This window comes from Schistocerca gregaria, chromosome 6 (genome assembly GCF_023897955.1).
Source record: "Schistocerca gregaria isolate iqSchGreg1 chromosome 6, iqSchGreg1.2, whole genome shotgun sequence".
NCBI lineage: Eukaryota > Metazoa > Arthropoda > Insecta > Orthoptera > Acrididae > Schistocerca > Schistocerca gregaria.
In genome coordinates this window covers 269,512,405-269,656,583 of record NC_064925.1, presented here as the reverse complement: position 1 = coordinate 269,656,583, position 144,179 = coordinate 269,512,405, and the positions used below count along the sequence as shown (strand labels likewise).

The 144,179-nt window shown below is 41.8% G+C and overlaps 1 protein-coding gene and 1 pseudogene across 1 annotated transcript; one reads left to right on the top strand and one right to left on the bottom strand.

The window, feature by feature from the left end:
• LOC126278826 (phosphoserine phosphatase-like) overlaps positions 1-56,943 on the top strand; it is a 61,104-nt pseudogene extending 4,161 nt beyond the window's left edge.
• A 22,306-nt stretch (positions 56,944-79,249) lies between these two features.
• Positions 79,250-139,800, bottom strand: LOC126278952 (odorant receptor Or2-like). Its single transcript, XM_049979231.1, has 6 exons — positions 139,474-139,800; positions 105,522-106,117; positions 94,638-94,737; positions 87,051-87,155; positions 85,487-85,648; positions 79,250-79,306 (listed from the first exon to the last, which is right to left on the bottom strand). The coding sequence occupies exons 1-6, from the start codon at positions 139,798-139,800 to the stop codon at positions 79,250-79,252; spliced, it is 1,347 nt and encodes a 448-aa protein (XP_049835188.1).
• Between the last annotated feature and the right edge of the window lie 4,379 nt (positions 139,801-144,179).

The window sequence follows — 144,179 nt, the reverse complement described above, 5'->3', positions numbered from 1 at the left end:
TTGTAGCACTGGAGAGCGTCCGCCCTGGACGACAGCCCCTATTTAACAGGGCGCCTCTCCGTCGCTCGGAGCTATTTGAAACCACTCTTACGTGAGAATCTTTTAATTTAACTTCATCATAGGATGGTGTTTAATCCTTACCGAATTCCTGCCTGAGCAGTAATTACTCTTCAATTGGACTTTTCATTCTTTGTCGGTTTCTTCTTAGTCATACGCACGCCACAACTTATCTTTGCTCATGGCTGATACTTAAGCTGCAATTAAAGTTCCCACAAATGTTTAACGTCTCAGCTGCTTTCTTGACGATGAATATGCTAATGAAAGTATTGACCCGTTATTACCTGCAGCTGTGAACAGTCGACTGACTTTCGTAACTGCTCTGCTATCCAATATGTATTTCGACGACCTCATTTTAAAACAACGTATCGACTGAAAGGTAAATATTCAAGAAAGCAAAAAATATTTCTAACTGTTAATTATAGTCCACTGCTCATTTTTCTTACAATTCCGTAAAACTCTTATAGCAGAAGATGTTTTGTTTAGAAAATAATGTTTTTTTTTCAAATAACACAGCAATAAAATTATAATATCAACGTCTACATTGATTATAAACTCTGTATAACATTCGATTACTGTGCGAACATCCACATCTTAGTTCATACAAGTTAACAAATTTCTTTAAAAAAAATTGTGTAGCTGATTTTCACCGGAAGATGCGATTGCAGTATTGCGAAACCGCTCGTGTAAGATTCTGGAATAAATAAATATCAACAGCTACTGTGGTTCACGGATGGTTTTAATTGTAGTGTATTTTAATAAACAAATTAAATGAATCTGTTAATATGTCGTCTGTAGGTTACCTTACGCTGATCTGCAGAGAGTAATTCTGGTACCACTATCGTTTGGCAAAACCCACCCTCACCCACCCTCTCCTCTCCCTCCTTCCCTCCCTCCCTCCCTCCCTCCCTCCCTCTCTCTCTCTCTCCCTCTCTGTCTCTCTCTATCTCTCTCTCTCTCTCTCTCTCCCTCTCTCTCTCTCTCTCTCTCTCTCTCTCTCTCTCTCTCTCTCTCTCTCTCTCTCCCTTCCATTCGCGATTTCTCTGATTTCCTCATCGTGGTCATTTCACGAACGTAAAAGATATTTTTTTTCATTTTTTTTTATTATTTTCAGCGCCTAGTACACGACATTCAGGTCCAGACACATTCCCCACTTCTCAGATGATACACGTTATCTGTCACTACATTTTCTGTATTTCTACAATAAATGTACCACTTGGGGCACCATGTTTTGATTTATTTCTTATTTACTGCAAAGTGTATTCACAACACATTTTGCAGACACTCTCCACATATACTATTAAATCTACTTACAAAATGATATAATTCTATCACACATGCTTTAGGAGATATGACCTCATAAACACTGAAATGCGTCGTGAATAACTAGATCTTACAGTTGGAAACTGTGTGTGTGTGTCTTGAAGCAAATCTTGTTGTTATGGTTTTCAGTCCAGGGACTGGTTTGATGCAGCTCGCTATGCAACTCTATCCACTGCAAGCTTCTGCATCTCCAAGTAACTATTGCACTCTACATCCTTCTGAATCTGCTTAGTGTATTCAATTCTTGGTCTCGCTCTACTGTTTTCACCCTCCACGCTCCCCTCCAATACTAAACTGGTGATCCCTTGATGCCTCAGAACACTTCCTACCAACCGATCCCTTCTTTTAGTCAAGTTGTGCCACAAATTCCTCTTGTCCCCAATTCTATTCAGTACCTCCGCATTAGTTATGTGACCTCCATATGTAAGCTTCAGAATTCTTCTTTAGCACCACATTTCGGAATCTTCTATTCTCTTCCTGTCTAAGCTGTTTATCGTCCACGTTTCACATCCATACGTGGCTACACTTGATACAAATACTTTCAGAAATGACTTTCTGGCACTTAAATGTTTACCCGATGTTAACAAATTCCTCTTCTTCAGAAACGCTTTTCTTGTCATTGCCAGTCTACATTTTATATCCGCTCTACTTCGACCATCATCAGTTATTTTGCTCTCAAAATAACAAAACTCATCTACTACTTTAAGTGTCACATTTCCTAATCTAATTCCCTCAGCATCACCTCAGCATTAGACGAGATTCCAATATCCTCGTTTTGCTTTTGTCCATTTTTGAGGCAAACCTAGACTACATTCATGCAGTATTTGAGAATGAGAACACTTCCAGCAAACAGCACACAGTTTCAAACTTTCATGGAACTTTTTGCTGCAGACACCACTCTCAAAATGACGAAAGGAAGAAATTTCATCAATCACTACATTTTCGATGTTCATACAGTAAAATTAGCGCATCAGGCATGATATTTTTAAGTTATTTCTTCATTACTGCTATAAATTCTGCAGACAGTAACCACATATAGCACTGAGTGGGCCTTCAGCGAAATATCATTACATCTTCTCCACTACATACTGAATGTCAAACATTAATCCATTAACTCATTTGTAGAGTAATCAGAAGATTTTAAACTGTTCTATAATTGGAATTTCGATTCTTTAGACAATTGAGGGCTTCCTAGTAACAAAATTCTTCAAACAACGTAGAGGAATGCAGGCGGGTGATGCCTTCAAGAGCCGCCAACATTTCGGCAGGTGAACTGCTCGTCATTATCAAGCATAAAAGCTACAAGAGGGAGCTCTGTGCGACACAAGTTTAATATTTCATAGGCGGCAGTGGTGTACCTGCGTGAGAAGTGATCAGTGCTAATCGTTCTTCCCCCACAGGTTGGGAAGCAAGCAGCCAGAAGTTTACGCACTCGGTTTCACGAGATGTGCATTTCCGAGTGACCCTGCCACCTGGCTAAGGAAACATGGACTCTATACAGCTTCATCACTACACAGGAGCACTAATGGGCCTGAGTAGCCTTAAAATCTACTTGCAATTAGAATTTTTCTGTGGCTGTAGATTTTTCGTGCATTCTACGTAGAAAGTGTATGCCTTATATCTGAGGTTCATTGTTGTAAGACATCGTGGTCTCCTGACATACATTGCTTACATATTCAGCCCTCACAATCATATTCCGCACATCAAGACGCTTCATTCGAACCAAAACTCTATAATATAAAGTCAATGTTGTATGAATTCATGTAAACGATACGCAAATAACAAGTGCGCACTGGGGTTGAGATACCAGAGGCTGGCGTACTCACACACATTCAAGACACGACGGTCACAAGAGCTTTTAGTTCGGGAGAGGCGGACCTCACGCCGAGAGGCCAGTCCCTTCGCCCGCAGCTCGTGGCCGTGCGGTAGCGTTCTCGCTTACCACGCCCGGGTTCCCGGGTTCGATTCCCGGCGGGGTCAGGGATCTTCTCTGCCTCGTAATGGCTGGGTGTTGTGTGCTGTCCTTAGGTTAGATAGGTTTAAGTAGTTCTAAGTTCTAGGGGACTGATGACCTAAGATGTTAAGTTCCATAGTGCTCAGAGCCATTTGAACCCTTTTTTTAGCCAGTCCCTTCAGAGGACGATTCAGCCTATCTACGTCGGAGCGGACAGCATTTGCCCCAGTGAAAGGGGAGAACGACCCCGTGTTCGGCTTAAAAGCAAATTCCGCTAGCTACATTGTGTGGGAGCGTCCAGCCTACTCATTCTTTACAAACATAGCATGCAGTTTCAGAGGTTTCCACAAGGAGACAACAAACGCCAAACGCCGATGTTACAGATTTCCAGATTTGTCACCTTAAACAAAACGTCATATTTCCTCCACAACAGTGCACTTCTCTGCATTTCACGCGTGACATTCTCAACCATACCTAGCAACATTCTAACGGATAATGACTCAAGTTGAGTAGCCATTCTGCCAAGTCAATAACAATCTTAAACTTTGTATAGAAATTTCATTAGCGAATCCTATCCTTAAGAGGTAACTTCACATTCCAAAAAGAACCTGGAAATTACTTGTTCAGTTCATAACAAAAAGTGCCATTGTTATTTCTCAGAGTTTTTGCAAAATAAATAATAATTTTCGTTAGTTTTATGTTTTTCTTACACTAACTAGCACTACTCCAGTACCCAAGTATCCCACTAGTTAGGTAAGAAATTTTTTGATTTTTTGTGTCATATCCTTACAGCGGATGACTCCAGAAGATATTTATTGCTGAAAGTTTTTCAGGCATTTCTCTTCAGAACGTTAGGGGTGTCTGTCTGACTTCTGTCGTAGTGTGGGGGTGGAAATGGCATCTTGCATGAGCCACAGGATAAAGGGTACATCTCAGATTAATCTGTTGCGCAGAATGACAGAATAGCACCCACACACTCACATTGTGACTAAGGATAACTAAAATTTAAAAAATCATTGAATGTAAAATGTTAATGAGAGTCAAAGGTTTATCAGTGCAACTGTAAATTTACAAGAATGATCAGCCAATGAAATAATGCTCACATTGAGTCTGTAGCTAAAATCACATTGACACCAACTTGATCTCATATTTTTAGGAGATAAAAGCACATGTGCAAGATATCAGCCCCAGAAATTGATAACGCACGAAAATTTTGACAGTAATTCTGACAGTACACAGTTCTCACCTTCTCAATGTACACCATTATAAACTCCGCGAGCTCCGGTTCTTTGTCAGTCGACCCACCCCACTGCAGCCGCCTAATGCCAGAGCCCAAAGTGATGTACACCTGAGTAAGAGATTCGTGTTTGCACCCTATAGCGCCACACACCATAAGGCCTTGAGTTGATGCTGTGTGTGTGAATGCAGTCACTGGGATGCCGCTCCACTGTCTGTGGCGAATCAAAATGCGGCCCTCATTGTAAAACAAACAAAACATGGATTCATCTGAACACACTGTTGCCGGGTCGGGGGATCGAACCCGAGACTCCAGTTGGCAGAGCTAAAGCTGCGACCTACCACTCCATATTTCGTCAGGAGGCCGAGCAAGTTGAAGAGCGTCGAGGTGCAGTGCAGAGTGATACAGCGGTATTCAGTAACATTCGTTTATTCCGCTAATTTATTTTACTCGATGGGTGAAGCGTAGTGTGGGCGTGCCACCTCGTGCTGTCTCATGAGTCCAGCCTGCTCCGCAAAGTCCTGGTATTCCGACGCCGCTGCTGCCATCATCATCATGCGAACAAGAGGTGACCGTGACGTGTAACCAATGGCACCCCATACCATCAGGCGGGGTGATACGCCAGTGTGGCGATGACGAATACACGCTTCCAATGTGCGTTCACCGCGATATCGCCAAACACGGATGCGACCATCATGATACTGTAAACAGAATCTGGATTTATCCGAAAAAATGACGTTTTGCCATTCGTGCCCCCAGGTTCGGCGTTGAGTACACCATCGCAGGCGCTCCTGTCTGTGATACACCGTCAAGGGTAACCGCAGCCATGGTCTCCGAGTTGATAGTCCATGCTGCTGCAAACGTCGTCGAACAGTTCGTGCAGATGGGTGTTGCCTTACAAAAGTCCCTGTCTGCTGACTCAGGGATCGAGACGTGGCTGCAAGATCCGTTACAGACATGCGGATAAGATGCCTGTCATCTGAACTGCTAGTGATACGAGACTGTTGGGATCCAGCAGGGCGTTCCGTATTACCATTCTGAACCAACCGATTCCATATTCTGCTAACAGTCATTGGATCTCGACCAACGCGAGCAACAATGTCGCGATACGATAAACCGCAATCGCGATAGGCTACAATCCGACCTTTACCAAAGTATGAAACGTGATGGTACGCATTTCTCCTCCTTACACGAGGCAGCACAACAACGTTTCAGCAGGCATCACCGGTCAAGTGCTGTTTGTGTATGAGAAATCGGTTGGAAACTTTCCTCATGTCAGCACGCTGTAGGTGTCGCCCCCAGCTCCAACCTTGTGCGAATGCTCTGAAAAGCTAATCATTTGCATATCGCAGCATCTTCTTCCTGTCGGTTAAATTTCGCGTCTGTAGCACGACATCTTTGTGGTGTAGCAATTTAATGGCCAGTAGTGTACTTATACAGATTTTTCCCTCGCTTCTGACGTAATCTCAGAGAGAGACAGAAACTATGGAGGGGATAAAGTCCCACACGTCAGCCACTTACAAATCGCCACTCTCGGCTCTGGCCTAGTGCCCCGCCTCATAGTTCCCAATAACTTAAAGCAACGCTGCAGTTTCCTGCCTTGTTGTTGCTCCACTCAAAACAGATCATGCATGCAAAACCGCTGTCGCAGCTCCGCGCCCGTGAATGCCATGTTTACCTTGCCTGGCCTGCTGGCTCTGAACTGTTACCACACTCAGCCAGAGTCCCCATATTTCATTGACGAACTGCGCCTTCATTGAATTTTGATACAATTTCTCTTTCCCTCGACTAGGATTGACCCTAGCGCAGCAACACTATCAAATCCCGTTCCTGTCCCAAGTGATATCGTTCGACACACCATTGCTCTCTAGCCTCTTTCTGCACATTCATCAGAGGTAGGTGGAGAAGTGGACAATGCACACGTACCCAGTGCTTTAATAAACGGCGACGGACTCTCACAGCAAATAGTGTACGATGTGTTACACTGTTCTAATGTTGCTCCAGAGCCGAGGAGGACGCACATCTGTTCTGCAATGCCATTCGGATGAGGTGTCAGTCTCCTCGGGTTGTGGCCTGGATGGTGCGACCACGTGTTCTATGGTTTCAGTGAACCACTATGCACTCATCCGTTGCACTGCCGAACACTTCGTTCCACTCGAACAGCAATTTCCCGGATGGAATCCTCACAGTCTCTCATGCCATTAACTCGACCATATTTGACGGTACGTTTGGCGCATACGTCTTTGAGGAATCTTGCACGTCTGCTCCAGTCACACTGATCCATTACCTGCGAATTATAGCGACAACGAGAGCCGCAAGTACATTTTACCGGTGGTTGTTGTTGCTCTGTGACATCGATCTTCACCTTGAACCCGCTGGCCCACACGGTTCAAATGCTAATTATTTCTACAGAATATACTAATTTACATTTCCTTTGAATATGAATGTCCTATCTCTAGTCATTCAAGGTGTTCCGTTTTCTTTTAAGATGAGTGTACTTTGTTAACTGAATGAAAGTGTTTGGCTTCCAACTGTAACTGGTGCTACACATCCCTTTACTTTGAAAAGTTTTATGTCGCCATTCACAAATGGCGTGTAACTAATAAAATGTATAAATATTTCACTAAAGGGGTAGCGTAGTGCTATGTAATTATTACCATTGCTGTTCTGCGTTCTTTTCTTCAGACTGAAAATCAAAGCTGACAGCGTTAACGAGATGGAGTTATGATATTCTTAAATGTGACTCGCATGATTAAATTGTAAATCCTACATCTTTAGTTTCATTTCATAATAATTATTAGGTTTCTAAGATTCACTCAGTTTTGGTGGCATAATTTCTGAACATATGTGTATGTGAGTTTCACTTATTAGATGAACGTTTTGGATAAGAGAACGTGTTCTCTCACAATAAAATGATTCAAATGGCTCTGAGCACTATGGGACTTAACATCTGAAGTCATCACTCCCCTAGAACTTAGAACTACTTAGACCTAACTAACCTAAGGACATCATACACATCCGTGCTCGAGGCAGGATTCGAACCTGCGACCGTAGCGGTCACGCGGTTCCAGGCTGAAGCGCCTAGAACCGCTCTGCCACACTGGCCGGCGGTGTCTCACAAGATTTCGAAACATGTTTGGCAAACTTGAATCTCGCCCCCCCCCTCACCCCCCTCCCTCTCCTTATTAATATTCTTCCAACAGGATAGCTGTGGCCATCACGCCACTGCGAATTACTTGGCCGCAGCTGTGACCGAGCGGCTGTAGGTCCTTCAGTCCAGAACCGCGCTGCTGCTACGGTCGCAGGTACGAATCCTGCCTCGGACATGGCTGTGTGTGATGTCGTTAGGTTCGTTAGGTTTACGTAGCTCTACGTCTAAGGGACTGATGACCTCAGATGTTAAACCCTATAGTACGTAGGGCCATTTGAACCATTTTTGAGCAAAATACTTTCCATTCCTGCTTTAGGCGGCTGCATTGGACTGGAGCGAAAGGCAAACAACTGGTTAACTCGGAAGTTTAAAATTGTCTATATAGAAGGCTAAGGCTGTACACTATCATAATTATGCCACAACTTTCCAGTGATATCGATTACTACGGCTAATATCTCTCTAATGCACATTTTTCTTCTTCAAATACGGCGTGTAGGTGATATACACGCCTGGAAATTGAAATAAGAACAACGTGAATTCATTGTCCCAGGAAGGGGAAACTTTATTGACACATTCCTGGGGTCAGATACATCACATGATCACACTGACAGAACCACAGGCAAATAGATACAGGCAACAGAGTATGCACAATGTCGGCACTAGTACAATGTATATCCACCTTTCGCAGCAATGCAGGCTGCTATTTTCCCATGGAGACGATCGTAGAGATGCTGGATGTAGTCCTGTGGAACGGCTTGCCATGCCATTTCCACCTGGCGCCTCAGTTGGACCAGCGTTCGTGCTGGACGTGCAGACCGCGTGAGACGACGCTTCATCCAGACCCAAACATGCTCAATGGGGGACAGATCCGGAGATCTTGCTGGCCAGGGTAGTTGACTTACACCTTCAAGAGCACGTTGGGTGGCACGGGATACATGCGGACGTGCATTGTCCTGTTGGAACAGCAAGTTCCCTTGCCGGTCTAGGAATGGTAGAACGATGGGTTCGATGACGGTTTGGATGTACCGTGCACTATTCAGTGTCCCCTCGACGATCACCAGAGGTGTACGGCCAGTGTAGGAGATCGCTCCCCACACCATGATGCCGGGTGTTGGCCCTGTGTACCTCGGTCGTATGGAGTCCTGATTGTGGCGCTCACCTGCACGGCGCCAAACACGCATACGACTATCATTGGCACCAAGGCAGAAGCGACTCTCATCGCTGAAGACGACACGTCTCCATTCGTCCCTCCATTCACGCCTGTCGCGACACTACTGGAGGCGGGCTGCACGATGTTGGGGCTTGAGCGGAAGACGGCCTAACGGTGTGCGGGACCGTAGCCCAGCTTCATGGAGACGGTTGCGAATGGTCCTCGCCGATACCCCAGAAGCAACAGTGTCCCTAATTTGCTGGGAAGTGGCGGTGCGGTCCCCTACGGCACTGCGTAGGATCCTACGGTCTTGGCGTGCATCCATGCGTCGCTGCGGTCCGGTCCCAGGTCGACGGGCACGTGCACCTTCCGCCGACCACTGGCGACAACATCGATGTACTGTGGAAACCTCACGCCCAACGTGTTGAGCAATTCGGTGGTACGTCCACCCGGCCTCCCGCATGCCCACTATTCGCCCTCACTCAAAGTCCGTCAACTGCACATACGGTTCACGTCCACGCTGTCGCGGCATGCTACCAGTGTTAAAGACTGCGATGGAGCTCCGTATGCCACGGCAAACTGGCTGACACTGACGGCGGCGGTGCACAAATGCTGCGCAGCTAGCGCCATTCGACGGCCAACACCGCGGTTCCTGGTGTGTCCGCTGTGCCGTGCGTGTGATCATTGCTTGTACAGCCCTCTCGCAGTGTCCGGAGCAAGTATGGTGGGTCTGACACACCGGTGTCAATGTGTTCTTTTTTCCATTTCCAGGAGTGTATGTACTTATGATACATACTCTGGACAGAACAAATGAGAAAGGTATTTGTTGAGGAGCGCAACAATTGATTATATTTGTCAAACTCTGTTGCGTTGTTGAATTAATACGTAGTGTTTCCCACAAACTGACTGCGCACAAGAGATACACATAAAAGAGGCTTTAGTCATCAATAATATGCCTTCTTTCCCTGTAGAAATCACGTGGTTTTGAGTCGAAGGACTCGTAGAGCGATATTCGGAGGGCATTTTCATCCGTAAAGGATCTTCCTTGGAGGTTGTTCTATAGAGAGAGGGAGAAGCGAAAACCTCACGGCGCAAAGTTAGGTAAATAAGATGTGTGGAAAATGTCTTCCCAGCTCCTGTACAGCGCTTTTTGTCAAGGTAGTAGAATGCAGGCAGGCGTTATGTTGGAGTAGAATCACATCACGCAGTCTCCCTGGTCGTTGTTCTTGGACTGTGTCAGCAAGACGTCTCAGTTGTTGCCATAACATATCAGCAGTGATGCTTGCACCTCAAAGAAGCAATCCGTAGGACATCACACCGTCGCTGTTCCATCAGATGCATAATAATATCTTTTGTGGACGCACGCAGACATTTTATCGGAAATTACTACTTTGTTTGGACTCAACGATTCCTTTCTTTTCCTTACTTTAGTATTTCTCGTCATCCCAGTAGCGATACAGTGTAGGAATGGTCGGCGTTGTTCCGGGCCAGTTGATTACGAGCAAGGAGAAACGGAATTTGGCCGCCCGCTAATTTTTGTGATTTTGGCTTAGAGCATGAAGTATCTATACACCCCATTTTTGAACCTTCCCTATAGTACGGAAATGTCACATGTTTACCAAATTTGCCAATACTCGACTACACTGAGATGGATAATTGTGGATTAATGCGATTAAACGATCATCAGCTAACCCCCAAATGTTTTCCTGAACGTGGAGAGTCACTAGTGTAAAACGATCTTCCTTAAAATGAGAAAACCATTTTGTGGCCATGCTGTGTCCAATGTCGTTATCCCCAAACACGAAGCAAATGTTCTGGCTGTCTTCGCTGCTGTCACCTCTCTACTGAATTCAAACAGAAGAATATGTCAGAAATGTTATGATTTCCCCGTTTCGTACTCTATTTTCTATTGTCCTCACCTCCACTCATTATTTGAAATCACAAAATGGCAATATGTAAACTCAAATAGCAACAGTGAATTGCAAATAAAACATGGTCATCGATAAATAAAAACGTAATAACCGGAATGCCAACCTGCAAAACAAAAACGGTACTAACTTATGCAGCAACCTATTAATTAATAAAAAGAATTTCAGTGAGCCTGCCGTGTAAGTTGGCCCTTGTGAGTAAATCCCGCAAATTAACCCTAATAGGGATCCAAATTAACTAATAGGATTTGCTATAGTTCAAAATATTAACTGCACTGATCAGAAGGAGCATGGAAGCGAAAGATTTAGTGGTAGGCAGAGATGGGCGTTACTCGAAGAATTTTTATCTAGATAATTATTCGAAAGACTGGGATCATTCAAACAAATTTCCTCACGAATAAATGATACGTAGCTTAAACGCAGAATGACATAGAATGTCACCATATCTTCTTTCTTTACTTTTTGTCCAGATTTTTATAACTAGGGTTGCTTCCTATGCTCAGCGCAGTTTCCGTTTGATACATAACTTATATGTGGTTTTCCCAAATCGGGTCTCAGTGGCACATTAGTTAAGTTCCTGATTACAAATTTTAAGGTCACTTATCGCTACTATCATGTTAAGCACTGTTTCAGAGTACATGTCGAACAGTAGGTCCTTCTCTAACCTTCACCAAGTGGAGGGGCCAAGAGCAAAAGTAATATTGTTAGACTAGAAAGGTAAAGATGCGGTCGCCCATATGAGCAGTTTACCTCACATCAGAGAAATGAAGATGTTGTGGCCTATTTGACCAGATCCGACACAGTAGCAAAACAAGTACGCACTCTGATGATGTAAGTAACCTTCATTTTTAGACAAAGAGATCACAGCCTGGTAGGCACCAACAACAAGCAGAAGTCTACCCGAGTCTATGAGGAGTCATGGTCTACAAGTTGCCACCACAATATGTGGCCTCCACCTGCACCAGCGGCTGCCAAAAGACTTTCACCGTACAGCAGTCTGAGCTCCACGGGCCATGCAGATATCCTCCACTAGAAGGGCTGAGATCTCCAAAGGAAGGCTCTCTTCCTCTACAAGGACCCATGAATCACTGTGGGGATCTGAAGCTTCTGGTACGTCCTGCTCAGAGCTGCAAATCTGAGCTCAGATGGCACATGTGCTGCCACACATGCTGTCGAGCCATCGGCGTCAGACAGGCCGCCTTCTGCATCAGTGCCTCAGTCGCCAGTGCAGGACATCGCTAGAAATGTTGTGGCATTGTCTACAATAAAATTTTTTACTAATGATATTACTTGGGGTAACTATAAATCATCGTCCTGTAGAGAATGTACCACTTCAATCCAGTCACAGTAGACACCACTCATAACAGGCCTCTACAGGGTGAAAAGTATTTAAACCGACAAACTCTGGGAGGTTGTAGGGGACATCAAAACAAATATTTTTCCCTAATCTCATTTTTTCCTATGAGGAGTATTTAAAATGGTAGAGGAAGATTTCTCTGGTGGCAAATTAATTAAACCAACAAACATTTTTCAATTTTTTATGACCAAGAGACAACACATTAACACAGCCCACTTTCAATTATAATAGGTTTTAAAAAATGCCTCCATTGACAATGGTTACACCGTCGGATCATGTTCTGTCTGACACGGGCAAAAACCCCAGGAGTATCCTGAATTGTTCCTGCTGCTGCTACTATCCGGGCAACCAGATCCTCTTCTGATGCAACAGGAGATGCGTTAACAAAGTTGCGCATCTCTCCCCACACAATAAAGTCCAGAGGGATATATCTGGGGATCGATGAGCCCATAGTACAGGACCACTACTGCCAATCCACGTTTATGGGAACAGTCGGCAGAGGAATCGACGCACACGACGACTGAATTGTGTCGGCGCACCGTCGTGTGGAACCACATGCGTTGTCTTGTAGGGAGCGGACCGTCTTCCAGCAATTCTGGCAATGCTTTGGGGAGAAAATTGTAATAGTGCCAGCCATTTAATGGCCTAGGTAGCAGATACGGCCCAATTAAACAGTGTCCAACAACACGGACCCACACATTAACGAAGAACCGCACTTGATGAGCGCTAGTAACTGGGGCATGTGGGGTTATCCTCACTCCAAAGATGCGAATTGTTCATGTTGAAGAGTCCATCACCCCCGAACGTTGCTTCATCGGTAAAGAACACAAAGAATGGAAATGTAGGATGCATTTCACACTGTCCCAAGTACCACTGCAAAAACTGTGCTCTGGGTGGACAATCAACTGGTTCCAGGTCAGTGTGCTCACTCCAGGTGTATCGCTCCATTAGTAAACAGAGACAATGCACTACTACGCTGGTGGACAGCAGTTACCTACAACTGAAGAGCGTAATACAGCCTCTAACAACTGACGAGCGTAATACGGCCTCCACCGGTTTAAATAATCCTCACAGGAAAAAATGACACTAGCGAAAAATATTTGATGTCCTCTACAACCTCCCAGAGTTTCTCGGTTTAAATACTTTTCACCCTGTATATTTTGGTGACAAAAAATGGTTCAAATCGCTCTGAGCTCTATGGGACTTAACAGCTGAGGTCATCAGTCCCCTAGAACTTAGAACTACTTAAACCTCACTAACCTAAGGACATCACACACATCCATGTCCGAGGTAGGATTCGAACCTGCAACCATAGCGGTCGCGCGGTTCCTGACTGAAGCGCCCAGAACCGGTCAACCACATCGGCCGGCTATTTTAGTGACAGAAGTGGGTGCAATGGTATCAACCATCACCAAGATGGGCGTCTGGAATCGCACTCAACATCATGCCACAGCCACAGCTGCTAGCAGCGAGGGTTACAATGTGCTGATAAGACAAACTCTTTTGCTTCTCTTCCTATGTTCGTGCGCATGGTAGATGAGCACAAACTGGGGCTCCATAAGAGATTGAGGGGAAAATTTCTGGATCCAGAGGACTAGGCTAATTTTCGAAAAAACTCGTGACACTATTTGGAGCTTGTGTAGTGCACGCACTACAGCCTATTACGTTGCTTGTGGATTTAAACGTTCTAGACGAGGATAATATGGACATATCATGTGTGGACCATTATCATGAACAAGCTTCCACTACCGATGTATAATGTGGAAAAGTAGAAGATGTCAGTCGAATATAAAGGGCAATAAAGGAACAATTAGTACTGAAATTCCAGGATTTGATACGTGTTCAAGGGTAGTTACCCATGACACTCATAATACAGCATAGTATTCCGACAGGAGATGAAGCATGTGAATACTGAAACGTGTATTGAATACCCTGTCATTTACAGCCAGTTATGTAGGACCTCATTAACCAACAATCGAACAATGGCACAAAAGAGCACTGGAACTTTGTGAGCAGTTTTCGTCGTCATACCAAAATTAATATCAGCGGATAGGACTAGAAATTATCGATTGTGCTCCTACTATCGATATTTAAATAGTAAAACAGCATCAGTTAGGGCAGAATCAGTACGTATGTACCTTAAATATAGGGATTGGGTATCATCAGTTGGATGTGGTGCCAGATGACCGACCAAAGATTTTCTATTTGGCCCATGGGGTCATTAACTGCTTCTTTTTGAAACTTTTACCAACATTGTTTCAGCACCTGATGGATGGAGTATTAAGGGGTTTGGAGAAGGAACATATACTACAGTTAACGGAAGTTTTGAAGAGGTTATGTTCCATAAGGCTTATATTAGGCATTGAGAAATGTAATTTTTTCATGGAAGGATACGTAATTCATGGAGTGGATGTGTAGATGGATCTCAGACTGATACAGGCAGTTGAAGATTTTCCATTTCTTTAGATAAGTAAGGAGATATAGTCATTCTTAGGGATAGGCTATTACTGTATGAAATTCAATAGGTTTTGGGATATTGCGTGGTGTAAGACACCTCTTCACTCAAAGTAGAATATGAGCATTACAGAACTTGCAGTTGGAATGTAGAGTGCTGTTCACCAGGATAGAGGATGTTGTTGTCATTAATAACCAGTGAATGCTAAGTTTTACATACTCAGAAAATAAAAATGCGGAAAATGAAAACTGTGGTACAGAGGTGGGAAAATTATTTCAAAAATGAAGTGAGAGGTGGAGAGAAAAGGAGTGTTCTAAGAAACATTGTGGGAGCACTTGGGGTTGGGTATGTCCTATGAACAATTACGGGAACTATTGCAACAAGCAATGAATGTAGTAATTCGAAACTTGGAATGGCGGGGACTGTTGAACAGTGGTGGGAACATACTGAATACAGTACTCTGAACAGCCAGAGTGACAAACGTATCTTAGAGCTAAATGGTACTGTGGGGAGAATATATAATAACAAAGTAGCGATAGAGTGGCATACTACGTAGTTGTCAAGTTCTGAGCAGGGTGCACTTCGTAAGATTGTGAAAACTGACATCTTAGCTAACACTGTGGAACAATGTTTTACACTATGAGACAAGACCTGGGTGTTATATAGGTCTTTTTCGGTTCGTTGGACATGAGGGTGACTGTCAAAAGGCCTTTAAAGGCACTAGCCAACAACGTATGGGATGCCCTAGTAGAGTTGATGGAATTACAAGAAGCCATACACCATGTAGTGTAGGACAGCTACTCTCACCAAAAAAATACGTGACTGGCTCACAAAACTTTCAGAAGGAGCTGCAGCCAAATTTTGCATTCACTGCAATGCCAAATGAACAAAATCTACTTTTGTACTATGACGTGGCGACAGTGGACGTCAGGGTAGACAAACCACCATAATATCCGCTGGTTCATTTCCTGGTTGAAAATTACCAACGTCGTATAATTATTTCATCATCCACCCGTACCCAATAAATTGGGAAGAACATGTACATAAGCACAAGGGAGATAATGCTGATTTCTGAGAATGTGGGAAGACATGTCCCTGTGATATTGAAATGTGTGTGAATTTCTAACTTACCAAACAGCTGAGGCCATCGGTCCCTAGATTTACACACTACATAAACTAACTTATGCTAAGAACAACACACACATCCATGCTCAAAGGAGGACGCGAACCTCTGGTGGGAGTGTCCGAGCGATCCGTACTGGCGTAGACACATGTGAGAATGAATTATTTTGAAGCGAGACATGTAGGCAGAGACATCCATGGGACATTCTGGAGCAAAAATTCAACGTGGCGAATGTACTTGATCCATTCTGTATACGTTGAGATAGTAATGGTAGCAAATTGGTATGATCAGGGAACATTTTGAGGCGCAAAGCTACTGAAACTACGCCTCAGTGCATTACTAACCAACAAGACAACTTCTGACATAATGGGACAGAACTTCCTCCTCCTCTTAACCGTTACTATGATCACCAATATGAAAAAATTCAGCCATTGTTGCACTGGTCAAATAAGGCTCCCAACATGAAACCTGACCTATGCCTGGAATATTGTAAAACCTGATCTCTCTGAATCAGCACACAGCAACCCAGAAGGTACGTGCAACACATACTTTAGCATTTGCAGAAACACCGAGATAGTCATACAATCGTGACCTCGAGGGCATAGTATCTGACTGCACTGTGCGGATTTCGTTCACCTTAGGTAGAAAACTGTCCTCCTGTCTGACCCTTCAGCACACCAGCTGTCGCTAGATTGGGCTACCCGTCGAGCAGAAGATATAACTAAGTGGAATCATTTACTGTGAAATGATTTGTTGAAGGATTTTGTCTGAGAGGCACAAACGTTTGTAATTTTATGTTGCTAGTTCATTATGCGATGGTAAAATTGGATGACGCCTCTGTGTGGTAAAGAAGGAAGCTGAATATGTAGATTTTAGCAAGTACATTGTCGTTAAGTAAGAAACTAAGTTTGTTATGAACTACAGCTAAGTAAGAAACTATTCGGTAAACGAGGGAACTGGAAATACAAAGAATTAAGCCAGATTGACTCGTGTGAAATTGTAATGGCATATTGTACAAATCTCTTGGCAAAGATTGAGTGGACTAAACCTACAACGTGTAGAATTAAGACTACAATCAACGGACATTGCGTTCCAATAAGTGTACTGTACACAACTGCCAAATTGGATGTGAATGTCAAGTTCCTCTAGATGGAAGACTATTTTAAACCCAAAAGCTGGTGTCCTGAAGGTGCAAGGTGTGTTTCACTGGAAATAAATTACTTGGTGCAGTTTGATGAAATTATTACACCGTGCCTGGCTGACACTGGAAGCCAGAAAAGCAGATTAAGACCGGTGGCTTGGCAAAATATTATGCCAGGGCTACCTGCTGATGTATCAGACTCAGCTATCAAAGCATAACGATGTTTATCTAATACTGTCGCCAAGCGGATGGGCCAGGAACGTATACAATACTGTGGCAGCAGAAATGAGGAGACAGTGGTCTAGTTGGCCCAGATACTTAACACCAAAGCCAGAGCATTGTTGTGGCCTATGTCACCAGAGTCAATACCATACCAAAACAAACACGCACTGAGTCAGTTTAAGCAATCCTAACTTTTAGTCAAAGGTGATGCAGTTTGGCAGCCTCTGTCTACCAGGAGAGATCCATGCTAGTCTATGATGAGACACATCACTCCAAGCAGTCACCAGAAGACATGGTCTCCATTTACTGTGGGTCTGGTGCTGGCTCCAAACCTGGTACTGATGGATATACTGCGTTCCAGGCTATGAGCCACCTACAGCTTACTATCGATCACTGATAGCCTTCTGCCCTCAATAGAAGTTGTTTGAGACTAAGACAGTGCAGCCATCCAACCTTTTGCATGTGTGTTGGCACACCTGTCCTGCCAACTGTGTGGACTCCTGCAGAAGGCTGTCATCCTCAGCAAGGACCACAGCACTGTTTCACAGCAGATGTTGCATGCTGCCCAGAGCGCCCAGACAGCACACATGCTAACATACATTATGTACAGCAGTATTGCTGTGGAGGCGCTGCCTTCATGGCAGGCTACAGTCTGTCTGCTTCTTTAGAGCCTTCCCACTCTCTCTCTTCAGCACGTGTCCCAGATGGTGTAGCCACCGCAGAGTGTCGCTGTGATTGATGCAGTTAGTTCTTCAATAATATGTGACTACTAGTGGTATATCTCCGAACAGCATTTGGTCATCATCACTTCCCAAATGGACCCTACCAGTATTGATGCCATCCACCCCGCGCCTCTACACGTTGCTGTCTGATGCCACAGTCTCCACTGTTAGAGATGTATTCAGTGCAATGAAGCAAATATGCAAATAATATTAGTGTTACATGGAATGCATATCACAGTATTCAAACTGAACAACATTACTGATCGACAATTATTTAAGCAATGCATCTGTATGATCTATTTTGACACATATAGAACTCTGTAGGATTTTTGATGTTGGGTCTCGATGCCTATCAACTACCAGGGTTACTTTAAATGTTAGTATATGTTGATGATGCTGTAGAGAGGCAGCCTACTCACGCCATTTAGAATTCATATGCTTTCCATTGTGTGCCAGCATAGTCCGCTGTAACTATCTATGACGTCACGAGTGTTGCACAATAACTTAAAAGTAAAGTAAATAATCTGAAAAGTTAATAGCATGCCAGGAGTAACGCTAAAATAATAATGTGTTAAGTTTCCGTTTAGCAACTTCAACAACTTTTAAAATGTGGGCGTTTTGTGTAAAAATCTTCGGCGCAACAGGAAGGAGCTAGAAACTTCAGAATTTATATTCGCATTCCTTTTTCATTGTAATTTAATGGAAACAGAATGCTGGGTCTCACAAAGTAATATTTTAGTTTAAATTCATGATTTTCTGTTTTTGTGTCCAAAAAGTTCGGAAGCGAGGTAGATTAAGCAAGTGATTATATAAAGCTAGGATGTTTAGATTTAAGTAGAATGGAGACACGCTAAAATAACAAAGATTTGAAAAGTTTCAAAAAGGTATCTTTAATACTATAGCTGTAGCGTCTCTCTAAAGGGTAAGTTCAGAGCTCATCTATTGCGTGCAGTACAACTAAAATAATTCTCTCGCTAATAGTATTTAACCTAGCCACATTAGAATTTTATTATAGATACTTACCAGTGTGCTGATAGCACATTGAGCTTCATTGGCCTCAGCGAATGAAGCGATTAATTATTTAGTAACTTGAAGTGGTGTTCTGCTAACACTAGCAGCTAGTCAGTAAGACAAATGTTGTCGGCTGCTCCTTAGGCGGTCCGCACCGCGGCTATATAAATAAGAGTGTGCGAGCTAGAGCAAGGCCCCAGTTCTCTTCTAGATTTGTATCAGTGCGCACTCCTTGCCAGAAGCTGCGTCGCGTTTGGACAGTTGCTAGGAACAGCCCTGGATGCTGTATTATGTAACTTTGTATGCACGTAACAATGAGTTCGCATTGGGGTAAAATAGACTCTGAACAGCTCTGATAGTACAATAGCTGATATGAGTAATCATTTGTCTGGAATTTTACGCTTTATCGTTTTCAGAATATAGTGAAAATTGTTATAGTAAACTGCATTTTCTATGAATCCCAGACATCATCCTAAATCCTCAGAGCAAGAAACTTCAGCAATCAATAGTTTTAATTCTCCATCAGAGCGGGCACTGTGAACTGTAACTACAGACATACGTTTTTGCTATTCACTTTCTGGTTGCCAACACTGTAGATAGACAGGCTGTGTTGAGAACAGCATTCAGCATATATAATAATTCAGTTTTCCGCCTGCCACCCCACAATGCCAGAGGCTGCTATGCTAAAGGTACTAGGAACAGTTCTCAAAGTAAGGCCTACTTCAGTATCAAGAACAACTTCAGTGCATGTGTAGATCCATGGATAGACGTTTTGTGGTAGTCACTGGTCCGTTAGCTTCCAGAGTGCTTTCAGAGCAGAAACAATGGCTTAAAATTTTCTGGTAGAGTATTTTTCGTGTTTTATTTTGTACATCTGTCAATGCATCTCTCTTTCGAATAATCCTGTCTATTGATTTTGGAAATGTTGTGATATTACTCTACAATGTGCACTTTATTCAAACATATTTCAAAGAGGTCTTCATTCAAGCTGGGTACTTCAAGTAATCACTAATGCGAACGTTACTATAGGGAAACAAGTGGAGCCACCTTAGTCCCGTAGCAAAATACAGGGAATCTCTCGAGCTTGTGCGTATCTATGGATGACACTATAGTCAATTCCTCAGTTAAATTATGAGTTGTAGACTCTTCAATATCACATTCCCCAACTCAGAACCAAATGGCCCAGGATGCGCCCAGGCGAAAAGCATTTCCCGAGAAAATCATAAACTGAATCATCAAACTTTATGAATGGCACTGCTACAGGCGCTTAAATCTCAGTTTATTCGTACAACATTATAGTATGGTCTCAGAACGAAAAATGAACTTTGGAAGATGAGCAAATTCATTTTATGGCAAAATATTACAATTTGTTAAGTAAAGAATGGTAACCGTTTTCTCCTTTGTAATGGATGCATGAAAAACATAATTAGTCATTATAAGTTATTATAAGTAACAACTTAGAGAAAGCTTTTGACAATGTTGACTGGAATACTCTCTTTCAAATTCTAAAGGTGGCAGGGGTAAAATACAGGGAGCGAAAGGCTATTTACAATTTGTACAGAAACCAGATGGCAGTTATAAGAGTCGAGGGACATGAAAGAGAAGCAGTGGTTGACAAGAGAGTAAGACAGGGTTGTAGCCTCTCCCCGATGTTATTCAATCTGTATATTGAGCAAGCAGTAAAGGAAACAAAAGAAAATTTCAGAGTAGGTATTAAAATCCATGGAAAAGAAATAAAAACGTTGAGGTTCGCCGATGACATTGTAATTCTGTCAGAGACAGCAAAGGACTTGGAAGAGCAGTTGAATGGAATGGTCAGTGTCTTGAAAGGAGGATATAAGATGAACATCAACAAAAGCAAAACAAGGATAATGGAATATAGTCGAATTAAGTCGGGTGATGCTGAGGGAATTAGATTAGGAAATGGGACACTTAAAGTAGTAAATGAGTTTTGCTATTTGATGAGCAAAATAACTGATGATGATCCAGGTAGAGAGGATATAAAATGTAGACATCGAATATAGACTTATGTATCAGGAAGTCATTTCTGAAAGTATTTGTATGGAGTGTAGACATGTATGGAAGTGAAACATGGACGATAAATAGTTTGGACAAGAAGAGAATAGAAGCTTTCGAAATGTGGTGCTACAAGAGAATGCTGAAGATTAGATGGGTAAATCACATAACTAATGAGGAAGTATTGAATAGGATTCGGGAGAATAGAAGTTTGTGGCACAACTTGACCAGAAGAAGGGATCCGTTGGTAGGACATGTTCTGAGGCATCAAGTGATCACCAATTTAGTATTGGAGGGCAGTGTGGAGGGTAAAAATCGTAGAGGGAGACCAAGAGATGAATACACTAAGCAGATTCAGAAGGATGTAGGTTGCAATAGGTACTGGGAGATGAAGAAGCTTGCACAGGATAGAGTAGCATGGAGAGCTGCATCAAACCAGTCTCAGGACTGAAGACCACAACAACAACAACAAGTAAGGATTATAGGTTCACTACCAGAGTTGTCTTAAAATGATATTCCAAGATGAAACCTTTTACCTTGTCAACCAAAACAACAATGCATCATCAAACATGGTAGCTGCGTCCAGAGCTATGAAGGACTTGACAATTCCACAGCGTTTTTGCTGTGGCGTTAAACAGAAACATGATTAGGCTGACTCAAAGATGGAAATGATGCCGACAAAATACTTTGTTATTCTGTTACTTGTGCCTCTATAATGTAAGCCAAGCATCAAAATGATAGATTACTTTTTTTCTATAAGTTTCAGAAGCAGTCAGTTTGTATGCGTTCAGTGTAACTAAATGAATTTGAGTACTGTGGTCTCATCGAACTGTTGATTGTTGATTATTGTTTATCATCAATTGACATTCATCCAATATCGGGAAAGCTTTATAGACAATGTACTCCTTCATTTATAACTATATAGAAACTGGTGACTGACTCAGATGTGGCTGAAAATATGCTTAAAATTAACCAAATGCAGGAGATATCAAAACTGCAATCATGAAAGGAAACCTATAGATATTGTATAATGTCGGATTGTGTTGCAGGCAAATAAAGATTTACCAAATACCTGATTCTCTAGCCGCAACGTACAAAAAAATCTGGTACATTTCAAACGACGTATTAGACTGTATACAAATTTTATTCTGTAGTCTCATAGCATGGTGATGCTTTAAGATGCGGTGCATACCTTTAATCTATTTGAAGACAGAGAGTTGATTTTCTAAGTTATATTAGAAGAAAATAATATTTTTGGTTAAAAATACAAATATTTGGAAGCGTGAACCTTATTGAATGTTTGGAAAAGTGACAATTTGTCAACTTAAAATATGATCAATCTGTTATAGTGTTTATTCCACTGTAGACATGATTACAAGAACTTCCTACAGAGTAGAGAGTTGCAGTAGCATAGTGGTAATCTTCTGCAGTTAAACTTCAAACAAAATCGTTTCATAATCCTCAAATACACGACGCATCTAACGTATCTGCTCTGATTTTACGTGTTGTAAATTACTCTGTTCGATTCACCATTAGCCTCTGGAGAAGGGATGAACCAAACTATTAATTTACATTATCATTAAACGCCTATTCCTCTCCCTGTAAATCCTACATTTGACCATGAATGAGTGTAGGGGAAACTGGGGCGGAACGGGATACCAAATGTTTAATAACGTGTGTAAAATAATGGAACACAAGGAAACACTTCTTAAAGTTATAAAAAAAACACCTTGTAGTGTAACCGTATGTACCTTATTTTAAAATCACTGAAAACAATACATTTTGAATTTTTTACAATTTTTCAAAAAAGTCTTGCATGTTTCCCGTTCCACCCCACTCAAGAGGCAGAATGGGATAAGGCTATTTTTTGTTAAAGTATGACATAAACGTTGAATTTGAAACTGTGACAAAATGTTGTATAAATGGCAATTCAGACTAACAAATGTGAAATTTAAACAATTAAAAAGTCATTCTTCAAAATAAGAAAATATTTTAATGTCATTCTGAAAAATTTACAAAGATTAGTAACGACCAAACCAGTAACTACTAGTCCTTTCGACGACAGTCACAAATCAGCATTTCCTCTTCATCTTCGCTGTCTGTGCCAGCACATGAATTGTGTGCCCGTTTGAAACACCTATGGCATGCGACCCAGTCTTCATTATAAACGGAGTAGAAGTCCCTGCAGTAGAGACACTAAGCACCCTCTATCTCTCTGATTCCCTGTTCTCCGTGATTTCTTATTTTCCTTAAGGTCTTTGATGTCTTCTGTTTTTGTGTGTGTGTGTGTGTGTGTGTGTGTGTGTGTGTGTGTGTGTGTGTGTGTGTGTGTGTACAGTTTGACAGTTTGATGTCTTTGTCTTAAGCTGCATTCCACCTGACGTCTCTGTTCTGACATTGTTCACGTTTGTGCACCTTCCTCCTTTCTGTAGGCCTACTTTCCGTGCGACAGCATTCTGCAGTTCCTTCTTATAAAAAGAATCAGTTAATACGACCGTTTTTCCTTTTCGTCTTGTAGTCCGCCGAGTATTTTGACAGATTATTGGGATTGGAATGACAGCCTCGAGAGATATCTGGAAAACTGAGTTGTTTGGCGAACATAGCTGGTCGGGAGAGTTAAACTGTGAAACTGCTACTTTGTTGAATCCCATTGCTCGAGCACCAGAAGTATTTTCTGGCTTGCTAATAGACAGTGTAGGATGCCACGTAATAAATCCTTTAACACAGTCTTGTCCAGCTAGACAAGTTTGTTTGTCAAATCTGTATGACAAGCCACTTCTTTTGGCTAGTTGATAGGCTAGTGATCTGAGATCTTTCATTGCTACACCAAAAAGTCTGCTTTCCATTGACTTGATATATGTCACTATCTCATGTTCTTGTTTTGTAGTGAACACCTTTTTAAATTAACCATCTGATTTGTCAATTATGTCAGGATTTGGGCATATATCTTTCCAATGTTGATTTCGGTGCGTTGAGCTGCTTAGATGCTTTTAAGAATCCCATTTTGGAAGATGAAACAGCTGAAACTGCCATTTCCATCGCTTTTACGTCCCATTACTGTATATCAGTGTTCTTCATGTACGTTAGCACCATCTGGAACAGCAAGGGGGAAAGAAAAAAGAATACAGTTTGCTTTCTACTTGCATCAAAATATGACGGGGCAGAACGGGACACTATCCCATTCTGCCCCGTCCCGTTCCTCCCCAAGAGCACTTTTGAGGTTAACAACTTTTATGGAGTGTAATAACTGACTTATTTAAACGCATTAAATAACTAAAGTATAATAAATACCATGCACTTTAAGCGAATGTGTCATTTTAGGGTATACAATTAACAATTAACAACTTACCTGGCGTTGAATTTCACGAAATGTTAGAACAATGCAAGCGGTAACGTGACGGACAACAATTCACATAGATCTCGCACTTCAAACTAAGTAAAAATGGCTGCCCTAACTTCCTTTCCATTCGGAGAAATAGTTACATGCTCTTACAACAGGTTGTAGCACTGTGTAATCTAGAGAAGAACAATTTCCCATTGTGCCTCGCTAACCGGTTCTGCCCCGAGTTTCTATGTGTGTGTGTGTGTGTGTGTGTGTGTGTGTGTGCAAGTCAAATGTATTCGTTGGAGCGTTAGTTGGCGTGGATGGTGTCGAGTCATTGCCAATTTCACCGCGTGGTGTAGTTTAGCAAAGAACGAAAATTGAGATCAGAGCTAAATATAAACGTTACGTTCAGGACTTTTTTGTGTTTTAGCTGGTCAGAACACATCTCTCCCCTCACTTCCACAGTTGGAAAGTGAAAAAGTTTCAGGAAGTTGCCATGCTAGATCTGTTTTGCTGAATAGGTTTTGGAAGTAAACATGTTCTTGAGAGATAGCTTGTTCCGAAGTGGATAAAGGTATTTGAAAATGTTGACTTTATTTCTGGAGGTGTGTTATTTTCTCCGTTTTAATGCTAGATATATTAGGGATACTTTTGAAATTGTATTTTATGGGGCTTATTAATAAAAGATTTGATGAACAGAACAAGCCACTAGACAATCAGAACGAAAGGTTCGATGAGGTAGGGAATAGACGCAGTAATTGCAGGAAACCAGGTGACTAGTGGATTGATTTGGCAGGAAATGATCCATATATGGACGAGGTGATTGAATTTCGTCAGGAAAGATGAACAAGCAGAAAAAATTTGTTAACTGCAGTAAGGTTCAGTGGGTTTAAACGAGCAATTCAAGAGCTTTACGGAGGTGACTGGACACGATTTAATCGCAGGTGCCGATGGGACGTCACGTACAGTGGGAAAATTAATGATATAGTAGTTGAGACTTGCTCTGAGCACCGAAGCGTTCTTTATCGCATATGTCAGCATGTAACACAACAGGAAGTCGCGTTGCAAGAACACGAAGAGGAGGCCGGCAAGATGGCGGTAAAACTTGACTTGCTGGCTCTCACGTTTGATCAGATCTCATTCAAAAACAAAGACAGGTCCAACGCAACCTGTACCTGATAGAGACAGAGCAGATGTGTGCTTGTTGATGCATTTCAGTGATGAACAACTGGAAATTAACAGAGGAATTGAGAAGTATTACCAACACACACAAACACTCTCATGTTGAGAAGTCCTGGAGGCGCTAACCGAAGTAATAAAACGAAACGGTCAGATTACTAGGAGCTACGAGAACTGAACAGTATACTCTGTAATATTCACCGTTTTCCGGAACTCAAAGTACCATCCACATGGATTGAAAATGAAGACATTAACGGTGACGAGTGCTGTCCACATCTTGCATCCGTACAGAATTAAAAATGAAGTTTGTCTGCAGCCTATAAAAGAAATGGAGGGCTACTGGATTCCAAATTTTGGTGCGTGAATGTAAGACGTATGATGACTTTTGCCTAGCTTTCCTTAATGAGTTTTGGTCTGAAACTATAAAATATAGGAGAAACATTAAGTATCGTCAGGCTAGGAAACTACAGTGATATGGATCACCACAACTACACTGCATTTTTCAAAGAGATGATGAAACGGCTTTAATATCTTGATACTTCCAATGATCCGCCAAAAATACTTCACCATCTGTCTGATAAAGTTGTCGCACAACTTAACACGGGATATCTAACAGCTATGAGACCTATGCAGGACATAAACTCATTCCAAAACTTATTACAAGTACTCAACTACAATAGAAAGCCAATTAGTGTGATTTTTAAAGATAATCAGAGGGAATCAAAACGTCGAGAGCAGTCAACGGAGGGATTGCTGGCTCAACCAGAATCATAGAGTCCCCACCCATACAGTGAGGACAGGCGTCATTTCAATCAACAGGAACCACACATGAATAACTGGCCTCCTCAATGTGATGCAGAAATCCGGTCAGCTGATTCTCATAACAACGCCATGAGGGAGAAATCGAGATCTGAAAGGATTGAGAACTGGATGTTATGATGATGCGAACACAGAACAGAGAAGAGACAGACGTGCTGTACATATACTGTGATGACATTTGTGTGTCTGCGTTTCTGAGGTAATTGTGAAGAAGCAATAACCATCAAATGCCCCATGATTCATTTGAATACAGTGAAAATTCTTGTGAGTTGCGTTGTCGAATTTCGTAGTCAAGATTGTACTGCATATAGGGCATGGATAAGTTTATTACTGCAGAAATCATTAACTAGGGGTTGCGAAGGCGTGGCAGTAAAGCAACAGAAGCATTCAGAGATTACAGTATACGGTGCACCTTAGCGCTTAAGTAATTGAACATGTCATGAACACTGCCTCGAGCTGTTTAAGGAATTCTTTATTCAATAACTAGTCGCTGTCTAAAGATGACCATTAGGACCTAGAAGCATTAACGGTATCACATTAGCCAAATATAACATCATTGACGTCAGATAATAAAACCAATAATTGTCCACTGTAGCCCCATTGTAATATGAATTACGTCATTAATATACAGCGGGCCAAATATCTCACTAAATAAGCGTGAAACGAAAAAACTACTAAGAACGAAACTTATCAAACTTCGAGGGTGAAACCAGATGGCGCTATAGTTGGCCCGCTAGATGGCGCTGCCGTAGGTCAAACGGGTATCAACTGCATTTTTTAAAAGTAGGAACCCACATTTTTATTACATATTTGTGTAGTACGAGAAGAAATATGAATGTTTCAGTTGGCCCACTTTTTTCACTTTGTAATAGATGGAACTGTGATAGTCACAAACATATAGCTCACAATTTCAGACGAACAGTTGGTAACAGGTTGGTTCTTTAAATTAAAATACAGAACGTGGGTACGTTTGAACATTTTATTTCGGTTGTTCCAATGTGATACATACACCTATGTGAACTTATCATTTCTGAGAACGCATGCTGTTACAGCGTGATTACCTGTAAATACCACATTACTGCAATAAGTGCTCAAAATGACATCCGTCAACCCCAATGCATTTGGCAATACGTGTAAAGACATTCCTCACAACAACGAGTAGTTCGCCTTCCGTAATGTTCACACATGCATTGACAATGCGCTGACGCATGTTGTCAGGCGTTGTCGGTGGATCACGATAGCAAATATCCTTCAACTTTCCCCACAGAAAGAAATCCGGTGACGTCAGATCCGGTGAACGTGCGGACCATTGTATGGCATGCTATGTCGTGAAATATGTTATTCAATGCCGCTTCAACCGCACGCGAGCTATTTGCCGGACATCCAACATGATGGAAGTACATCGCCATTCTGCATTGCAGTGAAACATCTTATAGCATCATCGGTAGAACATTATGTTGGAAATCAGCATACATTGCACTATTTAGATTGCCATCGATAAAATGGGGGCCAATTATCCTTCCTCCCATAATGGCGCACCGTACATTAACCCGCCAAGGTCACTGGTGTTCCACTTGTCGCAGCCAACGTGGATTTCCCGTTGAGCATCAGTGTATAATGCCGGTTTACGTTACCGCTGTTGGTGAATGACGCTTCGTCGCTAAATAGAACGGGTGCCAAAAATCTGTCATCGTCCCATACTTTCTCTTGTGTCCAGGGGCAGAATTGTACACAACGTTGAAAATCCTCTCCATGCAATTCCTGGTGCATAGAAATACAGTACAGGTGCAATCGATATTGGTATAGCATGCTCAACACCGACGATTTTGAGATTCCCGATTCTCGTCCAGTTTGTCTGCTACTGATGTGCTGATTATCCGTGACACCAGCCAGCCAAAACAGCTACTTGGGCATCATCATTTGTTGCAGGTCGTGTTTGACGTTTCACATGAGGCTGCACACTTCCTGTTTCTTTAAATAACGTAACTATCCGGTCGTCCAGGATACCGTGCAGCATACATAGCAAACGCCCTATGGGCATTTTGATCACAATAGCCATACATCAACACGATATCGACCTTTTCCGCAGTTGGTAAACGGTCCGTTTTAACACGGTAAGCAAATACCATCCGCACTGACGGAATGTTAGGTAATACCACGTTGTTGTTGTTGTGGTCTTCAGTCCAGAGACTGGTTTGATGCAGCTCTCCATCCTACTCTATCCTGTGCATCTCTCAGTACCTACTGCAACCTACATCCTTCTGAATTTGCTTAGTGTATTCATCTCTTGGTCTCACTCTACGATTTTTACCCTCCACACTGCTCTCCAATACTAAATTGGTGATCCCTTGATGCCTCAGAACATGTCCTAGCAACCGATCCCTTCTTCTGGTCAAGTTGTGCCACAAACTTTTCTCCCCAACCCTATTCAACACTATAATGTTACTTAAAAACCGTCTTGATTGGAAGGACGTAGCATGTGAAAACTGCTGGATTTGGACGGGTTACTCCTGTAACTGAAATATCATATTTTGCAATCAAGACGGTTTTTAAGTAACATTATAATTTCACAGATTGCTGTTGTCCCATAAGACATTATGTCTGTTTTTGAAAAGCTATTCAACACTTCCTCATTAGTTATGTGATCTACCCATCTAATCTTCAGCATTCTTCTGTAGCACCACATTTCGAAATCTTCTATTTTCTTCTTGTCCAAACTATTTATCGTCCACGTTTCACTTCCATACATGGCTACACTCCATACAAATACTTTCAGAAATGACTTCCTGACACTTAAATCTATACTCGATGTTAACAAATTTCTCTTCTTCAGAAACGCTTTCCTTGCCATTGCCAGTCTACATTTTATATCCTCTCTACTTCGACCATCATCAGTTTTTTGCTCCCCAAATAGCAAAACTCCTTTACTACTTTGAGTGTCTCATTTCCTAATCTAATTCCCTCAGCATCACCCGACTTAATTCGACTACATTCCATTATCCTCGTTTTGCTTTTGTTGATGTTCGTCTTATATCCTCCTTTCAAGACACTGTCATTCCATTCAACTGCTCTTCCAAGTCCTTTGCTGTCTCTGACAGAATTACAATGTCATCGGCGAACCTCAAAGTTTTTATATCTTCTCCATGGATTTTAATACCTACTCCGAACTTTTCTTTTGTTTCCTTTACCGCTTGCTCAATATACAGATTGAATAACATCGGGGAGAGGCTACAACCCTGTCTCACTCCCTTCCCAACTACTGCTTCCCTTTCATGTCCCTCGACTCTTATAACTGCCATCTGGTTTCTGTGCAAATTGTAAATAGCTTTTCGCTCCCTGTATTTTACCCCTGCTACCTTTAGAATTTTAAAGAGAGTATTCCAGTCAACATTGTCAAAAGCTTTCTCTAAGTCTACAAATGCTAGAAATGTAGGCTTGCCTTTCCTTAATCTTTCCTCTAAGATAAGTCGTAAGGTCAGTATTGCCTCACGTGTTCCAGTATTTCTACGGAATTCAAACTGATCTTCCCCGAGGTCGGCTTCTACTAGTTTTTCCATTCGTCTGTAAAGAATTCGTGTTAGTATTTTGCAGCTGTGACTTATTACACTGATAGTTCGGTAATTTTCACATCTGTCAACACCTGCTTTCTTTGGGACTGGATTTATTATATTCTTCTTGAAGTCTGAGGGTATTTCGCCTGTCTCATACATCTTGCTCACCAGATGGTAGAGTTTTGTCAGGACTGGCTCTCCCAAGGCTGTCAGTAGTTCTAATGTAATGTTGTCTACTCTCGGGGCCTTGTTTCGAATCAGGTCTTTCAGTGGTCTGTCAAATTCTTCACGCAGTATCGTATCTCCCACTTCATCTTCATCTACATCCTCTTCCATTTCCATAATATTGTCCTCAAGTATATCAGCCTTGTATAGACCCTCTATATACTCCTTCCACCTTTCTGCTTTCCCTTCTTTGCTTAGAACTGGGTTTCCATCTGAGCACTTGATGTTCATACAAGTGGTTCTCTTGTCTCCAAAGGTCTCTTTAATTTTCCTGTAGGCAGTATCTACATTACCCCTAGTGAGATAAGCCTCTAGTTCCTTACATTTGTCCTCTAGCCATCCCTGCTTGGCCATTTTGCATTTCCTGTCGATCTCATACCACGTACCTATACCTTTTACGTTTGTGACTATTACAGCGCTATCTATCACAAAGTGAAAAAAGTGGTCCACCTCAAACATTCATATTTCTTTACGTACTACACGAATATGTAATAAAAAATGAGGGTTCATATTTAAAAAAACAGTTGACATCCATTTGACCTATGGCAGTTCCATCTAGCGAACCATAGCGCCATCTGGTCTCCCCCTTACAGCTAGATGAGTTTAGTTCTTTGTAGTTTTTTCGTTTGACGCTTATTTCGTGAGATATTTGGCCTGGTCACTATCAATGGACCACCCTGTATAAACTGTGGTAGGCAGGCACTCTGCAGCAATAAGGCGCGTTCTAAAGTTACTGAAAATATTTGTAGCACAACTGACGCCTGTGATGATTTTACTCCGTTAGAAAGCGGGAGCAGTGGCTTGCTTGAGGGATAAGTGTTGTAAGAGATCGTGACAACATGTATAAGTGCAAGAACTCACTCCTGGTTGGATACCATAGAAGAAGATAAGTTGTTGCACAATTACAAGACAACATATTCATAGAAAGAAGGGAGACGAAATCCACGTGAGAGCGACTGTGGTCGTTGTAGATAGTCACGTCGTTTTCATCAAATTAAAAAGGGAGCAGATAGCAGAAAACGCAGGCAGCAACTACGTGCAGGGGATGAAGACTTATTCACTGTCAAAGAAGCACGGGTTCCTGTGCAGTAGGTTTTTCGACATCAACGCTGGTCCTTTCCGTATCTGGAGAATTGAAAATCATAATAATGATGAGAAATTTTAAGAGCAAGGAATTCAGATTAAAAATTTTATTAGTAAATAGCTATATCTGATGACAGTGGCTTCTGGTCATCGTAATTGTCCTTCAGGGTATTAACGAATGTATATTGTTTCCTGTTTATGTTTATGGCCTGGTGGATGTGTAATTAAGATAATGTATCCCATGTATCCCGTATTTTAAAAGACTGCAGTTACGTGGCTAACCTAGAGAATCGTTTATGTTGTTAAACGGCCGCTCGGGAGTAGCACAGGACAGTTCAGAGAGAATTTCTAGAGAGAGCTAGGAGTAATACTCATGATTACCATTTGTAGAATCGGATAATTGGTGTTTAGTTTATAGGGTTTATGTGCGATTTTGGCGTCGAGGAACCACTGATTTTGACGGTAGCTAGAGGCACAGTTCAAGATGTATTTTCTTTTTTTCTTTTCTGTGTTGTTGTTGGAAGGATGACTTGTCGCGAGAGGGAAGCGCTGGAGAATTAGTAGACTGCTGGAAAAAAAATTGCAACACCCTCAAGGACAAGATTATTTTATTGACAAACGAGATGACAGGTATTTCATAATTGTAGGAGTGTATGATAACAAATTCAGACCAAATGAAACATGTACGTCACAGAAAAGAATTACTAAACAGTCTCCTCAATACACAGTGGATCCCAATCTTGTCGCAACACAGGCGTGTATTCTCGCATGCAAACGATCATAAATGTGCCGAATAGCAGTCAGCGATAAGCTGTCAATCTTTAGCACCTTCTGTTACAATTCGGGAATGGTTACTGCAGGCCCTGGAGAACGACTAAGTTGGCACTTCATCATGATCAGTATTTGTTCAGTTGGCAACAGATCTACTGATCTTGCTGGCCAGTATAGTTGTTGCACACCACGAAGAGCACGTGGCTTCACAGCTGCCGTAGGTGAATGTGCATTGTCCTGCTGAAAGAGCACATCACTACATATAGAAGAAACAGTAGTACCACGGCGATAACACATATGGAATGTAACTAACACTGGTTACTTCACCATGCAGAAACCCCAAATGCAACCAAATGTCTCCCCACATCATGATGCCTATGTACCTAACCGAGCGAGGTGGCGCAGTGGTTAGCACACTGGACTCGCATTCGGGAGGACGATGGTTCAATCCCGTCTCCGGCCATCCTGATTTAGGTTTTCTGTGATTTCCCCAAATCGTTTCAGGCAAATGCTGGGAGGGTTCCTTTGAAAGGGCACGGCCGATTTCCTTCCCAATCCTTCCCTAACCCGAGCTTGTGCTCCGTCTCTAATGACCTCGTTGTCGACGGGACGTTAAACACTAACCACCACCACCACCACCTATGTACCTGTTTGTCGTGGTCGAATGCACTGTGAAATATGCAGCTGACCAACTCTACTCCACACACGTGTACGACCATCACTCTTATACAGACAATGGTAGTATCACGTCAAACAACAGAGCACCATTCAACTCTCTAGTGAACTCTGTCACTACAACAGAGCAGCAATGCTTGGCCGTGTCTTGGAGTCAGTGGTAGTCTGGCCAGAGGCACAAGTGATCTTAATCCTTCGCAAATAGACCATTCCCAATGGTTCCTGATGATATAACAGATGCAATATCCGCCCGAATTTCGTCCCTGGGTGATGTTCGGTCGGCCACTGATGTTCACACACTGCGTCGATCTTGACGTGCGTTTGTACTACATGGTCTTCAAGAATCTGGTCTACATGTCAGTACGTGAATTAAGCTTCCCACTAGCCCACAATGCGACCCTATTTTAATGGCTCAAGCTGTTAGTAGTAATCGACGGGCGTGTTTGTATTCTAAAGTGAGTGCTGCAAACACATTTCACATCTTATTTCAGAACAGTTACTGCCTGCAGAAGAAAAAAGAGGGTACTCAGACAGGCATCCTGAGTGACACCGATCACCGATGACCATCTCAAATGGATCAGTGCAACCCCGTGATATGAACGTATCGTACTCTGGTGCCGCTGAACACCAGGTTTTCTTGAGGTGTTCCATTGTTTTTCTGGCAGCGATAATGAAGAAATTGAACCATGAAAGTATCTCAAAGGAACTGAACAGATAGCACCACTAATAGAACTGATTGTGAATTATGAGACCACAGAAGAGGGACAAAGTCAACGGTACGAAGGTGCTCGTGAAGCAATGGATGACAGGGAGTGTACTATTAGCGATTTATTACTTGTCTAGGGAATATCATCACTGAAGATCTAATGAGTAATTTGGGACAGATATTATCGTTTAGGTTTGCTTGTTCTCGTCCACAGATGCCCAAGATTCCACCGAAATCTATGTGGAGGAGAAGAAGTGAAAATGACTGTTCTGGCATCCAGTTCTCTGAACAGAGCTCAGTTACTAAGTGAGAACACGATGGAGAAGATAAAATGCCAAATTATCTGCGAATCTACGAGAAAACTACCGTTAAGAATAAGGAGAAGGGTTCATTGAGAACTTCCATGAGGTGGAAGTTCATTTCACACATATCTATATCCATACAGTTCTAGTAAGCGATTTCACCATCCTCGTTGGTCCACATACACCTTATGTCAATGAGCGGTACACCAAATAACGACATAAAACGAGATTCTTCATTATTATAATTCCTAATCGAATAACTTGTAGGCCCCTGGTCTCCTTTCAAAAGATCTGTTTAGGTCCACCAACCAGAAATTCTAGCTTGAAGAGCTGTGGTCCATATTTCATTCCCTTTACGAGCAAACAACAAGTGACACTCAAGAATTTGCTCCATACTGTTGTTCTCCATCTTCGTAAAGGGATTCTTCGTTATCATCATCTCCCTCCAGTTCTGGATTTCCAGTGCATCAATTTCATTATCATTACTGCAAGAGTGACATTCAGTGAGTTTACAGAATCAAAAGACTGCTCCAATGTCTCCCTGATCTCCTCATCAGAAAATCCTCTTCTCCTTAACATTTTTCTGTTTTTTTGATAACTGCAAAATAAACATGTGCTTCTCACAAGGATAACTGCTGAGCATTGATAGAATCACAGCACAGGTCAGCAATGGAAACCGATGTAAAAGACACTGCGAAACAATCTGGTTGCTGAAAAATTTGCTTCTAACCGCACGGGCGTGAGAGTCTTATATGGGGGGCGCTAGGTGCACCAACATTTTAACACAAAACCACATGTAAAATTTTATATTTTTTTCCAAAACTATGACGAAGTTAACAAATTAGGAAAACTCACAAAATGTTGTTAAAACAAAATGTATAGTTGCATGTAGGGAAGATATTACATATATCAGACGGGTCTCTGAGACCCAATGGTAGGTAAAGACGTAAATGCATACTGAGTTGCGTATCCTCAGTACAACCAACTGAAACTTGCTCAAAATTACTATGGCGAGCAGAATATTCAGAAGCCCTTATTACATTGGAAGCTCTACACTAGCGTTCCCCTTATACTGGCGACCCTGGAAAACGCTGAAGAACCGACTCCGTACGGAACAACTTGCGAATAGACGGGGCTACATAGATACTGACATGTATGAGTGTGCTGAATCATAAACAATGAAACACCATCTAAAATTCCGAATTACAGACAGCTGTAGCTTACACCGAATTCTGGACGAGTTAAGTATGATATCCCTTATATTTTGTATCACATACTCGTGTTTTTTACTAGTATGTTTTTATATAAACCTACCTACCGGGTAACAATTACTGAATGATATGAAACTAAATTGCCATAATTTCTGAACGGTTGGCGTATGAAAGTTCAAACTCCACGTTTGGCCTAGGGTGATGACGGGAACTAGTACATGGTTTGGTTTAGCGACGAAGCCGACTTTCATTTGGACGGGTTCGTCGAGAAGCAAAATTGGCGCATTTAGGGGACTGAGAATCCGCATTTCGCCATCTGGAAGTCCGTTCACCGTCAATGGGTGATTGTGTAGTTTGTAATGTCTAGTCACATAATAATTGGTGCGATATTCCTTGATGACACAGAGACTACCGAAAGATGTGTAAAGGTTTCGGAATATGATTTCACCTCCATTATCCAAAGTTACTCTGATTTCGACAAGATGTGGTTAATGCAAGACGGAGCTCGCAATCATCGAATTAGGAGAGTCTTTGATATCCTGGAGGAGCGCTCTGGGGACGACATCTTGGCTCTGGGAAATCTAGACGCCACTGGCATGGGCCTCGATAGGCCTCTATACTCTCCGAATCTGCCATCTGGACAAAGACTACTGCATTTTGTAGGGCTATATTAAAGACAGGATGTACAGCAAGAACCCCAAAACCATTGCTGAGCTGAAAACAGCCATTCAGAAGGTTATCGACAGTGTCCATGTTCCGGCACTTCAGCTGGTCGTACAGAATTTCAATATTTGTCTGCGCTACATTGTAGCAGGTATATCGAATACCTCGTAATCTGAATACCTGTAGTGGCGTTTACATGCTGAATAAAGTGTGTGCACGCCATAGTTTTACGTTTTTTTCATATAGTTCAATAATTCTTGCTCTGTATTTTGTATTTTAAATTATGTACTTCACTTCTTTCAGTTGCTATATGTTTTACGATGTAGTTCGTAAGCGAATAAAGAAATAAATGAGGGTATTATCTATTTAAAAGTTTTTTATCTATTATTTTATGCGTCATGTCATAGAAATGTATCCATGTGGTATTTTGTGTTGGTTTACGCAAATGAAGCAACAACTTCTGGAGCAGGACCAGTCGTGTATTTGTTGGCCTTAATATGTCAGTTGTTGACAGGACTGGGGACAACGAAGTCCTATGTCCAATGAGAAAGAACTAGTACAAACGTATACACATAGATTTCTAATTAACCATGGTGTACTCGTATAGAGATGATATTAGACAATTCCATCAACATAACACATGTGTATGTGAAGTCACAGTTCTATTTGAGACAAGCAAAAGATTGGCTTGGGTAAGATGGTGTGAAACACAGTATTGGAAGGGTAGTTAGCAAAGTGATCTTATACCTGTAGTGAGGGAATATTTTGCAAGTCATCAGTTTCCAGACTTCTTAGATGTGGCCCGCCAAGAGTTCCTCTCCTGCACTAACTTCTTCATCCGAGAGTAGCACATTATATACTGAATTATTTGTTGCGTATTGAAATCTCTGTTTTCCCCGACAGTTTTTACTCTCTGCTGTTAACTAACAGAAACGGTAGTCCTATTATCCAGTCCCTTCCTTCTTGTCGGTGATTTCCGTACCTTCCTTTCTGCACCGACTCTGCAGAGAAACTCCTCATTTCTTATCGTATTACTCCACTTTACTTTCAACATTCTTATGTAGCACTACATCTTTGTTCCATTTTGCCCCTCTCCATGGTTTACATTGCTGTGTTAAACAGGTACTTTCTCAGAAATTTCTTCCTCAAATTAAGGCCTATGTTTGATACCAGAATTCTTCTCCATAACTGCCTTCTTTGCCACTACTAGTTTGCTTCTTATGTCCTCTTCATTCATCCGCCATAGGTTACTTTGCTTCCAAGATAGTACAGTTCCTAAACTTCGTCTAAATTGTGATCCGTTATTTTGATATTAAGTTTCTTGCTGTCCTCATTACTGTTACGTGTCATTACCTTTGTCCTGTTTCTATTTAATTTCAGTCCATGTTCTGTACTCATTTTGTCCAACATGCCCTGTAATTCTTTATTACATTCACTGAGGATGGCTACGTCGTCAGCTAATTTTATCATAGATTTCTTTCACCCTAAATTTTAATGCCACTTTTGAATGTTTGTATTATTTCCGTTATTGCTTCTTCGATATGTAGATTCAATTGTCGGGGCAAAAGACTGCATCAGTGTCTCACACTCTTTTTAATTTGAGCACTGCTTTCTTTGTCTTCCAGTTATATTATTTTTTCTTCATGCGGGAATGTAGGACTAATGTATACCTGACCCAGACCTCGTACCCTAATTCATTGCACCTCTGTATTCTTTTATAATAACACCATAAGCACATGGGTATCTATTTCTTGTCCGTTTTTACTACAACGAACTGCACTCCATTAGAAACGTGGAATGCGCTCAACGACTGTCGTATGGCTTTCAAAATGATTACGATCAGAAATCAGTCATCGTTTCCTTTCTAGATTTATTAAAGCAGATCCAGATTTCGCGTAGTAACTAGCCTTTACTAAACTATTATACTATGATCTGACAATGTACTTCTTGTATTTTTCGGCTACTAACTAACCATTACCGGGGCTAAAAATTCAAGTATACTACACTCCTGGAAATGGAAAAAAGAACACATTGACACCGGTGTGTCAGACCCACCATACTTGCTCCGGACACTGCGAGAGGGCTGTGCAAGCAATGATCAAACGCACGGCACAGCGGACACACCAGGAACCGCGGTGTTGGCCGTCGAATGGCGCTAGCTGCGCAGCATTTGTGCACCGCCGCCGTCAGTGTCAGCCAGTTTGCCGTGGCATACGGAGCTCCATCGCAGTCTTTAACACTGGTAGCATGCCGCGACAGCGTGGACGTGAACCGTATGTGCAGTTGACGGACTTTGAGCGAGGGCGTATAGTGGGCATGCGGGAGGCCGGGTGGACGTACCGCCGAATTGCTCAACACGTGGGGCGTGAGGTCTCCACAGTACATCGATGTTGTCGCCAGTGGTCGGCGGAAGGTGCACGTGCCCGTCGACCTGGGACCGGACCGCAGCGACGCACGGATTCACGCCAAGACCGTAGGATCCTACGCAGTGCCGTAGGGGACCCCACCGCCACTTCCCAGCAAATTAGGGACACTGTTGCTCCTGGGGTATCGGCGAGGACCATTCGCAACCGTCTCCATGAAGCTGGGCTACGGTCCCGCACACTGTTAGGCCGTCTTCCGCTCACGCCCCAACATCGTGCAGCCCGCCTCCAGTGGTGTCGCGACAGGCGTGAATGGAGGGACGAATGGAGACGTGTCGTCTTCAGCGATGAGAGTCGCTTCTGCCTTGGTGCCAATGATGGTCGTATGCGTGTTTGGCGCCGTGCAGGTGAGCGCCACAATCAGGACTGCATACGACCGAGGCACACAGGGCCAACACCCGGCATCATGGTGTGGGGAGCGATCTCCTACACTGGCCGTACACCTCTGGTGATCGTCGAGGGGACACTGAATAGTGCACGGTACATCCAAACCGTCATCGAACGCATCGTTCTACCATTCCAAGACCGGCATGGGAACTTGCTGTTCCAACAGGACAATGCACGTCCGCATGTATCCCGTTCCACCCAACGTGCTCTAGAAGGTGTAAGTCAACTACCCTGGCCAGCAAGATCTCCGGATCTGTCCCCCATTGAGCATGTTTGGGACTGGATGAAGCGTCGTCTCACGCGGTCTGCACGTCCAGCACGAACGCTGGTCCAACTGAGGCGCCAGGCGGAAATGACATGGCAAGCCGTTCCACAGGACTACATCCAGCATCTCTACGATCGTCTCCATGGGAGAATAGCAGCCTGCATTGCTGCGAAAGGTGGATATACACTGTACTAGTGCCGACATTGTGCATGCTCTGTTGCCTGTGTCTATGTGCCTGTGGTTCTGTCAGTGTGATCATGTGATGTATCTGACCCCAGGAATGTGTCAATAAAGTTTCCCCTTCCTGGGACAATGAATTCACGGTGTTCTTATTTCAATTTCCAGGAGTGTATTTCCTGACTATGTACGTCTTATGTTTTTATCACCGGTAACGAGTAGTTACTTGCCAAAACCTGAATCTGCTCTAATAAAGCTAGAAAGGAAACGCCGACTGATTGCTTCTCCCTATAATTTTGAACGTTTTACCAATATCTTGTATAGCTTACTACAAGAGATGTGTTTTCTGTAACTTAACAGTTCATATGGTCGATCTTTTCAGGAACGGATGAAGGTAGATGTTAGCAGGAATAGAAACGACTAGAAGATATCTTTTGCTGGAGGCATCACCGAGAACGTGAAACTAAGAACGAAGGTGGATGACTTGACCACCAAACAACATTGTTTAACCAGTGAAAACCACTAGTACAATTGTCCCTCTTGGTTGCCCCTCCAAGTGTCTTAAAGAGGAAATTCCTACAAGTAACGTTGAAACATACATCGTGTTCTGTAACCAACGACATCTAATACAAAATTATGAGAGGTCATTGCACAAAGTGATAGTGGTTTTCCAGCGATAACTCTTCTTTGTTGTGTCAGTGAGGCACAGTTCCACTCTAGTTAGTAAGCACAAAAATCTATGATATAAACTGGAGATATTAAAATTTTTTGTGTGTAGATACACTGAATAGCCAAAGAAATTGGTACACCGGCTTAGTACCGTGTAGGACCCCCGCGAGCACCCGAAAGTTCCGCAATACGACGCAGCATAGTTCAAATGGCTCTGAGCACTATGGGACTCAATTGCTGTGATCATCAGTGCCCTCTAACGTAGAACTACTTAAACCTAACTAACCTAAGGACATCACACACATCCATGCCCGAGGCAGGATTCGAACCTGCGACCGTAGCAGTCGCACGGTTCCGGACTACGCGCCTAAAACCGCGAGACCACCGCGGCCGGCGACGCAGCATGGACACTACTAATGCATGAAGTAGCGGTGAAGGGAATTGACACCATGAATCCTGGAGAGTCGTCCATAAATTCCTAAGAGTACGAGGGGGTGGGATGTCTGAACAGCAAGTTACAAGGCATCGCAGATATGCTCAATAATGTTCATGTCTGGGGAGTTTGGTGACCAGCGGAACTGTTTAAAATCAGATGAGTGTTCCCGGAGGCAATCTGTAGCAATTCTTGGCATGTGGTGTGCCGCTGGAATGGACCAAGGCCATCGGAGTGCTCAATGGATATGAATGGATGCAAGTGATAAGTCCGGACGCTTACTTACGCGTCACATGTCAGAGTCGTATCACTCCAACGGCACATGTCCCTCACCACCACAGAGCCTCCACCAGCTTGAACCGTCCCCTGCTGACGTGTAGGGTCCACAGATTCATGAGGTTCTCTCCATATCTGTAAGCTTCCAGTTGCTCGATAGAGTTTGAAATGAGACTCGTCCGACTGGGCAACATGTCTCGAGTCATCAACACTCCAGTACCGATGTTGACGGCCATAGGCGAGGCGTAATACAGTGTGTCGTGCAGTCATCAAGGGCACACGAGTAAGCCTTTGGCTTCGAAAGCCGATATCGATGATGTTTCGTTGAATGGTTCACACGCTGACACTTGCTGATGGCCCAGCATTCCAGTCTGCAGCAGTTTGCAGAAGGTTTGCACTTCTGTCACGTTGAACGATTCTCTTCAGTCATAGTTGGTCCCGTTCATGCAGGATCTTTTTTCGGCCGTAGCGATCTCGGAAATTTGACATTTTACCGGATTCTTGATATTCACGGTACACTCGTGAAATGGTTGTACGGGAAAATCCCTACTATATCGCTATCTCGTGTGCCGACTACAACACAACGTTGAAACTCATTCAGATCTTGATAACCTGCCACTGTAGTGGCATTAACCGATCTAACAACTGCGCCAGTAACTTGTGGTCTTATTTAGGCGTTGCCGACCGCAGCGCCGTATTCTACTCTGTATTTGAATACGCATGCCTATACCAGTTCCTTTGGCGCTTCAGAGTATATGTTCCACTATTGTGACTATATCTTCGTCTGTTAATTTAAGTGAATTTGTTACCTTTTGTGGCGGGCTGGACTATCGGGCACTTCATTAAAACTGCCCACTTTCTTGTCTGAATTAGTTAAGTATGGTGACAACACAACTCATGCCTTCTGTTAGGTGCAGTATATTTGATATGACATAGCTCGCCATAATTTATGATGCAAATGAATATGTGTCCACGTTTTCTCCACAATATTCGTTGTATCATAATGTTAATTGGCACCCATTTAAGATCCTTTTCAGTCTTTCTTTGACTACTTAACATTTTTGTCATAAGGTAATTTGTATATTATTTGTTTCAGTATTTTTGCTTCATTTTATCGTGTTACAATAAAATAAAAAACATTTTCAAGGTGTAGAATGTAGAACAGTTGAAATATATTTGAAGTGTAAAACTGTGTTTTCTCAAGAGAAGGATGATGTCAAAATTGGTTTTAGATTTATTTTTCTTGCAAAAAATCTGTGAGTACATTTTTATCTGGAATGGTATTTCCATTTACTTCATAATGTTTTATGTCATTCGCTAAGTGAATTTTTCTTATGTCATTGCTTATGTAGGTGAGAACTCTAGGTACTACTACGACAGACGATTGCTTACAATGAATATTTTTTGCATGTCTTACGATTATGAATACTGTGTAAGCCGCGCGGAGTGGCCGTGCGGTCTATGGCGCATTGCCACGGTGCACGCAGTTCCCCCCGTCGGAGGTTCAAGTCCTCCAATTGGGCATGAATGCATCTGTTGTCTTTAGCGTAAGATAGTTTAAGTTATATCAAGTATTGTGTAAGCCTACAGACCGATGTCCTCAGCAGTTTGGTCCCACAGAACTTACCACGAATTTCCAAATGTTATCTAAAATACCATTACGATCTACGTATCATCCTTATAATAATATTCATTAATGACATGTAAATCGGTAGGCTGTGGTCACATACTTACCAGATATTTAAAAAAGATATTAAGACTGTACTGCCATTGAGACCGCAGCCTTAGTCAATTTTTTCTGAGGGACCTGCTGATAAAACATTTCCGTCAGAATTATTTCATTAGCTTTACATTTATGATGCTTCCAGCCCACTCATCGTTCCGTTTACATTATGCATTTCATTCTATTCGAGATACCAGTAACCTCTGGGTAGAGGATACATTAATCCTTTCAAATGTTTTGTCAGTAAACATCATTTCCTGTGCCTATCCATCCTACATTTGACCATGAGTGAGTGTATTTGTTTGTATCTGGAATGTTCAGATGTTTCTGTAGGCAGTCGCAGTAAGCATGGATAGTGTAAAGTCACTGCCAACTTAACCTGGTGGTGTAGGTTAGCAAAGAACGAATGTTGAAAATAGCAGAAAAGATAATTTTGTTGTGCTGTAGTTGGTCATACGCAACAGGTCTCTCTCCCCACACACACAGTTTATAACTTCGACTGTTTCAGTTACGTATTGTAGTAGGCACTGTTGTCGTTGAATAGGTAAGACAGTAGTCATGTGCATGTGGGATGGGTAATTCTGGAGTGGAGAAAGGTATTGGGATACGTAAGCTTAATTTGTACTAGCGTGCCGTGTGCTCTGTTTGAACATTAGTTAGGTCAGGGAGACGTTTCGACATTCCACATTACAGGGATTTCAGTTAATTTTCTGCTAGGGAGGGGCTTGGTAGTACTAGCTTTGTTCAAACTTGAACCACCGCACCACATGTAGAGATTCATATTTCTTCAGTATTGTGAGGTACATTTCATGGCAGATCAGTTTTCTTTCAGTGTCATATGAAGAATTTTGCTTTAAGTTAGTCGCATCGTTATATGATCCTAATTCACGTTTAAAATCATGGCCTTTGTCTGACTTTATTCCACATGTCTGTGCTCTTGTAGGTTTCACATAGGGCTGTCATGCATAACGTAGAGCGTGAGGAACTGTACAGTAGGAATCCCTATATGAATATTGAATTATTGCCATTAAGCACGTTTCCATATTTTAAAACAAATGATGAAAAAATGGCGACTGCCATATATCGGCGCTACTAATCGTTCCCATGGTTCTCTTCTTATTTAATAGTAATTGGGCCACAATATTTTATGAAGAACGTGAATCTTTGTGATGATTTACTTCATAATCGAACCATTTTTTTACGCTCACCTGAATGCAGTCCATATTCCATAATCCCTTGCATCGCTTTCAAAATTTTGCTTTAGGGAAAATCCAAGTAATAATTAATTACAATTGCATTCTATTACATATTATTTGCCCTTTTCCTGATGAAAGTGGTTTCAAGTGATGTTAGTGATCATACCGCGTTTTTTCTCTATTTCTATAAATAAATCTTCGTTTAGAACTGTAAAAACAATCATATTGTTTGGTAAATGATTTATTATTACCTAATCCCACATTACCCTCCTACATGTATTTGGTTGGAAGTGAGAGGTATCAACGCCATATAGGAATTCAAAAAGCTAGAGAAATTGGCATACCACGGGATGGGGGGTGTAATTTAGAGGAATACAGCATCCATTACATTTCCTTCCCTAAGCTGTTATCTTGGTTTTACTTCATCCATCGTGCCAATTAATTACTTATCTCTCATTCTTTGTCACATCCGGATTTTTATCAATAACTGAGCCAAGAAAAATATGAAGCGAATGCAATGCATTGGAATGAATATTAAACCTCTGTTAAACGTCTGCATTGAAATACCCTGTTACATTACAATGAAATAACAAAATAATTAAAAATTTCTCCTTTTCAGCAGCGACCCTGCTGAGGAAGATTTTACGAATAATTGGCACAAGACACAAGAATTTTAACACCCCCACTTTCGTTATTACCCATCTGCCTGACAAAAAAATAGTGAAGCACGCAGAAGGGAAGGTGGAAAAGGAACGAAATTTCGCTGCTTGAGAGCGCACACGATTTCATTCCATGACTGAGAATCCGAGTGAAATTTACAATGAACTTGGCAGAAGGAGCCCACTGATAAGCAAGACGTTGCACCCTTCTGGTTTGTATGCATGCACTGAATAGGTTGGGATGCCGGTACATCCTATCTCGTTGCAAGTTGGGCCTCAACAATTGTGACTGGTCTTTCGTATCATGGATGTTGGCAACATGACCGACTTGAATCTCAGCTGGGACAAATATGGGGACTTTTCTGGCTGCAGTGGTACCTCAACATCACGCAGGCAGTCCACAGAGACACATAGCATGTGTGAATGGACATTCTCCCATTGAGAAACCGCGCCTCAGTACTGACGCATCAAGAAGCACGATGCTCATGGCGGTCATTTGTGCTGATGGAGTAACCATTACCACTAACAGCAGTGAAATGCAGTCAATCTTGATTGCTCCCCACACTATCATTCCAGAATACTGGAGAAACTGAACCTCTCCCGCGCTCGCTGCCATAATCCCAGATGGTTATGGCCCAGGGTATTATAAATCGTGATTTATCGTTGAACACCATTCAGTGCAATTTATCAGCAGTGAGGGCTTCCAGGTCATGATACCATTCCAAACACAACGGTTTGTGCTGTGGTGTTAGAGGAAGCCTAAACCTGGGACAACTGCTGCCAGTTCCTGAGGATTTGGTGCTAAGAGACAGAGAACGTTGCAGCGATCACATTATTTGTTGTCAGATGGCAGGTGCCGATTTGAATGGATTACGATGTGCTTGTTGCAATATTAGGGGGAACCTCTCCTGTGATGCTCAGATATGGTCGGTCAGGAACTTGACGATAAATATGCCTGCCTTCACGTACCTGCTCTCTACAACGCCGGGACACTGTCACTTCTGAATACCCCACACATTTAGATATTGCGCAGTTTGATCAGCAGGTCAAGTGGAGACCAACAATCAGGCCCGTTTCAAACTCAGTCCGGTGCTGACAACACTGCCTCACACGCATATGTGGAGTCTCCGTGTCCTTCATGCTGGCCACTCTACACCACACGTTTTTCACTCACCTCATATACCCTATCAGGCCTCGTAACAACACTAAAGGCGAAGAACAAAACGTATTTTGGGGGCAATCTACTAGCCATAGTGAATACCAGCTCCAATTATTTGCATACCCACCAATTGTGTATATATGTATGAAGTTTCACTGACAACTAATACTGCCTATTGGCTGCTTCAGTTTCCTTGTCGCACTGTAAATATGAAGATTAATAGTGTGTGGTCAAAATATTTAATAATGTAAAACATTGGGTTGGTCGCAGAATAAATTAATTCAATTTTTCAATGCATTTGTAATTACATAACTGACATTTGTACGAAATTCACTGTTGTTACAGTAATATAAGCGTTGAAGAGTCGGCTCGAGCAGAACAATGCATGTCAGACTTCAGTAATCAGTCATGAACCGTATTGCTACCATGGTAAGAAAATACGTCATCCTCATGAGAGTCACATATAGAAGGGCAATACATAGAGAATTTTATTGCTCGAGACAAACTGTTCATTACGCAGCAGTCGTTGCAAACAATTTATTAGGTGGAAAGCCTGAGTAATGACAACATTTATTTGCACATCATGCAACAGATTCTTACGTTAATAATTAAATGAATATTCAGATCTGAACTTATTTTTAAATGTACCAATTTTGCCTTGGGGAAACAACATGTTAGAAGGAAAAAGCATTTTGATGATAGTTATTTATTTTTTGACTAAAACAATGTGTTTTCTTAATAAGTTGTAAAGAATCACCCACACACAAAGTGGAAAGTTTCATATCTAGAAAATATTGGTATCCCTTGGTGTTTCAGAATGTGTCCTTTCAACTGATCCCTTCTTTTGATCAAGTTGTACCTAAATTTCTTATCTCCATATTCTGTTCACTACATCCTCATTAGTTACTTGTTAGACCCATCCAATCTTTAGCATTCTTCTGTGGTACCACATTTTGGAAACTTCTAATTTGTTTTCATCTAAACTGTTTATTTTCCGTGCTTCACTTCCACACATGGCTACACTCCACACAAATAACTCAAAGTTAAAAAGATTCTCTCTACAGAAATGTTTTTCTTGCTATTGGCCGTCTGCATTTTATATCCTCTCTGCTTCAGCCATTATCAGTTATTTTGTTTCCAAAATAGCAGGAGTGGTCTACTGCTTGAAGTGTCTCGTTTCCTAATCCCATTCCATTAGCGTAAACCTAATTTAATTCGACTTCATTTCATTATCCTTGTTTGGTTTTGCTGATCTTCATCTCATATCCTCCTTTCAAGACCCTGTCCATTCGCCGTGCGGTTCTAGGAGCTACAGTCTGGAGCCGAGCGACCGCTACGGTCGCAGGTTCGAATCCTGCCTGTGACATGGATGTGTGTGAGGTCCTTAGGTTTAATTAGTTCTACGTTTTAGGCGACTGATGACCTCAGAAATTAAGCCGCAAAGTGCTCAAAGCCATTTGAACCAAACCTGTCCATTCCGTTCAACTCTCCTCCAAGTCCTTTACTGTCTCTGACAGAATTACAATGTCATCGGCAAATCTCAAAATTTTTGTTTCTTCTCCTTGAACTTTGATTCCAATTCCCTACTTTTCTTTCTTTCCTTTACTGCTTGTTCAGTGTGCATATTGAATAACATAACAGCTACTACCGTGCCTCAGGCCCCTTTCAACCTATGGTTTCTTTGTATGCCCCTCGACTCTTATAACTGCCATCTGGTTTCTGTACAAGTTGTGAATAGCCTTTCGCTCCGTACATTTCACCCCTGCTACCTTCAGAATTTGAAAGGGAGTATTTAAGTCAATGTTGTCAAAAGCTTTCTCTAAATCTAAAAAGGCTGTAAATGTAGGTTTGTCCTTCTGTGCTAGACATACCACATATGATTTTTGACCAACCCCCTCTCATAATCAAATTTACGTATGTCAGTGTACTATTCATTTTAGAGATAAAATTATCCTTTGGTTACACTTTTGAGTCTTTCTGAAGATACTGCCGACATGACGACACTCAAAACACCACGCATGTACGAATAAAACGATGGTTTCCTACTGTTGGTCAGAAATGACCCACGTGGTACTATTAGGAGTACGGTGAACTCCCGTAGTCCGCATCTCGTGGCCGTGCGGTAGCGTTCTCGCTTCCCGCGCCCAGGTTCCCGGGTTCGATTCCCGGCGGGGTCAGGGATTATCACTGCCTCGTGATGACTGGGTGTTGTGTGATGTCCTCAGGTTAGTTAGGTTTAAGTAGTTCTAAGTTCTAGGGGACTGATGACGATAGATGTTAAGTCCCATAGTACTCAGAGCCATTTGAACTCCCGTACTTCTAATGTTAATCTATGTTCTAAGATAAGTTGTAGGGTCAGTATTTCGTTGTGTCTTCCTACATTTCTCCGGAATCCAAACTGATCTTCCCTGAGGTCTGTTTCTACCTGATTTCCATTCTTCAATAAATAATTCGTGTTAGTATCCTGCTACCATGACTTATTGAACTCAAAATTCGGTAGTTTTAACACCTGTCAGCAACTTCTTCCTTTGGAGTTGAAATTACTGCATTCTTCTTGAAATAAGATGCTATTTCGATTGTTTCAAACATCTTGCACACCTGATGGAAGAGTTTTATCACAGCTGGCTATGCCATATAATGTAGCCGTTATTTTGGATCTCCAGTCATGAATGAAAATTCGATTTTTGCAACAAAATGCAGGAGGAGGGTACAGTTAGTCTTCAAACAGAAATATTCCCAACCATTAGTAATATATGACAGATATGAAATATGAAGAAATACCCAAATTATGCTTCTTCTTCGGAAATGACCAGCATAATTAGTAGTTTGATATTACTGCAAGTCCTCTAAAATATTAAAGTCCCGTCTGTGTGTCTCTGACTGATGACTAGGTACAGTCCAGAGATGATCTACGACGCCTACGGAGCCCGAGTCTCGAGGACGACGGACGAACACTGCAGCTTGTAGACTCGGCGGTAGCTGGAGACCGGACACAACTCGGCGCTCTGAACAGAACTGTCCGCCGTAGCTCAGTGCACCGGTATTTAACGAGGCGTCGACCAATCGCTATCCACGCACGTGATGCCAGTGGATTGACAGCTGCGAAACATAACGGGGCTTTGAATAGTTCGTATGTAGAGCTTCTCTTATAAAATGTTTTGAAACTGTGAGTTGTCTTCAATGCTAGTGACAGTAATTTTGGAGATAAGCAAACTGATTATTTGACTCCTATTTTAGTCCTTAATCCCCCACTTCTTGATGTAGGGTGATAAACCTCCAAAATTCATGTATGTATTCTTCAGTGCACTATCATTGGACGTGTCTAATAACTTTTTTCTTAAGAGCTATTGGTAAAAGTTTATTTTATACTGAATTAGAATTTTTTGTGTGGTGTTTCTTACTGTAACATCTACCACCTTAACAGAAAAAATTTTACCATAGCGTTTTCGTCTATCACGGGAGTAGTGAGATCTGTGCTTTGTTTCCAAGTGCTAGTATTCAGTACAACAGTAACACTCCTTTTGCATAGTGGCATTTCACAGTGAAAAAGATTCCGGTTATCGTATAATGTTTGACATGTGTTGCAGATTCGTGTGTCATCAAAATAAAATTTAGTCTGTGTAACGTCTGAATTTCTACCTTCGAGATAAGACTACGAAACTGCACATGAAATTTACGTCCATACAAGTTTTCCAGATTATCACTTTCACGTTTTAAATATTTCAGTGAGGAGGACGGGTAAATAATTCATACCAATATTTGAAAACAATTATTCACTTGTAAAACTTGCATCAGATTACAATGCTTTCTGCGTAGTTTGTCTTGAAATAATTCTCAAGGTACGGGTTATATAATCACTTCAGAAGCTCGGATACTCAGTTAAGGCTTAGCCAACATTTACCAATAAAGTTAGGGTCATACAATTGTGATTATGCCTTTTATATTGTCTAATTGATACTGAGTATAACAAAAATAACTACAGGGATGGTTGAATTACGCACGGTAATGTCTGTGCAGTCCGAATCGATCAATAGTCACAGATACAGCAAAAGCTTAAAAATGACTCGAAATAAAATGGCTTACCACATAGCCCCTACTGATAAACTTTATTTAGTGATTAAATAAATACGTAGTTATTTTCATTATATTCACACTTCATTTCATTTTGGGGCATTTTCGCTAATTTCGTTTCTTAAATATTCGTGATAATGCTCTCTTACTTCCTAGTTTTCATTATCAGGTGGAGTGACACTCCTGCTTTGAAAGTGAGTGCAAAGTATGGTTTACATTTGTTTATATGATTCTTTGTATGTGAAGATGGAGAGTCTGTAATGAAACCATTTCACTGTTGCGTTAAATTGTGTTCAAACAGTATGTTCATAATAATTTCTCTTTTCACATTTCTCAAGATGAATAAATCCGCTCCAGTTGTACTTGAAAAATCCATTATTTTGGATGGAATCATTTAAGGTTTTTATTTACATCCTGAAAACTAGGTCGTGTGTACGACTTTATCCTAATAAAAGATTTGTCAAGTACGACATTAATAAATTTGGCAGCAGTTACGGATGGACCCCAAGAAATATAACAAGCAATCCCCTCCCGTCTCCCCCTGCATGAAGCGAGTCTAAAAGACAGAGGTGCACTGTTCTAATTGCTGCGACAGGTCGCTCACGGTAGCTCACCCCTCTGGCTACCTTCGCAAACCGGCACGTCTCTGTAGAGCGCAATAAAGAACTTCTGTATGTACCACGATTAAAACTGTCCCCAGTTCATTTCCTTTCCCCTGGCACAATGTGTTCCAGCAAACTGGTCATTCCGTATCAACCTAGAAAGTCAGCGGCAAATAAAAAGTTTTGAAATATATTATTTAATGCACCGCTTTCACTATATTGCACTGAAAATATCTACATACAACGCAATATGTCGGTAGTATGTTTTGTGCTCCTTGTCCGGAAAATAAAACTTCGCTAGACTCAAGATGTTTCCTACTACAGTAATGTTCACCCTCAAGCTTGCATTAGAAACGCTGATTGTGGGTTTCCTGTTCTGATTTAACATTTTTTCCTCACCAAGTGTCGAAAACATTTATTTTATAAGCAAATGCATTAACCTACAATTCCTAATACCCTAGAATATCTCTAATTAAATTCCTACTGTATTTATATTTTATAACATAATGTTTACACATTAGTTAATCACTTGATCCCATGTTATTTTTCGTGGATATGATTACTCTTTAGCATAACATCCACTTTCTCTATAATTTTATGTATCTTGTCATTACATTTTAGAGTGTAGCTTACTGCCAGACACTTTCAAGATCATCACTTTCGTAGTAGAAGGGAAACAGATGTTTTCACTTGCTGCAAGATCTGCATCTTATTCAGACTGTGGAGACTTGCAAACAGACAATAGGGAGCTGGCCAGAATTATCAACATTTTGTACTACATTGGTCACAAATTTCATTTGAAGAAATAAGCAGACTCTCCTCGGTCCTCAGCCACGGTATGCTTTTATTACAGTCATTTAAATCAGCACCCTCTTCCTTTGAATGCAGGTAAAGCTTACAGACATTCCTTCACTAGAGCACGCAAGCAAGATAATTAACTACTGCCAACCATTTAGTCATATGAAAGAAGTCAGATCGTTTCCGGGTATAGCAATCAAGTAATAAAGATCATTTTTCCTAAGAACATTAAGTGGCATGACAGGGTATCACAAGGGAGAGTGCCCTGCAATCTCTCAAAATGAAGACTGTGATTTTTCAATTATAATATTATAGAGTATAGTATTTTATATATAATATATGAGATTAAACTAAAAATATGTAATAATTAGACATATTTGTTAAGAGTTTTACATATTACAGTATCAGACGTGTGGAACACAGTTTCTTTCCATGAAGTTTACAAACATCTGTCAGTCCTATTTAAGTACAGTAACACTATATTTGTGTGTGTGTGTGTGTGTGTGTGTGTGTGTGTGTGTGTGTGTGTCTGTGTGTGTGTGAGTGTGTGTGTGTGTGTGTGTGTGTGTGTGTGTGTGTGTGTGTGTGTTTTGTTACTACTTCACGCTATTAACAAATGTTCACTTAAAACTACAGTCTTCCACACCATAAAACTGCTTATATGTAACTCATTTCTTAAATTTAATTTGATTATGAAGGATAGTCAGTCATATGCTTACTCACTCCTGCAGTTTTCTATGGGATATGGGCTCCCTCCTGCTTGTGAAATGGAATTTGCTTACAAAGGAAACATACAGCCAGTACTAGAGAAAACGAATCAGATGTAGATCTGTGTAAGATAATTCCCAAATGTATGTCAGTGCAGTTTAAGTACAGTGATGATATTTAATTAAAACTGTTATCGAATCAGATGGAACAGTGTAGCACAGGTATGAACAAGAGTAGTATGCAAGGAGGGGGTTTGTCATCAGCCGCCGATGCCTCTCTGCAGCATACCTCTGCTAGGAGGGCTGCAGTGATTACAGGCCCTGCGACCCAGAGATTACACAGTCCAGTGAGCCAAGAAATTAGCAGCTCAGTCCACAGAGTGCCTTCGCGTACACCAGGCATGAGAACAGGTGGAGCCGGCTGCTGTGGCCGTGTAGTTCTAGGCGCTTCAGTCCGGAACCGCGCTGCTGCTATGGTCGCAGGTTCGAATCCGACCTCGGGCGTGGATGTGGGTGATGTCTTTAGGTCCACACCGTGTCGTGTGTGGCCGTAGGAATGCAAGTATACCTCCGCCATGCAAGTATTTAGGATCAGGCCGCCGCCGATCGAATCAGTTCTATCGCAGCAAGTTAACAGATGTCTTCTGCTACGGACCCAGTACCGCTTCCCTCTACAAACCGCCTTAGCCTCCAGTTGACAGCGCTCGTGTAGCGACGTGCTAGTGAGACTGTTGATATCATTCGATACTGTCTTCCGGCGAGATTGAAGGGTCTCTGAAATTATATCAGTCTTGACAAAACTTTAAATTTATTCTATTCAAATTTACGCCTCCCAATGGGAGCGTGGATTTAGAGATTTCCGATTGTTTGGTCAATTGTGATTACTTATCATACCACAGATGTTTCGGCATCAACTGTGTTATCAACCATTCCATGAACTCCCTGTTTAGTCTAAGATTTTCTTCCAGGTTACTGACATTTTTATGCTTTGTCTATGTTGAGCTTCAGTATTGGTCAAAAAAGATCATTTGTTTTAAGTTAAGGAAAACCATTTTGTTAATGAATGGAGACGGAACTTTTTTCTTACATTGCCTTGGGCAGTGTCCTGCGCCCAGAGCAGCCTATTAAAAGATCTAGTCTTTTAAGGCCTTTCTCGTCACTTCATCACTGTACACTCTTCTTCGCACAATAACTAATGATAATCAAGTGGAACACGTTCTTTTCTAATAGATTTAGATTTTCAGATATTTTCATCAATTGGAGCCTATAACATGCTATTCACATAGCTTGTACCACATTATACTTTTATCGGAGTGTTTTATTTTGTTCTAGAACTATGGTTTGTTTCCATCCATGTATATATCTATTTAATTTCCACGTTATCAACAGATTACATTTTAAAGACGGTCTCAACAAAAGCGCTAGATTTGAGGCTACAGTTACCAGATTAATTTATTTATGTGAAAGAAGCAAACAAATCATTCTCTTCAGGAGACTCTAAGGATTAGGCGTGAAACGCAATATAGGGCTTATGACACATCCCACTTGCCATACACGCGATCGCTCGGTCCATGAAACAAACTGTGGTGTCCCACCCACTCGTTTGCTATCGTGTGCCAAAAGGATGCTGCTTTCTCGGATAGCTACACAACTATTGAATCAAAACACATTAATGGTTTTTGCTACAGTAAAATAGAATTTACAGGAATGTGTCGCAAGCAGTTGGCGACATGCAAACAATCAATGTCCTTCTCAATATACGGTGTCCATGCCACATATCACACAAGTTCCTATGGATCATTACTAACGGCTGTTCTCGTGCCTCTCTTCTGTTTCGTTGTTTCTAGTCCGGGTCTGCTAGTGCCTGAGCTTGTTTGCGTCTTCTACTGTCCGCCCGAGGCTGGCAGGAGCGGCCCTTATGTTATCTTCGGCCAGAGGCCGCTCCTGTCGTGGTGCGGTCCTACTCAGCGAACTATTGGCTGCCATCGTACCACAGCCTTCTCTGCTCTTGTATTCTACATCTTCGCACCGTCGGTTATAGTTACGCCGGAATACTAACCGTCATCCGCTCACAGATTGCCCCACCATCTTCGTTGAGGACATGTCGATTTTCTTGTTTGAGTTCCAACTTTTCGGGGTTTGTTCTGGTAAAATCATGACTTAACCTACCCTCATACAAAAAGGTCATCAGGTTTCAAGTCGCAAGATCAAGATGCATTGATCTGGGCCCAACATAACTAGATTAGTCCGTCTGACAACTTCTCACGCAACAGAGCGATCATGTCTCCTGAAGGTGGCAAGTTGCACTTTTTTGTTGGAACAATAAATTCTCGATGTTCATTTGATACAAAAAGGGCGAAAGGAAAGCAGACACACAAAACAATAGACCCAATTCTGCGTGACAGCCGTTCTTCGTTCATCTCCCAAAAAGTAAGGACCGATGAAGCCCCCACTCCAAATACTAATCCAATGCGACCGATGACCTTGCTGTTTGGCTCTCTCCCCCAAACCAACGAACCAACCAAATCCCACGTCAAACCTTAACTGATAGCAGATGCATGAGTTCACGAATTGCTCTTGGGTTCTCTGATCTCCATGATCAGCAATTATTCTTGTTAACAAAGCCGTTTACATGGGAATGAGCCACATACGAGAAAATGATGCACTTTGTAAAGTCAATGGTCTCTCGTTTCTTTTCCAGGATCCATTTGCGTAAACCGCCGTCGTTTACCATGGTCCCGTGGTTTAATTTCCTTGGTTAAGTGGAATCTGTTAGGGCGTAAGCGCCAATATTTTTTAAGATTCTGTCATTGTTCTTGCTCATTTCTTGAGCTCGAAAGAGATATGATTTTCCCTGTCTCACAGTAACAGAATCAGTCACAGCAACTGTATTTGCCTCACTCCGACCACTTCAAGGGTATCCAGCGCTTTTGAAATCTATGGAACGTGAAGATTTAAAACGCACAGATCAAGTGTACAGAAAAAAGAACTTTTACACCACTTCACAATCTTCCACACTGATTCGACGGAACTTGAGCCATATTCTGCAGCATATCTAGATTTCTTAAGTCTTTCACCAATCTTTTTGTCAGTCTTTTCCCCACGAAAAATATCTACAGTATTACAGATGGTCAACAACTACACTTCTATTTTGTCGCGCCACTACTCAGCAAACATTATATTGCTGGACTTAGATGTGGTTTCTTTTCCTTTCAGTTTCTCTTGTAATATTAGCATGCTGCACTTGTTTCTATGAACATTTTGAACTTGGTGACGTGGCCCATCTTGCTTCTTTTTAATTTCCTGACATTTTAAACTTAGGACAAGTGAATGCAAGGAAAAGTAAGGGAGAACATCTGACAACATTGCATGATGTCACTGAGGAGAGGAGGTCATCTGATAACATTTCAGGCTGTCCGAGTAGCAACGCGTATCTTCCACTTTCGACCGATATTTGTTTCTCTTTTTTAATTCCTCCAATTTTTGTCTACAGGTGCCTTGAAATTTCTCTGCGACGAAAACCCTTTTCATTTCATAATTCTATGCCACAATACTAATTAAATTCTTCATACACGATTACAATGATTGTACGACATGTAGTTTTAATGTATCAGGAAGTTAAGAAATAGTACTTATTCCGTTGTAGAGCGAAATTTTCATTTTGCCAGCATACATCTAGGTTGCGCCATTACCACGCTATATCATTTATTCCAGATGGGATACTGCTGCGAGAGTTTTGGTCCCAAAGAAGAACTTCTGTAAATTTAGAAGGACGGAAAACTTACTGGTGGAAATAAAACACTGAGTGCGGGTGATGAGTCGTGACTGCATCACCCACATAGTATTGTTTATGTTGGTACAGGGGTACATCCATAACACTGGGACGGTCAAGGGACTCGGGGTCACCACCGCAGCAGCAGCTGCAACTTCAAAAAATTTTCAGTTAAAATGTAAATAATTTTAAGTCTTTTTTCAGATGTGAAGCATGAAAACTAAAAATGAGGAGATTTTTATGCAGTTTGTTCTGATGTTAACTTGAGAAATATGTTAAAAAGTTGCATAATTAATAGAAGGCACAATGAAACAAACAAAGGATCTTTGAAATGATTTTATTTGAATATTGACCCTAGAACGCCTCACATATCACAATTCTGCGATTTTATAACCAATCGCCGTCATACAGGGTGTTTCAAAAATGACCGGTATATTTGAAACGGCAATAAAAACTAAACGAGCAGCGATAGAAATACACCGTTTGTTGCAATATGCTTGGGACAACAGTACATTTTCAGGCGGACAAACTTTCGAAATTACAGTAGTTACAATTTTCAACGACAGATGGCGCTGCAAGTGATGTGAAAGATATAGAAGACAACGCAGTCTGTAGGTGCGCCATTCTGTACGTTTCTTTCTGCTGTATAAACGTGTGCTGTTCACAACGTGCAAGTGTGCTGTGGACAACATGGTTTATTCCTTAGAACAGAGGATTTTTCTGGTGTTGGAATTCCACCGCATAGAACACAGTGTTGTTGCTACAAGACGAAGTTTTCAACGGAGGTTTAATGTAACCAAAGGACCGAAAAGCGATACAATAAAGGATCTGTTTGAAAAATTTCAACGGACTGGGAACGTGATGGATGAACGTGCTGGAAAGGTAGGGCGACCGCGTACGGTAACCACAGAGGGCAATGTGCAGCTAGTCCAGCAGGTGATCCAACAGCGGCCTCGGGTTTCCGTTCGCCGTGTTGCAGCTGCGGTCCAAATGACGCCAACGTCCACGTATCGTCTCATGCGCCAGAGTTTACACCTCTATCCCTACAAAATTCAAACGCGGCAACGCCTCAGCGCCGCTACCATTGCTGCACGAGAGACATTCGCTAACGATATAGTGCACAGGATCGATGACGGGAGATATGCATGTGGGCAGCATTTGGTTTACTGACGAAGCTTATTTTTACCTGGACGGCTTCGTCAATAAACAGAACTGGCGCATATGGGGAACCGAAAAGCCCCATGTTGCAGTCCCATCGTCCCTGCATCCACAAAAAGTACTGGTCTGGGCCGCCATTTCTTCCAAAGGAGTCATTGGCCCATTTTTCAGATCCGAAACGATTACTGCATCACGCTATCTGGACATTCTTCGTGAATTTGTGGCGGTACAAACTGCCTTAGACGACACTGCGAATGCCTCGTGGTTTATGCAAGATGGTGCCCGGCCACATCGCACGGCCGACGTCTTTAATTTCCTGAATGAATATTTCGATGATCGTGTGATTGCTTTGGGCTATCCGAAACATACAGGAAGCGGCGTGGATTGGCCTCCCTATTCGCCAGACATGAACCCCTGCGACTTCTTTCCGTGGGAACACTTGAAAGACCAGGTGTACCGCCAGAATCCAGAAACAATTGAACAGCTGAAGCAGTACATCTCATCTGCATGTGAAGCCAATCCGCCAGACACGTTGTCAAAGGTTTCTGGTAATTTCATTCTGAGACTACGCCATATTATTGCTACGCATGGTGGATATGTGGAAAATATCGTACTATAGAGTTTCCCATACCGCAGCGCCATCTGTTGTTGACAATTGTAACTACTGTAATTTAGAAAGTTTGTCTGCCTGAAAATGTACTGTTGTCCCAAGCATATTGCAACAAACGGTGTATTTCTATCGCTGCTCGTTTAGTTTGTATTTCCGTTTGAAATATACCGGTCATTTTTGAAACACCCTTTACGTTGACATCAGGCATAAATGAGTCAGTTGAAGCTCCTCTTTAGAGAGGCACAGCTGCTTGTCTAATCTGTTAAGGAACGAGACACTTTACATAAAGCATTAAATATGTCTGAAGAAATTATTTTCCAACTGAATAATATTCTCAATGGTGATTATGCACGATTTGATTAAAATGAATCTACCTCCGAATCTGGAGGAAAAGAAGAAGTGGTTAGCAGGCTGAAAGACAAATTTGGTTATTCAAATTTGATAGTAATAGGAGATGGAGCTACAGATTTAGAAACGTGCCCACCATCTGATACGATTTAATGGTTTTAGAAGGACTGTGGCCAGTGATGCAGGTAACGTAAAACTCATTTTTGCGTCACAGACTTCAAGGAATTGCATCATGTTCTCCGCAGTTGATAATCCAAAGTACCACAGTTATTTTTGGTAACGGAGTAAATATTTTCGTTATTTAAAATTTGAAATTTCCCGGCGAATCAACTGTTCAAAAAGATTTCGGGCTTGCAGCCGGTCGTCGTAAGCTTCATTGTACGATATTTCGGCTGGACAACGGCCAGCCATCTTCTGGAGTGAGCCGAACGAGGACTGACGAAGCCTTTTTTTTCTTTATTGTTATTTTTTACCTCATGCTGGCAGCAGATAAATCCACACCGCTCTTAAGCCACAAGCATTACAATAGAAGGGAACAGAAGACAGAAAAGCAACAGATTGGTGGTTAAAAAACAAGAGAAGCAAGAATTAAAAACATGAAACCGCTCACACTTGACGAAAAAACACGAAAAACTGCCAGCACTGCGCACAAAAACTGACCAAGGTACAAGTGAACGAAGGAGCGTGGCAGCGAAAAACACTAAAACACAAACACGATGGCACACACACGAGGAACTGATGGCGATCATCTCCGGCGCGCTAACGTCCACATAACGTGTGCGAGTCCGGGGACCTGCCAAGAGGGGAAGAAGGTGGGGGGGGGGGGGGGTAGGGAGAGGGAAGAGCAAAGATGGCAATGGCAGAGGAGATGGTGGTAGGAATGAGGGTATGGGGGTATGGGAAGCCCAGGGGAGAAGTGGGAAAAAGGGAGGAGGGAGGGAAGGGGACGAGAAGGGAGAGAGGGTACCCACAGGAACAAACACAGGAAGAGGGAGGGGAGAATCAACGTTGGTAGGAGAGGTAGTTGGAGGGGAGGAGGGCATAATCAGGGAGGGGGAGCTGGCAAAAGCCACCTTGGGAGAGGGTAAGGAGAGTGGAGAGATGGAGAGTAGTTGGGACGTGGAAATACAGGCACAGCAGCGGGCAAAGATGGGAGAGGATGGAAGAGGCAAGCGGGTGAGGAGGATCAAGTTTATGGGACGTGTAGAGGATCCGTATCTGTTCGAGGGAAAAGGAGGAGGTGGCAGAACGGAATAAGGTAATGCAGGATACATGTGGAGCAGGGGAGACAGATGCGATAGGCGAGGCGAAGAGCATGGCGTTCAAGGATCTGAAGGGATTTGTAAAAGGTAGGAGGAGCGGAGATCCAGGCAGGGTGGTCGTAGCAGAGGATAGGGCGGATGAGGGATTTATGGGTGTGGAGGGTGGTGGAAGGGTCCAGACCCCATGAACGGCCAGAAGGGAGATTGAGGAGATGGAGTCGGGAGTATGGCTTGGCTTAGATTGTCCGGAGGTGGGGGGTCCAGGAGAGGCGACGGTCATGGGTTTCGCCAAGGTACTTATGAGGGGGGGGGGGGGCGGTGAGGGCGATAGGACGGCCATAGACGGTATGTTTAACCAGGAATATTTTGACTGCCCTCTGTCTCCTCTGGTGACTAACCTTTTTATGGGGGATTTTGACGTGAGAGCACTTGAATCAGCTGTCTTTAAACAAACTGCTTTTTGGAGATACATCGATGACACTTGCATAGTGTGGCCCCATAGAGAAGAAAGGTTAATGGAGTTTCTTCATCAACTTAACTCCATCCATGAGAATATTCGTTTTACTATGGAACTAGAGTAAGATGGCTGCCTTCCATTCGTGGATGTTTTGGTTAAAAGGAAGAGTGACGGCACTGTGTAACATTTTGTATATCGCAAGCCCACCCACACTGATTTGTATTTGCATTCTTCAAGTTGCCATCACCCATCCCACACCATGAGTGTACTTAAAAGTCCTGTACACAGGGCACACACACTGACGAATGCAGAGAATTTGCCTAAGGATCTGGCACATTTAATTACGGTGTTCAGCGACAATGGGCACTCTACCCGGCAAATTAACAGAGCCTTCTAAACTAGAGCCAGGAACGGGAAAGTGGATAAGGAGGAGGACGCGACAGCCAAGTCCCTAGCTTTTCTTCCCCTTGTCAGTAAATTTCTCCTTCAAGATAACAAGGATTTTTAACCATTATAATGTGAAAGTGGTTTTTCGTTCGCCTTCTAGGATTTCGGATTTGCTGGGATCAGTGAAGGATGATTTGTTACTTCTGAAAGCGGGAATTTACAAAATACCCTGCCGGCCGCGGTGGTCTCACTGTTCTAGGCGCGCAGTCCGGAACCGTGCGACTGCTACGGTCGCAGGTTCGAATCCTGCCTCGGGCATGGATGTGTGTGATGTCCTTAGGTTAGTTAGGTTTAAGTAGTTCTAAGTTCTATGTGACTAATGACCACAGCAGTTGAGTCCCATAGTGCTCAGAGCCATTTGAACAAAATACCCTGTCAATGTGGTATGGCCTATATAGGACAGACAACGCGTACAATGGAAGTTCGTTGTAAAAAACATCAAGGTTCCACTCGCCTACTGCAACCCAGTTAAGTCGGCAGTTGCGGAACATTGTATTTCTAACGGACACTCAATGCAGTACGACAAAACTTCAATCTTAGCCACTTCAACAACTTTTTGGGACTCCATTATCAAAGAATTAGTAGAAATACGCAATGCAGGAAATCTAATGAACCTTGACAATGGTTACCAATTGAATAACGCATGAAATCCCGTCATCTCCGAAATTTGCTCCAGACGAAGACGCCAGAAGACTTCGATAGCTATGGCCAACGACAATACCGACGGCCGCTGAGTACTGCAGTTCCACCAGCGAGGGCGCTGCCGCTGGGCGGTGTGGCCCCTCTGTCTCCGCGACTGCAACGCATGCGCTGCAGTACTATCAGCGCACTATATAAGCTGGAGCGGAGAACGTCTTCGTCAGTCCTTGTTCGGCTCAGCTGAAAATGGCTGGCAGTTGTCCAGCCGAAATATCGTGCAATGAAGTTTACGACGAACGGCTGCAATCCCGAAATCTTTTTGAACATATTTTCGTTATGATAAATGCGCAACGAATACAAACATGTTTGTTGTGGTTTGTAACTTATTCTTTATTATGATTTGTAATTACGTTTTTCATCAAGAATTACATTTTTTATACACAAAGAATGTGGCCAGACGGTAAGAGCAACATGCGTGTTCAGGTCCCGGTGTGGCACGCTGTTTTGATCTGTCATTAAGTTACAAATCGTCGCACAGTCCACTGTAGAGAGTACTTCTGGAAGATCGTTCCATACTAGCTTTCAACACAGGTACATTTATTGCTGTGTTATTTCACTGATTTATGTAAAATAAAGTGTTGCCACAGATCACACACGCTAAACTTTTGCTATAATTATTTTTGTCTTCAAATACTCAAAGATAATTGCAGAGTTTACAAAGAAATACACTTTTTCACCATCTTTGCTTAAAGGCGTGAGACATGAGGGGAAGATATAAAGCATTTCGCGCTAAATTCTAAAGATATCTGGCGTGAATCCATGTCCGAAGTGCCTAGCGCATACGGAGATTGTGGCAGGACCTTGCCCGATTTCTCACACTGGAGTGCTACCGGTCTGGAAGACTGCTCCTGATTGAAAGCACGTCTCTTTGTTGCTTGGAGCTATTTCGAACAACTCTTAAATGAGAATGTTTTCATTCCATTCCCCCATAGAATGGTGTTTAATCATTAATGGATTCCTGCCTTGAGAAGTAATCACTCCTCAATCGGACGTTCCTTAGTTGTCTTCCTCTGAGACGCACGCTACAACTGATCGTTGCTCATGGCTGATGCTTCAGCTGCAATTAAAGTTCCCACAAATGTTTTAACACCTTCAACTGCTTCCTTGGCGATTAAAGTGCCAAGGGAAGCAATGACCCGTTATTATCTGTAGCTATGAGCAACTGTCGTCCGTTATAGCTACCTTATCCAATACATATTTTAACGGCCTCCTTCTAGAACAATGTATCGACTGAAAAATAAATACTGAGGTTAGTACAAAATATTTTTGACTGTCAAATACACTGCACTAAATATTTTTCTTAGTATTTTGTTGAGCTACTCTGTTTAACTTCCGGAAAAAGCCTGTTCAGATAAAAATATATGTTTTCATGTATTATAGCGATAGAAATAAAATATCTGCAACAACATCTTCACTGTTTCCATACTGACTTTACGTTGATTAGTAGAGGGTAAATCTGATACTACTATCGTTCTGTCAAACCCTCCCCCCTTTTCTCTCCTCCATTCTCAAATTGTGCGTGGGAAGGATGAACGTAGATAAATCCAATTTTCTGAAAAAACTAATTTCCTATGACTTCTTCATCGCGTTAATTTGGCGATACGTAACTAAAACCTGCCCGACTCTCAGCGAACTATGACTCTAGAATTTGAGCAGTGCACGTCTCCGTGACCCACACCGCCTCTTTTGTAGCGTCTGCCATTGGAATCTGCTGAGCACATCTGCAACAGTCTCACGATTACTAAATAATTCTGTGACGAAATGAACCGTTCTTCATAGTGTATTCTCTCTCTCCCACCAATCAGATCTGGTGAGGCTCTCAGAGAGATGAATAATCCTCAGCAGCCTATCAGACAATTTTTCGTATGCCACTTTTTTTATTATTTTTTAGATGAATAATATTTTCTGGAGGTTCTTCCAATCCCAAGGGGTTGTGTGTCTGTGTGTGTGTGTGTGTGTGTGTGTGTGTGTGTGTGTGTGTGTGTGTGTGTGTGTGTGTGTGTGTGTGTGTGTGTTTTAGGACATTGAACTATCACGTGCAGTGAAAGTAAAGCCCAGCCCTGAATCTTAATGGTAGGCAATAAGTATGAAATTTGTTCATAAGAAAATAATTCGAAAACACAGTCTGACCTTGCATATTCAGCAAAGTAAACACAGACATAAACACGCTTACATAATCTAAGCGCAACTAAAATGCACGGCTTCTGTTGAATCAGTAAATGATAAAGGATTCACCAAGAGCTGACCAAAATTTTAATGATGTTTCCTTTCGTCTTACACTTGTATCTTCCAGTGGTTCAGATGATATTGCCCCCTCAGACATGTAATTATTGATTCTAAACATGAAGAACTATTTGGAACACTAAGGTCAGTACACGATTTATGAATATCATTTTTACTTGATAACTCAGTAAAGTGCCAGACCACTTGCCTGGAAATTTTTCCCTTGTTTCAGACGTACCTGTAGCTTGCCCGTTGCATTCAGATCGACGTGAAGCTGCTACCGAATTTCTTGTCAATATTTGGCGCGTTTTCATTGTTTCGTTGTTCTCAGCTGAAGGGAAAACTTCGTCAGTTCAGAAGGAGGCGTAAACTGTGCTTTGTGCCCAATTTAAACTCATTGCTACGGTGTAAAGACGGGTCCGTTCTGCTTACAAGAAATTAGCACCAGACTCCGAGAGGATATAAGGATCGTGCAGGTGGTTTCTGGACTCTGGCAGCATTCAGAAACGAGACTTAGATGTCGACGTTTCGCTGAAGGACATGTTGAGAATGTCCTCCAAGCGTTCCTAGAAAGTCCATCCAAATCTATTCGTCGCACTTCACAGGAAATTCACTTTCCAGCGGCTACTGCTCTTAAAATCCACAAAAAGTGGTGGGGGGCGTCTGTGTTCATACAAGTTGCAGATTCGGGAGGGCACAAAGCTAGATGATAAGCAACGGCGATATCGATTTGCAAGTAAAATGTTTAATCGAATCGACCGGAATTCTATTTAAAGAAATGTGATGCTTCCCGATGAGATCACATTACAGGTCTCTGGATCTGCGAGAAAAGCATAACGTCAGCATTTGGGGGTACACAATCAACACAGTGTCATGGGAACGTGCTAGACAGCTCGCAAGTGAATGTTTGGTGCCGCCTCATATGATATATGACTGCTCCGTTCTTTGCTGAATGCGTAAGTAAGCTAGTTGGACATGTTTGCCTACCGCCAAGTTGAAGCCCTGCAACCAAACCTTTGGTTTCACAGTGTGGTACTCCACCTTTGTAATCGATGGATGTTCGGAATGCTCTGAATCAAACAAATCCAGGAAGCTGGACTGGACGCGCTGGAATTGGCCTGCACACTCTCCCCACATCCCACGCTTAGATGTTTCCCTCTGGGACCACGTGTTGGACAGGGTGTTCGTCACTGCAGTGCGGGACTTCCGCACTCGGCTTGTGAAACTCCTCCCTGCCATCCTTCGTAAATGTTGCAGGGAACTGAATACAAGCTCTACGTTCTTCGCCTCAGCACTGGAAACGCATGGAAGCGGTAACTTATTTCCTCTTTGACTTTAACTTGACAGACAACTTTAATCTGAGAAATAAATAATTTATTTCATTTAATTTTGTGTTTGGAGCAAACTTAAAGTAGGTTATTTTTGCTAGATACCTTGTAAATTGAGAAAGTAGACCACGTCCATAACAGGAGTTGTTGACTTACCTTGTTACTTCTGGAACCTAATATCAGCATGGTGACAATAATTATTTCGTGTATGTTGTAACAGTAGAGCTAATTCATTGAGTGGCCAGTGATACATCAGAAAATTCACGTGCCTATTTTGGGATCAACGATCTGTAGCAAAATGGCACTGTGCCAGTGTTTACTGTATCATGTAGAAATAACGAAGAAATGATCTAGTTTCGACGGAAATAGATCACACGAGATGTCATTAATATACAAGCCTTTTACTTTATTTGAGAACATTGAAGTATCTCGAAAACTATACATCGAATAAAAAACTACTTTCAAACCATCAAAGGGAACCCCTGTTTCCCCTTTTCTTATTGCAGATTACGATTCTACGGTAAAATCTACACACGTTTTGCCCGAAACATTTTCGTCGTTTCGCCACAGATGGCTCTATAATAGGAGAAATAGAAATGGGTACGCAATCGTAATTTACGACACGCCACTTAATGGTCCTTGAATATTTCGCGGCACATGGGACGCCACGTCCACGCTGCGACGGCAGGACAGTCCAGTATTTCATAACTTCTAAGTTTAAACCCCATTTGCAACGTTGTATTCCTCCGACATTTCGAACAGGTGACTACTCAACACAGCACCGTGGCCAAGTAGCAGACTATGGCGTATCATAAAAGTCTGTACTCTGCGACTGGAGCTCATGTATCGTGCAGACATAGTACAGATAGCGGCTGTAAGCTATACAATACTTGCGCAGTGTTTATTACCTGCACAGCTACCTATCATTTGGAGAACAGACGCGCAAAATGACGGTGACGGTTGTAACCACAGAAGAAAAAACTGAAATGATTCTGATGTATGGGGAATGTAGGAGAAATGGTGTAATCGGCAGGTGTTTGATCTCTCTTTTACTAGGGTGGAAAGCTCATCATTCTCTGCTTTATTGTAAGATGCAGGTCTTTCAAAATACATCAGAAAGAAGTAATTCACTCAAACGCCTTTTTTCTGGTTGCACATGGAATACTTAAATGAAATTAACGTCAGCATAACTCAGTGCACATGATGAAGATGTTAAAAACCTCTTGATCCTGTCCTCGCACCGACATACTGGCAGATGTGCCAGCACTGTCCTCTTTATCGCATGTGCAGATATGGAGGGAGGCCTTACTACACCCGCTCTGGCCCTTGTCTGCTGTCAGCTGCCACATCGCCAGCCGTCATGTGTATTACGATACAAGCAGGTTCAGAGAGGGCCACAAGACCAGATGTCGACCTTTTCCCTGAAAAAATGGTCAGGTGAAGACAATTCTTTCATATAGATACCTGAGAAATTCCTGTGAAACACATTCTCTCCCCCTCTCAAATGGCCACTTCCTGTACCGAAGGGTCTCATGTGCCGAAGGGCCGCAATCAGAAAGAACTGCAGACTAAGCAGAATTTACTTGGGGAAACCCTCAAACTTTCACATCAGGGTACCGGCGAATGTGAAAGCTCTTTCCTAGGTATGTACCTGAGTGGGAATCAATCCAGAAATAGTGCTGAAATCAATAAATTGAATGACTAATTAATTAATCGATCCCCTTTGTGGGCGACCAGTCTTTCCTTGTATCCTATTGATAGATACTAGGAGTGGGATTCGATCCTGTAACCACCCGGTTTCCAAATCCTTCTGGATATTTTTGCTGTTGCATCCTGTTAGTAGATACTGCCACAGTTAGGTAATTTGGTAGGAAGTCCTTTATATTGGCGATGCTGAGATTTTCGAATTTCTGCTCAATTGAATCCTGTGTTCTTAAGCAATATGGAAAGGGGTTGGATTGATGTGTGTCCTGGCAGTGACACTCCTGGATGCAATAAATTGATCTATCAGCTGTTTGTAAAGCACTATATGATCCATAAAATTGTTCTTTCAGTTACATTCAGAAGGAGTAGGAAGGACCTACTGTGTGATAGGATAGAGACAACAACACCACTGAAAGACAGAGTCCACTGTGATGTATTGATAAGCACTAAACATAACACACTTCAACCATCATCCAATCCGAAGTAGTAGCTGTCGTGGCTAGATGTCTGTGATCACTGAAACACTCACGCATACCATGCACTCACCTCTCAAAGTCCACACGTGGCGTGGTTATCTCTGCTTACAACAGTTGTGCCAACGATCAGAATCCAGAGGAAACTGCCGCTGTGACCGCAGCTGCAGCCATTAATGCGTGTGCCAGCCGGAGTGCACTTTCCCAGCTGTGGAAGGTACTTGGGTATGATTGGAGTGGTATGAGTTCAGCCATTATCTGTACATTCAGCGCCAACACTTGATAGTGATCAATAATGAATCGCTCAATTATCCACAAAGAATACATGAAATGGCAGAGACAGCTCATTGCTTACTGGGTATTAGTTCACCATTCAGCTGTCCAGAGAACACCGTCACCATGACTTGTCGCAATGGCTACAGGCAAGTACCAACTAGCTGGTTGACAAGAACTTTTGTTTGTACCTGCCACTCGTGACACACCTACGCTGGAAATGTCAATTACTTATGAACACCAGCTAGCTCAACCACTCATCCAGTACACCAAACGGTGTCGTCCTAGGAGACCAGCCACATATTTATTACTGTCAATTGAAATTAAATGTTACGATTGCAGTCCCAGTCTGATGACATTAGACAACGAGTGAAGGATCGGAAATACCTCCTCTTGATGGCTGTGGCTCTGGAAATATCAATATCTATATCCTTCTTATGACACGACATGATTTGCCATATAAAATCTTATGGCTATCAGTGTGCTGAAATCGCAGTGTTCCACAAAAAATCAACATCTCCCACATGACCAGACATAGTTATTTCCTTTGCACGTGACAGAACACGGACCACAATAGCATTACACCTGAACACATACTTTATAAGCCTGCTTATTACAGCAAATCTATCATGCATTCTCTACTGAGTATAATAAGTTGTTACCGAATGAACGCTGGTGGCACCAAACAATGTTGAGCGATAAACCGAAACACTTTATAAAGTGCACCTGCCTCATTTGTTTTCTCTTGTGAGTAGTTACAGGCTTAATCCTTTTATAAACGATCAACTACTACAGCCATGACATTACTTTCACCCTGCCAGAAAAGAGGCGTTGGTTCTACAGGCACTCACAAGTACCACTAACAATGTCCATGTTAAAAACTACGAATGCTTAATAAACTGAGGTTTGGTATTGCTTCCAAATGCTTGTGTGCTCTTCCACACAAACAACATGACTTTGAATATAGACTGTGATCGTATAGGTGTGTATTAATAGACTGAAAGTGTGGGTGCACATCACCAGCAATGTAAGCTTGTAACCGAATGTAGAAAGTGATTTGGCTAAGGAACGTGGTATTAACGAGATATTTGAAACTCACTCATGATGCTGCTAGATATTTCCAATGCTAAAAATCTGTGCCTTTAATGCATTCTATCTTTATATCACGTAAACCGTGTAACAGAGGTTCTGTGTTATGTATGTTGGGCTATAGACGAGGACGAATGGTATACCAACAGTTGTCAGTCCCACCTGTGGATGAATGGAATGATTTCCATTCATGTAGACAATCATGTAAATACTCTCATCCCTCCACATTTTTGTCGTATTTTCATCCACTTCACATACTTTCCACCAATTTTAGTAATTTTACCAGGTTTTCTGTAATTTGTAAGCATTTTGCTCAATTACTTGAGGTACAAACCATTACTCTCGACGAGTTGTTATGTCAACAAAATGTCTTACCGCATCACGCATCGATCTCATGATGCTATCACCCAATGATTATGCAGCTTGGTTCTGAATTTGTGCATCGTCGCTAAACCACTCTCTCGAGTACTTTGCGAATGTCATATATATGTGGACATAGCGCAAATCCTGTTACATAGCCTACATTAGATGACACAAATACTGTCTATTGGTGTAGAAATAGCTCAATACGGTTCAAATGGCTCTAGGCACTATGGGACCTAACATCTGAGCTAATCAGTCCCTTAGAACTACTTGAACCTAACTAACCCAAGGATATCATATACATCCATGCCTGAGGCAGGATTCGAGCCTGAGATTGCAGCAGCAGTGTGGCTCTGGACTGAAGCGCCTAGAACCGCTCGGTCACAACGTCTGGCTAGAAATAGCTATCAGCAGATAGAAGGTGTAAGAGCTACATTCCTTAACCGAAACACTTTATAAATTCGGTAAGATTTTATTACGATTTGCCATCTCCACCTATATGTGATGAGTCACAAAGTATTCGTCATTTGTGGGTTAAGTCAGGGATTAAAAGCTCCAGCACTCATCCCTCTATTTCGAAATGAGCTACTCCTCTGTTAAACGAGTAGGCTAGGACCCTGAGCAAAACTCTATGTGATACATCTCCATGCACCTCATAACTCTTTCTGTGTCTGTAACCAACCCTCCCTACAGCACTGTCTCTGATTTAATTTGAAACGAGGAGGGTACTATACCCACCACATTCGACGTCCTGTGACGGAACAAAACGAACTGAGTGCTATGCGATCAATAAACGTCAATATTTTGCCTTCACAAAGAGTATAACACCCGTACAAAATTTGTAGTGATTGGCGTTAGTGATATAGAACAGTTTTCTCATTCCAGTAACGTAACTTCCGTTCTGCAAAGACTGTAGCGTACCAATCTCACTCATGTCACTTGTCCAATTACACACTATTTCTCTAGCACTCCTTATTGGTGTATAGTAGATAGAAGCCCAGTACAATTGAGAGTGTTGTGGTGATATGACAGACGATTAAGAAGAAGAAGAAGAAGATGATGATGTTGTTGATGATGATGAATATGATGATGATGATGGTAATGAATTAACTTTTGAAATGTGCACGATGGAGCTCCAGATGGAAGGAGTTTGAAACATTTTAGATTTATCACTTGTACTAACAATTCATTGAAACTGTTGTAGTGTCTGGATTCCATATCGAAAGGGTGGTGGGAAAAGAGAAATGATCTTTGCATATAAACACAAACACTTCGCAGCAGTGTTTGAGATGTGAAATGACATACCACGCTGCACAAACTCTGTGAAGAGAACACATTCTTTTCCATGCAGACAATAATTCTTAAGCAGATGTATACAAAGGGATTGCTGTACCTTACAAACCTCCGTTACTAACTTAGAATCACTGTAGTTATGGAACTAAAGACTCGTTTTATATGTGCCAGAGAAATGGAGTGCTTCACGTACATTTTCCGTCATCTAGAGAAGAATGCTAATATACGTTTTCCAATGATAGACATGATCCATCACACTTGTATTGGTAGCCCTCTGCTGACTGTTGTATGGGGAGGTTCACTGTTTAGTGCTTCCCAAAACATCATAGTGGTCTGTGTCTTGTAGTGGTATTTGTTGTTGTCTCTGCCAGAAGGGTTTGGAAACTGAGTCTTTTAAGGATTGAAATATACCAATCCTAGTATTCACCAATAGAATGAAAGAAGGGACTCGTCACATACAATGGGTGTCGATTTCATTAAATAGTCATTCGGCACTTCAGCAGTATATCTGGATCGATTCTCAGTCAGCCATTTACCTTGGATGGAGCTATCACTTACGCCAGTATCCCACAGGGGAACGTTTGGGTGTTTCCCGACTAAATGCTACTTTGTTTGCAGTTTGTTTTGACTGCAACCAATGGCGCATGTGGGCCCATCAGTGGCACATGACAGGAAGTGTCCACTCGACAGAGGGAGCACATGTATTTCAACAGGAATTTCTCAGGTATCGATATCAAAGTGTTGCCACCACCTCTTGTTTTGTTCAGGGGTTAGCACTTCTTCTGGTCTCTCCATCTCTCTCCTGACCTGTGTGCATGGTAATACTTGAGGCAGCTGGCAGTGTGACTGCTGACTGTGGTCGCAGGCCCAAGTAGATGTGGTGTGGCCTGTCACCCAACCTGCATGCATGGGAATTTTTAACAGTGTAATCACGTGTGACAAGTTATGTCAACGAGTATTTCGTGACAGTATTCTCTGTAGGATTGGAAAAAAACGATTGATTTATTTGGTTCTGTCTGATATATTTTAAAAGACCTGCATCTTCCAATAGAGTAGTGATTGATGAGCTTTTCTTACCAAATAAAAAAAGGAATTCAACCCAGTGAATTGAATTTTATAATTAAGCTATATAAACCATGATATGTAATTGTCATTCATAGGAATTTCCTGTCTTGATATAGTTTGTCTACAACACACACTCAGTCCTGCTCCTGCCAGTTTCCCAATGAGGGAGGAGAGGCGGTGGGCTGGGTATTTCTCAGAACTAGAGGGGTTAGTTAATTGATCGATTTAATTAATTAGTCAATTAATTTTACAGTAGAAGTATGCCTGTCTCAGCAATGGAGTTTCCCAGAGAGGCAAGGAAGGAGGAGGGGAAGGGTGGTTGGTGGTTTCTCAGAAGGTCACCCCCATACCCAGGGGTCATAATTCAATGGCCAGCGGTCATAAAACTCTTAGCCAAACAATATGTTAATAAGAACTATTGCAGCCCACTCTAACAAACTGTGCTCATAGCCCGTTTGTCCCACTACTCACATGTCACTGTGTGAAGACCTTCATGGCGCCAATTCCCTTAACTGAGTAATGTTTTGTGAATAGGTATTTCAAATAATGCAAACGACCCCCACATTCTTTGAAGAGGTACTATTTTTAGATGAGTCTCCACTCACTGATCATGGTAGCAATAACCAGCATAATATTCATTAACGGAATGTAGACAATCTCGACTGTTTATGGAAAGCTGACCATAAGTGTCCTTGGTCTGTTAACATATGGTGTGGTATCATGGGGAACAAACTCATTGGTCCATAATTTATCGATGACCCATTAAATGGACGAAAATATCGAAAGTTTTTGGTACAGGAACCATTGGTACTAATGCAGGATATTGCCCCTGAAGTTCGACAACATAATATGTGGTTTCAGCACGACGGTTGCCCAGCGCATAATGTAACTGAAGCATGGGATGTAAGTAGATTTTTAGCCTGGAATCATAATCTACAATAAAAAACGGGGGTTCCCAGTGAAAATTTCAAAGATGACCTCTGCCACTGATGCATAGGGTGCTGTAGCCTTTCGAGGGTGGTGTGGTTGAATGACCCCTCCAACGTAAACAAATTGGAATTATAAATTTTTCTGATCCAATGTGTAGTTTTCGAGATGTTTCAGTATATTAAGTTGAAATGAACACCATGTATAGCACGACATCGCATTTAGACAAAGATACACTGTGAATGCAACAGATGTTTATGTGTAAGCGAAACAGTATATAATCTATTTTATTAATGTACTAAACCTACCGAAGATAGTATATAACTTACCTTCCTTTGTTCATGCCACTTGGTCATTATTTATTAAAATATGTTATTTAAAAAGGATTCTGAGGTAGCTAAGAATTTATTGTTTCCCAATCACAGGTATTAATCAGATATACCTTTCGTCATGAGAAATAGAGTAAGTAAAACTGTTATAGTACGCAACGTATTTGTATGTCTGATGCTGCAGTTAACTGAGATATTCATTGTGCATTATTTTCTTTTAGAGAATTTTGCCATTAATCTTCATGATTTGTTTCGAAGGTGTACGTAGTATTATTGTGGCTAACAATTAAATTGATAGGCCTCATTGTTATATAAACTCATGCTCATAAAATAAGTATAACTGCAGAATTTGGTGCAACACAACCTGGCATTAAACAAAACTGGCGCTAATAGCATAGGCACACAGCGCACAAACATGACACAGATCTGTAAGTCCACAGTGTTGGTGATAAGTTGAGAAAACCATCCCGAAACAAATGTGCTACAAATCGCCACTGTTTCCTGCGCATATCCCCCGACATCAATATGGGATATGACCATCATGCACACGTACACAGGCCGCACAACGGGTTGGCATGCTCTTGATCAGGTGGTCGAGCAGATCTACATCTACATCTACATCTACAGGACTACTCTACAATTCAATTTAAGTGCTTGGCAGAGGGTTTATCGAACCACAATCATACTATCTCTCTACCATTCCACTCCCTAACAGCGCGCGGGAAAAACGAACACCTAAACCTTTCTATTCGAGCTCTGATTTCTCGTATTTTATTTTAATGATCATTCCTACCTATGTAGGTTGGGCTCAACAAAATATTTTCGCATTCGGAAGAGAAAGTTGGTGACTGAAATTTCGTAAAAAGATCTTGCCGCGACGAAAAACGTCTTTGCTTTAATGACTTCCATCCCAATTCGCGTATCATATCTGCCACACTCTCTCCCCTATTACTTGATAATACAAAACGAGCTGCCATTTTTTGCACCCTTTCGATGTCCTCCGTCAATCCCACCTGGTAAGGATCCCACACCGAGCAGCAATATTCTAATAGAGGACGAACGACTGTAGTGTAAGCTGTCTCTTTAGTGGACTTGTTGTATCTTCTAAGTGTCTTGCCAATGAAACGCAACCTTTGGCTCGTCTTCCCCTCAATATTATCTATGTGGTCTTTCCAACTGAAGTTGTTCGTAATTTTAACACACAGGTACTTAGTTGAATTGACAGCCTTGAGAATTGTACTATTTATCGAGTAATCGAATTCCAACGGATTTCTTTTGGAACTCATGTGGATCACCTCACACTTTTCGTTATTTAGCGTCAACTGCCACCTGCCACACCATACAGCAATCTTTTCTAAATCGCTTTTCTACTGATACTGCTCTTCGGATGACATTACAAGACGGTAAATTACAGCATCATCTGCGAACAGCCTAAGAGAACTGCTCAGATTGTCACCCATGTCATTTATATAGATCAGGAACAGCAGAGCTCCCAGGACGCTTCCCAGGGGAACACCTGATATCACTTCAGTTTTACTCGATGATTTGCCAGCTATTACTACGAACTGCGACCTTCCCCACAGGAAATCACGAATCCATTCGCACAACTGAGACGATACCCCATAGACCCGCAGCTTGATTAGAAGTCGCTTGTGAGGAACGGTGTTAAAAGCTTTCCGGAAATCTAGAAATACGGAATCAACTTGAGATCCCCTGTCGATAGCGGCCATTACTTCGTGTGAATAAAGAGCTAGCTGCGTTGCAGAAGAGTGATGTTTTCTGAAACCATGCTGATTACGTATCAATAGATCGTTTCCTTCGAGGTGATTCATAATGTTTGAATACAGTATATGCTCCAAAACCCTACTGCAAACCGACGTCAATGATATAGGTCTGTAGTTCGATGGATTACTCCTACTACCCTTCTTAAACACTGGTGCGACCTGCGCAATTTTCCAATCTGTAGGTACAGATCTGTCGGTGAGCGAGCGGTTGTATATGAGTACTAAGTAGGGAGCTATTGTATCAGCGTAATCTGAAAGGAACCTAATCGGTATACAACCTGGACCTGAAGACTTGCCTGTATCAAGCGATTTGAGTTGCTTCGCAACCCCTAAGGTATCTTCTTCTAAGAAACTCATGCTAGCAGCTGTTGGTGTTTCAAATTCTGGAATATTCTATTCGTCTTCCCTGGTGAAGGAATTTCGGAAAACTGCGTTCAATAACTCCGCTTTAGCGGCACAGTCATCGGTAACAGTACCATCGGCACTGCGCAGCGAAGGTATTTACTGCGTCTTACCGCTTGTGTACTTTACATACGACCGGAATTTCTTCGGATTTTCTACCAAATTTCGAGACAATGTTTCGTTGTGGAACCTATTAAAGGCATCTCGCATTGAAGTCCGTGCCAAATTTCGCGCGTCTGTAAATTTTAGCCAATCATCGGGATTTCGCGTTCTTCTGAACTTCGCATGCTTTTTCCGTTGCCTCTGCAACAGGGTTCGGATCTGTTTTGTGTACCAAGGGGGTCCATTCCATCTCTTACCAATTTATGAGGTATGAATCTCTCAATTGCTGTTGCTACTATATCTTTGAATTTGAGCCACATCTCGTCTACATTTGCATAGTCAGTTCGGAAGGAAAGGAGATTGTCTCTTAGGAAGGCTTCTAGTGACACTTTATCCCCTTTTTTAAATAAAATTTTTTTGCGTTTGTTTCTGGTGGATTTGGAAGAAACGGTATTGAGCCTAGCTACAGCGATCATGTGATCACTAATCCCTGTATCAGTCATGATGCTCTCTATCAGCTCTGGATTGTTTGTGGCTAAGAGTTCAAGTATATTTTCGCAACCATTTACAATTCGCGTGGGTTCGTGGACTAACTGCTCGAAATAATTTTCGGAGAAAGCATTTAGGACAATCTCGGAAGATGTTTTCTGCCTACCACCGATTATGAACAAGTATTTTTGCCAACATATCGAGGGAAGGTTGAAGTCCCCACCAACTATAACCGTATGAGTGGGTATTTATTTGTTACGAGACTCAAATTTTCTCTGAACTATTCCGCAACTATATCATCGGAGTCTGGGGGTCGGTAGAAGGAGAAAATTATTAACTTAGTTCGGCTGTTAAGTATAACCTCCACCCATACCAATTCGCACGGAGTGTCTACTTCTACTTCACTACAAGATAAACCACTACTGACAGACACAAACACTCCACCACCAATTCTGCTAAATCTATCTTTCCTGAACACCGTCTAAGACTTCGTAAAAATGTCTGCAGAACTTATTTCAGGCTTTAGCCAGCTTTCTGTACCCATAACGACGTGTGCTTTCTATTAACGCTTGAAGCTCAGGGACTTTCCCAGCACAACTACAACAATTTACAAGTACAATTCCGACTGTTCCTTGATCCAAGCACGTCCTGTATTTACCAAGCACCCTTTGAGATTGCAGCCCACCCTGTACTTTCCCGAGGCCTTCGAACCTAAAAAACCGCCCAGTCCACGCCACACAGCCTCAGCTATTCGTGTATCCGCCAGCTGAGTGTAGTGAACTCCTGATCTATTCAGCGGAACCCGAAACCTCACCACCCTATGGCGCAAGTCAAGAAATCTGCAGCCAACACGGTCGCAAAACCATCTGAGCCTCTGATTCAGACCCTCCACCCGGCTCTGCACCAAAGGTTCGCAGTCGGTTCTGTCGACGATGCTGCAGATGGTGAGCTCTGCCTTCATCTTGTAAGCAAGACCGGCAGCCTTCACCAAATCAGATAGCCGCTGGAATCCAGACAGAATTTCCTCAGATCGAAAGCGACACACGTCATTAGTGCCGACATGTGTCACCACCTGAAGCTGGCTGCACCCTGTGCTCTTCATGGCGTCCGGAAGGACCCTTTCCACATCAGAAATGACTCCTCCCGGAATGCACACAGAGTGCAAACTGGATTTCTTCCCCTCCTTAGCCGCCATATCCCTAAGGGGCCCCATTACGTGCCTAACATTGGAGCTCCCAACTACCAATAAGCCCACCTTCTGCGATTGCCCGGACCTTGAAGGCTGAGAATGATCCTCTGAAACAGGGCAGGCAGCTGCATCTGGCTCAGCCAGAGACAGTGCCTGAAACCTGTTTGTCAGACGCACCAGGGAGGCTTTCTGATCAGTCTCCGGGGACGTCTTTCGCTGCCCTCCACACCTTGGGACGACCTCCCAATCAACCACAGGCGAGGGCTCAGCCCCACTGCGGGCAGCAACCGGGGCATCCACAGCGGCAGACCGGTCTGGGGACAGACGGGACGAGGTTGACATCCCCGTGGTACCCAAGTCCGGCTCCCCACAGTGGTGCCCATTGGCAACAGCCTCAAGCTGCGCGACCGAAGTCAGCGCCGATTGCAGCTGTCAGCGAAGGGATGCCAAGTCAGCCCTCATCCGAACACAGCAATCGCAGTCCCTGTCCATTCTAATCGATGTTGACCAACAGTTACTGAAACACGAGCCTAGATAACGCAAGCGAAACACGGAAAGAATGTATTAAGTAACCTGTACAAATGCCTAACGACTGTGCTACAATCTGTCTGAATTTACGTTTACAGTAACTAAAACTCGAAATTACACCTCCTATACGAAACTCACACGCAATTTAAGTAAGAATCTACGAAGTAAACACTAAAGCCCTATGCTACAACTCTCAAATACTAAAATACGCCCGAAACATATGAATTAAACAATATAAGTACCAAAAAGTCGCAAAGAAATTAAGAAATAAACTATGTAACATATAAGTAAGCTAGGGGTATACGACTGCAGCTGCTTATCCAACGGCGGTAGGGAGCACACTGGCTGTGACCAACCGACACTGGCCGTTCAAAACAAAAACAGAAGACAAACGACTACGCGAATTTACACTACTCAGTTACTAAGGCGCGGTGCCGGGGTACAGCCTCCCCTTCCTGCACCTGTGCCTGTCGGAGCTCCTGAAGTTCGTAGGGTTTGAAGATGTGCAGCGATACGTCGACTGAGAGCATCCCAGACGCGGTCGATGGGGTTTAGGTCTGGAGAACAGGTAGACCACTCCATTCGCCTGATATCTTCTGTTTCAAGGTACTCCTCCACGATGGCAGCTCGGTGCGGCCGTGCCTTATCACCCATGAGGAGGAAGGTGGAACCCACTGCACCCCTGAAAAGCCGAACATACTGGTGCAAAATGACGTCCCGATACACCTGACCTGTTAGCTCCTCTGTCAAAGACATGCAGGGGTGTATGTGAACCAATCATAATCCCACCCCACACCGTCAAACCACAGCTTCAATACAGGTTCATTTCAAGGACATTAAGGGGTTGATGACTGGATCCTGTTTCACGCCAGATGAAAACCAAGCGAGAATCGCTGTTCAGACTATACTTGGACTCGTCCGTGAACATAATGTGGGACCACTTTTGCAATGACCATGTACTGTGTTCTTGACACCAGGCTTTATGGGTTCTCCTGTGACCAAGGGTCAGTGGAATGCACGTTTCAGATCTCCGGGCGAATACACCATGTCTTCTCAGTGGTCTGTAGACTGAGTGTCTGGAGACAACTGTTCCAGTGGTTGCGGTAAGGTCCCGAGCGAGACTATCTGCAGTACTCCGTGGCTGTCTGCGGGCACTGATGGTGAGATATCGCTCTTCTTATGGTGTTGTACAATGTGGACTTCGCGTAATGTAGCGCCTGGATTTGCTGGAATCGTTGCCATAATCTTGAGATCACACTTTGTGGCACACGGAGGACCCGTGCTACGTCCTGCTATGTTTCACCAGCCTCTAGCCGCTATAGTAGTATACCCCTCATAACGTCATCAATAAGTGTTCTTGGAGGCATTTTCAACACACAGTCATCATTAGCACATTTAAAAACGTCTGCACACTTACTCGCTACAACGTACTCTGACATGCACAAACACACCTCTATGTATGTGGACTGCTGCCAGCGCCACTGTGCGACGACCACAGGCCAAATTCACCGCATGGCCAAGCCCCGAGGTGATTTAAACCCGCAAACCGGCCACCAAAGAGTTGCTTCATCATGTGTCAGCATTATCCTTAATTCATGAGCATGAGTGTATTACAAGCGCAATCTGAAGTATAGTCACATGTTTCTGACTAGTTTCATGTGGCCCTATTACTTGATGCCTTCAACGACGTCTTATCATCAAATCCCTTCTTCTTGTCAGTGTTCCCCAAATGTTCTTTTTTCTCGCCTATTATGCAGATAACCATCTCATTTCTTACCTTACTTGTACAACTAATACTCAACGTTCTCCTGTTGTACCACATCTTAGATGCTTCAATTCTGTTAAGGTTTCGCCACAGTCCAAGTTTGACTACCATACAGTGTTGTGCTGCGAACGTACTTGATTCTTCCTGTCTAGGCTCTTAAGCTTCACCTTACTGTTCATCCTAACTAAACTGTGGTCTGAGTCTATATCTACTCCTGGAAAGCCTTATAGTCCAACATCCGATTTTGGTATCTCTGCCCGACCATGACCGGCCTTGTACAAGTATACTTCCTCCACTTGTGATTGAGCACAGCATCAACTATTTGTAGTTGAATTCTACTGCAGAGCTCAGACTTCCTCCTCTCTCATCTCGACTACCAAGCCAATATTCTCCCGTAACCCTTTCTTCTACACCTTCTCCTACAACCGCACTCGAATTCCTCAAGACTACAATATTTTCGTCCCCCCTTACGTGCTGAAATACCCGTTCAGTACCTGTATATAGTTTCTGTGCATCCTCATCTTTTACATGTGACGTCTATGTGTATACCCGAACTGTTGTTGTCAGTGTTGGTTTGCTGTCGATTCTGATGAGAACGAATCTATCATTGGACTGTTCTTAGTAACACATTCTCTGCCTTCCTTCCTATTCGTAACGTATCCCACCCCTGATATTCCATTTTTTTGCTGTTTGTGGTACCGCATACTCGTCCGATCATTAATCCTTGTATTTTTTGCGTTTCACTTCACTGACCCCTACTGTATCTAGACCGAGCCGTTGCATTTCAGTTTTCAGATTTTCCAGCTTCCCTACCACGTTTAGTCTTCTCACATGGGAGCTGGTCCGAAATCTTTTGCGACTGGAGGGATATACGCGGCACGATTTCAATTACAGGCCACAAGCCTTGTGAATACACATTATGTGTCTTTAATCTAGTGATATCCATCGTCTTTTGCATCCACATGCCGTTGGTTACTGCTAAGTCTTCTAGCCGCTTAGGGGCAGTTTCCTACCTAAGGACCAGCACCTGTCCGTTCCTGCGCCCTCTTTGAGAAGAACGTTGGCACAAAATGTGTGACGTCTTTTGCCGCAAGTCTTCTGCCGCCACTGCTGATTATTTTCATTAAAAATTTAACCAGTAGTGCGATTCGAACATGGGGCTGAGGTCGTTTTTGTTATTAGTCTTTGCCACGGGTCGTAATTTTACACGTTACATAATGCAGCAACTACAACTGGTTTATCTAGGACTTATGCAGCATGTATGCTGGTAATGCCAATATCAATAACATGTGCCACTGATATGTATCAGTATTATCTCATTATGTTATATGTATCTTACGTTTAGAGTCTATCTATTTTCGTCTCTCTTCTTTTTAACCCAACCTAATGCAATACTACATGCTAATTCTGAACCTTATATCCGGTTACTTATATCTCTCCATGTCTTTTAGCAAAACTATTGTACCTGATCTACCCCATTACCTAAAAACATCTTAATGGCTTTGAACGCAACGACAAAAATTAAAAAGCTAAAGGTTGCGCAATAGGTATGACGTTCTAGTTCCCTTGGTAGTGTTTCTTTTATGTTATCTTTCATTCTTTTCTTCAAACTTATTAGGATTACAAGGCACAATAGGTCAGTCTGGAGACCGCATATTATCAAATATGAATCGCTCAGTAGAATACACAGAAAATGCTTGTGTTAAAATAATTTCTTTCTTCAAGCAAAACGAACATAGAAGCTGGCGGAGTGATAACATTATTATTTGTGCATAAGTTACCTAACATGTCACAGAGTTTTATAATTATATTATAGTCTCTATGTGAACATACAATCCAGTATTTACACTACCAAACTTTTGATGCCAGTAACAGTAATCGACGTCTGTTACAAAAGATAACTTGTAAATAATGTTCTAACGAACCTGCAGAACTTGCTGCTGGATACATAGTGCACAGGAGCATATTGTGTAACCAAGGTGCCTAAATATTGAAATCATACGATGAACAGGCCATACTAAAAAATGTTAAGACTTTTTATCCCTATTCGAATCTAAATATTGCGCCCTGTAACTGAACTCTCATACGACGGAGTTCAATAAATGAGTGACAGAGTACAAAATAACAACACTTCCCAGAGAACTACTATTTTTAGACACTACTACAGTTATGTGGTGACGGGTATTGCATCTGCAACTGGAAAAATGTTTATTCTCTAGTCCTATGTTGTACAGTAGACTTGAACATAAAAGCAAGGTTTAAGCGCTCCTACTCTTCTTTGAAATTTCGAAGAATGGCGAAGAATGAGTAAGACACATTTAAGATCTGAAACAGAAAACGGAAATTAATGACTTCTTTAAAATATGAGAAACTAAAAATAAATGAAAGTAGAACATTTATGGATTTCGGTCACTATTCAGCAAAAAATCCAAAATGACGTTGGCAGTAAATTCAGAAATGCAAGATGTGTTGATGGAACATTTTTTTTTAAAAATGGCTGTTTGTCAGAGGTGGGAAATTTAAATAATCTAAGAGGACTGAACTGTTAAAGTTGTGCTTTGAACTCCTACTAAAGCTACCCAATGCTTTTTTCCTGTATGTTTTGTATGATAATATCACCATGGTGAGCATTACATCCCAGTCTCCCCGTCCATCATCAATGTTCATCGAGGCTTTATCTGCCAGCTTATTATTAACATGCTGTGTAAGGCCATTGTCACTCTGACAACAGTCTCGAATGGAAAACTTTTACACGATCAAAATCGAAGATCATCACATGATGTACACTGTGCATCAAAACGATGCCTTCTACAGCAACATTCACTGCTTCAGTCGTCAGTGCAATTTAAGTGATGGCAGAGCGGATCACTATCGCCATATCAGACTGGAATTCGTCTCTGTTATTGAGCCACTCTTCCTAGTACTCGAACATAAACTGGGTTGTACTGCCGTAGTAAATGTAGACGTTACACAGACACATCATGTTATTCCACCTGCTGTATTTGACAACTCGGTCGAATCCTTTAGGCCATTGATTGGGTCGTGGTCAGCGTATTTGGAAAACGCTGACAGATGCCTCATATGCAGCTTTCTGCGGTTTTGTAATCCACCTTCTTCCTGAATATACGGATCATAGAAACGACCTATTGCTTGTATTCTGGTTCTTAACCAAGTGTCTTCGCCATGGCCGCACAGATGTCTCTCCACAGCACTCAAAATCCATAGGACTTTGAGCATCAGGAACTGTATTCATATTGGTGCTTTTAATGATCTACGAAAGACAATTACCTAGCAGAAAAATCGTTTGTTGACGAGGGATTCCAACAATCTAGGAATCAATGTGGGACCTGCATTGTGGCGTGGGTCCTAATTGTTACTTTGTGTTATTTGTCATCTGCGACCTGGCCTGTTAGCAACTTAACGACCTGCAAGACTCATTCGGTGTATTATACCTTTAATTACGCGAAAATTTTGTAATGGATCACCACACTGATGACAAGGGCAGACAATTGCTTATGGCATGGAAACAGCGTCTGTAAATTATGATTTCTGCTTAGGAGCTTTTGTAAGTTCTTTAATAAGGTGATCAAGATGCTCGTCTGGATATTCGAATGTTATGGCATAAATATCTTATCTATTCGTATATATAGTTGCGAGTTGTTTGCAGCTCTTAAGGCTGCATCTCGCAACTACATATCATCCTCTAGATGTTTTTACCATTCTGAAGAGATTCCTCCTCTTTCTTTATTGTATGCAGGTTGCCAAGAAGATACTTTTTCGGTCATCGTTCATTTTCTGACCTCATGACACGCCCATGCTGTTTTGTACTCCTGTTTTACACATCAACGGTAACGGACGGGGGCGTTTTCATTATCTTCCTGATTACCGTGTGGTCTACTCTTCCCTTGAAACTCTACAACGTCTTCTCAAGACATCTATTTGCACGGCTGCAAGTCTTCTTATGTTTTGTGTTAGAATTAACCAGGATTCCATATGAACAGACGATTTGTACACTACTGACCATTAAAATTGCTACATCAAGAAGAAATGCAGATGATAAACGGGTATTCATTGCACAAATATATTATACTAGAACTGACATGTGAGTACATTTTCACGCAGTTTGGGTGCATAGATCCTGAGAAATCAGTGCCCAGAACATCCACCTTTGGCCGTAATAACGGCCTTGATACGCCTGGGCATTGAGTCAAACAGAGCTTGGATGGCGTGTAGAGGTACAGCTGCCCATGCAGCTTCAACGTGATACCACAGTTCATAAAGAGTAGTGACTGGCGTATTGTGAGGCAGTTGCTCCTTCCTGAACCCACAGATTCCATATTCTACTAACAGTCATTGGATCTCGACCAACGCGAGCAGCAATGTCGCGATACGATTAACCGCAATCGCGATAGGCTACAATCCGACCTTTATCAAAGTCGGTAAAGTGAAGGTACGCATTTCTCCTCCTTACCACTGCAACGTTTCACCAGGCATCGCCGGTCAACTGCTGTTTATGTATGAGAAATCGGTTGGAAACTTTCCTCTTGTTAGCACCTTATGTGAATGCTCTGAAAAATTGATCATTTGCATATCACAGCATCTTCTTCCTATCGGTTAAAATTCGCGTCTGTAGCACGTCATCTTCGTGATGTAGCAATTTTAATGACCAGTAGTTTAATATTGACTCATCTAATTGTCTTATTTTTTCTAAATTTTATCTGAGCAAAGGACAGAACTAAGCTTTTTTGTTTCTCGTGTTGTCTCCTGGCGAATTTCTTGTTTACTGAGACTCTGATCTGAGATTATAACTTCTAGATATTTACACCGTTAACATACCTCAGTAGTACCGCCGTAAGTTCAAGCTGTTTACTTCCTATAGAGATATAGTTTGATTAGGAAAAAAATATTTTCGCCTTATTCTGTGTTTCTATGATTTTCATCATAGCCACCTGTAATCTATTTAATTTTATCATCGACGACTAGTAAATCTTGTAGGTAATCCCATTCCATTTCTCGGCTTGTTCCGCTACACTTTTTCATCCGTTCTCGAAGAACTTTGTCCAGGTATAAATTAAACAGAGCAGATGTTATACAGCACCCTTGTCTTAGGACACTGACTCTTCATACTACTTGGGAGATTTTTTTTCCTAGTGTCCCACATTTACGTTTACATCTATATTCATAAGGATCCCTTACGGTGTGTGATGGAGGGTACGTTGTATACCACTGCCACTTCCTCATTTTCCTTTTCCACTCGTGTACAGTTCGCGGGAATAATGATTGCCGGTAAGTCTCCTTGTGGGCTAGATCCCCTCTAATTTACTCTAATTTGCCTTAAAGGACTTTTCGCGTGATATACGTGGGAGGAAGCATTATATTGGTTGGCACTTCTAGGTACGTGTGCTCTCAGAAAGTAAACAGCAGACCATGCCAAGGGCACGTGTGCTCTCAGAAAGTAAACAGCAGACCATACCATGACGTAAACGCCTCTGCTGCAGCATTGCTAATGGTACTTTAACGAAACATGCTGCTCTTCTTTCGATTTTCTCTGATTCCATTACTGATTCAAATTACTTCATTTGTTAATGCGCTACATTTAAATCTTGTCTCGAAGATCTCATAACTTTTTAAACTGCAGTGGCATATGTCCTATATACTGTGGTTTCGTGTAGATATCGTCGTAGATTGTTTTAGTGGTACGGTTTTACATGCATCTTGTAAACAGATGAAAATCATGTGCGCATATCCTTGACTGGTTCTTCTTTTCTGAATTGCCTCTTTTATAGTAGTATTTTATCTATACACTATCGGTTTACAGTATAGACTCTGTTCTGCTCCTATTATGACTTAAGATATTCTCTTATAGTCCGACCACACAGCGTTCACCACACAACATTCTCCCTGATGTGAAAACACTTATGCCCCGTTTTTTTACCATTTCTTGTGAAATGGTGTCGACAATGTTTTTTTCCATTATTTTAGGACTTTTCTTGTTAATCCAACCATTGTTAAGGCCAAATTATTTTTAGAATTTTTGCTGTTCCATTTTTATCAACTCATTGGAATCCCTCCTAGAATTTTTATAATTCTTTCAGGGACAATCCTGGCAGTATCCTCTCCTAAATCGTACATGATTCTAACTGTAAGAACTCTTGTTACTTCCACCCATTCTTCCATCTTCATCTGTGGTATATTTATGTTGTTTTTCATGTTATTCTTCTCTTTTCGTTGGTTCCTCACTATTTAGTAGGCCAATTTTGATCTTTTCCCTCCCACACTATGTGATCAAATGTATCCGGACACTCCCAAAAACATACGTTTTTCATATTAACTGCAATTTGCTGCCACCTATTGCTAGATACTCCATATCAGCGACCTCAGTAGTCATTGGAAATCGTGAGAGAGCAGAATGGAGCGCCTCGCAGAACTCACGAACTTCGAACGTCGTCGGGTGATTGGGTGTCACTTGTGTCATACGTCTGTACGCGAGGTTTCCACACCGTAAACTTCCCTAGGTCGACTATGTCCGATGTATTAGTGAAGTGGAAACGTGAAGGGCCACGTACAGCACAAAAGCGTACAGGCCGACCTCCTATGTTGACTAACAGAGACCGCCAACAGTTAAATTGGGTCGTAATGTGTAATAGGCAAACATCTATTCAGGCCATCATACAGGAATTTCAAACTGCATCAGGATCCACTGTAAGACCTATGACAGTTAGGCAGGAGATGAGAAAACTTGGATTTCATAGTCGAGCGACTGCTCATAAGCCACACATCACGCCGGTAAATGCCAAACGATGCTTCGCTTGGTGTAAGGAGCGTATACAGTGGACAACTGAGTAGTGGAAAAACGTTGTATGGAGTGACGAATCACGGTACCCAACGGGGCGATCAAATGGCAGGGTGTGGGTATGGCGAATGCTCGGTGAACGGCATCTGCCAGCGTGTGTAGTGCTAACAGTAAAATTCGTAGGTGGTAGTGTTTTTCATGGAGGGGGCTTTCACCACTAGTTTTGCGAGGCACTAGCACAGCATAAGCCTACACTGATGATTTAAGAACCTTCTTGCTTCCGACTGTTGAAGAACAATTCGGGGATGGCGATTGCATCTTTCAACACGATCGAGCACCTGTTCATAACGCACGGCCTGTGGCGGAGTGTTTACTCAGAGTTGTTAATCCATGTAATGGAACATGAAAGGGAAGCAGTGGTTGGCAAGGGAGTGAGACAGGGTTGTAGCCTATCCCAGATGTTATTCAATCTGTAAATTGAGCAAGCAGTAAAGGAAACAAAAGAAAAATTCGGAGTAGGTATTAAAATCCATGGAGAAGAAATAAAAACTTTGAGGTTCGCCGATGACATTGTAATTCTGTCAGAGACAGCAAAGGACTTGGAAGAGCAGTTGAATGGAATGGACAGTGTCTTGAAAGGAGGATATAAGATGAACATCAACAAAAGCAAAACGAGGATAATGGAATGTAGTCGAATTAAGTCGGGTGATGCTGAGGGAATTAGATTAGGAAATGAGACACTTAAAGTGCTAAATGAGTTTTGCTATTTGGGGAGCAAAATAACTGATGATGGTCGAGGTAGAGAGGATATAAAATGTAGACTGGAAATGGCAAGGAAAGCGTTTCTGAAGAAGAGAAATTTGTTAACATCTAGTATAGGTTTAAATGTCAGGAAGTCGTTTCTGAAAGTATTTGTATAGAGTGTAGTCATGTACGGAAGCGAAACATGGACGACAAATAGTTTGGACAAGAAGAGAATAGAAGCTTTCGAAATGCGGTGCTACAGAAGAATGCTGAAGATTAGATGGGTAGATCACATAACTAATGAGGAGGTATTGAATAGGACTAAGGAGAAGAGACGTTTGTGGCACAACTTGACTAGAAGAAGGGATCGGTTGGTTGGACATGTTCTGAGGCATCAAGGGATCACCAATTTAGTATTGGAGGGCAGCGTGGAGGGTAAAAATCGTAGAGGGAGATCAAGATATGAATACACTAAGCAGATTCAGAAGGATGTAGGCTGCAGTAGGTACTGGGAGATGAAGAAGCTTGCACAGGATAGAGTAGCATGGAGAGCTGCATCAAACCAGTCTCAGGACTGAAGACCACAATAACAACAACATGATTACATGTGGCCTGCATGACAACCGCTGCTATTCCTGTCACCCGCAACACAAAATGAACACTCGGCAAGTAGTCAGATGAATTGTCATTCGTCAGGGCCATCTACCGTGGCAACGATACATTTATCGACACACTTTCATAGGACCTTTCTTCCAGCACTCCCAGTCAGTAATCCGTCGCTGCAGTTTGTCGGTGTTTCAGTATTCACCCTATACTGATCAAGTAAACAGATTTGCTTCGGCTGTTCATGTAAAATATTACTGATAATACTAGGACCACCACAATCATTACAACAAAAGCATTTGCGCCGTGACAGACTAACACTAAAGACTAGTTTTAATGGGAAAACACAGCAGCAAGTTACTCACCGATACGAAGGACTCCCTGGAGAAAGGGAAGAGCCCGGCAGCAGTGATGCACAGTGGCCTCTGCGCTCTGAGCATAACCAGAAGCAGCGACCGTTTGATGGATGTGGGCAATTCCTGCATTGACGTCACCGCGTCGTACGCACAGAACGCCACATTCTCGCTCTGCAACACGCAGTCGGCTCTGTACGTCATCCGTCTTTCACTAATCACTAAAAGCAAAGTTATCGCGTATTTACTCTTTGTAATAACGAAGATGTAATGTGCCCTCAGTACCTAGATGATATCTTTGGTGACTCTATGTTAGTACTATTTGTGTCATCGCACGTTGCGACACGATGGAAATAGTTTGTGGTATTTCAAATAAGCCAAAAAAAATGAACAGCTGCAGAATTCAACGGTGGTTGTTTTTCCATTGTTTACTTTTATGTTCCACTTGACAATACCATGAATTGTGGGACTTCTGTTTTGTTTATTTATTCACATAAATAAAACGAGTTTTATAGGAACAGCTAATGGCAACAGTTGGGTTTGACGGACTGTAACTTCACATCTGCTTTACGCGTTCCGTCATGGATAGTAATTACGTCCGCAATTTTTTTAACGAAATGTCAGAATAGTAATTTAGTGAGTACCCTCGATCGGAGAAACTGTTACTTAATACATGTTATGGAATGTACTTCTCTGCCAACTTTCTAACGTTTTCTCTTCAGTAGCGGAATACTATATTAGTTAGCAGCCTCCAGAGTTCTGTATCGTCATTGGAGAAAAACAAACGTAAATCTTACCACTGTAGTAATATACTGAATTAAACGGATGTAACAGACGTTAATTGTAATGGTATAAAAGAATGCATATCATGTACCGAAATATTTTTGTTCACATTTTCAAGAAAAAATAAAAACCAATAATTACCATCAATACTACTCGAACCATTTACCTCGTAGATAAAAACCACACAATGTCAGGTCCAGTGAATTTGGGGCCCTGACCGACAACTTCAGTTTGACTGTTGATGCACGACAGACCCAATGCCGTGCTGCCTACGTGTGTCCAAGAATATCATGAACGTCTGTCTTGTCTGACACTAACTGCCAGTGATCAGGCGTGACGCTCGTCGATGTCGATTGTGATGTTTTTGTGAGCATTGTGCTTAGGCCGTAATACATGACTGCGAGTGGTAAGATATTTTTCGTAGCCTCATTGGACGGTTCGAGTTGATACATCAAAATATTGTGGGACTGTATTCGGTGGATGGGAAGACACTTTCAGACACGATAGCTCCTTCCTGCCACGCTGCCAAGTCTACACATCAGCCTACCTCATGGGGTTGACTCTTTTCAGCCATATGGTACACACACAGTGCATCACTGCCATGACTGAAGTCAGCAGCAGAGTATCACATGATCACCTGCGTAGTTCTGTACCACTTAAAGCACTCCAAAGTCACTGGCCAACATTTTGTTTGGTGCGTTTAAATGTCAACGCAAGGGATGATTTACAAATGTCTACTAGCGCGAAAGAATTGTTCCGCTATGGAACTGTAGGCAGTCGTAATGTAACTCACTTCTGACATGAGTTGGTCTCCAAACCAGCAGTAGACAGACAGCTCGGTGAACATAGCGCACAAGTAGGCGCCAAATTTTCCCGTCTCCCGCACATTCTGCGCGCTCTGGAACATTAAATCGAAAAATTTGGTTATATGGGGCAATCTTTAATGATGAAACTTACATTATGTAATTGCATCTATGTACTGAAGCTCTTAACAGGTCTCGAAACAAATCCTAATGCCTTCATAACATTGACTCCTAGCTCAAAGTAGTAGAAACATGAATAGTAAACTGATCCTTGTGAAATCTGGCGAAAAGAAACAATTCACACACACACACACACACACACAACCTATCCCCCTCCCCCCCCCCCCCCCCACTCCCGTCCCAGACACACACACCCATTTTGCTCACCCAATCACAGCCTACTGTTTTACCGGCCATTAAAACGAAAAAGCCAATCAAGATGTAGTCAGAATAGTGTCCATGTTCAAAATTACTCGAACGATATTAGCATTGTGCGATTTTAAAAAGTACTCGATTAATTATGAAAATACTAAAGGGTGTATCTTGCAGTGTTTCTGCAGCTCTACTACTATTCCGTGGAGTTTCGGGATTCCAGACAGATAATGTCGACTTCCTTCCACGATATATCCACTGATAAGCATTCAGCCATCTCCAGTTGAGCGTTTTGCATGTTTCAGTGCCAAACACTCACCTGATGGCTGAATGGTTGTCAGCCGAAATATCATGTCAGAAAGTCGAAGTCATAAGGCTGCAGTCCCGAACGTCCATGGAACAGTCGTTACGCAAAGAAAATTTCAAGAAACATCTCTGCTAGTTATCCAAAATACATTTGTATAGAAAAAATTTATAGAGCGCAAATGTCTGTAGTAACGTGTAAACTTATTTTTTTATCTTATTCATTTACCGCTAATATAACTAATAGGCTATGCTTTACTTGTGAACAAATACAGCTATACCTCTAACCACACTCGGTGCAAGGCAACATTAAATACTCCCAAGTCTAAGATCTCCACATTATTTACCAAAAATATAAAATTTGCACAGATACACACACACACGCACATACACACATACACACACGCACACACACACACACACACACACACATACTCGTTTTTATTCTGAATGGAAAAGATATTTTAGATGTGGAAATATTTAATTTTAGCTTGCTCCAAGTGTGGTACATAGACGGAAGAAAGTTCAGTGACAGTATGGCCTGTGAGCCATATCAACAATAATTGCTTACCGTGAAAAACCAGTTTACAGTGCATGTTACAATACACATTTGTGCTGTATGATTTCTTCTGTACTTATGAATTTTTGATAGATATATAGAAATGTGGAATTACTATATGCCACACCCTTTCCGTATTTTTCTTGAATGATCAAATTCATTTGAAGATGGCTCAATATTTAAATCACGTTGGTACTTTTGAACACTTGCAACAAGATAGCGGCTAAATACTGGCCCACTGTTTCGCGTTAGTGACTGGTAAAATACAGAGCTGTGGTTGGCTGCTTCCTTTTTAATGGCCAGTGAATTATTTTACTCTGAGCGAAGTATGTTTTTGCGTGTGATTTACAGGGCTGTGATTGCGAGTGCAATGCAAAATATGTGTCTCTTTCTCTGTCTGTCTCTCTCTCTCTCTCTCTCTCTGTCTCTGTGTGTGTGTGTGTGTGTGTGTGTGTGTGTGTGTGTGTGTGTGTGTACGTGTATGTGTGTATGCGCGTGTGTGAATGTGTGAGTGTGTGTGTCTCTGTGCAAATTTTATATTTTTGGTGAGTGTGTGTGTGTGTGTGTGTGTGTGTGTGTGTGTGTGTGTGTGTGTGTGTACGAGCAGCGGTCATGTGCCAGATAGTTTTATGAATAGTTTTATCTTGTGATTTCGGTTGTGCATATCTTATGGAAAAGAATGACCATGAGAGCTTTTTTCTATGTGGCAATGATTTTACATCAGCAGGTTTGCCTCGTGTGTCTTTATATCCAAATGGCTTATAAATGTTAATCTACTTTCAGATCCGATGGTGCCATCTTTGGCGTTTTTGAATTATTTCTACAACAGAGTGATCGCCCCACTACGCACTATGTGTTCAATCAGTAGAATAATTATCAGAAACCCGACTGTGACGAGGGTGAATTGGACAAACGATACAAGTCTACAACAATAAAAATAAACATTTTACCTCATCAAATAAGACTTTCCTCTTCATATCGAAACCTTTTTTATGTCCGTATGCCATCCAACCATTGTTCTCAGTCATCATTCCTCCTGGTAATCAATCTGCGACTCCCATATTTCCAAAAGTGCGTCTATTTGCATTACACTGTACACACAACGAATCCCACCTGCTGCACACCACAACTACCCACTATTGGTTGTCAAAGATTCTGTCACTATACAGTGCTGCCATTGTAGACACAGATGTTGCCTGACGATTGTTTCTCCGACCACAATTTTTCAAATACATCATTTTCCTTTAAAAATATTAACATATCCAATAACATCACAAAAACAGCCATCTTACACAGTATTTCAATACAAGAGTCTTCTTACAACAAATAATTGATGCTTCGAGAATCCCATCTGGGCTGGTGATACAATGAGAGTACGCAACCGCCTACAGAGATACTTCCTCTTGCGGAGTCACTGCAAAAGCGACCCCATTCTAATGACGTGCATTATCCTTCCACATTAGCCACCACATTGAAATAAATATTATGTTCCTACACAACTCATGTTCTTCTATAAACTACTTTGTTATACCATTCTAGCGTTCGTATCATTCGTCGGGAAGCTGAACATAGGTTTACACAGGTTTTGGAGTGACATTTAATACCAAAGAGTCCGTGTCTGCTCCTAAGTGTTCTTACAATCCAGAATCTGAAACTCTTCCCGACCATGATAAAAATCTATTTGAAAATCTCATATCTCTTTGGCGGTGTTATTTTTGAACAGTGTATTCGTTAATAGTAGCTGAAATATACTGCGGAATTAAATTAGTCTTTCTCTTCTCTGATTACCTTTATATCTGCTGTAACTATTTGTTATTTTCCTTCACCTAATACCATGTTTCCGTCGCCGCTGACAGCAAACATCTAGTATTGCAAACTGAATTACCTGTCGAGTATCACCATATACATTCGCTGTATTGTCTTCATCTGCTTGTGACATCTGCATATGTATCAGAACTACTGTTGTTTGCGTTTGTACGTTGCTGATTCTGATGAAAAAATCTGGACTGTTCGCAATAAGTACACTCTGTCATATTTTCCTGTACATTACTAATCCTACTCCTGTTACACCATTTACTGCTGGTATTAATATTACGTATATCTGTCTGACCTGAAATCCTTATCTTCTTTTCATTTCACTTCACTGACCCCCTTTACAGACGGAGCCTTTGAATTTTCCTTTCGAGATTTTCTAGCTCTCATACCACCTTCAAACTTTTGAATTTCACGCTCCGACTTGTAGTACGTTAACTTTTCGTTGCTTATTCAATCTCTTCCTTATGGCGGCCTCTCCTCGACAGTCTTCTAGTGGAGATCCGAAAGCGGGGACTAATCCACAGTCTTTTCTAAGTATGGAGCTCATCATGAAATTTTTCCAGTTACAGAACACATGTACTGTGAGGACTTGTTTATCATTACCGATTGTTCAGCCTCTTACGGGTAATTTCTCAGTGAAAAGGCAAGATCGTGTCCCAAGACTCTGTCAACTTTCCTGCTTTTTTTGACCAGATCGTTAGCAGACCGACGGTGACGCATTACGGCGGGTATATTCAACAATTTTGATTACGTTTTTATTCAAACCGGGATCCAGAATGTTTTGACTCTCCAAAGACTACTGTAGACCACGCGTCCTTTCCCAAAACCAACTTAATGCAGATACAACAGCAGTCAAAGCTAATTAACTTTATTTCTGAACTCATGGATTTTTACTTAATACTAAAAATGAACAGTCACTCATGTCTTAGGTTAACAACAGAAAATTCATGTTAACACAGTGTTTCAAGAAATGTAATCATCAGTCACATGTTAACTGTACCAAAGGTATGACTTCCTATAGATTTTGTTCAAATTGTCAACGCAAACGGATAGAAGGAAGTCGACAAATGGGATATTAATCAGTGAGAGGTCTTCTTCTTTAAAATGGAGTTTAACTACTTGAATGTAGTCCTGGTAGAAATTAAAATTTAATTAGTAATTTCAAAGAAAACATCCGACCCAGTTTTCATAGCCTAAGAAGAGTTCCAAATGTATAAGCTGGGTTTCAAATTGAAAGGCGTCTCAAATAGTTTTACAAAAAATTATTTAATTTTCTTGATGTTAATGAGCTTAAGTAAGAAAATCTTAATTACTGACTTGAGAATTCAGAACAGAAAAAAGTGTGAGAAACAGGAAAGAGGGATATCATATTCACAATCGTAGGATCTAGTTCAGCAAAAAAATTATTACGTGCTTCACAGTAAAGATAGTATTAAAAATTTGTGATTTGATAAATGTATTTCTCCCAATTATCATACCCAGAAGTATAGTGGCAAATGCAAAATTGATATAGCAAATAAATTAGTATGAGGTCTAGTTATGTGAAAGAACATCCAAGAATTGGAAAGAAATCCGGAAAGTGAACCATAATTCTCTTCCACAAATGCTTCTTGGAATAAAGTACTTATAAAACGCTACGAAGGCAAATAAGGGGCCAAAACGTTCACCTGTTCAAGGATATGATGGTTGACGTTTTAAGTGGCTTCCATTGAATTAAGTACTGATTTTTGAGCATTTTGAGAACAGTTTCCTGAACAAATCTCGGAAAAATATACTTACAAAACAAAACGGTCAAGTGTTTTGTGAAACTAATTTTTCTAAAAGTAACATTAAAATGTACTAGATGTACACTTTACCCGTCGTTGAATGATCTCGAAGTAATCATTAGAAATTACGGTGTCGATTGAGAATCCTCATCTCTTTCTTCGCATTTAAAGGATTCAATACAGAAAAAAAATTTAATGCTGAAAAGATGGTGGTTCGAGGAACTTTTTTACGCCTTCGTGCATAAATTATAGAAGTATAATTAGGCCACTACACAGTCTACCTAATTTAGGAGAAAAATTCCTCTAGACCCTACAAAATGTTAATATTCTGAATTAAACAAGCAATTTTTAATTCTCAATCGGTGCCTTATTTACTGTGCATAATTTCGAGCAGCATTCAAAGGCGTGCCAAATATTTCTGTAATTTATTTTATTTCTTCCTTTTGGACAAATAATTTCACAAAACATTTGGCCATCTTTTTTCATCTTCTTATATATATAGGACTGATATATTTTGGACCCATACATGAATTTTTTGAGAAACTCATTTTAATCATGTTGGCCGACTGGTTCAAAAGCTGTGTTACCTAATCTTACGGTAATGTACATCAGTACATCAAAGCAACGTAGTAGGGAAGAGATGACTGTGGCAGCCAGTAGGCATGAAGCTGACGGTAGTAATGGGAAGAATGCGTAGTTAGTAGGACAGGGCTGTCGAGACTCATAGACATTAGAGCGTCCAGGCCTTGTTGTCTGGAATTAATCACAGTCAGGAGCTCCCCCTTCAGGACACGAGATTGTAAAGATTTTGTGGAATTTGATTTCTGGGAAAGTGATCTCATTGTGTAAGCTTTGTAACTTCGATTATTTTGTGCGTCCAGTTGACCTTGTGACCTAGAATTATGGCACGAGTAAAACCATGAAGGAACTGAAAAAGTATTTTAAGTTGATACACATTGTCAATTAAACAGCTGATAAATTTGAATTTGAAAGTTACTTGTCAGAAACATCTTTCATAGTAATTTATTGCTATTGAAGGTCATTATAATGTTTCAGAGACTGTCTATTCACTTTTTTGTTCGCTTTGGATCTTATATCTCTCGATATACAATAAAGCTTATGCGTTCGATATACTTCAAAGGCAGAACTATGTCGACAAATCAGGTGCAAGCTTAGATATTTTTCTTTCGAGCTAGGATTTCTCCAATGAGAGTGCATCAGTATTGATTATTAAGTCGTTCTTGGATTTAGGTAGTTTCTCCAGGCATTTTTACACTGATCCAATAAGAAGTCGAGGATGTGTGTCTATATGCCTTTTTTATTGTTTTTTGAATATGTGGTGTCGCAGTTCTACGTCATCTGACAAAGGTAATATGTATCTTTCCTTCTGAACGTTCATTCTTGAATGATAATGTGAGTTAATTTGAAGTCCATCCTTCATTAGTTTTCCTCCTATAAATCAAATCGCACGTCATTCATGCTCAACTTCTACGAACATATTTAACCTTTGTCTCCATTCGTAATTAATGAGAGCGCAGCTCACTGAATGCACTCTGCATTCAGCAGAATTAATATAATGACAAGCTGCTTTCAACATATTGGATACCCTTCTATGCACGCCATTTTCATCACGTGGTAGGTTTGAACTTCTCAGAACTTCGAGACACATGCTATAGCTAACAAGGTATCGCGATATAGTTACTTTGTGAGTCTGGCGTTCTAGTACCAGGTATTACGCGATACAAGATTCATTTTACATGAGCGTAACACGCCTTTTCTCTCTAGCGGAAGACACAACAGTGTATAGGTAGCACGTTATACTTGAATATTTTGGTTGTAATTTTGTACTACTTTCACACATGTTAGAGGCATCTTCACATACTTCATTGGACTATGACAGTTTACTTGCTACCTAGTATTTGAGCAACAGAGGTCAGATTTCTTTTCTACATAATCATGGATCACGATTTCGTGAACAAAGGGAATATGTTCATTTGCTGGGCGTTAATACCCGAGTCATTAGTTGCATAGCTCAGCTTCTCTTATTTAAGAACTGCGATAGACACTCTGAATTATTTTTTTGTCTTTGGCTATCTGACAGATCAACTGAAATAACTACTGCCACTACTACACAGTTGCGCTTTAGTGAATAAAATATCGAATTTCCAAGTAATCCCTTATCACCGAGTTCGTATTATAAAATCAGCTCGAACTGCATTCTGTTACTTACATTACAATTAACAAGTCCGTAAAGGACGTTATAATCTTTAATTCTATTAAAAGAGGAATTGTTTTCCAACAGCGTTGGCTCGGTCTCTAGATAAGAGTTGATGAGGCGAAATTCGTTCACGTAAATCCTATCGGGCATTTATACTCTCGTCCGAAAACATGTTTATTACAGTTAGATGATAGCCAGCGGCAGATTAAAAGGAAAATTCATGTTACTGTTGAGGTACTGTCCAGTCTCTTCCACGGATAAGATTGTTCTAGAAATATGTTAAGGCTCAACGAATAAAATATTTGATCAAACCTTGCTTGATCCAGTACTTTTGTAATCCTGTGTTACAGCTTACTATTCAAATATTTGTTGTAAAGATATACGTTCTGTGAACAGATTTATATTTTAGAAGGGAATATGAAACAAAGCAAGATTAGTTTTCGTATGTTTCTAACATTTGTGAGTACTCGGAGAATATAATATGGAACTATAGCAATGCGAGCTTAATTACAGTTATACATGATATTAAGAAAACATTACTCACCAGACCGACCTGCAACAGCAGAATGCAAATGGCGATGCCAAGTCCGAGGCTCTGTCCCAGTAACATATCTCCCAGGCACTGCTGCAGGAACTCAACGTTCCTGCCAACAAAGAGAAAACACTTCAGTACTTGAAAAGTACCACTCCACCGAACTGATAATCAATAGGGTTGTAGGAGAATGTGTCACTGAAAATCTGAAGTCCAGTACGTGAAACTGATGGGGCAAGCTTGACACAAAAGAGACGATCAATGCAGAAACTGAAAAGACTTATTGCTGGCTGCCTGTTAGCTCTCGGGTTCTTCGACAGGTGTTTGCTTCATGACCTTTCTGTTTCTCCAGTAAGAGTGACACCGTCAAAGTTTCATCGTTACTGGTGAAGTAAAGTACTAGGAATGGGTAGAAATCTAAAAGTGGTGCAAATGGACGATACCTGTACAGACTTCACAGACTTTGTAATCATCACCAAAGCCAGAGCAGAGGAATGATTAACACGCTCGTTATGAGTACTCCACTAGTTGCATTAGAAATGTAATGATATTTACCGAACAATCAAGTCATTCGTCATCAGAAGTGTCTGATACGGCCTTTCTATCTCACATCCCCTGGGTGATGGACAAGATCAATGTTGCATAAATGGAGCGTAAAAACCGACCAAGAAATCTCACGGTGCCTCAGATCGCGGAAGGGCAAAATGGGCTCACTCACAATGTCAGGAATATACCGAAAATTGTCTGCATGTGGAACATTCTATTGTGAACGGCACCTAGATGCTAATGTCTAATTTATATCTATTTTTTTTTATTTTTTCCGATTTTTCGCTTTCATATTCTCCTCCAATGTTCAAGTGCAATTCAGTGTCACTTGCGTGCTAACTAGGAAAGACTGCTTGTTCCTGTGGAAACGTTAACGAACGACCCACTATGCATCGTTGTGGATAACCAGAAGGATGTATTGGAGAGAAATCGCATGTTAGCTCCTGCAAACCACCTGGAGCATCAGATCGAGGATTGAATCTCCCCCTGGGTCCAGCTTTTAGCTATCAACGACAGAATGCCTGTCCTTCTCTAGTTATACCTTGTACTTTGTTTCGACGAGCGAGTTAACATTTTCTAAAGATCACCTTGACTGCATGACAGTATCACGGGCCGACCTGGGAGTGACCTCACGGATCATGTCTTTTAAATAAAATGAATTTTAGCCAAAGCTTTCATTGCACAATCTCCACCCGGGTGGTGCAATTCTCATATGTCACGGTCAGGCCACATTCTACGCCTGCACAAACTGATTTCAGCAATGGGACTTCACACCGTTTTGTCTATAACAGAGGCCGTAATGCCATGGCGGCATCTGCAGCGAATGAAGCATGAGAAGCTACTTGGGGGTGGCGAGAGATAGGGCCAATATGAGCCGCCCGACCGCCACCGCCCAGTGCTGGGCACTATGCCATAGCTGCATTCCACGCCACCAAACACACATGTAGTCACCTGCTCCACATCACGAAACACAATTCCAGTTTGCTACAGAGTAGACTTTGTAAGTAGGCTGTTTGGTTTTTTTTTTTATGGTAACGCCACATAGCGCTCTGTATAAAAATCACTGGCTGTGGCGTGTGCAGTCTGTGGCTGGTTTGCATTGTTGTCTGGCATTGTAGTGTTGGGCAGCGGCAGCTGGATGCTAACAGCGCGTAGCGTTGCGCAGTTGGAGGTGAGCCGCCAGCAGTGGTGGACGTGGGGAGAGAGATGGCGGAGTTTTGAAATTTGTGAGAATTGGTGTCATGAACTGCTATATATATTGTGACTATTAAGGTAAATACATTGTTTGTTCTCTATTAAAATCTTTCATTTGCTAACTATGCCTGTCAGTAGTTAGTGCCTTCAGTAGTTTGAATATTTTACCTACCGATAGTATTTAATGTCGACTGACTCTGCTATGGCCCATTACCTGTCTGCATGTCAAGACTCAGCACTGCCTTTTGTTGGAAGGACAACACTACTTCTTCAAGACTGCATGGAAATCCACTACTTCCGTGTGCATTTTCTTTTACTACTCAGACTTTGAGAAAAACACTGCAATTTTACTTTGATGAATGATTAGGACTGTCTTTATGGACTGTGAGAAAATTTTAGCTTTTGACCAACATTGTATCAATAAGTGTGTGCATTTGATATCTTTGTTATAGTAATTATGAAAAATTTTATCAAATCATTATTGGCCACTGCCCAAAACAATTTGTAAAAATTTTTGTGGGGAGCATGGGGGCTATGTAAGTAGGCTGTTTGGTTTTTTTTATTGGTAACGCCACATAGCGCTCTGTATAAAAATCACTGGCTGTGCCGTGTGCAGTCTGTGGCTGGTTTGCATTGTTGTCTGCGATTGTAGTGTTGGGCAGCGGCAGCTGGATGCTAACAGCGCGTAGCGTTGCGCAGTTGGAGGTGAGCCGCCAGCAGTGGTGGACGTGGGGAGAGAGATGGCGGAGTTTTGAAATTTGTAAGAATTGGTGTCATGAACTGCTATATATGTTATGACTATTAAGGTAAATACATTGTTTGTTCTCTATTAAAATCTTTCATTTGCTAACTATGCCTGTCAGTAGTTAGTGCCTTCAGTAGTTTGAATATTTTATTTAGCTGGCAGTAGTGGTGCTCGCTGTATTGCAGTAGCTTGAGTAACGAAGATTTTTGTGAGGTAAGTGATTTGTGAAACGTATAGGTTAATGTTAGTCAGGGCCATTCTTTCGTAGGGATTTTTGAAAGTCAGATTGCGTTACGCTAAAAACTATTGTGTGTCAGTTTAAGCACAGTCGTGTAAAATTTTTCTAAGGGGACGTTTCAACTTCTTGCCTCAAAACACGAGCTGCTAATGTCTCACTGCTCCATTGTCATCTCAACTTCGAGACAGGTTTCTTACATGCGGTTGAAGCACTTCCTTGCAACTGCTGACGTGCCCAGCTATGGATGCCAATCATGGAACGGCTGTCAGAGAACGGCGGTTCTTTTATGAGGTCCCAAGTTGAGGGGAGTACTCATAGTATGTTGTCATGTTAATGATCAATATTTACTGTGCATGCGTTGTGACTACGCTGCTACTCTTTCGCTGCTACACTACTGGCCTTGCTCCTGATAGTAGGTTATACGGAGTCAGAGGGTGTCGAAGGGGTCGCCAGTCTGCATGCGCATGGGATATCGTCATAGTTTCTGTCTTCGAGGGTTGTCCAGAAAGTAAGTTCCGATCGGTCGTGAAACGGAAACCACTGGGAAAATCCGGTAAAGCTTTGACCAGAGGAGTTGGGCAGTGTCTCTAGTATGTCCGTCGATCGTGTCGCGTCGCTCTAATCAGTTTTGAGTGAACAGTGAACACGTAAAGGTGCGTAGGGAAAGCGTCTCCCACCAAGTATGAGGGCCTGTTTAGAGTTTTCGCCTGTGTCATGCAGCCCACACAGCACAACTGTCGAGCAGTTTCTTCTTCATGCCAATTGTCGGCCGCACACTGCAGGGTCAATGAAGACGCTCCTGCAGCGTTTCCGATTATAAGTGTTCGGTCACCCACAATAGAGTCCGTAATTGACACCCCCTGAGCCTCATCTCTACTCACAAGAATCGCTAGCTATGAAGACAAAATTTTCCCACAGACAACGACCTGCAGACCAGTGCAGATAACTGCCTGAAAGCACAGGTAGGTGCTTTCTATGACGAGGATAGTGAAAACTTGATACAACACTGCGACAAAACTCGAAGTTGGAGCGGCGACTATGTAGAGAAGTAGATGAAAGGTGTATCTAACTGTTGCAAAAAAAAAAAAAAAAAAAAAGTTTCTGGTTGTCACTGTGGTTTCCATCTCACGACCGATCGGAACTTACTTTCTGGAGAACCCTCGTAGATAGGTAAATATCTAAAATTCCAAATAAAGGTGCTTGAGTGCCACCAATGGTTTTGCCAGTTAGTGGGGATGTATCGCCACAGTATCCTTACAGAAGGCTTGAAACGCCTGAGGATGCCAGCAGTGTCAAAGAATTGTGAAGAACTTCTTCCTGTTGCTCATTGCACCACAACCTGTCGTTGTCGACCACAAAATGTGTTGGAATCAACACTCCAGGGAAAGGGGGGCCTTCACTGACGCCCTTCATGCCATCCCTGAGTAAATTTCGTTCCTATTCTGAAGGGCGGTGTGTCTGGAATGTTTTCCTGGGCCACTCGTTAGAAAGCCGCCTGATTTCAACGTTGCGAGTCCCGGCTCTGGCATCCACCGCAGGGGTGTCAAAAGAAGCAATGGAATGTGGGTAGGGGCATCATGTGACATGAGAACGCTGGCACTGGGCAGAATTGTGGTAAAAGTTTACGCCATTGAAACGTCATTAACCCATCTGACACGTCACACGAGCTCCCGAGCTATGGCTTTTGTTTCGCAAGTGTCAACATCTTGCCGTTTGAAGCACCGACCAGCTCGAAGATGACGTCACAGGGCGCCACACTTTTGCGTCACTAAACAGGAAGGTGTCATGGCTGTGAGCCCAGTTTCAAATGTTCTCAACGGGTGGTAGTTATTTGGCTTCGGAAAAGTGATCCTTTAGTTCTCTCACGCAGTATATTGTTACAGATTCCTGTTAGATTATGCCACGGGCTTGAAGCATTTGATTAATTATTAAGAAGAGGTGTACTTCTTTACTTTCGATGTGGCATGTTACAGCAGACAGTTATAGATTTTTGACAAAACCTTGCTATTAGCTTATCCAGACATAGAGAAACCGTCTATTCTGTTCTGTGACGGCAGTCATTGTACTATTGTCTATGTTCTAAGCCAGGGAAAAGTATGTGTCCCATGTGCATAACTAAGCAGAAATTAACTTCAGTACTACTCAGTCAGCTCTGGTATTTGGTGTAAGATAGTTCAAGAGCTACCGTCATCAGAAATATTTTACACAAACAGTCAGTGACCATATGTCACTCCATAGCTTCTAAAGTTAAAAGACCCGAGTACACGACTGACACATTGTGCCCTCAAATGTAACGATTATAGCTACGAAGTCCAGCGTAAACCTGATAACGCTGATGCAAGGAGACGTTGTCATAGCTGAATGGAAGGAGGTACAGGGAAAAAAATGAGGAATGTTATCAACGTGCCATCCTTCTGGAATATATATCTGAAAACAGTATTTTACATCATAAAACCCAGCAAGGCAAATGACTGTTAATACCCAAAGTACTTGAGTGAGACGCGATTGCGTAGTGTCTTTACAATATTCAAACTAGCCTTAACGCTAAGTATTGGTAGAAAGAATGATAGCATTCCATTGAAGATTACATTTTCATATGTATTGCTGGGCACAGAATTCACAACAGGCTAGGCCTAAATTTCTGTTGCAGATATTACCAAAATTTCCAGACCTTTTCAAATAACAAGTTTGAACACTATAGTTTAATTTATACAGACGCAACAAGAAAGTAAGTACATATTTTAGATTGCTGACCACTTATCACATATCCTAGCCTTGGTCCCAATTGCTGATATGACAGTAGAACCTGTGGGACAAGCATTCGTTACACATTTAGTTCTTGCTTTTTGCTTTCACGACGTGATACTCACAAATCAAGGGACAGATTTCATACCTCCATTATTTGATGAAGTTTCGAAACCTTTGGGAATGAAGTAACGGAGGACAACACTTTTTCATCCTAAGGCAAGTGGAAGGATAGAATGGGTAAACGACATCATAATTTAGCAATTTCTTATTATGTCTGTAAGAACCATAATGGTTCGGATAAGTGTTTGCCGTATATTATACCTGCTCACAGCAACGTAATTCATGGATCGCGTCTGCTTAACCCATTGTGAGATTGTGTATAGATTGAAAATGAGGTTTCTTTTCTAATTAAGAAAACTGACAGCAGATATTGACTCAGGTAAAGTCAAAGCATTAGTATGGAGACTTAAAACCATAAGACAGAAAATCAACAATTAATGGTACAATTCTACCATCCGTTCGACAGGCTGATTGGGTTCTCTTCAGAAATCCTTCAATAAAGAAGAGAATATCCGAGAAACTCTCCCCATCGTACAAGGAACCATATCATACTTTGCGGCTTTCACCATTCGTGACTGCTGAATTTCTACTGTCTGATAACAATGTGGTTGAACATTTCGACAGGCTACAACCGTAGTGTGGTCAGCTAACACTGCCAGTAGCTTTGATTCTCGTTTATCCCTCATAATATAGACCTGTAAACGACGTTCCTTGGGCGATGTCAGTACACGAAAGATGGAAGTTTCACAATAGATCTAGAGACCATGACACCCTAGTCGCGTAAATTTCTTATATCTGTCATTCCAGCACCAGTGTTTACCACCCAGGACGCAGTAACACTGTGCTGATTGGCAGCTGCTGCCACAGCTGAGTTATTGCTCTCCCTCCCCCACCGCCCTCTCAAGGTCCCAGTCGTCAGTTTTTTCTCCAAAATCACTAACGCAATGTCTACATTTTGGCAAAACCCAAAAAATATATGTCATAACCTGCCTGCTTCGATAAAAGTTCTCAATGTGGTAATAGACGTAATAGCCTCAGCGATGCCTCTGTTCTGATTTCGGGTTTTCCTTCAGTCCTACAACGGGTCCGAGACTAGTGGGGAACAATTTACTCAAGGAGTGTCGTTGCTTATGCTGCTGCGTTCAGAGATATGTGCAGTTACTCATTATGGTGCTGTGTGTTCTGCAGTGGTTTCTCAACTGCAGTCTGATACTGACCAGCTACTTTTTGTCACCACCCTCTTAATTTTCTTTCTCGACTACTGCACCATCGATGCTGCTCTACATTTTCTGTCTTTCTGACTTCAGCAGGACCAGATCTACTACCGTTACAGTTTTTACGTATTGAAGCATTATACTTCCCTTAATTCTGTGTTTACTCATTGCTAGTCTATGTGACATTGTTGCTTGGGAACTAACACCCTTGTTTCTTTTCTCAACACTCAACCAGTTATATCAGCATCAAAATGTCGTTCTGTCACTATATAACACCCATTTCAACACTGCCTGTACTGAAATAACTCTACATATCACGATACACATGATTTCATGTATTAGTGTGAGTGTTCTTTATAGAAGAAAATGTTTAGCTTGTTCTTCTATTACGTATATCCCTTTGTCGACATCCCGACATCCAGGTCAATACAGATGTAGCAGAAGCTCGGACTGTCTGAAGGATGAGGAAGGAAATTAGCCATGCCCCTGCAAAGACACCATCCCGGCACTTATTTGGAGCGATTTGGGGATATCACGGATAAGGTAAATCTTGATGGTAGGACGTGAGTTTGAACCGTCGTTCTCCCGAAAGCGAGTCCGTTGTGCTGAACACTGCGCTATCTCACTCGGTAAAGCACTCCAAACCACTATAGTTCCTATTCGTTTGATGACATTCATGTACCACATTGCTTTGAAGTTAGGTGTTACCGAGTTCAGACAAATAAAAAACACGAAACAGTATTAAACCATCTCTGTTCTTAGCTGTCTCATTACACTTGAGCCAATCACTCGTAGGCGGGTACCTAGAGCCTGAAGATCTCTCCAACTTCGTGATATGTTTCTGAAACTGATGACTGAAATCACTGCACATAAACACACAATGTATCTGTCGGCAATGGTGTACCAATGCATTCAAAGCTCTTCGAGATATGATTCTGAAACAGATGATTAAAATCACTGCACATAAACACACAATGTATCTGTCGGCTATGGTGTACCAATGCATGCAAAGCTCTAAATTGCGTGCGACGAATTATTATTGTGGTGAACGGCATATACCGATTGCGAGAATCGGACATCCCGTGCTCCGAACGCATCTCTGTGTCTTACCGAACCAAAGATTTTGTTTCATGGACTCTTTGTGAAGTAAATGGCAAGATCGGACGTATTATAAGACGAGAGAGGTTGTATTGTTGTGAGACGCCGTTATGGTATATAGTAAATGTTCAAATAGTTATTTGCCTATTGAATAGCCTATTGAAGTTGCGGTGTCCAAACGATACATATCGAACGGGATATCGTAAATCGATCATGCGATTCTGCTGGCGGGCGTTGTGATCAGTTATTTGTGATCGTCATTTTTATCTGTTTCCCGTCGTTCCCTTAGTTGCTCTGAATTACATACCTCCTCGAATCATTTGTAAATTGCTGGGGAATCCCAGACGATTTATGTGGTTAGTGAGTGGAATGTCTGGTGTTCTTGATGTTTCTTCGGCGGATTCACTCACATGGATAAATCTAATTCCATGTTTAACCAGCGTAGAAAATTGTTCGACTTTTTGTCGCAAATATGGAGTACTACTGGACGGGGAAAGAAGGGACTGTGTGGACTGTAATGGTGCGAAGTGTGTAAAACTTCGTAAGAACAGTTTCGGTGCTGAATTACGTTTACAATTTCATTGTGGACAGTGCGGAAAACGAACGAGTATCAGGAATAATTCATGGTTCCACTCTTCCAAATTATCCATCCAGACCACCGTAATGGACTTTCACATGATTCCAACACCGACGACGAGTAAGGTAAGTCGTTTCCTTTGCAATTAAAAGTATTTTTGTAATGCTCTTGTTTTGTCGTTGCTGTAGCGACCACCATAAGCATACTCATAACGCCCGCCACCAGAGTCGCATGGTCGATCTACGATCACATATTCGATATGTATGGTTTGGACCCCGCCACCTCGATAGGAAATCATTCTTGGAAATTACCTAAAATCCAACAATTAACTTCAAGTATTCAAGGTGTGTATATCTCCATACCGAAATTAGTTAATTATCGCGGTACAGATATTACGAGATGTAGATCGCTCGGAGGTGAAATTTGGAACGATAGTGTGAACCTGCATTTTCCACGGTCGTAATTCGTCGAGACACTATCTCCGAATTAATTAACTTTAAGTTGCTAAATTGTTGGACATATCATCCAGAATCATCAAACAACATAGCACACAGTTGTTCTGAACGATCTGCGTAGTGAGTAAAGATTTTAGAGATGTCAGGTGGAGCAGATAACGACGAGAAATTTCCGCGAGGTCGCCGCTATGGAATACATCTCCTGCTCTCCTGTAGTAATTAAAACGAAATATTTTTATCTTCCAGGTTTTCAGGAGAGTAAATATATAAGGTAATAAGGAACTACACTAAACCAACTAAAACTAATGACTAAACCAATAATTAAAATAAAAGAACACATACAGAATTCTTATTTATAACAGCAAATAAAGATTTATTTTAATTAACTAACCAGTACTACTAATTTTCAAAAAAGTTAATCCGAACATTCCTCGAAAGCACAGCTGTCTATAGATCTCCTATTTGGCTAAACGGCTTCTGCGAAAAGTTCCATATTTCCTTCGACAAAGAAGTGTGTGTTCCTAACTCTCCCGAATACCGAGCTAGGTAAAAAAGTAGGCAAATTTGGCAAAGTGTGGGATATGTATGTTCATTTATGTGTACATGTGATTATGGAACTGCGCAAAGAATATAGAGCTGCATATTAATTTCCTCGTTTAGTTTAGATGTTTCTTTGTTCACAAGCATACGGAATATTTTGGTTACTGTTAATGTGTGAGGGAGTGATCTCCTCGTTAATTACTATCTCATAGAAAAGTACACACTCAATATTACAAACAAATTTGGTTTAATAGACTTCTCGTGAAATAGTTACTGTGACAGAAATTTTGCTTTGAATCATTTCGATTTGTTTAATTGTTAAAAATATGAATGTCCGAGAAGGATTAACAAACATAATTTTACCTTTGTATAAGACACAGTTTCAGATTTGTGTGGCTTACCAGAAAGGATCTGCAGCCTGCACTGGCTTCTGCACTGATTATTTTATGTTTTGGAGAGGAATAATTAAGTTTGAGTCCAAAATATAGAAATAAGGGAGGTTGGAGTTTAGCGTCCTGTCGACTGCGGGGTCATTAGAGACGGAGCGCAAGGTAGGATTACGAAATAATGGGTGAAGAAGTTGGCAGTGCCCTCTTCAAAAGAATGGTCATGGCATTTGGCTGGAGAAATTAGGAAATGACGGGAAACCCAAATGTGCATGGTTTGATAGGGATTTGAACCGTCATCCTCCCGAATATTTAGCCAGATTTCCTAAATTAGCCATCAGTAAAATGATCGTGGATATTTTTTTGTAAAATACAGCTCACACAACTTCTTGTGTAAGAAGGTGGATGCAACTCGTCTTCGTTTTCTGTGAGTTAGAATCCTTTCACGACCAGTTTTCATACGCCAATATTACATGGTTGTGTGTGGTACACTATTCGTTCTAGACACCTTACCCAGCCCGCATTGATAGAGCAAGACAACGGAAATCAACATTCACGGTGTGGTCATGGGCACGTCTAAACACGAAAATGCTTCTTTCTACCATTCTCCCACATGTCTTCACGTCGACCTATCTTTCTGGGCTGGTTCCATGCAACCGACTGACACACGGAAACCACTTCACTGCCATGGTTTCTACCAGCAGTGCAGGGTCTCATGACGACCTAGGAAAAGCTCAACACCATTTGCTGTCATTCCCGTTTTATGAAAGATGGGTATTAATATTTTTTTCTGGTGAGCTTGTCACGAATGAAGATACACTCTTTGGTGCTACACATGTTGCAGTTGTTGCGCTCCCCAGTAAGTTTGCACTCTACCATTCTGTCATTGCAGAATCACCTAGTTCTTATTACACACCGCGGGTCATATGTTATGTAAAGAATTTTCTACAAACAATTTCTTCAGCAGTTCCATGAACTGTTTCAAGAATCTACATGAACTGGTCATCAGTGAATATTAACAAACATGTGGGTTTATATTTGTGTCAGAATTATTAAATGCTGATAATGTGCCCCACAAACTACTTAGGTGCTTACCTGATAATAGTTTGATGGTGCAGGATAATCTTTTTCAATCGACAGTGAACATCACTACCGCTGGAAAGTTCTTCAGACTGCCGAATTTCTTTGGTTTCTACATCCAGTGCTAGGGAATTCATTCTCTGATTATGATCGTTGATCTTCTTCGACGAGTAGCGATTGTACATGCGAGAACAAAACGTCCGTGGTTGTTCATCTCCCTCAAATGCTGTCTGTGGCGGTGATGATGCCATGCTTTCGGCGTCGTTGGCCAAGTCATTAATCTTTCTTCCTAGAATGACGAGTTGCATGCTGAGCTGCGCCATGAGGCTAACGTTGAACGCGTCAACCATCATGTTCATCACAATGGCGTGAACCGTGATAAAGGCGCAGTACAGCCAGCCGGCGGCCCAACCGACGGGGTGCGCCGTATCAAAGGGCAGTACGACGTCCAGCGGCAGGCCCGCGCCCCTCATGGGGAACGTCAGCCACATGGTGACGTCACACACGCCCAGCGACAGGTAGGCCAGCACGAAGCGCCGCAGGGTGCGGCTGCGACTGAGCAGCACGGGCACATCTCGTGGAGCCATGAATTCCCCAAAGTCGTCACGCACCTGTGGGCACCATTTGTGTTCTGCAAGGCACTGTGCTGACTCAGGATGTTGAACAGAGACTTAAAAATCAAAATATCCACGGGTGCGCTGCCGGTCTGCAGTGTCCAACGGGCACAATATTTCGGCGATCATACATGTCGCCATCATCACGCGAACTGACGGACTGAGCTCCTGTGAACGTGCCGGCACGGAGATACGTACGCTATGGCTGATCAGAGGGAACTGGGTTCGGTCGCGGCGGCGGCCGATTTAAATACGTGGTGTTACCACCAGACACCACACTTGCTAAGTGGTAGCCCTTAAATCGGCCGCGGTCCGTTAGTATACGTCGGTCCCGCGTGTCGCCACTATCAGTGATTGCAGACCGAGCGCCGCCACACGGAAGGTCTAGAGAGACTTCCTAGCACTCGCCCCAGTTATACAGCCGACTTTGCTAGCGATGGTTCACTGACAAAATACTCTCTCATTTGCCGAGACGATAGTTAGCATAGCCTTCAGCTACGTTATTTGCTACGACCTAGCAAGGCGCCATGATCAGTTTCTATTGATGTTGTAAATCATGTACCGTCAACAGCGACGTTCTCCATTAATGGATTAAAGTTAAGTATTTCACCAGCTACGTCCGTTTTTCTCAATTCTAATTCCCTTGTCATATTCCAGACCTCACGCTAGCCTGCGTGAGCTAAAACGCGTGCATTTCGGCCTCCTTTTAGTATACGGGTTGGCTCTCCTGCCAACCACAAGAAAATACCCTCCGCCAGCAGCGCGCTTCAACCGACGTCCGCGCCCCGCGCCACGGTCGCGAGGTGGAACAGATTGCGACGCCGTCTGAGATGACGTCGGTGTGATGGCTCTGTCCGCCGTGGTCGTCACAACTATATGTTCAGCGACCGCCGACTTGCTCGGATACATCAGTCGAGTGTGCCTCTGGTGTTCACGGCATCGATCCTCGACGGTACGCATCGTCTGAACAATATACGACTTGCCGCATTGACACGGAATCTGGTACACGCGGGCCTTCCTCAAACCGAAGTCATCTTTGTCGATCCCCACCAATGCACAAGTTTTATTCGGATGGCTAAACACAGTTCCGACCCGGCGTTTCTTCAAAATGCGGTCGATTTTCCCCGAGAGTGCCCCTGTATATGGAATAAACGCAGTGCCTACCTCTTCTGTCGTGATTTCATCCATCTCCACAGGTTGTGCTGTAGTGGTAGGGCGGAGAGCACGTTGAATCTGCCACTCTGATTACCCATTTTTTCGAAATACAATTCCCAGATGTTCCAAATCCTGGGGTAGACTCTCTGCGTCAGAGATAGTGCGCGCCCTATGTACTAGAGTTTTAAGTACCCCCTCCCTAGGTCATGGGGCGTATCAGAAGACAACGCACACTGATCTGTATTTGCACGCAGACAGCTGCCACCACCGTTCACAGAGAAGTGGGGTCAGACAGAGCCTCCACACCGACGTCATCTGAGACGCCGTCGCAATCTGTTCCACCGCGCGACCGTGGCGCGGGGCGCGGACGGCGGTGGGAGTGCGCCGCGGGCGGAGGGTATTTAAATCGGCCACCTCCGCGACCGAACCCAGTTCCCCCTGAGCAGCCATAGCGTACTGATCTCCGTACCGGAACGTTCACAGGAGCTCAGTCCGTCAGTTCACCTGATGATGGAAACATGTATGATCGCCGAAATATTTTGCCCGTTGGACACTGTAGACCGGCAGTACACCCGTGGATATTTTGATTATCAAATACGCCTGGAGAAACTCAAGAATCACAGAGACTTTAAACTTTCCTATACAACGTTAACACAGATCGTGTTATTCGCCAATATACATTATGTAGCCCAGCCTCATCTAAAGGACTTCAGCTGGATATTGAAGGAAGGAAGATTGAGTTTAACGTCCCGTCAACATCGAGGTCATTAGAGACGGAGCAAATGCTCGGATTGTGTCAAGGATGGGGAGGGATATCGGCCGCTCCCTTTGAAAGGAAATTCCTGGCATTTGCCAGGAGCGCTTTAGAAAAATCATACAAAACCTTAATCTGAATGGCCGGCACGGGTTTGAACCGTTATCCTCCCGAATACTGGCTATTGAAGGCTCTACAGTTGTCAGCTGAGGGACAAAAGAAAGGTTTCGCTTCTAAATCAAAGCTGTCTCTTATAACAATCTACCGTAATATGCAGATAAGGCTGAGGGAAGATTAAATAACGATCAGTTTTATTTTAGGAAAGTTGAAAGGTACCAGAGAGTTAGTTCTGAAGCTATGTTTGTGAGTGGAGGGACGACCCAAGAAAAACATATGATGCTTTCGTAGGATTTGTGGACCTAGAAAAACTGCTTAACAATGTGAAATTGGTCACGGTGTCCTAAATTCTCGTGAAACTTGAAATAAGCTCAAAAGGTTTTTAAGGGGTGTAATATTAAATAGAGAAACAGAATGATCGCTGCTACTACAGCTAGCTTCCGTATTTCGCGGGAATTTCCTCGCTTAAAGATTGCGACTGCAGCATGAATAATCTTGGCTCTAGTTTGGTAGTTGCGGCTCTGCATCGTAACCTTGGACTAATTTAATTGACGCATAATTTATGAAAAACGATGGCTTGTACTAAGGTATTGCGCAAGGAAATTCTATAGGATGAGGCGTGGGATGACTTTGTTATGGAAGGGCTCAATATAATTTCAGGTAAAAATGAATCGATTATCAAATTCGAGAACTTAAACAAAAACGCTTGCGAACATAGTAAAACGTGACGATTGTTGGTGCGTCATATATACTAAATTCGATACTTGATAAATGACAGAAATCGTATCCGAATCTGCAACGAAATTCGTCGTTTATGGAACGGGAGAATCAAAATATGGGTTCACCATACACACACTTTACACTCAAATGCGGTTGATGAGATTTACATAGAGAAAAATCAAAAACAAAAGACTTCCATCACGAGCACATATGCCTAGCAAAGAGAACTTGCTCCTCGCAGGGTAAATATGTAAAGTTACCGTTGGAATACACAAACAAAGATCGAAACATGAACGAAAGAGCATGTAAAATTTAAGGATAAACAGATTAGAAATGCACTGAATTTATCACGAAACTAACAAGATGTCAAAGCTGAAGGCTCCTAAACGTTAGCATTAACATATTGTGGTAACTAACTAGGCAACTACCGAAAAATGGAAGGGAGGGAATAAAACGAATTGAAAATCAGTGTGGTACTATAACAGTCTTACGCAATCGCTGTCAGAAAACTGAGAAGCTGAGTGTAGTGAATCGTTACGCATTTTGACACATTTCCACAAGTTCAAGTGACTGGATGAATCACACAATAGTCTATGAAATCACCTAAATTTTCAAGTATTCAACACTCACGATGTTAGGTTTTAACTTTACGCTGACCTTACACAAATTAAAACAGTAACCAAACTAATTGGAGAAGTTCTTACGAGTAATCGATTTTACCAAGCTCCCAGCGAACAGTGACGAACTCCCTTCACGAAACCGGGGGTTGTCTCTGCAATGGAAGTGACCAGAGAGCAAACCTAGAGTACTGGGCCAGCTTACACAAAAGGATAGACCAGGACCTCTTTGCTACCCAACAGGCATACGCTAAAGTTGGCCATACTGTCACCGTGGCAGAGTGCTCTATTACCAAGAATATACACATGGAATTCATAATTGCACACACACATCCAATCATTTTATTATCGCAGGATAGAAAAGAAAGGACAGATACAGTGAAGTATGGCAGTGAATCACTGTAAGCATCATTTTGGGTCGAAGAGAAGTAGCAAAACTCAATGGATTTAGCACAAGTGCATCTTAGTTAGACAGTTAGCAGATACGTTCAGTACCGTGTATGAAAATATATAAACCGTGTCTGATAAGAACACACTCAGCTGCACATTTATTATACATCGGAGGAAATTTACTAATTACACATTAAATTGAGGTGATGTTACTTTAAACAAAATCTCATGAAGAGCATAACATAGAGACCCTTCAAGCTTTAGGAAAAAAGAGAATACGCAATATGTACGAGAACCAAGAAGAAGAATAACAATGGAAGACCGAGAACAAAGGTTTCAAGTTCAAAAGAAGTGTGTGTTATGGATCCAACTTTTCGCCCCTACCCTTTAATCCGTACATTTAAAAAAATGACGGAATTAAAAGAAAGATTCAGAAGTGAGATAAAAATTCAAGCTGAAAGGATAAATGATACATTTCACACATCGCTTTCCTATTCCCAGTGAAAGTGAGAGAAAATTGCAGGGCCTGTTAAATGGAATGGCCAGCCTAAGAAGCTCATACTATGGGTTGAGAGTATACCGAAGAAAGACGAAAGTAATGAAGAGTAGCAGACTTGATATTAGTGGTAAACTTATCAAAAGTGGGGCCGCGATCTAGCTGAAGAAAATATATTTTACTATGTTGGATGCAAAATAAATCATTAATGAGGAAGTATGGAGGGCATAAAGCGTAGTCGAGGAAACGCAAAGAGGGCATTCCTCGTTGAAAGAAGTCTAATTAAGTCACACATTGGTCTTAATTACTGGAAGACATTTCCGTGTACGTACATTTGGAGCACAGCATTGCATGGAAGTGGATGATGTACTGTGAAAAAAACGAATGGAAGAAAATCAAAGAATTCGAGGTGTCGCACTTGGAAGATTGGCACAGGGGAGAAATCGTGGTGGACCGCATCATACTGTCAAAAGACTGGCAACACAGAAAGACACAAGTAGGAATTCGTTATAAGAAGTTTTAAATGGTTCATTAATGACATTCGGACAAGTGATAAAAAGTGGATGACATGGACGGCAAGAGATGTAAGTAGCTGTGCTGATTCAGAATGGTGAATGTACAAAGTGTTCGGTTTGGGCTAAGGATGTCAAGTATGAGGTGTGGTGCCAATAGAGTTTTGTAGATATGGATGAAGCACAGTATCAGAGTCGGGGAAGAGGAGTGGGGGGTAGGGGTGATGGACTGGGGAGTACTTGCACATGTTAAGGTATGGGTGGTAGGTGGGAACTGTGGCCAGAAAGGAGGAAGTGTTGAGCTATGGATGTAGGAGGAATGGTGGCATGTACAAAACATACTGCAGGTAGGACCCTGAGGAAGTTGGTGTAGAGGCAATTTTAACACTAACTTTCCTTTGACGACAGGTAAAGTGGCAACTATACAGGATAGCAATGCACCACTTCCCCCCCACTTTCCTCCAACAAAGCATCAGGTCAGCTCTGACTGAACATCATAGAAGGGATTTTGGAGAAGATTCCAGTGTGGCCTGAATGGCAACTGATGAGGTATGCAGGTATTATAGATCTGCTTATCGTCCTCCACAATCAGATCAAGGATGCAGTTGGGAAGTACAGGAACTGAAAATGGACTGCAAGGATAGCCACTGTTCATGTTGATGACCACAACATCTAGAACCATAAAGTCTCTTCAGTGCTGTATGCACAAAATCCGGCCACTGTGTGGGAGAAGAGATACTGTGTGAACTGAATGTCAAGCTTAACACCCTGGTGGACATTTTCAGAGAATAATTCACACATGGCAGTAGTGGAACAGTGCGGTTTTCTGGCTTGCTCTCTTCTGTTCCCAGATTCATCCAAGGCCAAGGTCAGGGTCACCCCTTACCTCCCTCTACCTTTGCCCCCCTCTTTCCTCACTTATCAAGGCCAATTGGGTTAGGTATAAGTAGTGAGAAATTCGAAAGTGTGTTGTCCTGTTGGTTGTAGGTATTAGTCCAACTTAAATAGTTGTCATATGTATCCAATATGGCTGACACTATGACATCATTATCAAATTCGACACAATCTGTATGGTGGAACCATAACATCACAAACCTGATGGAATTATCCCTCAACATCATAAAGATGGCATCCATGATGGGTTATTTGTGAGAGTCTAACGTCAAATCAGCAAAGAACCCTTAAGTCCATCAACATGATGAAGGGTTAAAAGGTCATATCTGGGCAAGATGCCTCCATATATGATGCCATATTCAGACGTTCCAAAAAAGATATTGATTCCCAAAAAAATGGCCACCTATGTGATATTACAATCCCCTTTCCCTTCGCCAAAAATGAAACAACTCCTATGTATCGTGTATTATTACACGAACGAAAGCGATTGCACACTTGTGGGTTGATTTACAAGGTCACTTAAACTCAATTAAATTGTAAAATAGTTGCACGTTAAAACTGTGTCCTAGACTGTGTCTCGAAGCTGGGATCTCTTGTCTTTCGTGGTCAAGTGCTCAACCGATTGAGCTATCCAAGTACGACTCACGACCTGTCCTCACAACTCTCACAGCTTTCACCAATACCTCATCTCATACCTTTTAAACTTCACAGGTCCAAGTCTGGGTCTGACACACACTTATCATCTGCCAGGAGTTTCACATCAGCGCAAGCTACACCGAAGAGCGAAATTTTTATTCTGTGTTATTAAACTGTGAATCATTGTCGCTATTACTGAAAGCAGACAGGAAGGACTGTGATGCTTATGAACTGGTTACAAGACCAATTAAACACATTTACTTGGCAGATGACTTCAGGTATGTAGGAGCTACACTATGCAAATAAACATAGAGCAATAGGAACGTTAATATAACACATCGCAGATTTTAAGGATCCCCAGGTGTATTTTAAAGAATTGTATGTACTTACGTGCATGATATATTTATTCTATGCTTACAGCCTGATGTAATTATTTAGACACCGGAGGAGGATTGGTGTTGTTTAACATAGGATATGAACGTTTTTATGGGCGTATTTCAAATAACAAGCACACCTGTAGTGCATATAATACAGTGCATGTTGCTGCCGATGTCCTGAGATCGTGTCTACAGAGCTGTTACTATGTCTGTACGTCCCCTCATATAGGACGCAGGCCTGTGCGTGCGTACTCTGCAGGCAGTAGCAGGCAAGCAAACATGCATGCAGCATTGTTCGCGTTGTCTTCCTGTCACTGTGCAACACTCCGCCAGGGGCCCCCACACCTCCGTTCACACCATCTGCATTGATGCACTACCACCGATTGTAACCACAACCAACTGCCGAGCGAGGCTTCCCTCGCTAAAGAGAGAGACGAGGCATGGAACTAAAAAGCAATTCCACTCCAGGCTTTGAATCGGCACTGCAGGAAAGGTAAGAATCTATTCTCACAGATATTGTCACGTGCTACAACTGAATTCCTCGCATAATATATGCCGTGATAATGTCGAGCAATCAGGAGTTGAACGTTTATTTTCTAGAAAGGGGCCCTGTAACGCCAGAGTATCTGAAGTGTGGACTGTTAAGCACCCCAGTCCTCTGTCACCGAAAGTTCTTCGCATGCTTCAGCTAGCACTCTGCAGTGCAGCGGTGGAACGTTGTGTGCCTCAGTGAACTTGGATCATGGTTTGACAGGCCAGATCATTAGTATGGTAAAAACCTCTATACAAGAGACCCTAATCTCAAGATGTTTTGCAAGCCGATGGGATGCATGGCTGTTGAGGTGGCACAGTCATTAGCGGGCAACTGCTGGAGAATCTGTCGCACTTCAGTTGTATAAGGCTTATCCAGGCAAGTGGGCTCGGTCTGGCTGGACTCGTACTTACCTGGTCGCTTGTTGGACTGAAATCGAACCCTCGATATTTTCTCTTCATCCACCCAGCCCGCTGTTAGATAGCAACAAGCAGTCTAGCAAGAGGGCTCGTGTAGCTAGTCCTCCAGTCTCACAAATTAATGAGAGTTGTAGTGTATATAGGAGCTGAATGCATGCTACTAGTCAGAATGTGTTTTTGTTAATTAAAAGGAAAATGTGTGGTGCGGAAAACGCTTCACATTTTTACATTGAAAAGGATTTAGCGAATTGCAGGTACATTAGAGTCTGTCAAGGAATACTGCATGGGACATTGTTGGTCTAGAGCTCTAGTTCAGTAATTTACACAAAATGAAACGAACTGTAACCTAGAATATTTGGTGAATGGCTGTAAGTTAAACGAGTTTAATGGAGAACAATGCAGAGAGTACAATATGCGCAATTCACACATGTGGCAGTGTTATCCAATGAATCAACACGTTAAGGGTATCCCCAATTCTGCCAAAGACCAGAACAAAAAATCACATCTTATAAGCTGAAGTCTCCACACAAATTTAAAATGGTTTGACTGTCTACAATGACAATGTGAGCAAGAAACATCGACTATGAACTAATGAAGTTAATCTCCGGGTTTACTTCTGTTGCTGCTCCTAATAGTAATAACATTTGTGACAAGAATAATTACAGCAATAAGAATAATGATGGTGGCAACATAAAAAGAATTTATAGCTGTACAAAATAAATAATTTCTAATATAGAGAGTTCCAGGAAAAGGAAGTTTACTGAGATTACACCAACTAAGAATACTGGGAAAGGAGGAAACTCTGGTTAGAAAGAAGGATGTACAAAGAAAACAAGTACATACAGGGAGAACGGCAATCATTATTGTTGCTTTGGTACACATGTCATTAACTATCTTCTGAAGAAGGAGATGTTATTCAGTTTACTATCCTGCAGGAGGTTATTCCAGACTCGAGTTCCTGCCACCAAGAAGGACCTCGAGGAAGTAGCCGAACAATGGAGTAGGATAGTATAGATTTTGCTCTGATGGGAACGGGTGTTTCAGCCATGTTGTCTTCCTCGGGAAGACCTTCAACGATAACTTAGCTGTAATTAAACGGGAAGGGCATCTTATATTTTTGTATGGTATGGTGATACTGATACCTTCTTGTACATTCCAGTTACATGCTCAGTCCACGTTAGATTTTGGTCTTTTATTGCACCAAAACTCTTTTCTGAAGGAGAGAAGTTGATATTTGTCCAATTTAGGGTTAAAGATTGTAGAGATTCCCCATATTTCCGGATAATGTGCCTAGAATGACGAACCAGTACCGCTTGTGTTTTGGATGGGTTGAGCTTTAACCCATAGCATTAGCAATTGAGACTGTAGATAGCTTTCTTCGGGTGTATTTGTTTTGCATATAGATACAGCTGGAGGTCGTGACCGAACATAGGTTACACGCAGTGGGACAAAACACATGGTATATCATTCACAAACAATGAAACTAGTGTAGGAGTTAATACCGAACCATGGGGAACGCCTGATTCTACCTGCCTCTATTGTGACTTCACAATGCTGGACATGAAGAACTACTGGCGAAACGTCAGGTTTGAGTGAAGCAATCGTACCTCATTTGGCGAGACATTTAAGCTACTAGGTCTGGAATTTGAAATATCAAAGTCGACAGTCTCAAAGGATTTGCTGAAGTATGGTCATCTGTTACTGTGATTATGGCAGATGTTCTGCTGCGATGTTTACGGAAACCTGAATGGTATGTTTCTAGTAGGTTATTTGTTATTAGGTAGCTTGTTAGCTGGTCAAGGACTATACATTCACAGACAATGGACAGTGCAAGAAGAATGCAAATAGGTCGGTAATCACAGTGTGCTCCTTGTTTCTAGGTAATGGCTTAACCATTTCTGTTTGCAGGCCTGCAAGAGTCTGTGAAGATTTTTGTTATACTAAGCATTAGTAGACCAATAAGAAGTTTCGTCATTTGGATTGTGACGCCATTGTGTCAGGGAGATACCTTTTGGTGGTATTGCAAGTTACATCCTTTAGAGAGAATTTCTCGTGGCTGCAGTCGTTTAGCCCCATAAAGTAATCAGCAAGTCTCTGTTAGTTTGTGGTTCAATTATAGTTGTAGGTAACACGAAGCTCTGATTCAGTTTTTAGCTGCAGCAGTTGGATCAGCTACTACTTTCACTTTGCTTATACTGAGACCAAGCGGGTTTTCCTTAGGACAGCTGGTCTTTTGTTGTCGTATCGTATGCTTGTGTTTATCGTGTCTTACAGACTCAGTGACTCAGTTCCGCTGCTACAATTTTCAGTCATAAGATGCAATTTGTATTCCTGATGTGCACCGCCACTGAGATTTATGAGGTTTTATATTTCTTCAGTGAGCTAAGGCTTAGGTTTCCTTCTTATTTCTCCGGTCCTTAGAGGAGCATAATTGTCATGTGATTAAGTTTTATACTTAATCCATGAACTTCTCTGTTTAGTCCCAGAAGTGAATGGAAGATGTCCACAAACCATTTTCTTGTATCTCAGTTGCTTTAAACTGTTCGACAGGTATCAAAAACTGTGATTAAAGCGTCTCATGTTTTCACAAGATTTCTAAGACATCTCCACTGAACAGGCGCTTACGTTCAATGTATTATGCTGATCAAGTTTGCAGATGGCCAAAATAGAGAGGCGTACTATAACAATTTACATGACACTTAGTAGGTACAACTCGTCAGCAGATTGTGCGTAGCAGCAAAGAAGAGTGGGAATGGTTTCTTCCATGTTTCCACGTACAATATGGCGTCACATGATTTGTGTAAAATTGAATGATACAGCACATCATAAAACTATGGTAGATGTAGTAAAGTGTGAGAAACTATGAAAGAACTAAATACTTAGGTGAGTAGCTCGAGTAAATACGATTATTTCACATTTTTAGCGATACATCGTCTCAAAAAGACTACATTTACGATTTCGTTGATGTTATATCCTTCAAATCATTGGAAGTCCCGATAATGGTATTGTATGCCTGTTTTACGTATTTCAAATCTGCTTCTGGTTATGTAGTAAACTGTTGGCCTTTAAAAGTTCGTTAGCCGTTATACTGACAACTATCAATATACATCTTAGTGGAAAACATGATGGAAGCCAGCGTCTTGGGGGAAATAGACAAATGGAAAACCATCAGCATCTGAGGTCCGAACAGCGTAGAATGTTTTAAGAGTTCACAGACACCCATCCTACCAGAAGTATAGTGCAGGCGTACAGGGAATTTTATTGTTTCTCCAGTGTAACCGCTGTGGTATTGTGTAGTTTTATGTAGAGAACTCTCAAAAAGAGGCTGTTACTATCAGTACACAAGTTGTCATTACAAGTGGGTTTAAAACTCAGCAGTATACTGCTGATGTTTCACTAGCATTGCGAACACAACAGAATACTCTCTCGCCTTGATCTCTCTTTCCAGCAAAAAATGGCAGGCAAGTGGTAAAAAGCAATGTTGCTTACTCCTGGCAGAATCTCACCATTTCATGTCACTAACTCAGTATCGCTACAAGTAAATGAATGAAACACACGTTTTTGCAAGTAGCATACCAGATGTGATATTGGAGTGTCTGTTAAGAGTTTGGTACAACCACTCACTTTAGGGTATTTCCTTCAATTCGTTTGTAGATAACTGCGATACCCAATACCCAATAGCACACAGTAACAGGTAACTAGAGTGTGAGAACTATATGTATCAGACAGCCATTACAGTGAGCAATATACACCAAAGCATAGCATGCTGTGGTCCTTGTACCACAAACACTCATCCTGATGAAAGACAGAAGACATTTCGTTATAATTGGCGGTGAGTGTCCTATATCTCAACAAACATAAAGAACAGACATAAACATCGAATATTTCCGCAGGATTTCTAAATCATTTTGGTAAATGCCCGTGTTACTTGTATTGGTCTGAAGCATACACACATATTCTTACACATGCATTACACATCAGCCCAAAGTGAAATCTTCGTTGTGAAATCTTCCACAGCGAAAGTTCGTTGCTAAGTTATCCACTTTGATTTATGTTCTACTATAATTAGATTCTAAGGATTTCAATCTAGGGTGAACATTGAATATTTTACATGAGGTGATAATATGATGGGAAAATGCAAGCTACATTACACTTCAGCCCATACATCTACATTTTACGTCTAATATGTTACAAATTACCACGTTACAATGAAATCGTAACAACGTTTCCTAAAATGATAACAAATGGCCTCAAACTGTAACAGAATGCCTCCAAACTGTAACAAAGAGACCGATTCCGTAACAAAACGTCTCGAAACCGTAAAAACAGTAACAAATCTCCCCCAAGCTGCAACAATGTGCTACATGTTTCAGCAAAACTTCATTGCAATATATTTTACTTCACAGGGAAATTCTTGCATACTGTATCTCAGTATACATAAATGTTACACAGGGAGAGTCACATAAGAAGCAACAACCCTTTTATTTTGTGAACTGTTGCAGATACCGAGTCGAGGTAGGACACTAAGGGGCATTAACTTTGGAATATGATAATGAGTCTTAACTCTTAAATTGACCGAGATACTGACACGAGTATGATTTTTTAAATGGAATGATTTACTGCCTTTAATGGCATCTGAAAGCACTTGAAAAGATAAAGTGGTATAATGCTTGTTAATTTTGCGGTCGAATCTGCTTGTAAAATACTCAGAGAAGTAATCCAAAACTGAAAAGCAAGTTGGCTGATTGGCTATTGCATCGCAAATACAGTCTTACGAGGCCACATAGTGGTATCAGTCTTTTTGACTGTTGACTTGTCTGCACTGCATAGTTAACAGGAACAGTGCCATATATGGTAGGACCCGTCCTGCTCAACATTCTTTCCAAGTAGACTTTAGACATGTACACCAATGAGGAGATAGTTGTCAGCCTATATTTTTGTGGTTAATATAAAAAAATGCTTTCGAAATGGTGCAGCAGTACAGAAATGTCTATTCTGACCGTCGTTGTTGATCATGCCAGACACTTGTGTGAGCTGTTAGTTCACTAGGGTTAACAGGTAGTTTCAACATGAAAATGAGGGTGAAATGGAAGATTCCAACTGACAGAAGATACGAAAGAGCTGTTATAGCTCTGACACTACTCAATCGGATTGGTGGCGCGGGACGTATTTCCAAGGAATATGGGATAGGGCTGATGAGTGTCATTTGCATCTTGCATCAGCATGACTTGCACTTGTATCATCGTCACAACATCAGGTATTCGGAGGACATTATTTCGATTGTCGTCTGGAATTCTTTCAGTTTGATATGTCGTGCGTGGCAGACAACGCTACAATTCCTCAGTGTGTGCTCTTTATCAACAAAGCAAGTTCTAAGGAACTGATGACCTCAGATGTTAAGTCCCATAGTGCTCAAAGCCATTTGACCAAAGCAAATTTATGTAATAGGCACTATTAGGCAGCGGAAAATCACCCCAGTTTCGAAGATACAGCCCCAACGGCCGCGCAGATAATCATATGCTGTGGCACCATGGGAAATTCCACAAGGACCTTATTTCATACCCGGAGTATTGAGTGAAAATACACATACACACTCTCTTCTGAAAATTATACCTCTTCTTCTAGACGAGACACCACTGGAACCGATGGTGTATATGGTTCCAACATGTTTGCTGCCAATCACATTGGTCTCTCGTAGCAACATAAACACTGAGCGCACAGAATGAAGGCTTTCACGGCAGGTGTTGTCATCACATAACACTTCCAGACTGAGATACCGTGGTCCATACATTTAACTGTCCCCAGACATTTCTCCTTCGATTGCGGAAGGCGTCCAATGCATCTGGCGGGGATTCAAATTTCGCGGTGCGCGGTACCAGATTTATGACAGTAGTTTGGTGTATTACTTAAACTGACTATGTAAAGTGGAATGGCCAGCCAGGTCCTCTGATTTGACTCTTCCTTAGTCCTTTGTATGGGGAGTACTGAAAGGCGCAGTCTGTAGTGAAGCTGTAACTATACCACGTTATATGAGCTTCCATATTGCCACAGCATACTGTAGCATATCATGTAATGCAGTTTTATCTGCTCATCTATCTCCTGAACGACGATTTCAAATATGCCTAATTTCCTTTTTACGTGAATAGGGACTTTAATCGTTATGAACTATGACCTAACCGGCGTTCTTGTTCACAAGTACACTTCATATGACCAATTGAAGATTGAAACACAATAGTGGGACAGTGCCAAACCACGAATTTGCAGTCATTGTTGAACCTGAGGCTGCACAACATTCTAGAAATGTTCTGTTTGTACACAGAATGGAGCCATTTCTCCAATAATTTCTCATATATCGAAAGTCCCTCCCCCCATGAACCATGGACCTTGCCGTTGGTGGGGAGGCTTGCGTGCCTCAGCGATACAGATGGCCGTACCGTAGGTGCAACCACAACGGAGGGGTATCTGTTGAGAGGCCAGACAAACGTGTGGTTCCTGAAGAGGGGCAGCAGCCTTTTCAGTAGTTGCAGGGGCAACAGTCTGGATGATTGACTGATCTGGCCTTGCAACATTAACCAAAACGGCCTTGCTGTGCTGGTACTGCGAACGGCTGAAAGCAAGGGGAAACTACAGCCGTAATTTTTCCCGAGGACATGCAGCTTTACTGTATGATTAAATGATGATGGCATCCTCTTGGGTAAAATATTCCGGAGGTAAAATAGTCCCCCATTCGGATCTCCGGGCGGGGACTACTCAGGAGGATGTCGTTATCAGGAGAAAGAAAACTGGCGTTCTACGGATCGGAGCGTGGAATGTCAGATCCCTTAATCGGGCAGGTAGGTTAGAAAATTTAAAAAGGGAAATGGATAGGTTAAAGTTAGATATAGTGGGAATTAGTGAAGTTCGGTGGCAGGAGGAACAAGACTTCTGGTCAGGTGACTACAGGGTTATAAACACAAAATCAAATAGGGGTAATGCAGGAGTAGGTTTAATAATGAATAGGAAAATAGGAATGCGGGTAAGCTACTACAAACAGCATAGTGAACGCATTATTGTGGCCAAGATAGATACGAAGCCCACACCTACTACAGTAGTACAAGTTTATATGCCAACTAGCTCTGCAGATGATGAAGAAATTGAAGAAATGTACGATGAAATAAAAGAAATTATTCAGATAGTGAAGGGAGACGAAAATTTAATAGTAATGGGTGACTGGAATTCGAGTGTAGGAAAAGGGAAAGAAGGAAACATAGTAGGTGAATATGGATTGGGGCTAAGAAATGAAAGAGGAAGCCGCCTAGTAGAATTTTGCACAGAGCACAACTTAATCATAGCTAACACTTGGTTTAAGAATCATGAAAGAAGGTTGTATACGTGGAAGAACCCTGGAGATACTAAAAGGTATCAGATAGATTATATAATGGTAAGACAGAGATTTAGGAACCAGGTTTTAAGTTGTAAGACATTTCCAGGGGCAGATGTGGACTCTGACCACAATCTATTGGTTATGACCTGTAGATTAAAACTGAAGAAACTGCAAAAATGTGGGAAATTAAGGAGATGGGACCTGGATAAACTGAAAGAACCAGAGGTTGTAGAGAGTTTCAGGGAGAGCATAAGGGAACAATTGACAGGAATGGAGGAAAGAAAAACAGTAGAAGAAGAATGGGGAGCTCTGAGGGATGTAGTAGTGAAGGCAGCAGAGGATAAAGTAGGTACAAAGACGAGGGCTGCTAGAAATCCTTGGGTAACAGAAGAAATATTGAATCTAATTGATGAAAGGAGAAAATATAAAAATGCAGTAAATGAAGCAGGCAAAAAGGAATACAAACGTCTCAAAAATGAGATCGACAGGAAGTGCAAAATGGCTAAACAGGGATGGCTAGAGGACAAATGTAAGGATGTAGAAGCTTATCTCACTAGGCGTAAGATAGATACTGCCTACAGGAAAATTAAAGAGACCTTTGGAGAGAAGAGAACCACGTGTATGAATATCAAGAGCTCAGATGGCAGCCCAGTTCTAAGCAAAGAAGGGAAGGCAGAAAGGTGGAAGGAGTATATAGAAGGTTTATACAAGGGCGATGTACTTGAGGACAATATTATGGAAATAGAAGAGGATGTAGATGAAGACGAAATGGGAGATACGATACTGCGTGAAGAGTTTGACAGAGCACTGAAAGACCTGAGTCGAAACAAGGCCCCCGGAGTAGACAACATTCCGTTAGAACTACTGACGGCCTTGGGAGAGCCAGTCATGACAAAACTCTACCAGCTGGTGAACAAGATGTATGAGACAGGCGAAATACCCTCAGACTTCAAGAAGAATATAATAATTCCAATCCCAAAGAAAGCAGGTGCTGACAGATGTGAAAATTACCGAACTATCAGTTTAATAAGCCACGGCTGCAAAATACTAACGCGAATTCTTTACAGACGAATGGAAAAACTGGTAGATGCAGACCTCGGGGAGGATCAGTTTGGATTCCGTCGAAATGTTGGAACACGTGAGGCAATACTGACCTTACGACTTATCTTAGAAGAAAGATTAAGAAAAGGCAAACCTACGTTTCTAGCATTTGTAGACTTAGAGAAAGCTTTTGACAATGTTGACTGGAATACTCTTTTTCAAATTCTAAAGGTGGCAGGGGTAAAATACAGGGAGCGAAAGGCTATTTATAATTTGTACAGAAACCAGATGGCAGTAATAAGAGTCGAGGGGCATGAAAGGGAAGCAGTGGTTGGGAAGGGAGTGAGACAGGGTTGTAGCCTCTCCCCGATGTTATTCAATCTGTATATTGAGCAAGCAGTAAAGGAAATAAAAGAAAAATTTGGAGTAGGTATTAAAATTCATGGAGACGAAGTAAAAACTTTGAGGTTCGCCGATGACATTGTAATTCTGTCAGAGACGGCAAAGGACTTGGAAGAGCAGTTGAACGGAATGGACAGTGTCTTGAAAGGAGGATATAAGATGAACATTAACAAAAGCAAAACGAGGATAATGGAATGTAGTCAAATTAAATCGGGTGATGCTGAGGGAATTAGATTAGGAAATGAGACACTTAAAGTAGTAAAGGAGTTTTGCTATTTAGGAAGTAAAATAACTGATGATGGTCGAAGTAGAGAGGATATAAAATGTAGACTGGCAATGGCAAGGAAAGCGTTTCTGAAGAAGAGAAATTTGTTAACATCGAATATAGATTTATGTATCAGGAAGTCGTTTCTGAAAGTATTTGTTTGGAGTGTAGCCATGTATGGAAGTGAAACATGGACGATAACTAGTTTGGACAAGAAGAGAATAGAAGCTTTCGAAATGTGGTGCTACAGAAGAATACTGAAGATAAGGTGGATAGATCACGTAACTAATGAGGAGGTATTGAATAGAATTGGGGAGAAGAGAAGTTTGTGGCACAACTTGACTAGAAGAAGGGATCGGTTGGTAGGACATGTTTTGAGGCATCAAGGGATCACAAATTTAGCATTGGAGGGCAGCGTGGAGGGTAAAAATCGTAGAGGGAGACCGAGAGATGAGTACACTAAGCAGATTCAGAAGGATGTAGGTTGCAGTAGGTACTGGGAGATGAAGCAGCTTGCACAGGATAGAGTAGCATGGAGAGCTGCATCAAACCAGTCTCAGGACTGAAGACAACAACAACAACATCGAAAGTCAACTCATTAGAGACTACAGACCACATGAGGTTGACAACCACGTATCATCCAGCAGAGATGACAACTCCAGCAGAGGCACTGCTCATGTTATAGCCTCAGGAGTAGCAATGGTAGGTGGTGCAGGGATGAAACTACAGGATTATAAGAATACACATAGTTTGTATTGAAAAAAATACAAAGTTTATGTAATGCTGTGTATTTCCCCATAGAGGGAATATGCTGTGTAACCCAGCAGTGTAAAAGATAATAATAGAGTTATGTTGCTGAAACTTTAATGTGACATAAATTTCATGTGGATATAGGATTGAGTGATAGCATACCTGCATTTGGATATCATGTAATACTCACAGAACTTAACATGTAAAATAGATAATTGTTTACCAAATACTGCCACATGATAAAAGGTTTTGAGGAAAGAACAATAAGTACATACGAGTAAGTTTACATATACCTTAATTAATATAATTAATTTTAATTTCTTTAAGTTACAACATATGCTAAATTTCGAGTAAAGCATATCACTATATTTCCATATATTACTTTTATTTGTGAGACATGACTCCACATTAATAATAATAATAATAATATTACATCATGAGAGATGTGTAAGAGTGTTCTGACTTTAAACTTGAGAATAGGTGTATTGATTTAAAAAAATGGCTCAAATGACTCTGAGCACTATGGGACTTAACATCTATGGTCATCAGTCCCCTAAAACTTAGAACTACTTAAACCTAACTAACCTAAGGACATCACACAACATCCAGTCGTCACGAGGCAGAGAAAATCCCTGACCCCGCCGGGAGTCGAACGCGGGAACCCGGGCGTGGGAAGCGAGAACGCTACCGCCCGACCACGAGCTGCGGTGTATTGATTAATGAAAATCTACTCAGTAAGGTAACTGAAATGGTCAGTATAACAATCGACACTGTACATCACAACATGCCTCTTTGAAGAAAACCACACATAATACAAGAAGTAAAATATTTCTTATTTCCATTTACAATAATAACTGCAGCTTAAAACGGTTATTACAAAAAGTACACAATTATTTTTGTTGTAGTAATAATAATTACATTGTTATTTAACATGAGGGACTTATTTTTTATAGTTATTACTGTCCTTAGCGCATTATCATACTCAGCACGAAACTTGTATAACAATGTATAAGACATCGACCATCATAAATAGTCAGTTTTACTAATACGCCACACTACTGTCATAAATCTGGTGCCACGCGCCGCGGAATTTGAATCCCCGCCAGGCGGTATGGGCGCCGAAGGTCCCTAGAGGTCTCTGCACCATCGCGCCGAAAGCTGTGGCGGCGCGCGCCTTCTGGCCCGCATTTAGTGTGAGGGCTCCACAGTGGAACACGTGGTTCCAGCGGCCAATAGCGGTGCCCCCGATAGGGTATTTAAGCGCCTGCCTCTCGCTCAGCCAGCGAGTCTAATCGTTGCGTGAGTCTTGACACATTGCCTCGACAACAGACAGCGTGTTTATTGGTCTTTGTTTTCATTACCAGTGGACGTCTTGGATTCGTTTGGTTGACTCTGTCACTCACTCGCTACTTGCGTGTGGTCGTGGTAAGGTCTCTCTCCAACGTCCATAGTTGTTTCGTGTTCGTCCTTTCCGTTCGTTTGTTTGTTCGCGGGCCGCTCTCCGTTTGGCCCCGCCACGCTTTCTCGGCCACCCCACGACCGTTCCGGTCACGATTACAACAGATTACAACAATAAACAGTGGAGTTACAAATACTACTCACTTCAAATTCAGTTAAACGTTGTATGTGTCAATGCTATTCTCTGATACAGATTTTTAACGAAAGATATGCTCTTACGATATCTGAAACAGGTTTCCAACATCTAGCACGTGAGGAGATGAGAAGCCCACATTTAACATAAGGAGAAATACATGTGCATGGAAAGATTAGCACTCTATCTATTCCTGAAATCAAATTTTACACACAGGCGAGGCTTGCCAGAAGCCCTCATAGTCACTCGCTGTTCTGAAGCTGCTTCCAGTAAAACAACTTCGCCATCTTTCCAGAAATTTGATGGAAGGCTAATGTTAGCTGCCTACATTCTGGTAATTTTTGCATCTCTGCTGTGACAAATATGAGTAAAATCTACGAAATATTTATCCTTCACAAGATTCACAACAAGCATTTGGAAAACTGCGCAGCTTTTTCAACCCATAGATTGTTTTTTTTTTTTTTTCAAACTGTTCAACTATCCACCATAGTACAATGTTCTAAATGGCACAACTTGCATAAACTATACTAATAGATTTACTTATTCCTATTCAAGAATTCATCTATAGTTAGAAGGAGTAGCCAAGGAGATATGATTTCAGTTTACTTTTGAAGCTGTTTCTGCTGTCTGTTAGACATTTTATTCCATCTTATAATCTGCCAAAAAATTATGTAGCAGCATATTTTACCCCTTTCTCTCCCAAAGATAGGTTGATTAAAGAATAGTGTAAGTCTTTCTTTTTTCTGGTGTTATAATCATTATTGTCACTGTTATTTTTAAATTGATCCATATAGTTGAGAACAAATTTGATTAGTGAGTAAATGTACTCTGAGGCTGTTGTAAGGATTCCCAATCTTTTAAAATGATGCCTAAAAGACGTGCGACTATGAACCCCACATATTATTATAACCACTTTCTTTTGAGTATTGGATATTTTTTGTAAAAGTGTTGAGCTACACCAAAATATTATTCCGTATAACATCAGGGAGTGAAAGTATGCAAAATGTGTGTTAGCTTACTAACTTCTAAATCCTCAAAATTGGCAGTTATTCTGATTGCGAAAGTTGCTAAACCTAGTCGCTTTAGGAGATCCAAAATATGAATTTTCCAATTAAGATTCTCCTCTACATGTACACCCAAAACCTTCGTGTGCTCTACTGACTTTTGTTGATGTGTTATATTTATAGTTAGTAATATTTGTGTAGATTAATAAAGTGGGAACCTCGACTGTTTATAACAGCAATTTAGTATGTCACGTAAATTGACTACGTGTAATGGGGGACACAATATATATTTTCATTTCATTTTTATGCTGTGTATTATTATGCATATAGGCTACGATAAATCTTAAAAATAAGTCATCATTATTTTGACAACAACCAGTCAGTTTGAAAGATTTTTGTAATAGCCGTTAAAAAAGTGTGATGCTTGTAGAAGGTAATAAAACGAGAATTTTTTCTCATAGTAAAATGTGCATTTTTCTTATAATGCCCTTATAAAAAGTGCTGTCATTTTGGTGTTGAGAGTAATGGAACTACTCTGTTTTGTAGTATTAACTCTTCCAGTTACTTTACTCACTGTGTGAAATAAAAATACATCTTCATTAATATAATGAAAAATAAGCAACAAGTTGTATAAAAGAAATTTAATTTGTTTCAGGCACTTAGTGCCTTACTTCACAAGCGCCCAAAACCGGTAAAGACAGTGAATTTCTTTTATGCAACTGGTTGCTTATTATTTAATTATATATGTCAACAGTTGCTGAAGATGAACAGATTACTAATCTTTATCAATGAACGCAGGTATTCTCAAGTCTTAAGCCAGGACACATTAATAACAACATTGATAACAAAAAGAGTAGTGGGGGAACATTTCACTTGTAATGGTAATGCAGGGCATTTTAGCAATACGCTATATTGGCAATTAAACATATATTGTTACTTAAAGGAAATATCTTAATTTTATTACTCATATACACTACTGGCCATTAAAGTTCCTCTTTCTTAACTGATATAATCTACACATTCCCTTTGCGGATCATCTTCAGTTTCTATAAAACTTTTTACGTTTTCTTCATATAATAGAATACTAAGATATTTATTTCTATTCATCTATATATCTAGATTTACACTACTGACCATTAAATTTGCTACACCACGAAGATGACGTGCTACAGACGCGAAATTTAACCGACAAGACGAAGATGCTCTGATATGCAAATGATTAGCTTCTCTGAGCATTCAAACAAGGTTGGAGCCGGTGGCGACACCTACAACGTGCTGACATGGGGAAAGTGTAAAACTGATTTCTCATACACAAGCAGCAGCTGACCGGCGTTGCCTGGTGAAACGTTGTTGTGATGCCTCGTGCAAAGAGGAGAAATGCGTACCATCACGTTTCCGAGTTTGATAAAGGTTGGATAGTAGCCTGTCGCGATTGCGGTTTATCGTATTGAGACTTTGCTGCTCGCGTTGGTAGAGATCCAATGACTATTAGCAGAATATGGAATCGGTGGGTTCAGGAGGGTAATGCGGAACGCCGTCCTGGATCTCAACGGCCTCGCATCACTAGCAGTCGAGATGACAGGCATCTTATCCGCATGGTTGTAACGGATCGTGCAGCCACGTCTCGATCCCTGAGTCAACAGATGGGGACGTTTGCAAGACAACAACCATCTGCACGAACAGTTCGACGACGTTTGCAGCAGCATGAACTATCATCTCGGAGACCATGGCTGCGGTTAACCTTGAAGATGCATCACAGACAAGAGCGTTTGCGGTGGTGTACTCAACGACAAACGTGTGTGCATGAATGGTAAAACGTCATTTTTCCGGATGAATCTAGGGTTTGTATACAGCATCATGATGGTCGCATCCGTGTTTGGCGACATCCTGAAGAAACGCACATTGGAAGCGTGTATTCATCATCGCCATACTGGCGTATCACCCGGCATGATGGTGTGGGGTGCTTTCGGTTACACGTCTCGGTCACCTCTTGTTCGCATTGACGGCACTGTTTACAGTGGACATTATATATAAATAGATTTCCGGAAAGCTTTTGACACCATTCCTCACAAGCGACTTCTAATCAAGCTGCGGAGCTATGGGGTATCGTCTCAGTTGTGCGACTGGATTCGTGATTTCCTGTCAGGAAGGTCGCAGTTCGTAGTAATAGACGGCGAATCATCGAGTAAAACTGAAATGATATCAGGTGTTCCCCAGGGAAGCGTCCTGGGACCTCTACTGTTCCTGATCTATATAAATGACCTGGGTGACAATCTGAGCAGTTCTCTTAGACTGTTCGCAGATGATGCTGTAATTTACCGTCTAGTAAGGTCATCCGAAGACCAGTATCAGTTGCAAAGCGATTTAGAAAAGATTGCTGTATGGTGTGTCAGGTGGCAGTTGACGCTAAATAACGAAAAGTGTGAGATGATCCACATGAGTTCCAAAAGAATTCCGTTGGAATTCGATTACTCGATAAATAGTACAATTCTCATGGCTGTCAATTCAACTAAGTACCTGGGTGTTAAAATTACGAACAACTTCAGTTGGAAGGACCACATAGATAATATTGTCGGGAAGGCGAGCCAAAGGTTGCGTTTCATTGGCAGGACACTTAGAAGATGCAACAAGTCCACTAAAGAGACAGCTTACACTACACTCGTTCGTCCTCTGTTAGAATATTGCTGCGCAGTGTGGGATCCCTACCACTTGGCATTGACGGAGGACATCGAAAGGGTGCAAAAAAGGGCAGCTCGTTTTGTATTATCATGTTATAGGGGAGAGAGTGTGGCAGATATGATACACGAGTTGGGATGGAAGTCATTACAGCATAGACGTTTTTTGTCGCGGCGAGACCTTTTTACGAAATTTCAGTCACCAACTTTCTCTTCCGAATGCGAAAATATTTTGTCGAGCCCAACCTACATAGGTAGGAATGACCATCAAAATAAAATAAGAGAAATCAGAGCTCGAACAGAAAGGTTTAGGTGTTCGTTTTTCCCGCTCGCTGTTCGGGAGTGGAATAGTAGAGAGATAGAATGATTGTGGTTCGATGAACCCTCTGCCAAGCACTTAAATGTGAATTGCTTCAGATGTGTTACGACCCGTGGCTCTACCCTTCATTCGATCCCTGCGATACCCTACATTTCAGCAGGATAATGCACGACCGCATGTTTCAGGTCCTGTACGGGCCTTTCTGGATACAGAAAATGTTCAGCTACTGCCCTGGGCAGCACACTCTCCAGATCTCTCACAAACTGATAAAGTTTGGTCAATGGTGGCCCAGCAACTGGCTCGTCACAATACGCCAATCACTACTCTTGATGAACTGTGGTATCGTGTTGAAGCTGCATAGGCAGCTGTACCTGTACACGCGATCCAAGCTCTGTTTTGACTCAATGCCCAGGCGTATCAAGGCAGTTATTACGGCCAGAGGTGGTTGTTCTGGGTACTGATTCCTCAGGATCTACGCCCCCAAAATTGCTTGAAAATGTAATCACATGTCAGTTCTAGTATAGTATATTTGTGCAAATGAATACCCGTTTATCATCTGCATTTCTTCTTGGTGTAGCAATCTTAATGGACAGTAGTGTGTGTTTGCAAACATAGTAACAAGCGCTTATTGTTCTTTCCTCACAACTATTTGCTGTATACTTCATGTTTAAGTTCATGAACATGAAATTTATGTCGCATTATATTTTCAACCATATTTTTATATTAATTTTCTTTTACACTACTTGATAATTGATATATTCGTATTATGGCGAAATACAGAGAGTTGCAACACTTTACTTTTTAAACATACATTATGTTTATTATCATGATCCAGCGCTGTACCGCCAATGACTGTTGCTACAGAGTCTGCAACGTGACCAATGCTACTTGCTGGAGTTGACATTTATGCTTGAGGGCCATACTCTGTGGTGATCTGACTGTCAACATATTGCGAATTACGACACAAGTGCCTCAGTTTCAGTCTAAGAGCAGAAGATTTTTATGTGGTAGCTCATTCTCTAGTGCAGTTGCTCCTGGAAGTGGATAGTCTTTAGTTGTTCTAACACAGATGCATTTTGATTTACAATTGGTCAAATAACACTAACTGAGCAGAGACATTGCTTTGAAAGCTATGCAAACTGGTGGATTTACACACGTATACAATCTCTCTTTATGCCATTTCCTGTCTACCAGTAATAATTATCGACATCAGATACATTGGTGAGGAGGTTTACCAAGTTGAAATCAGCCATTACAGGGTACTTATGTTGGAGCTAACTCAGGCTTCTCAGTCAAGGAAGAAGTGATGGGATGCAGAAGTTCAGTTGCATATTGCAATTATCGATTTCAGACTTCTTTACATAAGACTAAATAACATTGTAGCTTACTGAGATGTGCTTTGCTGTAATTTCAGTGTAATGTAAGGTACTGAAATATTGCTGAAACATGGGGTATTTGTTAGAAAATTATGTGTTTGTAAGGTCAGCTAACGAACAGAATTTCACACATCACTTATTACATGGGGAATGGAGTTGTAGTGCTTGGGAACGTCACTAAGTGAAGGTCGCTGTAGGTCCTGAGCTGGAGATGTGTGGGATACAACAGAACTGCTCTTTGGTAATGCACCTCATCTCCATTAGCAATGGCCGTTGGCTCAGGCTAATGGTGGTAGTGACGGCAGTCAGTGATGCGTCCACATAAGTTACAGAACAGAAAGGGTGAGGAACTGATAGAGATATGGTGTACAGGGAGCGTGAGGCGATGTGAGCACCATTGTATGGATGTCATTCGCCTACCAATCGAAGGCTGGATAGCATACATGAGCAGCTGTTTCCTTCGTAACGAGATGGACATAGCAGCGGGAAGTTGAGTCCCACAGTGCTCAGAGCCATTTGAACCATAGGAGGGTTCTGAAAATGGCCTTGTGACCTCTGCAGTACTACACAAAGTATTCTGTGCACTATAGGAATGATGGTTTCTTGAAATAAGCAGTTCCTAAATAAAAACACCAAGCATAAGGTGTACACATTTCTTTGAAACATATCTCTGGGGCCTTTAAGAGGATGGATATGTTGCATGAACCATCCTAATGCTCTATCTTTTTATGCAGTAATGTCTTACGTTCAACAACACCAAACTTTCCTTCTTTCTTACCCCAATAAGTGTATCATACAATAAGTGGGACAATTTCAAGCACATCTGAGGACTCTTAAAAGGTGTTATATGTTATGTTAATGCCTCTACTGCTCTATGTTTGCTGATGGAGTGTAATTGCTAAGTGCAGTAAGTGAAGCGCACCACAGTGTAAATGTATTTAGGTGGTCTTGTAGACACTTTTTAATTGTCCTGTTACTTCCTGAATGCTTGCAGTAATGGTCAAAATGAAGCACAACTGATTTTCATTTAGAGAGCTTCTAAATTATCCCTGTAATGCGCCCTCACAATTGTATTGTGTACTTATACATCAGACCACATTGTACAAGTATTTAGGTGGTCTTGTAGAAACTTTTTAACTGTCCTGTTGCTTCCTGAATGCTTGCAGTAATGGTCAAAATGAAGCACAACTGATTTTCATTTAGAGAGCTTCTAAATTATCCCTCTAATGCGCCCTCACAATTGTATTGTGTATTTATACATCAGACCACATTGTACAAGTATTTAGGTGGTCTTGTAGAAACTTTTCAATTGTCCTGTTACTTCCTGAATGCTTGCAGTAATGGTTAAAATGAAGCACAACTGATTTTCATTTAGAGAGCTTCTAAATTATCCCTCTAATGCGCCCTCACAATTGTATTGTGTACTTACACATCAGACACAAGACCTGTTATCTTCTTGGAGAGAAGAGGGTGGAGCAGTGACATCAGATAGGTCAGACTATTTCGACCAGTCGCCGTCTTTGTCACTGTATTCGATTGTGGCATCACACTCATATAGGCAGACATCTTTTGGCCAGCTATGTCCTTTTCATACGACATGACGATTATATCGCCTTAAGTGCTATCACTAAAAATGTTATTTTGTCGCAGTGATTGGTTGCAAACAGTTTGTGTGGCGATGGCCAGTATTAAGCGCCGTCACGACGTAACCTATAAAATCCTTGGATGGATGCTGCATTTGGAATGTAAGTCAGAGTGGGTTACATGATGCCCTCTGTCGGCCAGATCAGTGGAGATGACCCGACGTAGAAGTTATTTCGGTATGTTGCTTGGGAACTTTCTTGTACCTGGATCTGAATGATTATGAGGAAGCCTGTGTTCACTGTGGTGTTGCGTAACGTTTCCTGTCAGCCAGTTAAAAAAGACTGAAAACGAAAATGATTGGTGGATATACCAAACCGGTGGCAGCCACTGATCGGCGGTTGTTGATTTATGGTCGTACTTCCTGGGAATTATGATGAGCATTCAATTGCAATCCCAATCTTTGCATATTTTGCTTGAAAAGGCTATTCCGACATACAGGTTATCCAAAGTCAACTGTAAAGCAGTTTTGGTGAACCGTTCGTCTCATTCAAGACAAATGGTTCAAATGGCTCTGAGCACTATGGAACTTAACATCTGAGGTCATCAGTCCCCTAGAACTTAGAACTACTTAAACCTACATCTATGCCCGAGGCACGATTCGAACCTGCGACCGAAGCGGTTCCAGACTGAAGAGCCTAGAGCCGCTCGGCCACGTCGGCCGGCATTCAAGACATTTTACTCTGTATTTCTTATTACATAGAACTGGCGGTGTGGAAGATTCTTTCTTGGGTTTAACAGTAGTAACTGCTGTTATCTCAATTCAACAGTACTTAAAGTGATTTCAGAACAGAGTTTACTTTTTTCAAATCTTTACACCTGTCTTTTGATGCTCTAATTTTTTCTACACACGGTAACAATAATTTATATGTTACAAGATAGCTTGTGCACGCATTTTGTTTACATGGTGAGTATTACTAAATGGATCTTTAGTAAATGAATTGGATAATCCTAAAGTGGTTTCTTTCTCTGTAGGTTTCTAAAGCTTAAATTTGGTAAGTATTTTTAAATGCCATATTGCTGATCTTACTAACCTTATGTATTAAGATTTGGATTCAGTATCAAGGTTTCTGAAATTGTTCACAAGATTCATTTCTTAAAATTTTTTCTTAAATGTTGTATTAGAGGTTTTGTAAATTCTACCTCCAGTAGTCTTGAGTCCAAGGAAAAAGTCACCAGTACATTAAATTATTATGGTAGTTGCTCACATGTTTTAGATCATTGTGATGGCAACAGAATGGTTATAAATCAGGCTACCAAGCAGGCATGGCACATATCGCCAAACAACAGGACAATACCCCATTGAATTTCTCACTATTTATACCTCACCCCAAATGGCCTATGAAAGCAGGATAGGGATTTGGGGCCAAGGAAATTTGAGGGCGACGGGTGACCTTGACCTTGAGCTGGGCAGAGATCAGGGAAAACTGTGGAGTGACCACATCCAGCATGTTACTAAGCGGTTGTAATATTGCTGGTACTGCAGAATGAACTAAGTGCTACAAGACATTTCAAAGAACGCCTTAAAGCCAAGCTGCTTTCAATAACATCAAAATCTTTCTGAGAGCGTGCAAGTGTGCTGAAACTGGTAACGCCTGGTAACGATCTTCGCTCCAATGTAAGCTGTCAAAATTTTCGAGAGACGTACTAAAGATGCCTCCTTCGATACATACAAACGAGATCAACTGATCATTATGGGGCAGTTTATATTCAGAAAAAATGTCTTGATAACCATCATGTTCAAAGGCTTGTCAAAGAAGCAATGGTAGCGAATACTTTTAAATACTGCAGGATTTCATGGATGTATCACATGCATTTGACTCTGTGTGGCATAAGGGTCTTTTGAATAAAATCTTTGTGCACGGGATTCCTGCGCATCTCCTGAAAGCCTGTTTGGAAGGCGAAGCATTAAATATCAGGTTCGACTGTTCTCAGAGGACCGGATCGTTGTAGGAGTCCTGCAAGGTTCAGTACTTGGTCTTCAGCTGAACACTTTATTTGCAACGGACGTACTTTTTGTCCATTAGTGAAGCTCATTCTATACACTAATAAAAGAGTGTGCAACTTGTGAACAATAGACCCTGGACTACCTCCAAGAACCTGCGTCATGAGTGGCGAAATAGGAATTGACCTCACAGAAAGAAAGAACTAATCTCTCACTGTTGTTAGACGCCCTCTTCCTGTGGACATGAGCCAAAGAGACATTTGGGACAAAAGGCAAGCACGGTCAAGTACCTGGGCGTCACTCTTGGTGGACGTATAATTTCGTGTCATTATGTCGAAGAATTGTGCCAGCTATATCAATTTCCACACTACCTCAGCAGCTTGGAGCTGTTCAGAACAAGCCGTTTTGGAGTACGTAGTTCTTTGGGAAGGACAGCCAATACTCGAATTGTCTGCTTACTGCGGGTGCTAAATAGAGCTCTCAAATTCGATTTCCACCTATCTTACAATTTATCAACTGCCATCGAATAGTCGTGTTACGTTATCTCCAGGAGAGGTTTAGTAGATAAACCAGTGACTGCTGCAAAAGTGTACGACTTCACAGCAGTGACACATCTGCAAGCAAGATGTCTGGTCATAGTGCCACAACGCCACCAGATGGTCTCATCTTCTGGTGAGTAACACTGAGGACACCAAAGGAGAATCGATAACAGAATTCGATACCAAACAGCTGAAGAAGCGGGCCAAAGAGCTGTGCGTTCAGAAAAGATGGGGCGGAGTTTCCGTTCAGAAATTCGAGAGACAGTACGGCAGGAAGATGTTGGTGACTGGGGTTGAAACGTGGAGCCCATTAAATATGGCACTGGATAGGACAAAGAACATAATGTACCGATTCACTGCAAATTCTCAGGATAAAAGGTATCCACTTAAGCCACACCTAACACGTAGTCTGTGGTAACAAAAAGGAGATTGACATGATTCAACAGTGCAGTTGCTCATAATATTTTACGTCCTGCATGGTGGAGAGTATCTTGGACCACTAAGCATTCATTTCATGTGCCATTCGAAAGTGAGGTGTGGAAAAACAGCTATCTGTCTGATTTCTCCTACCTTGTCTTTTCAGCCCTTATGGGAGGTGTGTGTTGGAGGAAATAAGATATCTCTGCAGTCTCTCTCAGATTCGTGTTCTCTGCATTTTCCCAAGAGTGTCTCGCGAAAAGAAAGACATCTTCTCTCCAGAAATTACCATTTAAGTTCAAAGGGCACTTCCACAATACTCGTGTTTTGATCGAAACTACCTGTAACTAATCTAGCAACACGCCTCCGAATTACTTCAGTGTCTCAGTTTAATCTGACCAGGCCATCGTATGTGTTTCTTTAATGACATTTTCACGTCAATAGCTATTCAGGAAAGGGAGCTCTGCTTCTATTGCTTTTTTTAAAAGCTGAGGCATCTTGCCAAGGCATTTATCTGCTTGTAATTACTTTATAATGCTGACTTTATTTATATTTTATCCCGACCGGTTTTGCGGATAAACTATGTTCACTGGCCTGTATGAGATACAAACAAAAATCATTTTAAAATGCAGAAACGAAATGATATACAATATCAAGAGATTGTCTCCAATGTAACAGCAGAAAAACTATTTACGTCGAAAAATTAATCTGCTATAAACATGACATATGAAAACTAAAAGTATCGGTCATTTCGAACATTACAGCTATGACATATGTGTGAAGAGTAACTAACGGAAGAGAGTCAAGACGAGACATGCAATAGCATTACAGGGACTGAAAGAGCAGTAAAAAGTTCAAAAGTCAAGGACTAGGGCGATATAATATTCGTAGCCAAGATAATGATAACTCTAATCATACATGTCGTAACAAAACTATATTCCAACTGAACATTTTCAAGCAGACTAAGTAATAAAATTTGAAATTACACTACCAATGGGTGTTCTTATATGCTAAATTAATCTACAATAAATACTAAAGAGTAACACATTTACAATAAAATATAAAATAGTTTTGAAAATGGTTAAATACAATACTGGGAATATTCAGTTCATACTAACACACATAACTAAAAGGTATTAACTCAATTTAAGGAAACCATACCGTCCAGTAACAGTAGCTATTAAATCCAGTATGTGAAACATCTTCAGCAAAGATTATCACAACGTATCTGGTCATTATTCATAGGGTATGTAGCTGTAACTCAAAACAATTGTCATGAAGATCTCTCCATTGTCAAAAGTTTCTGATCAAGCCCCCATTTGGATCTCCGGGAGGGAAATTTCAAGAGTGAGGTGACAATGAAAAGAAGGTTTAAAGTCCTACGGAAGCTAGAAAATCTACATAGAGAAGTGCAGAGGCTCAATGTAGATATAGCGGAGGTCATTAATGTAAAAGGATGAGAAGAAAAGGATTTCACATCAGACGAGTATAGGGCAATGCTCATGATGGTGTCTTAGTAAACCTAGTAGTAGATATCGTAGAAAGTGGTACAGCAGGATAGGATTCGTTATAAATAGGTAGGCAGGACGGACAGTGAGTTTCTGCGAACAGTACAGTGATAAGGTTGTTCTTACCAGAAATCACAGCAAACGAAAGCCAACAACGATAGTTCATGTATACATGCCGATATCGCAACCGAAATATGAAGATATGGAGAAAGTATATATTGAAGGAGGAATTCAGTACGTAAAGGGAGATGAAAAAGTAATAGCCCGGGGAGACTGGAAAGCAGTTGTAGGATAGAGAGAGAGTAGAAGAAAGAGCTACAGAAGAAAATGGGCTTGGTAGTAGGAATGAGGGAAGAGAAAGATTGAGTTTCGCTACTAAATTAATTTCAGCTAGTAGCATCGAATACCCTGTTCGATAGGTACAAGGTGCGGAAGTATACTAGGAAAAGACCTCGAGATGCGAGAAGATTTCAGTTAGATTACATCATGGTAAGGCTGAGAACCCGAAATCGGACACTGTACTGTATGGCCTACCCATGAGGAGATATGGACTCAGAACACAATTTAGTGAAGATGAAGAGTGGGCTGAAGTTTAAGAGACTAGTCAGGAAGCATAAATGCGGAAGGAAGTGGAATACAGAAGTACTGAGGAATGACACTCTTGAAGTTCTCTAATGCTGTAATTACTGCGGTAATGAATAGCTCAGGAGGCAATTCATTTGAACAGCAATGGCAATCACTGAAGCTGGAAAGAAAACCAAAGGTACAAGAAAGGTAACTGTGAAGACTCTATGGATAACATAAGAAATACTTCAGCTGATTGACAGGAGGAGGAACTATAAAAATGTTAAGCGAAATTCAGGAACACAGAACTACCAGCCATCAGGAACTAAATATGCAGGAAGTGCATGGAAGCTAAGCAGAAATGGCTGCTTGAAAAATGTGAAGAAATCTAAAAAGAAATGATTGTGGGAAGGACTGACTCAGCATTCACAAAAGTCAAAACAAAGTTCGGTGAAATTAAAAGAAAGGGTGATAACATTAAGAGAGAAATGTAAAATGGAATTCCACTGTAAAATTTAGATGTGGGCGTGGATACGTAGAACAATAACACCGAAGGTCTCTGTGAGAGGGAATACTTGTCTGACTACGTGATACAAGAAGAAACAGTAGTCGACAGTAGTCGAAGAGGTAGTGGATGCAGTATTAGAATCGGAATTTGAAAGAGCTGTGAACGTTTTAAGAGCAAATAAGGCAGAAGGGATAAATAACATTCCATTCCATTTCTAGTCACTGGGGGAGTGGCCGACAAGAGTAATATACAGAAGAACGAAGAAGAAAATTGAGGATGTGTTAGACGATAGTCAATTTGGCTTTATGAAAGGTAAAAGCAACAGAGTCGCAGTTCTCAGGTTGTGGTTGATGATGGAAGCTAGACAGAAGACAAATGAAGGCACATTAGTAGGATTTGTCGAGCTGTAGACAGAGTTCGACATTGTAATATGGTGCAAGATATTCGAAAATTAGTGCTTTGCTTTAGCGAAAGACGGGTAATATATAAGATATACAGCAACCGAGAGGAAGCAATAGGACTGGAAAACAGAGAAGAAAGTGTGTAAGGCAGGGTTGTCGTCTTTCGCCCATAATTTTCTTTCTATACATCAATGGGACGATGAGGGAAATAAAAGAAACGTTCAAGAGTGCTATTGAAATTCAAGTTGATAAGATTCGCGGATGACATTGCAGACCTCAGTGGCAGCGAGGGATAATTGCAAGATGTGTTGAATCGAATAAACAGTCTAACGAATACAGAACATGGACAGACTCGAAGAAAGACGAGACTAATGAGAAGTAGCAGAACAGAGAGAAACTTAACGTCAGTATTGGAGACCACGGAGTAGACGAACTTAAGGAACTCTGCTTCTTAGGTAGCAAAATAACCCGTTTGACAGAGCAAAAAGAACATAAGAACCAGGCTAGCACTGGCAAAAAGGGCCTTCCTGGCGAATAGGCTACTAGTTTGAAAGACAGCAAAATAACCCGTGACTGACTGAGCAAAAAGAACGTAAGAACCAGGCTAGCACTGGCAAAAAGGGCCTTCCTGGCGAAGAGGCTACTAGTTTGAAAGACGGGCCTTAATTTGAGAGAGATATTTCTGGGAATATACGTTTGGAGCACAGCAGTTTATGGCAGTGAGACCTGAAGAGAAGTGAATCGTAGTATTTGAGGTGTGATGCTCCACACGACTGTTGAAAATTAGGTGGACTGATAAGGTAAGGAATAAGCATGTTCTCTGCAGGGTCGGCGAAGAAAGGAGCATATGAAAATACTGAGAAGAAGAAGGAAGAGGATGACAGGGAATAACCTCATTGGTACTAGAGAGAGCTGTAATGGACAAACACTGACGGCTGATGACTAAAAAGAAAAAGAGAGGGAGAAAGAGAAGCCCGAATAGGAATTCTGCTTACACATTCCTATCTGAGATGCAAAGTTAACGTAAGGGCCAAAACAAGATCACGTTGAGACTCAAATTTACAGTGTTTAGTGACAGATGTAGCACTTAACAATCTCTCTATAAAGAAAATTTTGATACCACGCACTAGCCAGAACTGGAGAATAAGAAATACAGAATAGTTTACAAAACGTCCAATAACAATAATGCATATTGGTGACAAAATCACACCATATATAGTAATGGATGGCTATGGAACATATTTTATATGACATTTACTGGAATTAAAGGGGTATTCTAGCTTGCTGAATCTCATTCTCATTCAGTGATATGTCGAGGATTAGCTAAATATCTCCTTTGTCTTCAAAATAGACTTAAGCCCTGTAACACTGAAAAATTGGTTCATAAATTTAAGATATACCAACAAACGGATTCTCAGAACTAACCTGTCGAGCAAGCCTGTGGAAATCCCGCTCGTGCTTGGCGATGTGTCCCAGTCGGGCAATCCAAGTTATATATGTGTCTAAAAGGCACAGTGCGAGGGTGAGATAATCGAAGTCGTCGAAGCCCATTTGCCACATCAGCACCACGTGTACAGAACACGAATAAACTAAGATCATCACACAGACAATATATCTCAGGTAGAAGATGCGAGCGGACCAAGCGCGGGTCCGTGGGTGCCGCAACGTAGCAGACCAGTGCAGAAACCACAGCAAATAGTCCAGGTTAGCTGCGTCTTCGGCTGCCGATGCCGCGGAAGCAAGTGGCTCCATGCTGCAGTACTGCGCTGTTGACAGAAGAGGCGGCGAATCTCTCTCAAATCAGTCACAAATTACAGGATGGTTCAAATGGTTCAAATGGCTCTAAGCACTATGGAACTTAGAACTACTTAAACCTAACTAACCTAAGGACATCACACATATCCTTGGCCGAGGCAGGATTCGAAACTGCGACCGCACCAGCCGTGTCGTTCCCGACTGAAGGACCTAGAACCGCTCGGCCACCACGGCCGGCTTACAGTACGGTTTGAGAAAGCTATATCAGTGGGAAAGGGAACATATGGTGTATCAGGTAAAGGATAGCTAACTTATTATAGTTACACATTCAAGTGACAATAAACACCACGTATTGCTGTGAGCCATCAAAGAATCAGTTGCGTTTGGATAAGGTTAAACCTAACACGACTGGTCGAGTGTTCGTGCTGTCAAACGTTTCATGTCATGTAATTGTAATAATGATGGTGGTATGTGAAAGGTGAATTATATTATCATATCATACAATGAAGGCATATACTGCCGGCCGTGACATCAGTTACAATTTCTGAACTAAGACTCAGTGGTCGATACATAATACAACAAAGTATTTTCTGGTATTTCGTCAGCGACTGTGGTAGACTCCTTCGGATGTGTAACGGTAACAGATGTTGTCATACGCAGATTCATTCGCAGTCGTAGTGGAAATGGAACCAAATAGTTTCAAGTATGGAATAACGGTTTTCGGTGTGGATGTATTAACAAAAGGCCTTCCCAGGATGCTGCGACAAACTTCGAGAGGTGGTCGTGGACGTCTTGAGGAACGAATCGAGGGTAAGAACCCATGTCCGAAAGTGTCATTCAACGACTTTACAGGGTTATAGGCGCTGGTGACAACGGCTAGGCCACACCTTCGGCAGAAAACGTGACTCTGGACGCTGACAAAACATTGAGGGAACGTCTCGCAACGATGTCTGTTATTCAGTGATTGCGACTGATTATCAAGTTTGCAATGGAGAAATGGGGCTTGTTGCTGCTTAGAAAAATCTACTCTTTTCTGAATGCGAAGCTCCGATCCTTGGTGAATGGCGGTTTCAGACACAGGTTTGTTTCCTGAGTTTATTTTCCTCCTGTTTACAGAAAAATATTGGAAATATTCGCGAGTGAATGCTACAATCGCCAACGGAGAACATTATTGATCGTGACTGTGAGTGGAGATCATCGAATAACAAACGGCACTGGGAGACGATCCGCATGTGGTCCGTCAGTGTACGAAGTCACATTTGCTGTCAAAGGGGAGGCCAAGTGGCAGGCGCCAGCGCTTATGTCTTCGTCGCTCTGAGGAGTCATTCGATGACATTTCCTGACATGGGTTCATATCCTCTTTTAGTTCTTCAAGACACTCTCTGCAACCCCTCGAAGTTTTATAATTGAAAACTGTGAAGGTCTACATATGTACAACGCACTAAGGTGACAAAAATCATGGCACACATCCTGATATCCTGTCGCACCTTCTTTCTGCCCGTCGTAGTGTAACATGTTGACATGGCATGGACTGAAGCTATTTTAGAAGTAAACTGCAGAAATATTTCGCGATGCTGCCTCTATAACCTTATATAATTGTGAAAGCGATGCCAGTGCAGGATTTTGTGCACGAACTGTCTTCTCGATTACGTCCCATAAATGTTCGTTGGGAATCATTTTGGGCGATCTGTGTAACCAGTTCGTTCACTTGAACTGAGTTGAATATTCTGACATGACCCCAAATCATCCATAAAAATTCCTTCGTCATCTGGGAACGTGAAGTCCATGAACGGCTGCAAATAGTCTCCAAGTAGCTGAACATAAACATTTCCACTCACTGATCGCTTCAGGTGGATCAGAGGACTCAGACCATTCCATGCAAACATAGCCTACCCCACTTTGGAGCTTGCACAGCGCGTAGTTGACAACCTGGATCTGAGGCTTCATGGGGTCTGCACCACACTCGAACCTAACCACCAGCTGTTACCAACTGAAATCTGGATCATCTGACCAGGAGACGGTTCTCCCATCGTCTAGGGTCCACTCGATACTGTCACACGGTCACAATGTCTTGCTACCAGCAAAGATACTCACGTCGGTCTTCTGCTGACGTGGCCCAAAATCGCCATATTTCAGTATGGCTGTGGTGGTAAGTTTCTATGGGACTGAAGTGCTGAGGTCATCGGTTCCTAAGCTTATACACTATTTAATCTAATTTAAACTAACTTGCACGAAGGGCAACACACCCACCCATGTCCGAACCACCGATGGGCGGGGGTGGGGGGTGAGGGGGAGTGGGGGGGGGGGGGGGATCCGCGAACCTTGGAAAGGCGCCTGAGACCGCAAGGTTCGAAATTTCGCCGCACTGTCCTACATCATACGTGCCACATCGATTTCTGCAGTTATATGACGTAGTGTGGCTTGTCTTCTCGGAGTGACAACTGTTCTCAAACGTCATTGGTCTCCGTCCTTAAGTGAAGGCCGACGGTCACTGTTTTGAACATGGTATTTTTCGACACACTCATAACTCTGTGTATCGCGGAATACTGAATTTCCTAACTATTTCCGGAATGGAATGACCCAAGGCTCTAGCTCCACCTACCATTGTGCGTTCAGAGTTTGTTAATTCCCGTAGTGCGGCCACAACCACGTTGGAAACTTTTGCAGATGCATCACGGGAGCACAATGACAGTTCCGTTAATGCACTGCTCTTTTGAAACCTTGTTTACTCGAAAATTACCACAACCTGTATATGTGGATATCGCTATCTCATGACTTCTGTCATCGCAGTGTATAGGTCGTGTTCCAGTGTTTTCAATGCTATCAGCAAGTGGCGTTTTTCAGCCACCTTTGATTACGTGGTACCTCCAGGCTTCTAATTCAGATTCTTGGGGAAGATGCCGTTTTTTTCATAATAGGATTACAATTATAGCAGAAAAATTATCAAATACGTCTGAAAGTCTCAGAGAGGCGAAGGAATTCTCCTCTAGGTTCACCACAGCACTGGAGGGCAACAGACTGCAACTGGGTCGGTGCTGCAGCTCTCGCTTCTACGTTGGTGTGGGTGTCCTGTCGCCGGGTGCCATCGCTCGCAGGATCAGGTCCCACGTACGGAACTTGTCATGTCCTGCTAGTGGTAATCAGAGAAATCCTTGCTGAGCAGGCTCCTGGCGTCAGAATTCCTGGCCTTAGATGATACGAGCAGCTTTTTGGACCACCCGCTGGACACCGCAGTGCACCACTAACATTCCACGTTGCACGCCGAAAGTGGAGCGGGCACCGTGCTTCAAATGTAGCAGCATAAAGAAATACTTAAACTTTTCATGTCGTTTACCTGAGCTGTCAACAAGCTGCACCCTCGACTCGATTATGTGGCCTCCACAAAACTGCTCTTCACCCCAGACCATAACAGCCCTAACAGTATTTTTTATTCATTTTTTCAGTTCTTTTTTCTTTTATTCATGAGTCTGATAACTCTTTTGGTTGGGCCAGCCACAAATTCGTCTCCCGTGCCTCCTATTTCATCTGAGAGTAGCGCTTCCACACTACATCCTCTATTATCTGGTTAATGTATTCCTGTTTTCCTCTGTCTCTAGTGCCGTGAATGTTATTCCATGATGTTTTAACAGATGCCCTATCATCTTGTCCTTCCTTCTTGTCAGTCTTTTCCATATATTCCTTATTTCGCCGATTCTGTGCACAACCTCCTTATTCCTAACATTATCAGTCTACGTAATTTTCATCATCTGCATGTAACATGCTTCGATTCTCTTGCTTACGATTTTCCCACAGCTCATTTTTCAGCACTGTACTGCCCTCCAAAGGTATATACCCATAAACGTCTTCCTCACATTAAAGTATATGCTTGATACTAGTATACTTCTCTTGGCTACGAATGCCCTCTTTCCCAAAACCAGTCTGCTTTTTATGTCCTCTTTTCTCCGTGCGTCATGACCAAAAGGAGCGTCATCTAACGGATCCTCACTCCATAATGACCCGGTAACGAACTCACAAGTGTAGTGAAGGAAGTCTCTTTAGTAGGTGGGCTGAATTACTTTTTATTTTATTTTACACGTCTAATTTCTTAGGACCAAATAAAGAAGCAAATATTCTGTGTCACGGAACGTGTCAGTACGTGATATTACAACACAAAAGAAATAACGCAATCAACAGTGTGGCATAGGAGTCAGCTTACATTTTAAGGGACTCCTCGACAGAATAGAAGGAGTGACCCATGAGGAAACTCTTCCGTTTCGATTTGAAAGCCCGTGAATTACTGCTAAGATTTTTGAATTCTTGTGGCAGCCTATTGAAATAAATGCAGCAGTATACTGCACACCTTTCTGCACAAGAGTTACGAAAGTGCGATCCAAATG

Coding starts and splice junctions, on each gene's coding strand:
- LOC126278952 (XM_049979231.1), bottom strand. CDS start 139,800: ATGGAGCCACTTGCTTCCGCGGCATCGGCAGCCGAAGACGCAGCTAAC. Junction 106,118..139,473: donor TCCACAGGCTTGCTCGACAG/GTTAGTTCTGAG, acceptor TGGTGCCCACAG/GTGCGTGACGACTTTGGGGA. Junction 85,649..87,050: donor GAGACCAACTCATGTCAGAA/GTGAGTTACATT, acceptor TGCGTGTTGCAG/AGCGAGAATGTGGCGTTCTG.